The 106635-nt window shown below is 42.6% G+C and overlaps 1 protein-coding gene across 1 annotated transcript; it reads right to left on the reverse strand.

The window, feature by feature from the left end:
• Window positions 1–16804: 16804 nt before the first annotated feature.
• On the reverse strand, window positions 16805–50013 carry SBSPON (somatomedin B and thrombospondin type 1 domain containing). Its single transcript, XM_040354415.1, has 5 exons — window positions 49392–50013; window positions 26804–26998; window positions 22823–22913; window positions 19877–20053; window positions 16805–16954 (listed from the first exon to the last, which is right to left on the reverse strand). Exons 1-5 carry the CDS (start codon window positions 49624–49626, stop codon window positions 16837–16839), a joined length of 816 nt encoding a protein of 271 aa, XP_040210349.1. The 5' UTR covers window positions 49627–50013; the 3' UTR covers window positions 16805–16836.
• Window positions 50014–106635: the final 56622 nt, after the last annotated feature.

Consider the following 106635-nt stretch of genomic DNA (forward strand, 5'->3'; position numbering starts at 1 on the left):
CCACACATGAGACCAGCTTACTGCTAGAACAAGACACTTTATTGACACAAAACCTCAGCTTATATGTGGTTACAGCCTGTTAGGAACGCCCCCCCTCACACAGTGGGGTTTCCCATACAGATTATAGGAGACAAGTCGGAGCCGACCATGCAGACACATTTTCTTTAGACAATGACATCAATGACGCTGAGCACTAGCTGTACTGAATACATCAACCAGACCGCTCGACCCCGCATATAGAGAGATAATTACCACAATGAAGCAATCAGAATAATTAACACAAGCCACTTAAACCCAGCTCTCCTTCACACAACACAATAGATCAATTAACCTTTAGAAATAGTGAGGGGACATTAGCACATCAATAACCTGGCTAGCAGGGAGCAGTAAACTGAGACATATAGGCAAATGTATCACAGCATGTTCTAGTCTAAATGTTCTGTGTAAATAAACATAATTAATAACAATTGGATACCTGCATGGATTTGGATTACTAGTTGTTACAAAAATACATAAAAAAATTATGTACTTTTGTGTATATTTTTTGCTGACCCTTTCAAACATCTGGCCTTATTCAGGAGAATTAAAACAAAGGCTCTGGCCTTATTCAGGAGAATTAAAACAAAGGCTCTGCTTATGATTATGTATTGGGGTATACTGAGCCAGGCATGACATATTTCCTAATTGTACATCATTGGGCCCAGAGGAGTTCATATACTTAATTACATGTGTTATGCTGACACCTTCAGGTGAATGGCCCAAAAAAAAATTCAGAATTCCCCACATAAACCCCTTCCAGCTATGCCAAGCCTCACATTTGTGCTAGTATCTGAAGGTGATGGATGCCTCGCTGTGCCTCTCTGGAAATCTTTTAGGATATTGTTTTCACATCTCCTTGCCTGTTCCTTACAATCTTACCAGGGAAGATATGGGCTCCATCCAGCAGACCAAGAAGAACTGTACAGACCAAGCACAAGTGTGGGGATGGTATTTTATGTTTACCATTCGGTGATAGATCCTGCTGGCAGCAGCTTCTGGTATACAGAGTACCCTGCAGCCTCGCTGCCAAGGTGCCCTACAGGTCTAGCATGGAGTCGAGGTCCTGCAGGGCGTGCCTGACCTGATTGGTGAAGTTTAGGCCTAATATGGCCCTGCTGCATGGACTGGTGTGTGCTTCTGTGTACTGTGAAGTTGTGGCAGTACCCCTTTGACTTTCCAATACAAATATTCTGGCTCTGAACTGACTGCACAGAATCCTGCCTGGCCCTAGGTTCACACCTATGCGGTTTTTTTTGCGTGGTTTGCAGAAATGCACTACAATCCATTTAACATGGTTTCCTATGGTACACATTCACATCTATGTATTTTGCAGCCAATGCGTTTTTGGAAAGAGTGGGGGACTTTTTTTTCCTGCGTTTTGCGTGTAATAGACTTCAATGGCATCTCACCAGAAACAATGTTGTTTTTGTGATGCGTTTTTTTACGTTCAAACACTGTATATAGCTGGTTGCTAAGGTGCTGGCCGGGAAGCTGCCCGCCACATCCTCAACAACTAATGAGTCATCGGCTGTCAGTGGGGTTGGCCGCTGACAGCTGAATGTAAACAAAATTGGCAGCAACCCCCCCCCCCCATTGGCAGCAAGGGGGCCCCCAGATCCCAGCCCCCCTATGTGAATAAGTATGGGGCCAGTTTTTGAAATGTGCCCTGTTGTAGCTCTAATGTGTCTTCCTCCGGTAGTTTCATCTCTCTCCGGTGCAGTCTTCTCTCTGAATTGTCTTCTTCCTTGCTGCCAGGTACCCGCTAAAAACAAAAAACCATGGAGCGTGGCCATCCGGTTACATCACCTGGAGAACCTGCCCCTTGGGCTGAATGGATAGGGGTACAATATAGGCCGGGCCTACTTCTTAAAGGGGGGCTTCCAGATTCTGATAAGCACCCTTCCCGTAGACCCCCACAACCACATGACAGGGTTGTGGGGAATAGGCCCTTGTCCCCATCAACATGGGGGCACAGTGTTTTGGGGCGTGGGCAAAGCACCCATCCCCCATGTTAATGGCATGTGGCCTGGTATGGTTTGGGTGGGCTCTCGCTTGTCCCTTTCCTGACCTGCCGGGCTGCATGCTCAGATAAGGTTCTGGTGTGGCATTTGGGGAGGACCCCACGCTATTTTTTTTTTTTTTTTTTCATTTTGGCATGGGGGGTGGCCTGGTTTAATGATCAGTCTTACACTGTGCACACAAGCATATGAATTTAAGTATGCACATTTATGCACGTATGGCATTGAGCATAAATGCATTCTACTGCCCAGAATATTCATTTATTCTGGCTATTCGAGTACATTTACGCATGTAAATTTTAATCTCCTGTCAGAATAAACCTTAGGTGCATTTATTTTCCTGCTTGTATGCCTGTGAATGTCTATATGCATGGCCACATGGGCTAACATAAAGGTGTGTTTATGGGCACAAAAAAATAAATAACCTGAATGCTTGTATAAGCAGAATGTTTTAACCCTGTGTGCATAAGCCCTAATGCCGCGTACACACGACCGTTTTTTATGACGATAAAAATTCAATTTTTTTAATTGGTTGTTAAAAACGGTCGTGTGTAGGCTCCAGAGCATTTTTGATAAAAAGGTAATTTTCGCGCCAAAAATTAAATTACGTGTTAATAAAGACACGTGATAAATAAATACAAAAATAGGTGTATTTTTAATTCTAAGCTGCTCTCCTGTGAAATGGAGTGTATACCTCCTATTTATTGAATGTTTGGGTGATAGGGGGCGCTGTGGGAGATAAAAATCACTAAAGTGATTTAGTGGTTAATAAAGTGGTGGGTGTAACATATACTTTGTAATCCCAAGCAGGTGAATTCAAACCAATTAGTGAAATTAATTGTTAGCAGTGGGTTAAATAAAAGTAACATTGATAACCAAATATATTATAGTACTAAGTGTTACAAGTGCAAATAAGTCAAAGAAAATGATTATAGGGTTGAATGAGTTGCAAGTGATCGATCACTATGCAAACATAAAACAACTCGACATTAAAAGAAAGAAAAGTCCAAAATGAATGGTGGATTTCTTGCCAGTAGTGCAACAACATAAAATGGTTGATTGAATGTCACTATTATAATTATTTAAGCGCCACTGAGTAAATATAGGTATAATTGCAGGAAATTCTTCTCAATCAGTAAGTGCCTTTGAGTGCTCCTTCACCATAGTAAACGATCGACACCCAAAAGTGCTCAGATAGTGGTAATGCGCTTACCAGAACCTTTGGACCTCTTTAATAAAAAAGATGGTCAAAATCACTTATGCAGGATAATGCCTGCATGCATATGGTATGTCACAGATGATAGATATATATTTCTTTCAAGCTCATGTTAGCTATTTTAATATAGCATTTTTATAGTGAATACATTGGCGATTGCCCAATAGGTAATTAGCGCGTCGAGGGTATGCAAGGTTTTACTATCTGTTATGCATATACTTGTCGGATTGTATTTTTGCGTGATGTAATGTCCAATCCAACACTGGGACTGCGCTCCAATTGGCTAAACAGCTGACAATCAAATTACACTTCCGCCATCACACAGATATAAACTTGTGACCAGGCACGCCCCCCTGAAGATCTAATTCCTACAAAACGTACGCCGGCGGCGTAGCCTGGTCATGCTGTTGTATGCCCAACATCCGGCTTCCTGGAGAGAGCGAGCAGCTGACGGTGGAACGCACGCGATCACGCCGCCACAGTGCCGGGATGGGCACTTTTTAATGTAAGTGGCCACTTGGCCAATGTTTTTTATCTCCAGTAAGTTTTTTTCTGTTTCATGTCTCATCTCTGACTGCTGGAGGACCAGGTTTATTTTTGAAGAATTGGATAATTAGTATTAATAGAGATACCTATTTGAGTCACTAGATGGCATACTAACCCTGCATAGGGCCAAGGATTTGCATGTCCCTGTTAACCCTTACTGTAGCTATCCCTGCCAGGAGAAAACATTACACATGGTCATTATATAAATGATCATATAGAGGGTAGATAATACTGATTACTTTTCCCTTTACCCACCCAAGGGTGGAAATTTGCTAATTTGGAATGGATGATCATAAAAGAAGTATATATGCATGGCCACATGAGCCAACATAAAGGTGTGTTTATGGGCACAAAAAAAAATAACCTGAATGCTTGTATAAGCAGAATGTTTTAACCCTGTGTGCATGAGCCCTAATGCCGCGTACACACGACCATTTTTTAGGACGATTAAAAATTTAAAAAATTTAATTGGTCGTTAAAAGCGGTCATGTGTAGGCTCCAGAGCATTTTTCTCTACGTGAAAAATGGCTATTAAAAATTTAGAACACTCTATTTTTTTCTCTTTGTTTTTCACGTCGTCATTTTTCTTGTCGTGAAAAATGGTCGTGTGTGCTGTTGCCCTGGGTGAATTGTTAATGTCTAATCGCCATTATTGTACATAGGTATAAATATATATTACGATAACAGTATATGTGTGGTGGGGGAGAAGTTCTGATAGATAATTTAAATAGGCTGACAGTTACGGCTTGAATATATCTATTTAGCACTCTCCGTGTTTGATATGCATGATTGCTTTGTGAGAAGGTGGCAGGTGACAACCAGTCTACTACATCTTTTGACATACAAAGCAAGTCAGGAAGAAATCACAGTGGGAAAGGTTTGCACTTTATGGTGTTACCTGGAAATGACTGTACTCTTCCATGAATAGACAGGAGGTCTAACTAGCTAGAGGTAATTAGTTTAAACTTCAAGCCTATTCATCCCTAAAGATAGAAGGAAGTTGCCCATATTTGGAAAAGGCTATTTCAGCCAATCAGAAGTGACATCAGGATTATAAAGTCAGGGGGTCTCATCAATAGAATTAGAGAGAGATGATGAGAACTTCCCGGGCCCGGGATGTCAAGGTAACATCAGAATCTATCTTCTCCCCTGCACTTATATACTTTGTCATAATTTGTTTTCTTAATACTTTTAGTGTGATGTGCTTATCTTGTATTTGAAACTAACTTTTATTTCCCTTACTTTAAAACTGTAAATGTATGCAGTATGTTAGATAGCTAATGTCTTTTCTCTAAATAAATGTGTTATGTTAAAGCTTTTCACTCTAATCACAGAACCCTTATTTTAACCATATATCGTATATGCGAGATATTAAATCTTAAATATACAATATAATAATAATTATTAATATAATATAACAAATATTAATATCAGTAAAGCAACAGTGGCGACCACGACGTTGTGAACAAGACTGAAAGTATTTAATAATAACAAATATCTAAGGAAAAGATAAGTAAAATATTTTTGTTTTTTTTAGTGGGTATTAGGAGAGATAATACACCAAGTTTTTTTTTTTTTTTTTTAAGGGATTCAAGCTGAGTCAGCTTACCCACAAGTTATTTTTTTTTTTTTTTTTAAGGTTAGTAGGAGTTCAAACTGAGTCAGTTTATCCTATCCTAGCTAGGGAAAATATATGTTAATATTTTCTAAGGTTATTTGATTTTTTTTTTTTTTTTTTTTTTTTTTGTGTTTCATTAATATCCCAAAATTATAATTGATAAAAAATCTCGGATGTACCATTATAACCGGTCAATGTAATGGGGAGAGATAAGGATGGGATCACACATTTTTGTTTAAATATCATTTATATTGACACACTGAAAGGGTTGTCAATTGGTTTTTGTGGAAAAAAATAAATGTTTATTGTATTTTTTTTGCAAATTACACAATTTTTGCTGTTAAGATTTTTTTTTTTGTTCTTGTTTTTTTTTTGTATTAGTTTTAGCTTTTATTTTTATGGATTGTTTTTTTTTATATACAAAAAAACGTGCTTATTTTCTGTTGTCTGCAGAAAGACACTGAAAAAAAGAAAAAGCTGACTAGACTTTGATGTTCAAAAAGTTCAATGAGTTTTTGTTAGTTGAATTATAGGTCCACTAACATTGAAATCAAATCTACAAAAGAGTTGGTTCTAATTTTATGTAGTTTTATTTGACTTTTTTTTATTATGAGGAAATTTTACAAGTAGTAACATTCTCATTATTGTTAGTTCAGTACAAAACAGTGGATGTTTAATACTGAAAGTGATATCTTGCATTTTTGGTTTATTTTTTTTGGATTAGTTCAGTTTTTACTGAATTGAGTGTTACACAGTGTAAACACTCAGTTATTTACCTTTGCTATTGATAGCTTAGAGGTGTTCATCCTAATTGATCCTTGGGGGCTTCTATTGTTTCCTTTGTCTACTATTCAGACAAGATAGGCACAATGCTTTGTTAAGGATAATTAGGTTTCCACTCTAATCTAAAAAAATAAAAAAATAAAAAAGACTGTGTTAGGGACAGCTGAAAATATTTTTTTTTTAAACTGTATTTTTGGGTTATTTGGTTGTTTTTCTCTTGGCCTTTTTCTCCTTTACTGTAAATGACTTTACAGTAGAAGGGGACAATTACTTTAATTCAGCTCACAAATTGTGCATACTAGCTGTTCGTAATGGATTCCTGGCTAGAAAGTGTTGTAGCAACGTTTACGCATAAACATGAGAACAAGGATTTTGCCTGTGATACTAAAGTATTGGAAGAACAAGCAAAAGCAACCAAAAATAACAAAAAACTTAAAAATCTAGCCTTAGCAGGCATGTATGCGGCTTGCATGTCTATGCATACTAAAATAAAGAAATTGGAAGGTATAGTCTGTAATAAAAATATTACAATTTCTGAAAGAGAAAAGGAGAATACAGCTTTAAAAAGCCAAGTACAATCCTTATCTACCCTTAATCAAATACTTAATGCCTCACAGGAGGAAAATTTAAAAAAGTACCAATTGGCCCAAAAAGAACTGGTACAATACAAAAGCATGCTAATTAAAGTTGAAACACAACTGGACCATGTAACTATTGCATACAAAGTGTTGCAAGATCAGTTACATGAACCTAACAAAGAAAAATTTAAAGGACAGGCTGTGGCTAGCATACGAGAACACAGTAATACCTGTGCCTTTGAAATTGAGGAAGATATGGATCTTAGTTCGACTTTGCCTGTGGCGAGGGGAGAAATCGCAAAGCCACAGGAAAATCGAGAAGGTCCCATTGTCATGGACTCACCAGACCATGGGGACCAGCTATCCAGAAATGAGGAGAAGGACAAGCTCCCCAGCAGGGGTACTCCCCAGATCTTATCTTTCAATGAAGGAAATCAAAAATTTTTAGGGTTTGATAGTGAAGGGAATGAGATGATTTCCAATGTATACCCCATTCAACCGGTAAAAATCATTATGAGTATGGCTGATGTCATTAGCAAAATTAGATCTCGTGAACACAATACTTCACATGTAACCATGAGAGATATTTTAACTGATTTTTCTGCTACTAAGAATCTTTTTCAGTACAATGACAATTTGCTTATAGCCACATGCGACAAAGAAAAGCATTTGCGGCTATTGGAGGAACTCCGACGAATCCTAGGAAAAACGGGACAGACGTGTAACCCCATTAACGCACAATTGTCGCAGAAATCTGTGTCTCTTCTGGGGATTACAGTGGCAGCAAACGGTAGTAAGATAGCCACGGAGAAGGTAAAAATCATCCTACAATTCCCTCTAACAGTGAGTATGCCCACTCTCAGATCTTTCCGAGGAGTGGTAAATTATTTGTGGGATATCATCCCTGATGGGGCGCATAAGTCCGCACCACTGTATGTTTGGGGGAAAAAGGAGCAACACACCAATCCAGTGCAGAAGCTTAAAGAAGCTTTAGCACAAGCGCCAGTATTAGCCAACCCAGAGTACCAACTGCCCTTTCACATTGAGACTGCCATATCAGAGACAGCCCTGTCAGCTGTTCTGGCACAGGAAATCCATGGGCAACAAAGACCCATATTATATGTTTCTAAAACATTATTTCCTGTGGAAAGGAAGTACTCTCTATGTGAAAAACACCTTCTTGACACGTTGTGGGCAGTTAAATACTACACATACATCATAGGACTTAACACAGTCATTCTGCACATGCCCACTAAGTTTCTACTCACAGACAGAGTGGAAGATGGCAATGTATTCAATGCCAGACAGGCCCATTGGGCTCTGTTGCTCCAAAATCAAGACATTAAAGTCAAACAAACAAATATTCGTTCCACTTTTGCCCATGGCCTCCTTTTCCAAGGAACACCGCATGAATGTGCTATCACCCCACAATCAGCGGCACAACATTTCTCTAGACCTTTGTCAGCAAATGAAAAGGTCCCGGAAAAGGCAGTCCCAATTTTCACAGATGGATCATGTTTTTACGTGGAGGGTTCCCCACATGCAGGATTTGGAATATACATTATCGATCCGCATGCAAAGACCCAAACATCAATCTTTCGGTCATGTCAAGTCAAATCAGCAAAATTCACTGAGATGGCTGCGATTGCGCATGCCCTAGAAATGATGAAAGGGGATCAAGAAATTGTTTTATACACAGATTCTGCGGGGGTCTGTAATGCTCTTACAGAATTTCTGCCCTTCGGGCACACCCACCAGTACATGTCCTCAGATGGGTCTCCACGTAAACACGTATTCCTGGTGAAATATATTGCAACATTGGTGCAAAAGTTGCCAGTCAAAACATGGGGGTGCAAAGTAAAAGGTCATATAGGCACTGCCCCATACTGGGAACAAAATGACGTAGCAGATTGCTTGGCCAAACAAGGAGCACAAGGGGGGGAGATCTGGGAAATTCCTTTGAATTTACTGGGCTCAGTTTTGTGCCCCATTGTTTGTGCCTTCACAAAATTCTGCAACTAAAATGTTTTGCTTTCTTCCCTTTTAGAGCCATGAAGTCGATGTGGATTGTGATCCTGCTCTGATCAGACATACCAAGGGAGAGAAGACTGGACCGCTCATCAGCGTGATCGTTGACCAGAATACGGTCTACTGTCTAGAGGGGGAATCCGTCTTATTGCCTGTGGCCATTGTAGGGACTGTAGGGAAGCAAGTTTATTGGTGGAGTCCCATTGATAATCATCTAGTTTGGATGAATGGCGTTGCTGGGAAGATCACGGACTACCAGAACAGAGCCATGAGCTTTCACAACGGATCTTTATTGTTTATTGATTCAAGAGACACGGTTGAGGGATGCCGGAGAGTGGAAATATTCTTTCGTTATCTCCATCCTCTGGTCCAGCAACACTCATGCATCCACTCTTCAGTACGTCCCAGGGAAAATTACCTTGCAGGTGTCCCCAAAGACTAACACCCCTACTCCTACAACTTTGTCCAAAAATACAGCTGCAATCCCCTATTACAAACCAACCTCCTTGGAATGCCCAACACTGCAAGAGGAACCACCTAGTGGCCTAACGGAAAACTCAATCCCTGGAATAATGTTTAATAACGTTAAGTTTATTCATGTGCAGGTGGTACTTAATTTGTCCCAGTGGAACATGGCCGAATTCGGCTCATGTGCCCGGACAAATGTATCTTTGTTTTACTCTTCCTTGCTAGTAGATTTGTATTACCTCCCAGGCAAGCAAACTCAGGATCCATTGGCAGAACCACAGGGGCATTTTCAGATCCAGAAAGTTAAAGGGCACGGACAGCATACTAGCATCCATCCCAGAACTTTTTGAAACTGACATGTCAATTTGGAACCAAGCCGATTTGACAGCGATTCGCCGGCATATCGGAAATGGTGAATAGGAAAAAGGTTCGGCAAGTGCTGAAACCAGTTCTGCAGGGTGTTGAGGGGCTTGCAGGGGAGGAAAGGTTTTGTTATTTAATTTTTTTTACGGTTTATAACATAAAGCTAGAGAGGATGGTATGGGCCAAGAGGTGATATGCACCGCGTATGGAAATTTTATCTTAAAAGAAACAGATCTTACACAATGGTATTGTACTCACACTAATACTAGTGGTGGAATGAATGTACATTTTGGAGACACGTGCAAACCTTTGCCAGTTTCCACAATTTGAAGCATAGGGATAGTGACACCACACCCAAATAGAGGGCCATTTTCTTGCAAGAAAAGCCAGTCACTGTGCACCTACCGTGACCTAATGTACATATCCTTCACAATGTCGCTGCCGTGTTCCATCCACAAGAGGACTACTTTTAACACAATGGCGTCCATACACTCCCTCGGATACCTCGAGAATGACGTGTACAAGGAAAGGCTGCACCTCCCCGAAATGCTCATTCAAGTTCAAGGGCGATGGAAAGCACCGCACACTGCCTGCTGCACTGTCAAAGACAATAGATACGTATGCCGTTGTGATGTGTTTGAAACTGACACCCCAGTCTGTGGTCTAAACAATGACCCGGATCCCACAGCCAACGTAGCAAGGGACCCCCAACTGGAAAGTCCACGCCAACCACCTCAAGAAACCATTCCACGTGAAATGGAGGCTAACTGCCCAGTGAAGTGGTCAAAATGGAGAACACCAAGCACAAGGGTCACCTACCACATGGATGGACTGTACTGTGTCGTTACCAATCACCAGACATTCCTCTATGGGGGTCAGTCGTGTCCAAATACCCTATCCAAATTTTTGCTTCATTCCACATGAGTACAGTACTATTGGGCAAACTATAGAAACCCCATACCAGTGTTGACATCATTGAGAGTACACCCCTGAGGTCCCAGATCCTAGCACATACATACCCCATGTTGATGTAAAAATGTATACTTTGTCAGTAAACCTCCACAATCAAATTAGTAATGATATGGTGAAAACCGAGGAAAGGTTAAATTAACTTTTACATGATGGGGATTTTAGCTTAGTCACCACTAGAACCTGGAGGGAAATGGGATGAAAAGGTTTTCTCATATTGCAATGTGGGGTATTGATTTTTATGACGGGCATGGTGATATATATTGGCTGACTTCTAAAAAAAAAAAAAAAAAAAAAAATGGCAGAGGGAGAAACTTAACATTCTAATGGATATCAGACATAAACAATTACTCACTTAAAGTGTGGCCTAGTCTCATCTGTCTCAACTGGCCACAAGGGGTCATCTGTTGCCCTGGGTGAATTGTTAATGTCTAATCGCCATTATTGTACATAGGTATAAATATATATTACGATAACAGTATATGTGTGGTGGGGGAGAAGTTCTGATAGATAATTTAAATAGGCTGACAGTTACGGCTTGAATATATCTATTTAGCACTCTCCGTGTTTGATATGCATGATTGCTTTGTGAGAAGGTGGCAGGTGACAACCAGTCTACTACATCTTTTGACATACAAAGCAAGTCAGGAAGAAATCACAGTGGGAAAGGTTTGCACTTTATGGTGTTACCTGGAAATGACTGTACTCTTCCATGAATAGACAGGAGGTCTAACTAGCTAGAGGTAATTAGTTTAAACTTCAAGCCTATTCATCCCTAAAGATAGAAGGAAGTTGCCCATATTTGGAAAAGGCTATTTCAGCCAATCAGAAGTGACATCAGGATTATAAAGTCAGGGGGTCTCATCAATAGAATTAGAGAGAGATGATGAGAACTTCCCGGGCCCGGGATGTCAAGGTAACATCAGAATCTATCTTCTCCCCTGCACTTATATACTTTGTCATAATTTGTTTTCTTAATACTTTTAGTGTGATGTGCTTATCTTGTATTTGAAACTAACTTTTATTTCCCTTACTTTAAAACTGTAAATGTATGCAGTATGTTAGATAGCTAATGTCTTTTCTCTAAATAAATGTGTTATGTTAAAGCTTTTCACTCTAATCACAGAACCCTTATTTTAACCATATATCGTATATGCGAGATATTAAATCTTAAATATACAATATAATAATAATTATTAATATAATATAACAAATATTAATATCAGTAAAGCAACAGTGCGCTTTAACGACGGGGGGAAAAAACGCGAATGCTCAGAAGCAAGTTATGAGAAGGACAATTTGCATAATCAGCCCAAAGGGTGGCGCCATTTGAATGGAACTTCCCCTTTATAGTGCCGTCGTACGTGTTGTACGTCATCGCGATTTGCTCAAGCATTTTTTTTCACGATCGTGTGTATGCAAGGCAGGCTTGACAAGAATCATGTTGAGAAAAATGTTTTTTTCCATGACGTGAAAAATGGCTTTGTCTTTTATGTGATCTGCAACTTTGTCCATCAATTTTCCTCTCCTTTTGGCATTATGAATATATACATTGCAAAGTGTACACAAGAAGGGGCCCAGCTATATAGGCTGGCTTTCTTGCAGTACTGGAAAATCATATGAAATATGCAGATTGCTCACTTGAATTTATGAAATGTTAGAAAAGTGTCATTCTGTGAATTTTCATATGTTTATAAATCAAATGGTTCACAAACAAGATTTAGAGTGGAACATTTCATTCATCATGTAAATCTTTGTTTGCAGGTGAGAGAGAGAAATCGCTGTGAGCTCAGCATAAAATACTTATCAGTTTGCAATAGATGTGAGTGGGAGTCTTAAATGTAAATGTTTCAAATTTTTGGTGATCAGCTACATAAAAAAATTCTTCTGCTTTTCATCAAAATCATCCTTCACACTTTTTTTTTTATACATGTCATCTCCACATAATGGAAAATATGCATCGATCCATTTGCAGAATTCCAGCTTCAGCTCTGTAATGAATCTACAACAAGTGTAATATTTTACCAGTCAAAATGTTCTCCAGCTTTCAATGAATAAACAAGCAATAGAAATGATTTACTCAAGTGGTGGTTACACTTTTGTCTTGCATTCAGGTAAGAGGACAGACAAACTATAGTTTATGCTTGATGCAACACAAATGCAAAGTAATATATCGTATTATAAAAATCCATAGTCCAAGGCCCCTATTGCTTATTTAAAAGTAAATAATAATGGTCTTTTTTTATTTTTACCATATACATATCTATTTAACAAACCTGTATTAATGGTGTAGCACCATCTAGTGTGCGCTACTAGTAGCGAGAGTAGGAAAACCATAGCGGGCTCTTGGTTAGATCTGAGTCGTTAAATCTGGGTCAGGATTATTAGAGGCCAGATCTGAATGATTCATCCTGGTCCTTCTCTGGTGCCTCCCCCTGTTTCTAGAACATTGGAGAATGTTCTTGAACTAGTGGGCAGAGGCCAGGAGGGTCTGCCATGAATAGTCGGCCAACCCCCAGGAGTGGGCCTGGCAGGGGACTGAGAAACCCATAAATAAACATGGGCCATGCCAGCAGGGGAAGTCGGGTGGAAGATGGTGAGGGAAGCTGTCTGTGGCCCTTGAGGGATCTCTTACCGTGGGAGGGGGTGGTTTTACCTCAGGTTGGAGCTCAGGAGGCTGGCCTGGAGGGATCCAGCCACAAGAGGCAGTTGGAGGGATTCAAGCCAGAGAGTCAGTGAGTAGATCAGCCGATGCAGGGACAGACAAAAGGAGAGACTGCCAGCTAAAGCAGTGCTCTCTTGAAGACAGCGGTGTGCCAAGTCTTCATCCAACCTTGTCTTGGTGAGTGTCCATGTGTGTGTGTCAGTCGGGCAGGACTGGTGCAAAGAGTCAGTCAGGAGGACTGGGAAGAGAAACAGCCAAGTTTAGAATTTTTCTGCAGCAGTAGAACTGGCCTAAGACCTCGTACACACGATACGAAAATCGGAAAGGGAAAATTCGTAAGACGAGCTGTCAGCCGATTTTCAGATCGTTAGAACGGTGCTTTCGACAGCCGATTTGCCTTTTTCGTCAAACAAAAGCTGGATGTGCAGGCTATAAAATTTTTGGCGGATGTGAACTCAACGTCTGATTTTCGGATGGTCAGTACAGAAACCATCACACAAAAGTCGAAAGTACAAACACGCATGATCGGAATCAAGGAAAAACTGGGAAGAGTTCAGATAAAGATAAAAGGTCTGCGGTCACCGGTGATACACCTCCATCCCTACATGCATATGCAGAAAAAGTCGCCCTTGGGTCCCAAGGGCGACTCTTTTTCTGCAACTGGGAAGAGTTCAGTCTTGCAAACTACTGTTCGTAATCTAGAATTACCATTCGTGACATGGCAATTGATTAAATGCCGAAATGCAACACACATTCTCATCTTCTTTAATGGGATAATAATGAAGCTGCTTTGCTGGTGATACTGATGTATTTATGCCAAACTTATTTTAAAAGGCATTTGTTTTGTACGATCTGAAAATCCTGAATCAACGCTCACCAAACTTCTACTATCACAAAATTACCAGAAGGGCCGCAAAAGGTGGTGATTGAGAAATTAACTTCCTCTTCATACTGTCATCACTACGTTCGTGCTTGTCAAACGACAATTTGCGCATAGTTGGTATGCTAGAAAAAATCCTGCACACGCGCTTTTGACAAAAATCAAAGCCGTACAACAATCAAACTGTGTGTACGAGGCCTTAGTGTCTAGGTCAAGAGAGATGCTGTTCACTCCACAATGTTCTAAATTATCCACAAAGTGATAGAAAATTGCTAACCTGTAATTGGCTGTTGCTGAATTAACAAGGTGACTGTTAAGCTGGCCATACACTATACAATTTTCTTATTCCATTTCCTCCGGGGCTGTGTACAGAGCCTGAAAGTGTTCAGATTGGTACACCACCAAATGTGGGCAGTGTATGACTAAAAGCACAGCAGATAACTGCAGCGGAAAGGTTTTACCCTTTTACCATCTGCAAATTCTGCTTATCTGTTCCTGTACTGACCCTGGCTTGTTTTATCAGCAACAATTCTTTTTTAACCCTCTAGTACTTCACTATCTGCAGATTACTTACCTGGCCTGTTCGTGATTGAGTCTCTGCGTGCTGACCTTGCACTGCTGATTGGCAATGCACTGCTCGCCTGCTGATGACCTTGGCTGTTGTCTTCACCTTGTCTCACTAGTAAACTACACCTACTCATTGCTTTAGACCAGGGATCCTCAAACTACGGCCCTCCAGCTGTTGTGGAACTACACATCCCATGAGGCATTGTAAAACTCTGACATTCACAGACATGACTAGGCATGATAGGCATTGAAGTTCCTGAACAACTGGAGGGCCGTAGTTTGAAGACCCATGCTTTAGACTCTTTGACGACTTGTGAGGCCAACAAGAACTACCAGCACACATGCTTTGTTATCTCTACAATTTCTGTCTTTCTGTCAAAGGGTGTTTGGATTGGAGCAGTAAGAGGGTCTGCCCTCATCGTCTTCTGGGCCAAGTTCAAGTACTTGACCTAATAGCTAGGGCCTAGAAGACCCCCAGCTTTGAACTTTCCAGGAGGGGAAGCAGATAATAATGTACAGTTTAGTTGGCGAGACAATTACAGCCTTATGACCACCAGTATCGTATAAAAATATTTTATAATAAAAACAGTTTTAATGGTATTCTGAAAACTGAAGGCTTCCAATATGTAGAAAGTTTTAAACAAATACTCAATTATTACATAAAATATTTTATTACATAGTTTCTTTAACAATTCGACAGTAAAGTTTGTGATACAAAACCTTAAACAATATATAGTGGTGTATTCCTTAGTAAATGTTGAACAAAAAATAACTTTTTTTATTCCAAACAGGAATGTAGTAGGGTTATTTACTATGTAGAAAGAATGTGTCAGTATATTGAGAATATCACGGTTTCAAAAATCCTGTCCATTGCGTCTAAGGCCCCTTTCACACTGAGGCGGGAGTCGCGGTGGCCGTATAGCACCGCTAAACCGTCGGAATTGTCACGGGATTCGGCCGCTAGCGGTGCGGTATTAACCCCCGCTAGCGGCCGCTAAAGGGTTAATACCACCCGCAATGTGCCTCTACAGGTATTACTGCGGTTTCCCATTGTTTTAAATGGGAAGGAGCGGTATAGATAAAGAACCACCCTGAAAAAGGAAACCTGAGGCAGCGGTTATGACACCAGTATAAATAGAGGAACATAGGCAGGGATTAAAAGATAGAGAAGTTGTGCACTCATTAGGTGATTAAATCAGCTGCTTTAAAAAACTGACCGTTTAATATTACTTTAAATGTAGGGGGTTGCAGATGAGGCTCTGTTATTTATCTAACTCCCTGATTGTTCTGCTGCTATCCTCTTCTCCCCAAAGCTCAGATCTGTGGATAGAGCCTCTGCATCATCACGTACAGTGCAGGGCTATTAGCCCTATATTGTACATGGTGGAGGTGGGAGTGTGACCAGGAACAGCTTATAAAGATGGCCGCGGGGAGAGCGGTTGTACTCATCTCGATGGCCTGCTGGAGCAAGGACAAAGGTAAGTAATACAGCCAATTCCTCAACACCCAGAGATTTAACAAGCATTTAACCCCTGCAATATTTTTGCTTTTGTTCCTGGAGTTGGGCTTTAATTGCTTGCCAAGCATAATGTAGGTAAGTAGTTCAATGTTGTTAGTCTGGTCACAGTTCTATTCTACATTGGTTAGACGGCCAGATCTTTTGTCAGTTACAGTAAAGGAATTCTAGTAGAAGTTGCGGAAGCCGTGATCTAGTTCAGATTTTAATGATTACCGTACATTTTCCATCTTCCTGCAAGATTTCTGTGACTGATCCTGGCAATTTTCATTGCTTGCTGGATCTAACTATCCATCACACATAACTCACATGTCTTATATCTGTGCCACTGCTTGTGAAAATTCCATAGCTGAAATTATGACCAGTGGTAGTATCTTGCGCATTGTGACTTCTGAGCACTATATATATATATATATATATATATATATATATATATATATATATATATATATATAAAATGTTTTTTGACTGTTAGTGCTTTTACCAGTAGCAAACATTTATTTTTATTTTTGTATTACCATTAGCGAACATTATTTTTTATTTTTATTTTTTTAGAATGCAGGTAGGACTACAAGTCCTCTGTTACGTAAATATAAAGCTGTGCACCATGGGGCATGAGCACTTGTCAGCTTGTCTTACTTTTCTCCAGGACCCATAACACCTGGCATTGCCCACAGCTTGCCAGTGAAGAATCTGATTCCTGAAAATAAACATAGAAAGGTTGGTTAGTGGAGCAAACATTTTAAATGTACAATATACTGTATAATAAAACGATTAGCGAAAAGTGCCCTAAACCTCATTTTTTTTTATTCCTAACACTAAAATACCAAAGAAATTGGTTAAGTGGAATTGCTTATAGGTTCCACAATCATACTAACTTAGCAAGATATCATTATGTACGTTAAAGCGGAGTTCCAGCCTGGGTGAAAAAAAATACAAATACTGAAGTTAATGACTTTTAATATAAGAACACCTGTCCGGGGAGTCCGCAATGTTGGCACCCAAAGCGGACCCGTCCATCGGCTCTGGGTGCAGGCACTGGCATCCTTACTAAGGGAAACAGGAAGTGAAGCCCTGTGACTTCACAGTCTGTTTCCTACTCTCTGAATGGTCCAGTCATCTTCTGGGACACACACAGGTCCCAGAAGGCAACAGGGGAGAAGGAGGAGGGCACCAAAAAAAAATTCAAGTGATGTACCTCGCCGTGGCGCCATGGGACGGAAGTCCTGAATTTTTTTTTACGAAAAAGGTATGACATTTTTGCCTAGAACTTCGCTTTAAGTCATCTTGTATACCTATTTGTGGTTCTCAACCATCATAATCACCTCAGTAAGATAATCAGCATGAACCAAGATATGTGTGTGAGTAGCTTACGCTTATGCTGTGTGGAAACAAAGTCCTGCACCCACCTCTCTCTGTAAGTGCTGGCCGGGTAGAGAGCTCATCTATGCTTCAGGCAATGGTAGAGAGTGAAAGGTGTCCCTGAGCCGCACATTAATTTAAAGCCTGCTGTGTAATAGCGAATGGCAGTTTCAGCCTGGAACCCTGTCAGGCCACATCCCAACGCGTTTCACCTCATCCACTGCAGCTTACTCATGGGGAAGATAATCAGTATGTAGTACACCTTCAGGCTGGGTTCACACTACTACACTACTTTCATCCTACTTTGCTCTGCTACATTGGTCCTACATTTATCCTACATTGGTCCTACATCCATCCTACTTTCATGAACAGGATACTACTTTGGTCCGACTTCAATGATATTCAATGGGCCTGAAGTAGGATCAATGTAGGACCAAAAGTAGTACAGGGAGCATTTTCAAAGTCGGACCGACTTGTGTAGGACGCTACAAGACGCTCTCATAGGGAAACATTGAACACAGAGCAAAGTAGGATGAAAGTAGTGTAGTAGTGTGAACCCAGCCTAAGGCCCCTTTCATAATGACGGGCCAATCGGGTCCACCTGTCAATTTTTCAGACGGACTCAATCAGATCATCTATAGAGTGGAGCAGCGGATGTCGGCTAACACCCTTAAGCTGCAGCAAAATTAACCCCAGGTGCCTAGAGTGGCAAGGGCATGAATCATAACATTCCAAAATGCAGCAACTTCTCTTGTTTAATAAACATCACCAGGGGTCACTTCTGATATATTGTTGATAAGCCCTTTCTCAAAAAGTGTGGAAAATTCACCATGCTGATGTTTCAAGCAAGTTTAAGGGTCAATAAACGAAAAAAATAATTTTCTTTAAAATAACAAACATGTTATACTTACCTCCACTGTGCAGTTCGTTTTGCACAGAGTGGCCCCGATCCACGTCTTCTGGGGTCCCTCGGCGGCTGTCTCTAGTCCTCCCCGCAAGAACTCATCACATTCATTCGAGAGAGATCGCATGGTGATGAGTCCTTGCGGGCGCGCTCCCGTGATACAGCGAGCGGTCTGCCCCGCCCCTCAGCGCACAGCGTCACTGGATGTGATTGACAGCAGCGCCAGCCAATGGCTGCGCTGCTCTCAATCCATCCGCTCTAGCCAATCAGTGGCCAGGCTGAGCGGCGAAGGGGATCTCGGGACCAAGCGTGGGACTTTCGAGGGGTCAGGTAAGTAAAACGGGGGCTCGGGGGGGGGGGGCGGCATCATCAGATGTTTTTTCACCTTAATGCATAGATTGCATTAAGGTGAAAAATGTTTTTCCTTTACAACTCCTTTCAAAATGTATGATGGCTGTATGGTTTGTAATTTGTTATTGCCTGTGATCATCAGCTTCATCTAGTGGCCATAATATGGTATTTTTTTTTCTTTTTTTTATGAGGTGTTTCAGAACAATACGGCATTATGGTTACTAGATGGGGCTCATTCACACAGCGACTGGTATTTTTTCCACACTGGATAAACAGCAGTCACCAACGTTTTTCTATGTGCCTCATTAGCAATGCAATGCAGCCCAGTGTAGTGAGCTGTTGTAGACATTTGGCATTCTACTGCAGTGCACAGGTTTTCACAACATGTCACCACGCTGCTGTGCAGAGACATGAATGTTGTGTCACTTTTGTGGACTTTAAATAAAGTTTAAAAAAGTAAACCGTCCCCTCGCTGAAAACTGACAGCTGCCTGCTCAAAGGGTTTAGCATGTGGGCAATGCAAACAGGTCCTCATATATGTCTAGCTACAAATCTATCACAAACAGAAAATCGAAAAGCATTGTGTGATCACTATAAACATACAACAATAGCCAATTGTAAAAGTAGAGCCTAGTTTAATTAGCAATATGTGGCCCATACTAAATGGACCTATGTAAGCAAGGAGTGCCTAGTTACCTTAACAAATTCACCACTTCACACTTAGGCTGACTAATTTTATATATATTTTTATATATATATATATATATATATATATATATATATATATATATAAAATACTATGGATTGGCCAGTCAATATGCATTCACTAAGCAATAAACACATTTATTAATTTGAGTCCCTCAAAAAAGCAAAGTTTTTCCAATAATTTGAAGGTTTTATTATTTAATTTACATATTTGTCTTTAGTATTGATATGAAAGTTTTACATATTTTATGTTATACATAGATTATTGCTACTTCCAACATGAAGGGCAAATGTACTCACTCATTGGCATCGCTACCATCACCATAGCATCGATGATTTCTAATATGCATCGCAGGGTGCTGACAAGCAACACATACTGTGTACCCTTCCCGTAGGTAGAGCATCCAACGGGCATGTGGACGGTCCTCTATTAGACAAGCTGGAGATAAGGATTCAATCTGGAATTCCACACAATATCTGTTGGCAATTATTGGAAGATTACCATCATTTATCACATGTAAACCATGTAAGACACACACACAGCTTTAACATTGTCCAATCCTAGATATATAACTAAGTACACTTAGGAACCATAATATATGTTGAAGGGATGATCTTTAACTAGTGAAGCATTCCAATAAAAAGTAATATTCATGTACAAAGTGCAACAATCCAAAGCAGTCATTTAAAATTTCAGTCTGCTAAAGTCACTTCTTTGAGAAATGAGTAATAAAAGGTGCCCACGTTGCAAATATTTCTTTATCATGACTGCATACATCTGAATGTTCTAGTGATTTTAACAGACATTGAAGGGAATTCATAGATTGGTTAGGACACTCTTTAGAATTCCAATGTTCCTGCACACAACAAATGTCAGTGTAGGCGACAGATTCAATTACCAGACCAGAGTGTCAATACAGACAATTCAGTATAACGGAGCTTTCCCCTGACGACTGTGAAGCCAACAGCATCCTTAAAGTGGATGTAAACCCACTCTCATCCTTTCTAAACTATTGCCATAGTGCTGATCTATAAGGATATACATGCCTCCTGCATGTATCCTTACCTGTCAAATGTCTCCCCTCTGTCTGTTACAAGAACTGAAAAACTGCAGATTCTATGGGTGGGTCTGTTGTCTGGAGCTCTGTGGGTGGAGTCGTGATGTCAGTAGACTCCCCGCCCTCCTCTACACTCCCCTTGTCAACATGCATTTTTTCCTGTGTATTCCTTACATTAAATTCTGCTATGATCACTAACATCCAGTCAAAATCCAGAAAAGTAACCACATGACTTCAGAAAAGGAGTGGGGGTGGGAATTAAAAAATAATGCCCGTCTCCAGGCTAGTGCATGAGATATGTAAATAACCTGTCACTCACAGCAAGGGGGCGGAACGGACTAAGGTTTTTCTCTGTAAGTCCATTTTATTTCACTGAACAATAAAAGAGGATTGCTCAGAGCTGGATTAACTCTGTGTGGCAAGACTGGGCACAGATGATAGGAAATCTTATACTGTACATTGTGACATCAAAATTTGGGATATTATCCACTTTAAGGGGCCTTTCACACGGACGGATAGAATGGTGCTTTTAGCTGCAGATTTTCTAGTTTTCTACCGCAGCTAAAAGCACACAATGCTTTCCTATGGCCCCATTCACACACTGCGTTTAGCTGCGATTTCGTTGCATGCGGTTTGGTGCGAATAGAAAAAATAGAATTGAATGCATCCAGGTGCGATTTAGCGCAGCTATATGCACTTAAACGCAGGTAATCCCAGTTTTGTGTTACAACTTCGGATAGCAGTGTGAGAAAAAAAAAAGAACAGGAAGCACATCATAATAAAATAAAAATAAAAAGGGTTGCTATGGAAATGATTACCGCAGCTTAACGCGGCCGCATGTAACCGCACGTAATCGCAATGTACAAATGCAGCTAATCGCAGTGCCCAGGGCCTTGAATTTCACTGAAAATGTACATGCTTTTAATTGCGGCAAAACTGCCGTCCGTCTGAAAGGGGCCTAACAACCAGTAACAGGGAGGGAGCAGCACCTGTTCTAGCTGATTGCTACATTGTGCACAGGAACAGGAACTTTGCCTGTCTCTGTACGCCAAATTAGAGTCATACTAGGTCCTAATTACCTCCAGTTTTGTTATCTACAAACTTCAGGTAATTACTTTTTAATGTGGTGCATTATAGCATCCCTTTGTAAAAGGGTCGCTCTTAAAAACTACCTGAATCTACTGCATGTGTCAGTAAAGTTACCAAAACAAATAGTAGAGATTTTTGAATTTGGTGCATGCCATTTTAATGGTCCTTAGTTCTAAACCGTGTTGTGGGAATCATCACAGAGGGTTTTTGTTCTGTGCTCCGTGTCAACTAGAGATAAGTGCTAAAATCCATGGGCATTGCAATATTTCATTTTTATTTATTCATTCATGCACAGTGCTAGCGTCTGGAAGCTGAGTGTCAGCCTACAAATAAAGTCAAACTTGGCCTTTCTGTCCATTCATGATAACATCAGGGGGCAGATCCACAAAAGGATTACGCCGGCGTAATTTTAAATTTCCCGCGTCGTATGTTTGTTTTGTATCCACAAAACAAGATACGACGGCATCTGGGATCGATCCGACAGGCATACGTCTTAGTACGCCGTCGCATTTAAGCTGCAATTTATCCCGTTGAAATCCGCGTTGAGTATGCAAATTAGCTAGTTACGGCGATCCACGAACGTACGTCGGCCCGGCACATTTTTTTTCCTCGTTTTCGTTTGGCTTTTTCCGGTGTATAGTTAAAGGTGCTATATGGTGGCGTACTCAATGTTAAGTATGGCCGTCGTTCCCGCGTACAATTTTGATTTTTTTACGTCATTTGCGTAAGTCGTTCGCGAATAGGAATTTGCGTAGAATGACGTCACCGTCGTAAGCATTGGCTTGTTCCGGTTAAATTTCGAGCATGCGCACTGGGATACCCCCAGGCACGGCGCATGCGCAATAAAAAAAAACGTTGTTTACGTCGGGTCACGACGTATTTACATAAAACACGCCCCCATTACATCCATTTGAATTCCGCTCCCTTACGCCGCAAGAGATACACTACGCCGCCGTAACTTACGGCGCAAATTCTACGGCACTAATGCGCCGTTGTACGTGGATCTACCCCCAGATGTCTAAAGACTTCTGGGATTGGCCCCTGCACCTACATCAGCAACCCTACTGTAATATTTCCCAATATTTGATTAAATGAATACCCAGGATCTTCTGTATGCGAAGCCCAGTCTGGAGACGTTGCACGCTTCCTTCTGGCTTTGTTGTACTCAAAAGTCGTGATAAAAGCAGGCACTAGAAATAGAGAAACATATATATGTTATGAGCCAACATAAATCTGGAAGTGGATCACACATAAACATTCCGTACACTGACGGTGTCACACGAGAGCTTTTTATGACAATAATTTCTTTGTAAATTGAGAATCATGTTGTAAAAAGTCGACCACCTGACTATGGAAACCAATGTGTCCTCTGTTCCAGATTGCTTTGTATGGGTGAAAATTATCTTGAATGACAGAACTGCAGATATGAAATCACAGGATTTCATGAAAGATTTCTTCAAAAGTAGCAGTAAAAATGCACTTCAATTTAACCAATATGTGTATTTAATGCTTCATAGTCTTTTGCCTACATACTTTGTGTTAAAAGATTTCCCTCCTTCCTATCTTTTAGGCCGGCCATACACGGTTCAAATCTCTGCCTGTTTAGCAGGAAGTTGATCGATCAGCTTGGGTACAACCAGCCTGCTGGATTCTCTTGCAATTATTGCTAGTGTCTGCTATAGCTGCAAGCGATAATCACTGTCTTCTCCCGACAGGGACAGCTTCCCCCACTTCCCCGCCAGGAAAAGACAATCCCCCTGTCAGCACTGTCTGTGTTAATGGGGGAATGGTGCAAATTCCTTTCATGCCCCGTCTATGGCCTGCCTTAATGGCCATTAATCTCATAGTCAAAATTACCATATGTAACATGTCACCTAATACAGAGCATCTAAATGCTACTCTTTATTTCTTTGCATTTTGAAAAGTTTGGTGGTCCTTTTTTTGTATTTGGAAATCTAATTGGAAATGTACTACATTTTGTAGAATTCATATAGTCTCTGATAACTATGGGGGTAATCCACAAAAGGGATACACCGGCGTATCTACTGATACGCCGCCGTATCCCTGTCTCTATCTTTGGAACTGATCCCCAGAATCAGTTTACCATAGATAGGCAGAAGATCCGACATGTGTAATTGAATTACACTGTCGGATCTTAAGGATGCAATTCTAGGCCGGCTGCTAGGTGGCGAGGCCATTGCGGCCGGCCTAGAATATGCAAATGAACACTTACGGCGATCCACGAACGTTTCGACGGGCCCGTCGCGCTAAATTTACGTCGAGTTACGCCACGTAAAAATAGGGCTGAGTCCTATTTGACTAAGCCCTATTAAGTATGGCCGTCGTTCCCGCGTCGAAATTTTCAACTCTACGTCGTTTGCGTAAGACGTTCGTGAAAGCAAATGGCGTCGGAGCGACGTCAGTTAGCGCAATGCACGTCGGGTAAGTTACCCGACGGAGCATGCGCAGTACGTCCGGCGCGGGAGTGCGCCTAATTTAAATGGGAATCGCCCATTTGTATTAGGAACGCCTTGCGCCGGACGGAGTTAAGTTACACCGCCGCAAATTTCCAGGTAAGTGCTTTGTGGATCGGCACCTAACTTAGGAGATTTGCGGCAGTGTAACTTAACTCTGAAAAGTTAAGTTGCGCTCGGCGGCTGTGGATCTGGCCCTATATACCTATATCTGATTTACAGTTTCCCTATATTAGAGATGTGCGTGACAAAAAAAATAGTTTTGTTTAGTTTCGGATTCAGTTGTTAAGGTAAACATTTTATTTCATCATATTCATTATGTTAGAATGATTCATTTTCTGATTTTCGTTTTGTATATTCAGATGCATTTCGTATATTCCTTGTTCAAAGTTTGCATTTTGGAAGATTGGCTATATTTGTTTTAATGTGTTAGGCCCCATACACACGAGAGAATTTATCCGCGGATACGGTCCAGCGGACCGTTTCCACGGATAAATCCTCTCAAAGATTTCCGCAGATTTCTATGCGATGGAGTGTACACACCATCGCATTGAAATCCGCGCGGAAATCCTCTGGCGATGACGTGTCGCGCCGTCGCCGCGATTATGACGCGGCGACGTGCGCGACGCTGTCATATAAGGAATTCCACGCATGCGTCAAATCATTACGACGCGTGCGGGGAATCCCTTTGGACGGATGGATCCGGTGAGTCTGTACAGACGAGCGGATCCATCTGTTGGGATGGATTCCAGCAGATGGATTTGTTGTGCATGTCAGCAAATATCCGATCTGCTGGAATCCATCCCAGAGGCGATTTCTCTGCGGAAACAGATCCGCTGGCGTGTACACACCATAGGATCTATCCGCAGATACCCATTTGCTGGGATTTATCTGCGGATGGATTCTATCGTGTGTATGGGGCCTTAATGTATTATTTCAGGAGATTACTCATGTACTCTATTACGTTTGGATGGAAGAGGATTCATCAGATTCTCCAAATCAGAACAATGAATGGAACTAAATTAATTTTGGATTAATTTGTTATGTTATGATTCGGAGATGTTAGATCCACCTCCATCCAATCAAACAAATAAGTAGGAATCATAGGGCCAGATTCACGTAGAGCGAAGTATGTTTAAGCGGGCGTAGCGCAGCTCATATGCGCTACGCCGACGTAACATAGAGAGGCAAGTACAGTATTCACAAAGCACTTGCTCCCTAAGTTATGTCGGCGTAGCGTAAATGAGCCGGTGTAAGCCCGCCTAATTCAAATTAGGAAGGTAGTGGGCGTGTTGTATTAAAATTAGCCGTGACCCCATGTAAATGAATTCCCGAACGAACGGAGCATGTGCGCGCATGCTCAGAATCACGTCGCATATACTCCCTAAGATACGATGGCTCAATGCGTTCGACGTGTAAACGTAACCTACGCCCAGCCCCATTCACGTACGACTTACGTAAACGACGTAAAATCTGACGTCCATACCCTAACATGACTTAGACCAGCTTTTTGGTGGTTTATCTTTACGCCGGACGTACGCCTTACGTAAACGGCGTAGCTTACTGCGACGGGAGCAAGTACGTTCGTGAATCGGCGTATCTCGCTCATTTACATATTCAACGCGTAAATCAATGGAAGCGCCCCTAGCGGCCAGCGTAAATATGCACCCAAGATACGACGGCGTAGGAGACTTCCGTCGGTCGTAGGAAGCCAAAATTCAGGCGTATCTTAGTACAAGAATACGGCGCATAGATACGACGGCGAATCCATGGACTTACGCGGCGTATCAGTAGAATCAATTCGGATCATTTGTAATGTTGTTACGTTGTTTCGAAAGCTTCAAACATTAAAGGGGTTGTAAAGGTACAATTTTATTTCCCTAAATAGCTTCCTTTACCTTAGTGCAGTCCTCCTTCACTTACCTCATTCTTCCATTTTGCTTTTAAATGTTCTTATTTCTTCTGAGAAATCCTCACTTCCTGTTCTTCTGTCTGTAACTACACACAGTAATGAGAGGCTTTCTCCCTGGTGTGGAGTGTCGTGCTCGCCCCTTCCATTGGACTACGGGAGAGTCAGGACGCTCTCTACGTTGCAGATAGAGAAAGGAGCTGTGTGTTCGTGGGCGTCCTGACTCTCCCGTAGTCCAAGGGAGGGGGACGAGCACGACACTCCACACCAGGGAGAAAGCCTTGCATTACTGTGTGGAGTTACAGACAGAAGAACAGGAAGTGAGGATTTCTCAGAAGAAATAAAGACATTTAAAAGCAAAATGGAAGGATGAGGTAAGTGAAGGAGGACTGCACTAGGGTAAAGGAAGCTATTCAAGAAAAAAAAGTGTACCTTTACAACCCCTTTAACAAAAGGCCCTATCACATTATGTCATCTGAATGAAATTAATGAATACGAAATAATTTGTTTCTTTGTAATTTATTTCACATTCTTTGAAATTTGTTTCTATTGTGAGTGTGATGTATCCAAATTTCTGAATAGTGAATTTTTTATCCGAATTTTGATTAGTAACAAAACAAATCACACTCGTCTAAGCTATATCTTAATTCTGAGCCTTTAGAGTAAACTCTACAGCTTTTATTATTTTGTATCTTACCATGTAAATTTCCACACTCAATGCCTTGGTGTGTGAAATATTCAAGACACCCAGCCTTCTCCTCCAGATGTGGACAGGGCTCTCCGCCATTCTCCGCCTCCTGTAGAACGTCACGCCTGCGCGCTCTGTATGTTGGGGTACATTGATTTGCACAGCCACTCCATTGACTCCATTCACCAACAAGGCATGCAAGAGCTGGTAAAGTAAACACATATATTACACCAAAGCTGCATATTTAGTATATTCTCATTCATGAATATATTGGAATGTACTATACTGGGCATAGTTTTACTTTTTTTGTACTAGGTGTATACCTTACAATTCTACACTATACAGGTAAGTTTAAAAATTGTATGAGAATCAGTTTTTTATTTGTTGAGTAGATTGTTTAATGCAAAATCCTTCAACTGCATTTTTCTATGTCTGGGATTTTCATGTGCATGCACCAGGGGGTATAGTGGGGTGCCAACAAGATCAATTTACTTAACCACTTGCTTATTGGGCACTTACTGTAAACCCCCTTCCTGCTTTCAGCACTATCACTCTTTGAATAACAATTGTGCGGTCATGCAACACTCTGCCCAGATTAAGTTGTAATAATTTTTTTCCCCACAAATTGAGATTTCTTTTGGTGGTATTTAATGGCTGCTGGGCTTTTCCTTTTTTGCTAAGAAAATGAAAGAAGACCAAAAATTAAAAAAAAAGCAGTTTTATAGTTTGTTATAACATTTTGCAAACAGGTAATTTTTCTCATTTATTAATGTGTGCTGATGAGGCTGCACTGAGAGGTGGCACTGATGGGCATCACTGAAGGGCAATGATAGGTGGCACTGAAGGGCACCCATAGGTGGCACTGATGGGCACTGGTATGTGGCACTGATAGGTGGCACTGATGATGAGGCACTGATGGGAATTAATAGGTGACACTGGTGGGCATTAATAGGAGGCACTGGTGGGCATTGATTGGCGGCACTGATATGCATCGGCAGGTTGCACTGGTGGGCACAGATGAGGCGGTGGTGACTCTCCCTCTTTGGGACCGATGTCCCTTTGACAGAAACCAGTGATCAGTTTTTTTTTTTCCTCACGCTGTCAGCGAAAAAATGCCGATTACCAATCTTCTGTTTACATCACTTGATCAGCTGTCAGGATCAGCCCCTTTCCCCGATCTGTGATCAGCCATAGACCTCCATAACGTGAGTTCAGATCCGGCTGCCACTGAATATTGACCACTAGGGAGGGAGCCAGAAAATCGGCCCCCTCACTACTGGAGGATCTAACGACTTAACCCCTTGTAGTGGTCTTACTTCATAACCCGTAGTATTTACAGACCCTGGTTCTTCAGATACACCAGAACCAACATGCATTCCTTTAAATAACTTCAGACTATGATCAAAATTGTTCATGTAACTTTACAGGCGCTAACTAATTACAACCAACATATTTCAACCTGCCTACACTATAACGTTTTTTTCTATCTAAACGATTTTAGAAGTATGCAAATAGAAGAACTTATGAATACAAAGATTAATGCCAGGTTGCCTAAACAAGGTTATAAAAATGAAAGGAAAACATTTGTGTATACATATAAAAATCATTATAAATACCTTTTTTCCCCCTTTTTTATAAGTGATCACATTCCCTCTGTTCTCAGCTGCATAACAGCTGGGGGAGGAGAAGCAGCAGCACATTGATCTTCCCAGAGAATAGCTGTTGCAAGAAGGGGGGATATCAGTACAAGACTGATAATTGGATTAGGTCCTATCACCGCAAGAACACTGACCACAATGTGCTCCCATGCCTAGCACGGTCAGTTTTTATTAGGAAAGCAGAGGGACTGGCAGGAACACCAGGAGTTTCACACAAAGGAAGCAATACAAAAAGGATACTTTTTCTTACAAGTAACGGGTAAAGAAGGCCCTTTCAGGAATATGTTGGGTTTACCTATTTTTTAATGCCTAAGCAAAGTCTTTTATGTCTAAAGTATCATTACACCTATGTGTAAGCATTTTTGTTCATATCATTTTATACATCATTAGATTTATATACAGTATTTCACCACTAGATGGTAGCAGCTGGAGCCGTGGAACTGTTTTAGTTCATATTATGTTTGAACAAAACAGAGAATTTGTCTTTGCTGTTACAGTTTAAAGAACAAGATTTTACACATCAACTACAAAATAAGATCACGCCATGAGCAGTTTAACCAATTAGGCTCCTTGCACACAGGGGATGTCTCGCTGCTGTACAATCCTCCTGGTGTTTTAGTGTGCCCAGGAGGTACAGGTGCAGTGTACAGCTATGCAGCCCACAGCCTGTTAACCACTTAAGCCCCGGACCATATTGCTGGTCAAAGACCAGAGCACTTTTTGCGATTCGGCACTGTGTCGCTTTAACTGACAATTGTGCGGTCGTGCAACGTGGCTCCCAAACAAAATTGTCGTCCTTTTTTTCCCACAAATAGAGCTTTCTTTTGGTGGTATTTGGTCACCTCTGCGGTTTTTAGTTTTTGCGCTATAAACAAAAATAGAGCGACAATTTTGAAAAAAAAATAATATTTTTTACTTTTTACCATAATAAATATCCCCCAAAAATATATAAAAAAACATATTTTTTCCTCAGTTTAGGCCGATACGTATTCTACATATTTTTCGTAAAAAAAAATTGCAATAAGCGTTTATTGATTGGTTTATAGCGTTATAGTTATAGCGTTTACAAATCAGGAGGTAGTTTTATAGCATTTTTATTAATATTTTTTTTTACTAGTAATGGCGGCAAACAGCGATTTTTTTTTCGGTACTGCGATATTACGGCGCTCACTTCGGACACTTTTGACACATTTTTGGGACCATTGGCATTTTTATAGCGATCAGTGCTATAAAAATGCATTGATTACTATAAAAATGCCACTGGCGGTGAAGGGGTTAACACTAGGGGGCGGGGAAGGGGTTAAGTATGTTCCCTGGGTGTGTTCTAACTGTAGGGGGTGGCCTCACTAGGGAAAATGACTGATCGCTGTTCATGCATTTAGTTAGTTTCCAGGAGCTGGGGAAAGCTTAAAGAACTTTTGGCCTAGTTCCTGGGCTTTTTGAATTCGCTGGGCCCACCTGTGATATAGAAATAGGAAGACTGCTAAGATTGGTGGCTATTTTTTTTTTTTACCACTATTATTCATTGATACTGGCGTTTGACATTTATAAATGCAACAATTTAGAAATTGGATGAAAGGTTTAACACTTTTTGAAAGATGAAAAGTTAATTTTGTATACAACTATATAGATGAGACGAAAATTAAGGACAAATGAGGAGGAAAGAGGGACAGAGAGACTTTATTTCAAACCAGGGACAGTCCCTCAAAATCAGGGACAGTTGGGAGCTATGTTAATGGCTTCTCACTTTTTGGGGGTATGCCTGGGCCACTACTTCATGTTGGTTAGGATTAGGGAAAGGTCATTATTCTTGCTGTATTATCATGCTGCATTTACCGTAAACAGTAAAGTTATGTTAACCATTCTAAGCCTGGTCTGAAGTTATTGAAAAAGTTGTATGTTGGTTCTGACATATTCCAAAGAACCTGGGTCTGTAACTGAACTATGGGGTGTGAAGTAACACTACTACAGAGGTTTAACTCAGCAAAGATAAGAAGGGTGTAGTTGCTATAGGTAACCAAGTAAAGGAACAAGCTACAGCAACCAGTCAGGTGTGGTACCTGCAGGGCCGCCATCAGGGGGGTACAGGCAGTACACTTTTTTTTTCACGCCGCAAAGACCGCCGTTATCGTGTACACCACCGCCTACTGAAGAGATGGATATCTCGGTTGTGGCAGCAGCTGCTGCCGTTACCGAGATATCCATCTTTAAAAAGAGGACGTCTTTTTGACATGGGGCGGTGGTCAAGAGGGTAAAGGGCCCAGAGGTCCCAGGTCCCTGGATGGCAACCCCTCTTTTTTTTTTTTTTTTAAATGTTTATTTTATTTTTTTATATGTTTTTTTATTTATTTTTTATTTAAGGGCCAAGAGGTTTCTTTTTTTATATATATATATATATATATATATATATATATATATATATATATATATATATATATATATATATATATATATATATATATATATATATATATTTTATTAAAGGAACCAGAGGTCCCCAGATGGCAACCCCCCTTTTAAAAAAAAATATATATATATACCGTATTTATTGGGGGTATAGCGCGCTCCCACGTATAGCGCGCACCCCTAAAGTTGCCCGAAATTCCTGTGGAAAAAAGATTTTTTGTACTTACAGTTTTGGTGTGTTGCGCGGCGTCCATTGGCGGCCTCGTCGGGTCCGGCGTCCGTCTGCGGCTTCGGTTGTCCTCTTCGTCGGGTCCGGCGTCCTTCTGCGGCGTCCTCGCGTCCTCCCCGCGCCGAGTTTGAATACTGCTCCGACATATACAGAGCGCAGTACACTCGTGTATGGTCGGGCAGGCTCGGCTACTCTCACGCTGACGTCCTGTACGTCCAGGACGTCAGTGCGAGAGGAGCCGAGACTGGCCGACTATACACAAGTGTACTGCGCTCGGTATATGTTGGCGCAGTATTCAAACTCGGCGCGGGAAAGCGGGTATCGGCATATCGATTTTCAGGGCAAAAAAGTGCGCGGTATACGCCGATAAATACGGTATATATATATATATTTTTTTTATATATATTTATATTTTTTATTTCTTTTTTTCTTTTTATTATAGGGCCCAGAGGTCCCCAGGGCCCCGGATGGCTACCCCTCTTTTTTTTTACAATTGAGAAGCACCCCCCCTGCTTCTCAATGTCAGGCGGCAGCACCCCCCCCCCCCAGCATCTCTGCTCCAGGGGGCCCATGCCTGAAGCCGTGTAAGGGGCCCCATAATTCCTGATGGCGGCCCTGGGTACCTGGTAAGATAACGGGTCCTCTGGTAGGGAAGGGGTTGGTTTTTGGGCTCTCTTGCTAGCAATCCATTTCACACAGCAACCGGGAGCAGACTAGCATTACAGAGATCTATGGCCATGTCACAAAAAGGATAGAGCCAAGTGAGATAACGCTAGTGTCCCTTACCTTACTGTGATTGGCTCACAATAAAGTGAGCCAATCACAGAAGACGGGAATGCCATTTCTGGAGCAGTTTAGTATGCAAAATTTGGCATAATGACACATTTGGCATAATGAAAAGGGAGTGTAGACCTGGCCAGACTTTTTGCTCTGCTTACTGGTGTCAGGAAATGTCCTTAATACAGAGTCGGAGCAGCAGCCATGTTGCTGGATTTGGCTGATTTTCTGAATGTGGCAAACCCCCGTGGCAGGGCAGGCTGAATCCATGGCTAGTAATTGATAAACAATAGGCACCAGTCACTTGTGTCTTTATTGATCCAAACACACATGAAAAGGAGGGCTACCTTGAGCGTTCATTTGAATTACAAATAATTTCACATTGAGAGTGTGCCCTTCAACTAGAGTATAAGGGCCACATCATACCTGTTCTTTCACTGGCCAGTGGTGTAGTCAGGGACAAAAAACAATATTGTAGTGGTATTTACTTCTCCTATTGCTGCCATTAAAGTTGATGAAAATGTTCCTTTATTAAGCCTAGTGTGTTTTGGCCAGGCTCTTCACGAGCAGGATAAGGGAGGAAAATTATTTGTGTTAAGGTGCTGCTAATTACTTTGGTATTCTACAACATGTCAGCCTAAAGCCTCGTACACACAATGAGAATATCGGGCAAATGATCGTTTGTTTTGTTTTGCATGCTAATCCTTATATAAAAAATAAAGAGGTTGCTAAACTTACAAAAATTCTCGTACGAAAGACAACAACTTCGGAAGTGATTTAATGTATTGTATTTTTTTTTTTCAGATTTTTTTGGGACGAATACTGTACTGATTAAAAGCAAATCACGCGATCTGGTATCGTACGAGAACATATTTTGTGTTTGTCCCTTCAGATATATTTGGATAAACTGTAGTGATTGTTTGTACTAGGCTTTGTGTGATAGGATCTGTTTCCATTGTTCTTGTTGTAGGGCTAGTCCTGGCCCGAATAAAACCCTTTGCATTGTCACTGGTGTGTTGGTGAGTTTTCAGGTCTTAACAGGCAACTACAACATATAAATAAAAGGCATATCGCTATATTCTTTTAAATATGATAGGGTGAGAAATGTACATAGTGTAAATTTCATAAATAGTTCATTCCAAGGCTCAGCCATCAGCTAGTCTCTTGTTACATTGGGTATCATTGAGGACGTTAAAAACGTTTGGAGATACAATCTACAAACGCCTATGTTGCTGGCACTCTCTATTCTGCCGCCACCTTATTTTTACTGCTTTATAATTTGTGGATTTAGAACAGAGCAAATTCTTCTCATCTCGTCAGGCTGAAATTCCTGTAACAGCTTCCAATCAAACTTTATCTAATCCTTTGCCAAGATCTTCTGTTTGTCATTTTCTAGCTCTGTCAAAACCAAACAGTAGCTAGTTGTGCAATGCTGTACCGTATATGTGGGAGATATACAGTCCTTCCCTAGGTTCTTGTTGTGTACCATCACATAACTACGAAGCTTTGTGGTTTACACTCCCATCAAACTGAGAAATTCAAATTACATGAAAGAGACCGTCTTTACTGTGAACCAGGCTGCAAACACATCCCACGGTTTAGAAGCAAGTAACATATCCATCTCAATCTTAAACGGAAGAACAGGCTCATACACTTCACAGTCCTCCCACTGCCGGGTCATACAATGCAAGCTCTCTGGTTTCCTTCTGTTGGGTAGAGATCCACTTGAGGGGGAAATTGGCATGGTTCATTCCCTAAATGTCTGCACTGGTCCAAACCATTACCTGCTAGAATGATCTGCGGTAGCATTTGTATACTTTTGTGGGGCAATTTTCTCTTCAGAGCTTTATTCTACAACCTTCCCCCAGACCGTTAACACAGGGGGGTGCCCTGGCAGAGACACATCGCAATGAATTCACATGATATGTTACATACCAGCTCTAACATAATCCCAGTGTTGCCAACCGTCCGTATTTTTACGGACAGTTTGTAAAAACGGGCACTTTTCCCCCCCGTTCATAAATGTCCGTAGTTGCGGGAATGTGCCAGTAAAAATAGCCGAGATCGGTTCAGCTTGGAACTGTGCATGGAGATTTGAGGCAGGGGGTGAGGGTGGCTGCGGTGGCACCACAGAGGGGGATAGAGGCAGGGGGAGATTGGAGGCAGGGGGTGTTAGTGGCAGGGGGTGTTGGTGGCACAGCAGAGGGGGAATGGTGGCACCGCAGAGGGTGGGGGATGAAGACAGGGGTTGTTAGTGGCACCGCAGAGGGGGATGAAGGCAGGGGACGATGGAGGCAGGGGGTGATTGGAGGCAGGGGGCCTGCGGGAGATTGGAGGCAGGGGGAGATTGTGGCACCGCAGAGTCAATTAGAGGAAAGTGATTTAAATGCCTAAGTAAAGAGAACCCAGGGCTCTGTTGAGCAATGTATTAAGGCTCTATTCACACTTGTATGACTCCAAAGTTGCGCTGACTTTGTAGTGCAACTTTGGTGCACATTTGATGCAACTATCGATAGGTGCGACTTAAATACAACTTTGGCTTTGACCAGTGATAGTAGACAACTGTTGCATAATATAATATTAAGGTACTACTTTCATGCAACTTTTCAGAGTTAACATTGAAGTCTATGGTCGTCAAGTTACATGAAAGTCAGACCAAAGTAGTGCATGAACTATTATGAAGTTGCTGCAACTTTAAGTCACATATATATGAATGGTTATCATTGGAAACATGGGGAACTACTTGTCATGCAAATTTGATATCAAAGGTTGCATGACAAGTCGCACAAGTGTGAATGGAGCCTTATCATGAGTGTCATGGAGATAAGATGTCAGGTTTTCCATCCTCATCACAAGACAAAGTTTGACAATCCATTTTCTAATCTGGGGCACAATTGTGGATTACTAATGTCTAGGAATTATGGTAAGCATCGACAGAGTAAAAAAAAAAATTAAGCCACGTCTTGGATATCATGGCATAAGACCCTGTAGGGATAGTCACTAAATTAACTTTAAGTATTGGGGATTATAGTCTCAGTGACCTGTAGATTTTTATCGAAGATCTTTTCCCAGAAAGGTTGAATGTGGGGACAGTCCTACCATGTATGTAACATGGTGACCAGAGAGAAGCCATAGCGCCAGCAGGTAGAATGAGCTGGTCATTTATGTTTCATTCACACCTAATGCCGTATTCACACGATCGGAATTTCCGACAAGAAATGTTTGATGTGAGCTTTTGGTTGGCAATTCCAACTGTGTGTAGGCCCCATCTGAGTTTTTCTGTCGGAATTTCCGACAGCAAAAAATTGAGAGCTGGTTCTCAATTTTTCCGTCAAGAAAAGTTCTTGTCTGAAATTCTGATTGTCTGTATGCAATTCGACGCACAAAAAAACATGCATGCTCGGAATCAATTAGACGCATGCTCGGAATCATTGAACTAAATTTTTCTCGGCTCGTTGTATTGTTGTACGTCACTGCGTTCTTGACGGTCGGAATTTCGTGTGACCATGTGTATACAACACAAGTTTGAGCCAAAATTCATCTGAAAAAAATCCACGGTTTCTTGTCGGAATTTCCGATCGTGCTTGAAGAAGGTGGGCAAAAAAGATGTGTTTCTGCCCGTGCTTCCAGACACACATGAAAAATGCACCAAAACGTATATAACACTGGTGGAGCCATTATTTCTTAATGGCACTCCAAATTCAGGTAGCAGTTGCGCGTGTGTCATGTGAAAATTTGTGCCAAAACACTCATCAAAAAACATGCTTGGCTCACTGCCAAAAAAAGGTGCAATAGCTACTTTGGAGTGTTTGATGCGTGTAGAGCATCCCATTCAAGTGAATGGACTGCCTTATGATGTCACATGACAAACTCAAAAAAAAGTGGCACAGCGCAAAGGTGTAAATGCAGCTTTATTAATTCCTGAGTTGCTTGTTGTCTGGTATGTAATAACATCAAACTGGTAATCAGAAGGGCTAGAAGTGCCTTATGCAGCTCTTCAGCATTCACCTTTTGATACCGGAAAGTCTTTCTAAAGCCTTATATATATATATATATATATATATATATATATATATATATATATATATATACACAGTACAGACCAAAAGTTTGGACACACCTTCTCAATCAAAGAGCTTTCCTTATTTTCATGACTATGAAAATTGTAGATTCACACTGAAGGCATCAAAACTATGAATTAACACATGTGGAATTATACATAACAAAAAAGTGTGAAACAACTGAAAATATATTTCATATTCTAGTAGCCACCTTTTGCAGCAGACACATCTCTAGAACTGGTAAGAGGAGACTGTGTGAATCAGGCCTTCATGGTAGAATATCTGCTAGGAAACCACTGCTAAAGAAAGGCAACAAGCAGAAGAGACTTGTTTGGGATAAAGAACACAAGCGATGGACATTAGACCAGTGGGAATCTGTGCTTTGGTCTGATGAGTCCAAACTTGAGATCTTTGGTTCCAACCCCCGTGTCTTTGTGTGACGCAGAAAAGGTGATCGGATGGACTCTACATGCCTGGTTCCCACCGTGAAGCATGGAGGAGGTGGTGTGACGTTGTGGGGGTGCTTTGCTGGTGACACTGTTGGGGATTTATTCAAAATTGAAGGCATACTGAACCAGCATGGCTACCACAGCATCTTGCAGCGGCATGCTATTCCATCCGGTTTGCGTTTAGTTGGACCATCATTTATTTTTCAACAGGACAATGACCCCAAACACACCTCCAGGCTGTGTAAGGGCTATTTGACCAAGAAGGAGAGTGATGGGGTGCTGCGCCAGGTGACTACCTCTTGAAGCTCATCAAGAGAATGCCAAGAGTGTGCCAAGCAGTAATTAAAGCAAAAGGTGGCTACTTTGAAGAACCTAGAATATGAAATATATTTTATTTATTTTTATATTTAGTTTTGATGCCTTCAGTGTGAATCTACAATTTTCATAGTCATGAAAATAAAGAAAACTCTTTGAATGAGAAGGTGTGTCCAAACTTTTGGTCTGTACTGTATATATATATAGGCAGATGGCTTCCCCGTGCTTCACTATGGCGCTGCATCGATCGAGTGATCCCCTTTATAGGGGAGACTCGATCGATGACGTCATTCCTACAGTCACACCCCCCTACAGTTGTAAATACACACTAAGTGTACACTAAATCCTACAGCGCCACCTGTGGTTAACTTTCCAAACTGCAACTGTCATTTTCACAATAAAGAATGCAATTTAAATGCATTTTTTGCTGTGAAAATGACAATGGTCCCAAAAATGTGTCAAAATTGTCCGAAGTGTCCTCTATAATGTCGCAGTCACGGAAAAAAAATCGCTGATCGCCGCCATTAGTAGTAAAAAAATAAATAAATAATAAAAATGCAATAAAACTATCCCCTATTTTGTAAACACTATAAATTTTGCGCAAACCAATCGATAAACGCTTATTGCGATTTTTTTTACAAAAAATAGGTAGAAGAATACGTATCGGCCTAAACTGAGGAAAAAAAATGTTATATATGTTTTTGGGGGATATTTATTATAGCAAAAAGTAAAAAATATTGCATTTTTTTCAAAATTGTCGCTCTATTTTTGTTTATAGCGAAAAAAATAAAAACCGCCGAGGTGATCAAATACCACCAAAAGAAAGCTCTATTTGTGGGGAATAAAGGACGCCAATTTTGTTTGGGAGCCACGTCGCACGACTGCGCAATTGTCTGTTAAAGCGATGCAGTCCCGAACTGTAAAAACACCTTGGGTCTTTAGACAGCATATTGGTCCAGGGGCTTAAGTGGTTAAATGTAACACAGCACTGCGAACATCTAAAAAACGTAATGCCCAAGGCTTTATGAAGAAAAATACGCCCAAACATCTCATAAACCCACTCCCAAAAACTCTTCTCTAATATGTTTATCGGGACATTTAATTAGAAAACAAGTGAATAACACCCACCACCCTTTCCCTTTCCCCTAGAGCCTTAGATTAATGCCGCGTACACACCATCACTTTATGTGATGAAAAAAAATGACGTTTTTAAAAACGTCACTTTAATTGACTGTGTGTGGGGGAAAACGTCGTTTTATGTCTTGTAAAAAACGACCAAAAAAAATTGAAGCATGCTTCAATTTTATGTGTCGTTTTTCAAAAGTGCACTTTTTACTTCACAGAAATTGACCGTGTGTAGCAAAAAACTTCGTTTTCTAAGACGTTTTTTCATCCACGCATGCCCAGAAGCTACTTATGAAGCGAGCTTCAATGGTAAAACGTGGTGGAATGTAACCTCACTTTGCAAGAACATTGTGAGAAAAACGATGGTGTGTAGGCAACTTCGTCTTTGAAAATTGAAGTTTCAAAAACGTCATTTTTTACTTCACAGAAAGTGTCGTTTTTTTTCATCACATAAAGTGATGGTGTGTACGGGGCATTAGAATTTAAATGAATTCAGGCTCCAAATTGTTCTGTAGTTCATTAGAGCTTTGAAGTCAAGTACTCCAAGAAATTTGTTCCCTGAATTTCATTGTGGTTACACTTTTTAAAATTCAGGATTCATATAAATAAAAAATGAATTTACCTTTTTTGATGGGTGTGTTCATATCAAAAAAGATGTATGACATTTGTGCAGACATATCTGTTTTACTTTTTAATTAAAAGCTGAAATTTAAACATCTACATATACATTTGAACTACAGACATGGGAGCGATTTTACTTGCCAAGGGGTTTATAATTCTGTCCTGCCACATTTGCAGACTGAAGCTTTATTTTTATCAACAATACTCCAGCTTGCACATCATAGCTGATGTTTAGGAACCACTTTGATTGGTTCAGGGACATGTGGTGAGGTCAGTGGCACTGGCTAGTATCAGAGCCAGATACACACAAGTTACATACGCCACGCACGTTAGAGCGAGAGCAATAATTCTAGTACTAGACCTTCTCTGTAACTCTAAACATGTAACCCGTAAAAAAAATGACAGCGTCACCTGTGGAGATTTTTAAAAATCGTGGAATTGTGGGTAAATCTTATACCCGTAAACCCATGTTTTTTCCTTGTGGTTAAGAGGGAAGGGAGCATTTGTCTTTTAGACACTTGCCCCCTTCTATGACACTGCAGTGAGAGGTGTGCCTCCACTGCAGCATTTTTATTGGACAGCTTGGTCCAATGGTACTTTATTCTGACCTGAAATGGTGAACCGACCCTCTGCTGTGCCCCGCGGCTGCATATTGTGTAGGGTTGTCCCGATACCGATACTAGTATCGGTATCGGGACCGATACTGAGCATTTGCGCGAGTACATCGAGTGCTCCCGATGCCTGACCCGATACTTTTTTTTCTTCCCCGAGAGCTGGTGGAGAGGGAGTGGAGAGGGGGTGGAGTGTGGGTGGAGAGGGGGCGGAGAGCGGAGCAGAGCAGTCCTCGTATGGAGGAGAGGAGAGCTGCTGCCGCTGCTGCCTGGTCCCCTAAGACAAAGCAAAGTCCCCCCCCCCACCGCTGCCGACATCTAGATGATCAGCGCTGGGGGAACACAACAGCTTTCATTTGAATAGCTGTGTGTTCCCCGCCGCGCCTCATCATGTATAGCCCCTCCCCCTTGCCCAGAAACATTGATAGACAGATCACCCGTCCCAGGATTGGACGGGTGATCTGTCTATCAAAGTGCCTGGGCAAGGGGGAGGGGCTATACATGACGAGGCGCGGCGGGGAACACACAGCTATTCAAATGAAAGCTGTTGTGTTCCCCCAGCGCTGATCATCTAGATGTCGGCAGGGTGGGGGGGGGGGCGACGACTTGGCTTTCTCTTAGGGGACACAAGGCTGCATTAAGGACATGGCTGCATTAGGGACATGGCTGCAATTAGGGACATGGCTGCAATTAGGGACCTGGCTGCATCTAGGGACATGGCTGCATCTAGGGACATGGATTTAGGGACATGGCTGAATTTAGGGACATGGCTGAATTTAGGGACATGGCTGAATTTAGGGACAAGGCTGCATTTAGGGACAAGGCTGCATTTGGGGACACAAGGCTGCATTTAAAAAAAAGTATCGGTAATCGGTATCGGCGAGTACATGAAAAAAAGTATCGGTACTTGTACTCGGTCCTAAAAAAGTGGTATCGGGACAACCCTAATATAGTGTGAACCCAGCCTAATAGTCCCTGCCACCTTACTGTAAAGTTTAGCCATAGCCTGGCCAGCTGTTCTTTTTATACACTCCTTTCTCTATTGTATTGCTTCTGTGTTCCTGTTCATACGATTTCCCATAGTTTACTATCACTTGCACAGAAAGTAAGAGAAATCTTTTCCAATAGTGATACATACAGGAGTAAAAACCTGACAGAGCTTCTAGCAGTTTTTTTATACCAGGAATCTCCAAACTTTCTACACAAAGGGCCAGTTTACTGTCCTTCGGACTTTAGGGGGGCCAGACTAGGGCCAGTGCAAGTAGAAAATGTCCTGGCATCCAGTGGGAATAAACAATGCCCTTTCATTGGTGTCAATGGAAGGAATTCTGCCCCATCGTTGATATACCGTATTTGCCGGTGTATAAGGCGACCAGGCGTAAGATTTTTTGCCTGTACTCACTGTATAAGATGACCCCCCTTCCGCGGCTTGCGACACTTCATATTTCTTCCTTCTGGAGCCATATTCTTCTTCCTTCTGGCTGGAGCCAATCACGGTGAGCAATGTATTCTATTAATGAATACAAAGCCTGCTTGGATTGGCAGAGGCTGTAACATCATCGGCCCACGCCTCTCTGACTCTCAAAGCCAATCTGTATGTAGCCTGCTCGGATTGGCAGAGTTTGTTACTCCAATCCGAGCAGACTCTGAATTCATTTGAATACATCTATCACCGGGATTGGCTAAGCGGGAAATACTGTATGTAGCCGAAGCTACATACAGTATTACCGCACATCCAGCAGGCATCCAAGCAGCTGACCCGGCGTATAATACGACCCCTGCTTTTTGGCCAGTTTTTTTAAGTGTAAAAGGTAGTCTTATACGCCAGCAAATACAGTAAGTGGGAGGAATTCTGCCCCATTGTTGGTGTCAATGGAAGGAATTCTGCCCCATCGTTGATATAAGTGGGAGGAATACTGCCCCATTGTTGGTGTCAATGGAAGGAATTCTGCCCCATCGTTGATATAAGTGGGAGGAATTCTGCCCCATTGTTGGTGTCAATGGAAGGAATTCTGCCCCATCATCGGTGTCAGTGAAAGAATTTCTGCCACATCATTGGTGTCAGTGGAAGTAATAGTGCCCTATTGTTGGTGTCAGTAGATGGAATAGTGCCCCAAGGGCCGGATAAAGGCACGCAATGGGCCGCAGTTTTGAGACCGCTGCTCTATACCATGCAAAGCTAATAAGAAGTGTTAAAAGATGAAGATTAATATGTCTTCTCTGGTGCCCTTGTCCCTATATTTGCCTTCTCTCCCCACTCCCATCAACATGGTAATAAAAATGTAAAATAATTCCCTTCTGTCTTCATAACATACCTTATTTTAGACCCAGTGGTGGCGTCATGATCTTCTTTATGAAGTACAGGGAGATTATGGCTGGTGGGAGGGGCTTCCTGGAAACAGAGGGCCAGATTCACAGAAAAAGTACGCCGGAGTATCTGCTGATACTCCGGCGTACTTTCAAATTTGCCGCGTCAAATCTTTATTTGTAATTCACAAACAAAGATACCACGGCTTTTGGCAAAGATCCGACAGGCGTACGGCTTCGTACGCCTTTGGATCCTAGGTGTAATTTTCCGGCGGCCGCTGGGTGGAGTTTGCGTCGTTTTCCAGCATCGGGTATGCAAATTAGCTGTTTACGGCGATCCACGAAGGTACGCGCGTTCGTCGCATTCTCTTACGTCGTTGCTAGTCGGTTTTTCCCGTCGCAAACATAAGCCTGCTTTTTCATGGCTTACATTTAGAACAGCCATGTTAAAGTATTGCCGTCGTTCCCGCGTCGAATTTCAATTTTTTTTATTTTTTGCGTAAGACGTCCGGGAATACGAAACAACGTAACGCACGTCGCCGTTCAAAAAATACGTTGGGGCGCCTTAATTTCGCGCAAAGCACGTCGGGAAATTTTCACACGGAGCATGCGCAGAACGTTCGGCTCGGGTACACGCCCCATTTAAATTAGGCGGGCTTGCGCCGGACGGCTTTACGTTACACCGCCGTAAGTTTACACGCAAGTGCTTGGTGAATCAGGCACTTGCGCTGAAAACTTGCGGCGGTGTAACGTAAAGACGATACGTTACGCCGCCGCAGATATCTGTGAATCTGGCCCATAGTACCCATAGTCCATAGTACCCATAGTCCATAGTACCCTGCCTCAGTACTCTCTCAAGCACAGGCTGGGGCATTCCTAGGCAGACTGCATTTACAGACAGCACCAGGTAATACCTGCATGCGTTGCTAAGCCTCCACAACTGAAAGAAGTGAAATACAATGAATAAAAGGGGCAGGCTGGGGAATGAAGGGCTGGATGATGCTGAATATCCTTCAGCCGCAAAATGAGACAGGCTCAATCTGACTTTCTGCAGCTTCTAACGCACGCTGTCTAAAGCTCACAGTGTGCAGTAAAATCAGTAGGAAATGTCAGTAGAGGAGAGGAGTCTGTTCAACTGTGCAAGACTGAAGTTGAGGCTGGACTTCCACTTTAAGAGCGGTGAAACTACCAAACCAACTGGAGTAGTGGCCCCCAGGGAGGCTGGCTGTGAAAATGAACAGCCTCACACATCGCACCCAATTCCCAAGTGGGGAGACTTTTCAAGATCAGTGTGAGTCTGCTTTTATGAATGTTAGTTACAATTCTAATTAGTACTTGACAACATTTCTTCCAGCAATCCCTTTAATTATTACACCACCCTAATTGGCTAGCATCTCCTCTTGTGCATTATTTTCAGCAATTCTTTTTTCTTATCGCTTCTATGGAAGAAAGTAACAAAACCAGTGTGCAATCAAGAATAGGGGGCAATTAGTCATTTCCTAAAATACAAAGGTCAAGCCTGATCCGCCCAGATGAATCTATTAGAAGGAATTTCTGATTGTTTCCTATCTTCCTGTATTACTTCTCATGTCGTAATGCAGCCCACACAAGTTCAATACACATCCAGAGACACTCAGGCAGCCTGGGGTTCTTGAGGAATAGAACAGCCAAGGGCAGGCAATGCTGGGTCTTGGAGTCCTGTAGCAGCTATAAGCCCATAGGCTTTATGTGGTACACTTCTGCCCCTATTCTACAGTGAGGGAAAAAAGTATTTGATCCCCTGCTGATTTTGTAGGTTTGCTCACTGACAAAAAAAATGATCAATCTAATTTTAATGGTAGGTTTATTTTAACAGTGAAATTTTTAATGAGCATTTTAACCACTTAACCACTTAAGGACCGCCTCATGTACATATACGTCAGCAGAATGGCACAGGCAGGCACATCAATGTATATATACGTCCTCTGCTTGACGTGGGTCGGGGGTCCGATCCGGACCCCCCCCCCCGGTACATGCGGCGGTCCCCGTGGCTTCAGGAGCGATCCGGGACGACGGCGCGGCTATTCGTTTATAGCCGCTCCGTCGCGATCGCTCCCCGGAGCTGAAGAACGGGGAGAGCCGTGTGTAAACACGGCTTCCCCGTGCTTCACTGTGTCGGCGCATCGATCGCGTCATCCCCTTTATAGGGAAGACACGATCGATGACGTCATTCCTACAGCCACACCCCCCTACACTAGTAAACACATACACAGTGATCCCTAAATGTTACAGCGCCCCCTGTGTTTAACTCCCAAACTGCAACTGTCATTTTCACAATAAAGAATGCAATTTAAATGCATTTTTTGCTGTGAAAATGACAATTGTCCCAAAAATGTGTCAAAATTGTCCGAAGTGTCCACCATAATGTTGCAGTCACGAAAAAAATCGCTGATCGCCGCCATTAGTAGTAAAAAAAATAAAATAAATAAAAATGCAAAAAAACTATCCCCTATTTTGTAAACACTATAAATTTTGCGCAAACCAACCGATAAACGATTATTGCGATTTTTATTTTACCAAAAATAGGTAGAAGAATTTGTATCAGCCTAAACTGAGGAAAAAACAAATGTTATATATGTTTTTGGGGGATATTTATTATAGCAAAAAGTAAAAAATATTGCATTTTTTTCAAAATTGTCGCTCTATTTTTGTTTATAGCGCAAAAAATAAAAACTGCAGAGGTGATCAAATACCACCAAAAGAAAGCTCTATTTGTGGGGGGAAAAAAGACGCCAATTTTGTTTGGGAGCCACGTCGCACGACCGCGCAATTGTCTGTTAAAGCGACGCAGTCCCGAACTGTAAAAACCCCTTGGGTCTTTAGGCAGCATTTTGGTCCGGGGCTTAAGTGGTTAAGGACCGGACCAATATGCAGCTAAATGACCCAAGGGGTTTTTACAATTCGGCACTGCGTCGCTTTAACAGATAATTGCGTGGTCGTGCGACGTGGCTCCCAAACAAAATTGGCGTCCTTTTTTCCCCACAAATAGAGCTTTCTTTTGGTGGTATTTGATCACCTCTGCGGTTTTTATTTTTTGCGCTATAAACAAAAATAGAGCGACAATTTTGAAAAAAATTCTATATTTTTAACTTTTTGCTATAATAAATATCCCCCAAAAACATATCTAAAATTATTTTTTTCCTCAGTTTAGGCCGATACGTATTCGTCTAACTATTTTTGGTAAAAAAAATCGCAATAAGCGTTTATCGATTGGTTTGCGCAAAATGTATAGCGTTTGCAAAATAGGGGATAGTTTTATTGCATTTTTATAAAAAAACATTTTTTTACTACTAATGGCGGCGATCAGCAATTTTTTTCGTGACTGCGACATTATGGCGGACACTTCGGACAATTTTGACACATTTTTGGGACCAATGTCATTTTCACAGCAAAAAATGCGTTTAAATTGCATTCTTTATTGTGAAAATGACAGTTGCAGTTTGGGAGTTAACCACAGGGGGCGCTGAACGTGTTAGACTTCACCTAGTGTGTGTTTACAACAGTAGGGGGGTGTGGCTGTAGGACTGACATCATCGATTGTGTCTCCCCTATATAGGGGATGACACGATCGATGCGCCGCCACAGTGAAGCACGGGGAAGCCGTGTTTACATACGGCTCTCCCCGTTCTTCAGCTCCGGGGAGCGATCGCAACGGAGCGGCTATAAACGAATAGCCGCGCCGTCGTCCCGGATCGCTCCCCGAGGGGATCCGACCGCCGCATGTAGCGCTGGGGGGTCCCGATCGGACCCCCGACCCACATCTAGGCAGGCACGTACAGGTACGTTGATGTGCCTGTCCGTGCCATTCTGCCGACGTATATCTACATGCGGCGGTCGGGAAGTGGTTAATGAGTGAAATAAGTATTTGACCTTTTTGCAAAACATGACTTAAGCCCTGGACACACGATCGGATATCTGATGGAATCTAATCCGATGGATTTTATCGTCGGATATCCGATGAAGCTGACTTTCATCAGTCTTGCCTACACACCATTGGTCAAAAATCCGACCGTGTCCAAACGCGGTGAAGTAAAACACTACGACGTGCTGAGAAAAAAGTTCAATGCTTCCGAGCATGCGTCGACTTGATTCTGAGCATGCGTGGATTTTTGACCGATGGACTTCCACACAGACGATCGTTTTTTTCTATTGTTTTTTCATCCATAGGAAAAATTTAAACATGCTCTTTTTTTTTTCACCGATGGAAAACAAACCAATGGGGCCCATACACGATCGGTTTGTCCGATGAAAACGGTCCATCGGTTTGTTTTCATTGACAAACCGATCGTGTGTACAGGGCTTTAGTACTTGGTGGCAAAACCCTTGTTGGCATTTAGAGGTCAGACGTTTCTTGTAGTTGGCCACCAGGTTTGCACACATTTCAGGAGGGATATTTTCCCAATCCTCTTCAAGTCATTAGGGTTTTCGAGGCTGACGTTTGGTAACTTGAACCTTCAGCTCCCTTCACATGTTTTCTATCGGATTAAGGTCTGGATGTCTAGGCCACTCCAGGACCTTAATGTACTTCTTCTTGAGCCACTCCTTTGTTGCCTTGGCCATGTGTTTTGGGTCATTGTCATGCTTGAATACCCATCCATAACCCATTTTCAATGCCCTGGCTGAGGGAAGGAAGTTCTCACTCAAGATTTGATGGTACATGACCCCGTCCATTGTCCCTTTAATGTGGTGAAGTTGTCCTGTCCTCTTAGCATAAAAACACCCCAAAGAATAATGTTTCCACTTCCATGTTTTACGGTGGGGATGGTGTTCTTGGGGTCGTAGGCAGTATTCCTTCTCCTCCAAACATGGCGAGTTGATGCCAAAGAGCTAGATTTTGGTCTCGTCTGATCACAACACTTTCACCCAATTCTCCTCTGAATCATTCAGATGTTCATTAGCATATTTCAAATGGGCTGTACATGTGCTTTCTTCATCAGGGGGACCTTGCGGGTGCTGCAGGATTTCAGTCCTTCACAGTGTAGTGTGTTACCAATTGTTTTCCTGGTGACTCTGGTCCCAGCTGCCTTGAGATCATTGACAAGATTCTCCCGTGTAGTTCTGGGCGGATTCCTCACCGTTCTCATGATTATTGAAACGCCACGAGGTGAGATCTTCCATGGAGCCCCAGACTGAGGGAGAGTGACAGTTATTTTGTGTTTCTTCCATTTGCGAATAATCACACCAACTGTTATCACCCTCTCACCAAGCTGTTTGCCGATGGTCTTGTAGCCCATTCCAGCCTTGTGTAGGACTACAACCTTGTCCCTGACATCCTTGGACAGCTCTTTGGTCTTGTCCATGGTGGAGAGATTGGAATCTGATTTATTCTGTGGACAGGTGTCTTTTATACAGGAAACAAGCTGAGATTAGGAGCACTCCCTTTAAGAGAGTGCTCCTAATCTCAGCTTCTTACATGTATAGAAGACACCTGGGAGACAAAAATATTGCTGATAAGAATTTTATGCCCTATTTCACTCATTAACCACTTGACCACTGGGCACGTAAACCCACTTAATAACCAGACCAATTTTCAGCTTTCGGTGTTCTCACAATTTGAATGACAATTACTCAGTCATACAACATTGTACCCAAATTAAATTTTCGTCATTTTTTTCACACAAATAGAGCTTTTTTTTGGTGGTATTTAATCACCGTTGGGTTTTTTATTTTTTGCGCTATAAGAGAAAAAAGACTGAAAATTCTGTAAAAAATAATAATTTTTCTTTGTTTCTGTTATAAAATTTAGTAAATTTTGTATTTTTTCTTCATTCTTTTGCATAAATGTGGAAGATGAAGTTACGCCGAGTAAATAGATACCCAACATGTCACCCTTCAAAATTGCACACGCTCGTGGAATGGCGCCATACTTCGCTACCTAAGAATCCCCATAGGCAATGTTGCAGGGTATTGTGGGGTATTGCGGAGTATTGTGGGGTATTGCGGAGTATTGTGGGGTATTGCGGGGTATTGTGGGGTATTTTGGGGTATTGCAGCAGAGTATTTTGGGGTATTGTAGAGTATTGCTGGGGCATTGCAGAGTATTGACGGGGCATTGCAGAGTATTGACGGGGCATTGCAGAGTATTGACGGGGCATTGCAGAGTATTGACGGGGCATTGCAGAGTATTGCCGGGGCATTGCAGTGTATTGCCGAGTATTGCTGGGGCATTGCCGAGTATTGCTGGGGCATTGCAGAGTATTGCTGGGGCATTGCAGAGTATTGCACAGGGAGGGATGGATGGCTGGCTGGATCTGTGACTGCATGTGTCACAGATCCAGCCCGCAGCAGCTGCTTCTGCATGCGCTCTCTCCCCTCTCCTCTCTCACATTGGACGGAGCGATCACGTGGTTAACCGCCGCTAACAGCGGCGATTTACCGTGATCCGTGATCTGCCGGGTCCGGAGGACCCGGCGGTCACGGAGATTTCCGTGTGCGCGCCCCACAGGGCGCGCGGGAGCGCGATTCTGGGAGGACGTACATTGACGCCCTCCCAGAGTTAAGCAACCGCCTTGAAGACGTATTTCGTCTATAGGGCGGTTGCTAACTGGTTAAAATGCAAATCAATTTAACTTTTTTGAAATGCGTTTTTCTGGATATTTTTGTGGTAATTCTGTCTCTCACTGTTAAAATAAACCTACCAATAGAATTAGAAACTCATTATTTATTTGTCAGTGAGCGAACGTACAAAATCAGCAGGGTATCAAATACCTTTTTTTCCTCACTATACAGTAATGTCTAGTACACACAATGAAAAAATTACAAAAAAATAAAGATTTCGGAGCGATCGTCCGATAATCTGATCATTAATACGCAGCTTGAGTGGCCAAGACTGCGCATGTTTGGAAATGAAAGAATACATTTCAATACAATACATTACATCATTGGGGGAAGTTGTATTCTGTCTTACGAGAATTTTCAGAACTCTAGTAATCAATTGTTTTTGATATGAGGCTAGCGATAATTATTCTGAGTAATCGGTGTGACTTGGATAACTCCACTCAAAGGGTCACACCCAACCTTACACCCCCGTACACACGATCGGAAATTCGGACAAGAAAAACTGTTTTTTTTTCTGACGGAATGTTGGCTCAAACTTGTGTTGCATACACACGGTCACAAAAATCTTGTCTGAAATTCTGACTGTCAAGAACGCAGTAACGTACGACGAGCCAAGATCAATGAAATTCAATAGGCAGTTCGGCTCTTCTGCTTGATTCTGAGAATGCATGTTTTTTTGCGCATCGGAATTGCATACAGACGAGCGGATTTTCCTATAGGAACTTTTTCCGTTGGAAAAATAGAGAACCTTCTCTCAATCTTTTTCTGGCGCAAATTCTGACAGAAAATGTTGGATGGAGCAAACACATGGTCGGAATTTGCGACCAAAAGCTCACATCCAAGTTTTTTTTTACGGAAAATCTGATCGTGTGTGCAGGGTATAAGGCTCTGTTCACACCTAGACGTTTTTTGGGCATTTTCTGCTCTAAGCCCCGGCTCGAAAAACGCCCAACAAGACAAATCCCATTCATTTCAATGGCCCAAGTTCAGATCTTAACGTTCTGTAACATAAATCAAAACGCCCGTCGCTCAAAAAAAGTACAGGAGCTTCTTTTTTGGCAGATTACAGGCGTTTTTTACTCTATTACATTGGTGAACTTTTGACCTGTATAAAATCATGGCAAAAATTGCAGTAAAATCGCGGCAAACATCGCGGTAAAATTTGCGTGACTTTCTGCCTGAAAACCATATGTTCAGGTGTGAACGGAGCCTAAGACTAGGTGCTCTTTTCTGATTTCTTTAAAAAAAAAATTAACATACAGTACTGCCATAAAAAAGTGTTCCACGATTTTCACCTGCTGTTGGGGAATTACAATTTTCATGTCTTGCCAATCTTTGGCTACCATGCCTTCATTGAAATTGTAGATCCCAACATGGAATTTCTAATTTTAATAACTATTAGTAAATACATAATGATGGCTTTTCCATAAATTCTCCTTACCTGGGCATGCTTGCGCGTAATCATAACAGCAATCCATGGCAGACTGGCACAGTTGGTCACAGTAACACGTTCCATGGGTCCTGTCCATCCTCCAGCCCTGGCTGACACATTTCGAATCTCTACCTTTACAGCACTTCCCAGCCTCCAAACATCCAGCCTCAGCCAAGCCAAGGAGTCCCATCAGACCCACCACAATCATCCAGACACATCTGCTTCTGTTGGTGCCCAGATCCATTACTGCACCACCACTCACAGTCCAGGCTGATAGAAATCTTCTCCTACTGAGTTGCCTGCATTGACATTGCTGCTGCTGGACTCACTTCTTTCCAATAGGTTCCTGCTGACTTCATCCACTAATAACTGTCAAATTATAATTTAAACCTAAAAGTATGGCTGGAACTTCTCAGAGGAGAGCTTTGGCTTGTCCTTGGTCATCCAAACATCAGGAGTAAATAGCTGCAGACAGAAGGAGTCCCAGTAAATGAATAGAAAAGGATGTAGAGAGTGCTGAATGCAGGTGATGCGGCTTCCCCATACAGTGACAGTGAGCAGAGAGCGAGCAGAGTCCACAGCTGTCCCCTCCCAGACTTCACACAGCCTGCAGGAATGTCAGTGTTTGGCTGTTCCCCAATGCAGAGGGGATGTTGTGTGCGCAGCAATGGGATGAGCGCAAGCACACATACCATCTCCCCTCCATCCAAATCATTCACCAGCCAGCCCTAAGTATATTTACATTTCTTTATATGTTCTATCATGTCTGTTATATTTACTATATGATGGTTTTTTATTTCTCATAACAGCCCATGGCTTAGCAATACTCCCTGGAATCCATAAAGAGCGTCATAGATACCTCCTGGTAGAGAAGCAATTTCGGAGAAGTTGGGAAAATCATATCAGTTCCAGGGCAACTTAAAGACAGTGGCCCGGATTCTCAGAGGACTTACGACGGCGTAGCGCCATGTACGCCGTCGTAAGTCCTAATCCGAGCTGTCGTATCTATGCGCCTGATTCTTAGAATGAGTTACGCATAGATTTCTATTCTATCCGACCGGCGTAAGTGTCTTACGCCGTCGGAGCTTAAGTGCATTTTTACGCTGGACGCTAGGGGCGTATAAGCTGATTTACGCGTCGAAATATGTAAATCAGCTAGATATGCGAATTCCCGAATGTACGCCCGTCCGATGCAGTAAAGTTACGCCGTTTACGTTACGCTTTTCCCGGCGTATAGTTACCCCTGCTATATGGTGGCATAAGTGCGGCGTAACAATGTTAAGTATGGCCGTCGTTCCCGTTTGCGTAAGTCGTCCGTGAATGGGGCTGGACGTCATTTATGTTCACGTCGAAACCAATGACGTCCTTGCGGCGTACTTTGGAGCACTGGGAAATTCCACGGACGGCGCATGTGCCGTTCTGGAAAAACGTCAATCACGTCGGGTCACAGAAGATTTACATAAAACACGCCCCCCGATCCAAATTTGAATTAGGCAGGCTTACGCCGGCCGATTTACGCTACTCTGCCGCAACTTGCGGAGCAAGTGCTTTGAGAATACAGCAATTGCCCGTCTAAGTTGCGGAGGTGCACAAAGTTACGCAAGCGTACGAGAATCTGGCCCAAGTTCTGCATTGCGTTGTTTCTAATATGTGACACAATTGAACGTTTTTTTTCCAACATGGAAGAGATCTTTTTTTACTTCACTTTCCTTATCATGGATATATGGATATTTCTATGTGATTTTTTTTTGCCTATTTGGTTTATAAAAAGAGTGGGATTAAATAACCCTAACGCCAATGTGGAGTTTAAGTTAACAGCACTGGCACTGACCACCAATGAAAGGGGGGTGTGAGGGGTAGTGCGTGGATTTAAAGTGGTTGTAAACCCACTTTTTGGACTTCTACCTATAGGTAAGCCTAGAATAAGGCTTAACTATAGGTAGTGGAAATATCTCGTAAACGTGCGCCGTTTAGGAGATATTTCACTTGCTGAAAATTCCAACAGCGCATGCGAAGGGAAGAAACAAAACTAAGTGCTGTTTCTTCCCTAGCGTGTGCCGTTAATCGTGGCTCCATTGCGCATGTGCGGGAGTGACGTCATGCGGCTCCGGCGAATCACAGAGCCGGAGACCGCGGCCCGGAAACAAGGGGGGCCAGAAGATGGACGCTGCCTACACTGGGGACATCGCTGGATTCTTTTGCAGGCTTTGCAGCGAGCAAAAGATGGCTGTAGAACAGATCCCAGTTGCAGCTGTCATTGGCACTATCTGTGAGAAAATTATACTGTATGATAATATCACATATAGCTAAAAGGCATCTTCCAAACATGTGACTTAAAGCAGTGGTTTTCAACCCTGTCCTCAAGTATCCCCAACAGACCTTGTTTGCAGGTTTGCCTTTATCTTGCACAGGTGCTTTAAATCAGAGTCAATGGCTTGGTATTTGGACAGCTATTTTATTTAAGATAAAGTCCCAAAACATGACCTGTTGGTGGTACTTGAGGACAGGGTTGAGAACCACTGACTTAAAGAACTGGTGTTTTCCCCTTGTCGCCCTCAAAATCCAATTAAATAAAAAATTATATTTTTATTTGCATTTGGTACATGTCCCATATGCCAGTGTCTGCCTCCCCATGCCTTTTTTCCCGCCTTTAAGCCTTGAGACGGGCCAGGATTGATTTTCAAGATTCGCCCCATAAACTTAAGTAGGGTTCGGTTTTAGGTTTACAGTTTACAGACTTTACACAATGGGTTTGATGAACTCCTCACAAAACCAAACCCATCAATGAAGGAGCTTTGGATGCTAGCAGCACCACTGACCATCAATGCAGGGAGGGGTTAACACCATTTTTGTTGACCATCAATTAAGGAGGGATTAGAATAGCAATGATACTCACCACCAATAATGGGGTTATTATTGTGATTACTAACAATAATGCTGGTGGTTATTGTTGAGGTCACCAGTGCTGGGAGTTATTTTTTCAGCTACTGACACCAATGCTGAGGGTTATTACTGTGGTCACTGGCACCAATACTGGGGGTTATCACTGAGAAAACTGACACTGATGCCGGGGGTTATTATTGCAGAGACTTTCTGTACACCAATGCTAGGGGTTATTATTGTGTTCGCTGACACCACTGCTAAGAGTTACCATCGCTACCATTGACATTAACAGTGGGACTTATTTTACTCCCTCTATTACTTCTGTGTATGTAAAAAATGCAGCAAAATATGAGGTGCATTACACCCCATTGACGATGAACAGGTTGCCTAATCACTATACAGTGTATTTCAATGCAATAAAAATAACTGCTATTGTGTGGCCCTCTAGGTGTCGGGGGATTTCATTTTTGAGCTGACCATCACTGGTCACTGGAATGATATGAAAAACGTCGGAAGTCGGAAGTTCCGACAACAAATGTTCAATGGGAGCTTGTTGTCGGAAATTCCGACCATGTGTAGGCTCCATCGGACATTTGTTCTCCAATTTTCCGACAACAAAATCTGTTCTCGTAAATTCTGAGCTTGTGTAGTGTGACAGGAAGTCAGGTAAGTCTGTGGGTGTTGTCACAGATGGGACATACATTTCTGCCTTGTTTAGACAATACACCAATTGTTATTAGGCGTCGGCTGCAAAATGTAGCCAGGAAGGCTAAAGGACGTTGGAAGACTCCAGCTGTTTAGAATGAGGCAATTAAGGCCTCTATAAGTAGTCCCGAGGATTACCACTGATTTGCTGGATGCTAAGGCTTTCTGAGTGAAAGAGAGCAGTACTGAAAGTCTTCTGAGGAGGTGAGGAGAGGATTGATTTTTCTGTGTTATAAAAATCAAAAGACTATTGTTTTTCTGCTGTATGACCAGCACTGTCTACCCAGCAGTAGGCTGTGCTACACTCCATAGATAGGTTCCTGTGTGGAAGGTAGACGCCCAATGTGGCTAGGGTTTATTTTATGTTTGATTTTGTTTATGCTGTTTGGATGCTTGCACTTGTTTCCAGCAAGATCGAAGAATAAACCAAAATCTTTGTTTTAAACCGTATTCGACTGCCTGTCTGTATAAATTCAGTGTGTGGTGAACCCATCCAAGGGGTCACACACCCCGCTACCGAGCTAACCCCCTACAGTAGACAATTCCGACGCATGCTCTGAATCAAGTACGAGACAGAAGTGCTCGGTCTGGTAAAACTAGCATTAGTAATGGCGATAGCACATTCGTCATGCTGCAAGTTTTTTTATTTTTTAATGCAGCGCAAAAACAGATACGAACCCACAAGCATAAACTGAAGAGCAGTAACGGACTGAAAAGCATGAGGCTGAAAAGCGTGAATCGTTTTTCACCAAACTCCTACTAACACAAGATTAGCAGAAGGAGCCCAAAGGGTGGCGCACTTGGTATTGAACTTCCCTTTTATAGTGCCATCGTAGTGTTGTACGTGACCGCGTTCTTGGCGATCGGAATTTCCGACAACATTTGTGCGACCGTGTGTATGCAAGACAAATTTGAGCCAACATCCATGGCATGTGTACGTGGCATGGGACTGTAGGCCACACATATTCCCCATAAAACCTTACTCCAAGTATAATCAAAATAAATATACTGACCCAAGTTTGGCAAATAATGGCCGCGGCATTTTTTATTGGTTTAAACGCAATAAATTAAATCAACCATATAAACTTTTATTACTCAACATCAAACATCATACTTTAATGAAAACCAACCAACTGTGCAACTGCTTAGTTTTTGGAGCAGCATTTCCTCATTATATCATGAAATAACACGTCCCCCCAAGACATCCAGGGTGACGACGACCACATAAAATTGCCGCGACTGGGGAGGGAGTTCTTCCACCGGTGCTTGCTGACAGGAAAAGCGGGAGATTCCCAGCCCAGCCAATCCTTATAAAGCCTTCCTGGCTACCAGTACCTTCCGCTGCATCCCATTGGCTGGCTGTTGATCCCAGATTTAAAGCCACAGTACCTAGATTTAAAACATCCTATACATCTTACTGCATACCTACAAACATTAAATGTTAACCCTTAGACCTCGTACAGACGAGCGGACCTGTCCGATGAAAACGGTCCGTGGACCGTTTTCATCGGACATGTCCGCTGGGATAATTTGGTCTGATGGCTGTACACACCATCAGACCAAATTTCCCGCGGACAGACGATGCGGTGACGACACGGTTACGACGCGGTGACGTGGTGGTGACGATGACGCGGCGACGTGCGCAAACCCCGAAGGTCAATGCTTCCACGCATGCGTCGAATCACTTCGACGTCATGCGCGGGTTCTCGGGCCAGCGGACATGTCCGATGATTCATACTGACCATCGGACATGGTTCCAGCGGACATGTTTCTTAGCATGCTAAGAAACATTTGTCCGCTGGAAACCTGTCCGGTCGGCCGGAAAATTGTCCGGTCGGCCCTACACACGACCGAACATGTCCGCGGAAACTGGTCCACCGGACCAGTTTCAGCGGACATGTTCGGTCGTGTGTATGAGGCCTCAAACAACTTCACACATGTGGTGGCCACAATCCCACTTAAGTGGGCTCCTATTGTGCCCCCTTTCTTATTAGAGTTCAACATGCTAAATGCATGTGAGAATTGAAGGTACTCCTATACAATGTTTACCTATAAAAAACATAAAATAAATATTTTAGTTTTGTGTTCTGACATATAATAAAGGGGGTTAATAGGGTAGGGGTTTACTAAGGAAGGATTTATTTTTAGGATGACGCACTTTTTACCACTCTATTTTCTGACAGATTTTCAGTGCAATTTCACGTCACAATTTTTTATTCTGAACTTTTATCAATGGGAGGAAATGATGTTAGTGCTGAAATAGGATGAATTAGGGTAAAGTCCATTGAAATAATAAGCAATTATTTGAAAAAAAGGCCACTTAATGTTGTCATTAACATCTGAAATCCAAAGTCAGCTCGTAGAGTCCACAGAATGTTTTTTCCCCTGTTCAATTGTATAATGGAACAAAGGGTCTCAGAAAAATAACTGTACAGGGCTTGGAAAGAGGCCGTAAGCACTTGGCAAACTCCAGTATAAATAAAGATCTATTTATGGCAATTGGCACGTTGCAATTTCATTTCATTTTCATTGAAATTTGATTTCTGCTTTTATGTTGAATTGTTTTCTTTAGAAACCCAAAACATGTTTTGGATCTAAACAATGATCTGAAATCAAGGCCTCCAATAATCCAAATGCTAGTTGGCATTACTAAAAGGGATTACAGGGAAATCAGGAGATTTCAGCAAAAATTATGCCAAATTCTTTATAATATATTGCAGTCAATTGGGAAGGTATAGTTAAAGTGGAGGTTCACCCGGAAATGTAAATTTTTAACATTAGATTCCTGCTCATTTTGTCTAGGGGAATCGGCAAATTTTTTTAAAAACAAAGCAGTACTTACCGTTTTAGAGAGCGATCTTCTCCGCCGCTTCCGGGTGTGGGCTGCGGGACTGGGCGTTCCTATTTGATTGACAGTCTTCCGACGGTCGCATCTATCGCGTCATGATTTTCCGAAAGTAGCCGAACGTCGGTGCACAGGCGCCGTACAGAGCCGCACCGACGTTCGGCTTCTTTCGGCTACTCGTGACGCGATAGATGCGACCGTCGGAAGCCTTTCGGAAGACTGTCAATCAAATAGGAATGCCCAGTCCCGAAGACCCATACCCGGAAGCGGCGGAGAAGATCGCTCTCTAAAACGGTAAGTACTGCTTTGTTTTTAAAAAAACTAGCCGATTCCCCTAGACAAAATGAGCATGAATCTAATGTTAAAAAAAAAATTTCGGGTGAACTCCCGCTTTAAAGTTGTTTTCAGGAAAGCAGTGGGCTTTTAATGGATCTTGATCTATGGAAGCTCCTAAACTATCATGGACCTGTTCTGGTAACATAAAAACAGCCCCACTTTAGTCTTGTTATATTTGAATATGTGAATTTCTAATCTGCAATCTTGTACTGGGTACTGTACTTGTACTGGGTGAATGATTCAGAAAATACTGATAAGATAGTCAGGCAACTTATATTTTTAGAAGGAGCAATGGCAGCCTTTTATATTTCTCTCAATGCAGGTGTTCCTTGGAGGCCCATTCCAACCTGTGTGCTTTGGTGCATTGAATTAACACATACACGTTAGACATGTGTTGCAATAAGGCAGCTCATTTATTTTTAATGGGCTGCCAATGCACTGAAACCAACAGGATAAAGCTTTTTTATAGGGGGCTCACCGCGTGCAACCTATTGAGCAGGAAGCGCCTCTTTACGTAGAGTGACTTCTAATAGCTAGTTTACAAACCAAACTCTTTGCACCGATCAACATGTAGGAAACATATGCAAACTAGCAGGCAAGTGGTTAGGGCAGCTCCACCTAGTGGCTGGGATTTAAAAATTACCAACATGTTGCTGTCTTTTCCAGTAGGCTGTTAAGTCAGGTCTTGTTGGAGTTTTTTTTTTTACTCAACTGCCTTTTTAGGCAGTTAAATGAGGTTCAGAAACCAGGTAACTTAACCCAGTGTTCACTTTTTTGCATAGCTTCAGTGCTGTCAGGGAAACATTTAATTTAAGAGGCCTCTCTTCACACTGGTAGCTCTGGGTATCTGTCTTTAGGGTCCCACCACAACTCAGAGGCCATTGAGACAACAGGGCACAAGGTTTACAGAAGGGAAGCAAAGTACACTAATGCCACAATGGTGCCAACGCATTAGCAGGCCAAATGCGCCATTCTAAACTAGGAGCCCACAATGGTGCCATGCACCTTTACCTAGTTTCCACAAACAAATTCAGAATATTTGGGGACATCTAGTGGAACCCAGGAGCACTGCAGCAGAATTTCCCCATAGCATTACAAAGGAATCCTCACACCTTGCTTCAAATGTACTTGCAGTATGCAGTAGTGTAATACTGTGCATTGTGGTGCGCTGCAACACAGGTGTGCAGTTGAGGTGCATTATTATTTTGTTTAATGTTAATACATAACAGTGTTTGCAAAAAAAGTGGGATATTTGGATCATATCATGGCTTCCATGCATTGCTGCTTCCCTTTTAGTCAGTATATCACACCTAATAGAAACATACACAGATAGGCTGCATTGTTGGACACAGGTAGGCTGCATTGTTGGACACAGGTAGGCCGCATTGTTGGACACAGGTAGGCCGCATTGTTGGGCACAGATGAAGTGACATTGATAGACACAGGTAGGCTGCATTGTTGGGCACAGGTAGGCTGCATTGTTGGGCACAGATGGAGCGGCATTGATGGACACAGGTAGGCTGAATTGTTGGGCACAGGAGAGGCGGCATTGATGAGCACAGGTGAGGCTGCATTTTGGGCACGGGTGAGGCTGCACTGATGGGCACTGATAAAGTTGTTGTTAAAATGTATTTTTGTAACTTAATTCTGCATAAAACTTTTAAGTGTCATTTCATGAAATTATTTATGAGGGCGTGTTTAGGGGCGAAATTAGAGGCGAGGCAGGTGAGGCACCCTTAAAGAGGAGTTCCACCCAAATTTGGAACTTCCTCTTAACCCACTCCTCTCCCCCTTACATGCCACATTTGGCATGTAATTTTTTGGGGGGGGAGTGGGGGCTTCAGGAGGAGTGGGACTTCCTGTCCCACTTCCTCCTTCCGGGTAGACGATTAAGCCTAATCGCCTAGGCGATTAAGCTTAATCACCTACAGGAAGGGGCTGCTGTAGGCGATCGCCCAGGACACGTGACAGGTCCTCGGCGATCGCCTGTCCAATCAGACGGCGCCTCGCCGGGCCACGCCGCTCGCGCATGCGCAGTGCCGCTCGCGCATGCGCAGTGGGTGCCCGGCCGTGAAGCCGAAAGCTGTCACGGCCGGGTGCCCACACTGAGCATGAAGAACCCGGCCGGCGAGGGGGGGCAAGGAGCGGAGCCCCGTCCGGCGCGTCGCTGGAGCCGTGGAGCAGGTAAGTGTCGGTTTATTAAAAGCCAGCAGCTACACTTTTTGTAGCTGCTGACTTTTAATAAACTTACAAAATGGGTGGAAAACCCCTTTAAGGCGAGTAACCCTTAAGGCCTGGCTAGTAGCTCAAGGCTTGAAATTTTGAGCCCTGGTCTAGGCCACAACTTTTTTAACTGGTAACCTTTTCCTGTTACTGGCATTTAATGGAGGCTGCCAGTAAAACACTGTTTTGGACCAAGGTCAGCATGATATCTCAAATATTCATGGCCTTTACTATAACCAATTGCCGGGCATTTTTTGTTACCTCACCATTCCTCAATTCCTATTAAAACCTACAAGAAATTCATACTTGGCAACTATTTGAATACAGAAAAATTGTGTATCCCTTTTAAATGGAACCCTAATCCCGTTCCAATTTCAAAATGGCTACACAAGATGGAGGATATCAAACGCATGAACCTATAAGACCTAGAACAAACAGGAAATCTATTTTAAAAAATCTGCTCCAGTGCCTCACCACTCACTCAAAATCTTTAACTCATACTTCCATTAGTATACAAAAATATTAAAGCATTATGGAGTAATTTCTACATTTTAGCTATAATAATACCAAAATGCACTGTCTTTGGTTCACGGAGTTGAAGAAAATTTCACAATGTCAATGTTCATGTGCTCACTTACAGGCGTACATTTTTCACCATAATAAATATTACACTATCACGTTGTACACCAAAGGGATGCAATTGTCTGGCCTGGGGTTTATATAAGTAGGTAAACGCTGCTGTTCAATCCAGGACTGCAGCCCTAAGGGCGGCTATGATCAATATACATCCAGCAGTTCTACCATTGATTATTGAAAAAAGCAAAATGGAAGTTCTAGTAGAAACTAAAACGGAGAGTGCTTTAAAAGTAATGGAATATGAAGAATCTGTCAAACTAGCATGTTATGTCTGAGTAAAGCTATGTAAGTAAGCGGGTACAGAGACAGAGCATTCCAGGACTTGTTGTGTCACAGGGCGATGTATGAATGTGCCAAGCAGCAATTCTCAACTCCTACACTGCTTAATGTTTGGCTGAAACAGCTGCCATCTGCATGTGGTCGGGATAACTGAGCTGCTTAAGATCCATTAATAATAAGTGATGGGTTCCCTGGAATGTGTTTAAACAGTTAATGAATTGTAAGTGCTAAAGCTGGTTTATTTAAACTGAATCTGACAAGAGAGCCCAATTCTGCCTGCAGCGCCTCACTTTTCATGTACGCTGCTGTGATAGATTTATTGTCCATGGCATCATAATTCATCTTCTGCGTATAATAAAAATAAGACGTTCAATAAGAAAAACACAAATGTGTAGCTGAGTCGATTGTTAGAGAAATAGATGGTGATTTCGATTAACATGGTTTCCATTTATTGCACACATTCTAGGCGGTTTAGAATGGGTGAGCTTTCATCACCCACATGCCTAGATGTTGTAACAAAATAGGAGTCTTTTAAAGTAGAACTAAAGGCAAAACTTTTTTTTTTTTTTTCATTTTGAAAAGAAAAAGGGAGGGTTATAGCACCTGTCAGCGCAGAACTAGTGCCCCCAATGGAAGATTTCCACCTTTTTAGTGTTCTGATGTCAACCCAAAATGTATGATTTTCATTTACTTCCACTTTTGATGGTAATGGTAAATGGGGCAAATAGAGAGGGAGAATCTCCCTAACAGGGTGTAAAGTTTGGGGGCTATAGCTCCGCGGGATTAAGTGCATTAAGTGCATAAACAAACCAAAAATAAGGCTTTGCTCAGCACACAGGGGAAAAACTATAACACAAAATCCGCTTAGCTTCAGCATCAAATAAAATCTGCTTATCTTCAGCACAAAAATAAATCAAAGCAAAAGCACATACAGTTTGTTTGTAGATGGGTCTTCGGCCCAGAATTTCAAAAGTCCTTGCTGTATTGCTTCACAGGTGAAAACCCCATACTCCTCCACACACCACACCTCTAGTATCACTTCCAGTTTTATGGGCTGTTTTCTGGAAGTGTTAACCCCCTGAACACTCTCAGGCCCCGTACACACGTCCGAGAAACTCGACGGGCAAAACACATCGTTTTGCTCGTCGAGTTCCTTGTGAAGCTGCCGAGGATCTTGCCGAGCCAACGTTTCCCATTGACTAACGAGGAAATAGAGAACATGTTCTCTTTTTGGCCCGACGAGATCCTCGTCGGTTTCCTCGGCGAAAAGTGTACACACGACCGGTTTTCTCGGCAGAATTCGTCTGCCATCGAGTTTCTGGCTGAATTCTGCCGAGAAAGTTGGTCGTGTGTACGGGGCCTCACAGCTCAAAGGGACCATAGCCCAAATAGTGGTGCTGTATAGCACCCGTCCAGGACCCAACCCTGGCGCCCTGTACAGGGGGCACAGATAGCAATAAATACCTTACAGGTGTTCTGATCTCTCTCCACTTAGAATTTACTTCCAATGTATTATTTTTACCTAACGTATGCAGCCCTATCAGATTCCTTTTGGGCTATATTAACCACACTGATATGCTTAAATGCTCCAGACTTCTTCTACAATTGTTATTCTTCTATGTAAAAATATTGTTTTATGGTGGAAGTCCCCAGACCCTCACACAATTTCTAGTTGGCAGACACTTGTTAACCAAGCAATACTATTGTAAAAAAACAACTGCTGTGTGAGCCAATGAGGAAATAGAGACCCAGGGGAGCTTCTACTCTTGTGCACATTGCTGGATCAAGATGGTCCTCAGGTAACTATAAGGGGAAGCTGCACCCAGAATGTTTTTTTACCTTAATGCATTAAGGTAAAAAAAATTGAGCCTTTAGAACCACTTTAATGCTAACATTTTGCTACATAGGACTTTCTGAATGTGAGAGACAGCAAGGAGACTGCTGGTTGTTTGGATATACTTACTTTGGAAATACTTCTACTTACTCTACAATTGATTATATATTGGTGGAACACAGACTCTTAGAATTAGTGAAAAGATCGAATATAGAAATAACATCTGTGTCAGATCATGCCCCAGTATTAATGGAAATGAGGATACTAGCGAGTATCAAAAAGATGAGTAGTTGGAGAATGAATTAAATAATATTACAAGATAAAGGGGTAGGATAAAAAAAAATAATTGTTACAATACTTTTTAATAAATGATTCTAAGGAGGTATTGGACGCAATTGTTTGGGAGGCCCATAAGGCATATATAAGGGGAACATTGATTGCTATTGGCATGCAAAAAAAGAAGGAAAGAAGGAAAGGGAAACATTATTAAAATAAATATTCGAGCTGGAACAAAAACATAAGCGAAAAATGTATACAGGGTGCACAAACAATAAAAAGAGAGCACCTAAAAGAGTTATCGGAACAAGACATGAGAAGAACCTATAATAGAATAAGTAAAGAAAGATATCAATGGGCGAATAAAACCGGAAAACTATTTGTGAGAATGTTAAAAAAATAATAATTTTAAGTTATATAGAGAAAATAAAAAATAAAGAACGAGAGATATTATTTTCAACTACAAAAATAGTGGAAGTGTTCCAAAAGTATTATAGTGCATTATAATCCATAAATAAGACTAATTTACAGGAACATTCAATAAATAGATGCGAGAGAAAAAAAAATCCTGAGAAATTACAGCGAACTATCGAACTTTAAAATAAATTGGGCAAAATCAGGGATAATAAATATAAATGTAAGTAAAAGGGAAGAACAGGAACTAAAACAAGAGTTCCCATTTACATGGAAGACATCAGACCTGAACAATCTTGGAATAAAACTGACATTAACTCCCACTCCCGCAAACATACTTTAAGACATTAAAAGCAATTATTATAAAATATATTTGGCAGAATAGGAAATAGAGAATACAATTTGCCGCTATAAGAAAAAATAAGTCTCAAGGGGGACTAGCAGTCCCGGATATGAAACTATATTATAATGCATGTTTATGAACACAAGTGATTGAGTGGTCAAAACAAACAAGTGAAAAAAGATGGGTGAAAATAGAAGAAACACTAAGTGGTGCTGCACTGGGTAAAATAATATGGATACCGGCTCATTATAGAAAATTAAACACACAAATGCAGGTTTTGAATTACTAAAAATTTGGGAAAATTTGGGATTTAACAAATAAAAAAGCAGAGTGGAATTTTAATTCACCATTAATCCCACTAAGGGACACATGATATTTTTTTACCAAGGAAAAGGAGTTTATTTAGAAAATGGATTTAAAAAAATGCACAGTTGAAAGACTTAATAGAAAGTGGAGAATTTTAATACACTACAGGAAATAAAAGATGATAGAAAAAGGATGGAGATCGATGAATGACAGTAGCTCCAGTCGAGGCACTTTGTTTCATCACTACCGCAACCGATAAGATCAGGAGAAAACCTGCTACCATTAGAACAATTGTGTGTAGCGTGGAAGGATAAAAGGGGGATATCCCAAATATTTAAAATATTACTAGAGGTAGCCGGAGAGGGGAGGCCACCATTCATTGAAAAATAAGAAAGGGAATCAGGTACACGGGTGAGTGACGCTCAAACAAAAAGAATCATAAAATTAGTTTTCTGTTCAGCGGTAGATATAAATACCATACTATAAATGTATATCTAGATGGTACATAACCCCGGATACAGTCCATAAGCTTCAAATAAAAAAAATCTCCTAATTGTTGGCAGAGTGGTTTAAGTGGGGAACTATGGGAAAGCTAGATAGAGTTTAAAAAGAAGGGGAAATATACAGAGAGGCTGAGTGGGGAGGAGCCGGACTAGAGTGAACAACTAAGAACGAAGCAAAGGGGCAGTTCGGAGGGGTGAGGGGGGGGGGTAATAAATCAACAATGATTAATGACGGAAGATTTTATTTATATGGTGTTTTTTGGAATTGTTGAAAAATGAATAAAGAAGAAGATATATATATATATATATATATATATAAAAGGAAATACTTCTACTGAATTACTAAAGCCTAAACAAAAGGGATTACCTGATCCCCAGATGACTGACAAGAAGAACTAGGAGGACTGATGCACTTTATTTATGCCTTGATAAAAAGCTGACAGGCGTTCTGATCTCTCACCACTTAGAATTTACTTCCAATGTATTATATTTACTAGACATGTGCACACTGAAATATTTTGTTTCGGAATTTCGTTTTTGTCCGAAAAATGTATTTATTTAGTTACTCCCGAAATTAGTTTTTATTTATTTTGTTTTTCCTTAGAAATTGCATTCGTCCGAAAATCTGAATGAATTAAGGTTGAATCTGTCATTGAAGGCTTATGGTGTCTGTCAAATGTTCAAAGAAACTGTACAACGCCGCGATAGTACATTTCCGGACGAATGTTCCGCCTACAAGCTATAGTAGAATTCTAATGTTGTATGACTAGTAATAATTATATTTAATTATTATTACTAGTCAACCAACATTAGAATTTTTCTATAGCCTATGGGCGGAGCATTTGACCGGAAATGTACGATTTCAGCCTCGTACAGTTTAGCTGCTCCGTCGAATCTTCTTATGCCCTGTACACACGATCGGTTCATCCGATGAAAACAGTCTGATGGATTTTTTCATCATATATCCGATGAAGCTGACTTTCATCAGTCTTGCCTACACACCATCAGTTAAACAACCGATCGTGTCAGAACGCGGTGACGTAAAACACAACGACGTGCTGAGAAAAATGAAGTTCAATGCTTCCGAGCATCGACTTAATTCTGAGCATGCGTGGATTTTTAACCGATGGACGTGCCCACAGACGATCGTTTTTTTCTATCGTTTTTTTAACCATCAGATAATTTTAAAACAAGTTCCTATTTTTTTCACCGATGGATAACAAACCGATGGGTCCCACACATGATCGGTTCGTCTGATGAAAACGGTCCATCAGACCGTTTTCATCAGACGAACCAAACGTGTATACGCGGCTTTAGAACTTTCGACAGACACCATGAGCATTCAATGACAGATTTAACGTTTGTATGTTTTTCGATGCTTTGTCGAATCTTTGTCGTTCATGTTGAATTGTCAAGTTAGTTCTAGCTAGTTTACTGCTCCTCCTCTTTGGTTACAATCAGCCAATAACATTCATCCTCATCATTATTTTTATTTTACTTCCCCCACCCAGGTCCAGCAGTGATCTTTTCTCTCTATGTCAAATCTTTTCTCTCTATAATGTCAAATCTTTTCTCTCTAATGTCAAACCTTTCCTCTCTATGTAGAATAATCTTGGACTAATAGGCCTTGTACACACGGTCGGACCAAACCGATGTGACTGGTCCGACAGACCGTTTTCATCGGTTCACCTCTGAAGTGGCCGTACGGCCTGATATGTGTACACACCGTCAGTCCAAAATCTGATCGGGTCAGAACGCGGTGACGTCAAACACACGACGTGCTGAATAAAACGAAGTTCAATGCTTCCAAGCATGCGACGACTTGATTGTGAGCATGCGCGGGTTTTGAACCGATGCTTTTCTGTACTAACCATCGGTTTGGTCCGAAGGGGCAGCGGTCCATCGGTTCGGTTTTGAAGCATGTTTTAAAATTTTGGACCGAAGGAAAAGAAACCGATGGCCTATACACACGGTCGGTTTGGTCCGATGAAACTGAACTTCGGTACATTCTCGGTTCGGTCCGACCGTGTGTACGGGGCCATATAGTTAAGGTTAGGCACATTTGACCACAGGTTCCATAGACACAGATTGTTATTGTCAGCGTCATGTCAAATCTCCTATCTATATCGAACTGTTGCTGCAACGAAAATAAAGCATTTGTTTATGTCGGATCTTTCGGTTTTTCGTATTCTGCGCATTCGTTTTTGTTTGTTAAAACCAAAACGAAAATACCTGAAATTCAGGCAAAAATGCATTTGGACGAAAACAAATGCACATGTCTAATATTTAACGTATGCAGCCCTATCAGATGCCTTTTGTGCTATGTAAACACCACTGATATGCCTAAATGCTCCAAACGTATTTTCCGATTGTTATTCTTCTATGCAAAGAAAAATATTGTTTTATGGTGGCAGTTCCCGAGACCCTCCTACCATTTCCATGTAGCAGACACTTGTTAACCAAGCAATACTATTGTATAAAAACAAAGGAGCAGGAGCCAGTTGGCTGTGTGAGCCAATGTCACCTAAACAAAAGGGATTCCCCGAACCCCAGATGACTGACTCAAGAGGATCTAGGAGGACAGAGGCAGGTAGGTTTTGCTTTCCTTTTATGAATTTGGACTAAAGACTACTGGGGCATATTTATAAAGCAGTCAATGTGAAAGTCACTAAACATTCACTGCAGGTGAATCGATCACTGTAATATATAATACATGCACCTTAAAGGTTCACTTTCACATTGTCTGCTTTAGAAATATCCCCCTAGAACTTTTCCTTTTTTCGTTCGGCCCTTGTTAGCCTGATTTCTGCCTGGCAAAGAATTAACAGAATTGTCCAAGAGAAACAGCTTTGTTGTGGAGTCTGGAGCAATGTACATGTATCAAATTATACATTTATTAGAAGCCAAAATGTCACTAAAGCTTGTCACATTTGCACTCTGTTTGACCTTTACACTTTAAAATGATCCATTTCCTTGTTCAGCTCATACAATGGCCCAAATTCTCATCACGTCATTCATGAATAAAGGAAGGCTTATTGAGATTGTTCAGTACAGTATGCATTTTCAGTACATAGTATTTATCTTACCGTTACTTTTCACCATATTATGAGAATTTTAGCATGCCCACTTAAGACAACCAGTATATTCTTTGTTAAAATGTAGTTTGTAACTGGCAAATTTATAAAGATATAGCAAATGTATGAACATTTATAATGTTGGACTCACTGCACATTCATTGGAATGATTATTTGTATTTATAAAATCAATCAACGTTTATTTTAGTGATTATTGATGAATGTTATTATAATACCTGCTTTTCTGCAGTGAATTCAAGGCCCACACATGTAGTTCAAGGGCTTTAGGTAGGCCAGATTCTGTTTTTATGTTTTTTTTTTGTTTTTTTTTTGGGGGGGGGGGTTACACAGAAAAAACACTTTGGGGCAGATCCACAAAGCACTTACGCCGGCGTATCTCGAGATGCGCGGCGTAAGTGTAACTATGCGCCGGCGTATCTATGCGCCACATCCCCAAAACGAGATACGCCTGAAAACTAGATTTTTCCACCCGACGTAATTTTTCTACACCAGCGCATCGTGGGCGCAAAAATACGCTAGACGCACCATTGTTTTGCTATGCAGATATGCAAATGAGGGAGATACGGCGATCCACAAAAGTACGTTTGTCCGGCGCAGGCTACGCGCTGTGCGCGTAAGCTGTATGTCCGGTCTAAAGTTACCCCTCATAAAAGCAGCTTTAACTTTGCACCAGACGTGTGCAGGTCAGCTAAAGCAACACCGTTAGGGACGAGCTGAGCAGTCACACTTGCAGGACAACAATCTGTATGCCAACATGCCAGGGGCATCCATGGTCATAGCTATACTACTGGCTTTAGATGCGCGCAGAAGGAGGAGGGCACGGAGGAGGAGGAGGGCACGGGAGAGGATATACCGACCGCGCATATACGTCTTTGGCATGTGTGATTCTCAGGTGTTTCGCATCTTCAGATTCACCCCTACTGCCATCCTGGAATTAACCGCAACCCTGAAAGATGACATCACCAGCCAGACACGCCGCTCACATGCAGTGGAGCCACTGGTCAAGGTACTGGCAACACTCCATTTCCTTGCCAGTGGCTCTTTTCAGCGTACAAGTGGAGTTGTGGCTGGGATGGCACAATCCTCCATTAGCAGATGTGTGCACCAGGTTATCCCCGCAATCCTCAGACGCATGGCCAACCAAATCATCAGACCCACCCAGGAGGACCTGCGGGTGAAGGCAATGCGTGATTTCTACAGGATTGCAGAATTCCCACGCACCGTGGGGGCCATTGATTGCACACATGTGGCACTACAGCCCCCCCGTGACACAGAGCACCTATACCGCAATCGGAAGCATTGGCATTCCATCAACGTACAGGTGATAGTCGATACCCAATGCCTCATATGGCACATCCGTGCCAAACACCCAGGGTCCAGCCATAACAGCTACATATACCGTCAGAGCCCCATCCCAATGGAATTCAAACAGAACATGTATGGGGACAGCTGGCTGGTTGGTGAGTGACATGGGTGTAAGGCATGACTGTCCCTCCCCATGATGCAGACATCACAAGGGGCACATGCACGACTAACATCCTCCTGTCTTTTCCCTTCCAGGTGACTCTGCATATGCACTTGGGCCCCATTTCATGACTCCATTCCGGAATCCCCAAACCCCAGGAGAGAGAAAATACAATGAAGCACACGCACGTACCCGTGGAGTGGTGGAACGCACCTTTGGCCTCCTGAAGTCCCGTTTCCGATGCCTGGATAAGTCTGGGGGTACCCTGTTGTATTCCCCAAACTTTGTGTGCCAGATCATCGGTGCATGTTGTATGCTGCACAACTTCGCCGTGAGAAGGGGCCTGGTGATTGACATACATGATGACCTGACCCCCGAACCAGACATTCCCCCCCTGACCGAGGCTACCCCGTCTGCTGAGGGAAGAGAAATCTGGAGATGCCTCGCAGTAGGCATCTTTGTACGTTAAACACACATTAATCATGGCACAATGAGAATGCACGCATGCACACCACTGTGGTCCCTAGCACACACACCCCACATCCTCATCAAATTGGATTAGCACAAGTCCACCATGCAGGACTTGGGAGCAGCAACGCCACGCCAAGGCTCCAATTATGTCACTGTACATTCATACACCATTCACACGGACCTGGGGATCACTTCTTCCTGGTCCTGGGGATCCCTTCTCCACCAAAACTGAGGGTGACACCCCTTTTCCGGCAGGAATGTCACCCCCACATTCAAACATCATTCACAAAATTAAAACAAATCATAAACACAGTAAAAAATAACAAATAAACATAAAACACAAAAAAAAAAGACAATAAGCTAACGCCGCTGGCGTGACCCACGCCTGGGGCGGGCACGGCCCCGGCTCCTCGGGGGAGACTCATGGGGGGGTAATCAGGGGAAGGAGGAGCCTCCCCTGGTCTCTGCCCACCTGGCGGCCTGCCCTCCAAGGCCACGGCGATGCGCGTGAGGCCCACATTGAGGGCTGCCGTGTTGGCCTGGACAGCCTGGGTCAGGGCACGCACCTCCTGCCCAACGCCTGCTGTGGCAGTCTGCAGGCCGTTGAGGCAGGTAATCACAGCCAGGCAGTTGCAACTCATGTCCTGCACGGACTCCTTGATGGAGGCCATGCTCTCCTCCATCCAGCCCAAAGTCTGGGTGACCTGACCCAGATGGCGGGTCTGATGGGCCTGGTCCCTCATAAGATTTTCGGGCAGAACCTCTGCCACACCCCTGGTCTTCCGGGTCGCCTTCCTGCCTCCTGATGAGGCTTGTGGCCTGGGAGAATTGGAGCCCCTTGGGGGGGAAGCCCTGTTGGGGGAGGAGTGGGAGGGGCTACCCCTAATGGAGGCCTGACTTCTGCCAGCCCTAGGGGGAGCCTCCTCCAAATGGAGAAGCACCTCATTCCCCGACATCACCTCCTCCTCCTCCTCATGAGGTGAGCTGGGGCCACTCCCCTGCACAGAGGACTCCGGGCTTGCCTGGGGGTCTTTCTCAGACTCATGTCCGGGGGAGGCTGCGGACTGGCCAGATGGCCCAGCACCCTCCTGCACATCTGTGGATGACACAAAACATTCACATGTTGGAGGATCCACACACTTGTCACATATTCCCTTCCCCCACACACATGCAGATCACACCAGATAGAAAAAAAAAACTTACCTGTCCTCAAGACCTCCTCAATGGAGTCAAAGCCAGGCAGCCCCTCCACTTGCTGCCTGTGGAAGCACTGGGCAACCACCCGCTCCTCAGCATTGAGCGTGATAGTGCATGCAGGTCCCCCTCCAGTGCCCCTGGCATGAGCTGAAATCTTTGCCAGCTTCCCACGGACCACGCGCCTGAGATCATTGATCTTTTTTTGGATCAATGGTCCTGGTCTCACCCCCAAACGCATTGACATCATCTGCGATGTCTTGCAGGATCTGCCTCCTCCTGGCCGGGGTGGTGTTGGCACTCTAAGGCCGGGTACTCACGACCAAACATGTACGATGAAAGCGGTCCGTCGGACCGTTTTCACCGTACATGCCTGCCAGAGGGCTTCTGTACGATGGTTGTACACACCATCGTACAGAAGTCCGCGCGTAAACAATACGCGGGGCGTGTCCGCGTCGTCGCCGCGATGATGACGCGGCGATGACACGGAGACGTGGGCGGGCCTGCCATTTAAAGGCTTCCACGCATGCGTCCGTGGACCAGTTTCAGCATACATGTTTGGTCGTGTGTACGGGGCCTAAGGGCCATGCAGAAAACGACCATGCAGGGTCAATGCCCTGGCAATAATGGCCTTCTCCCGCGAGGAGTAGTTTAACTTCCTCTTCCTCTCTGTCATCTTTCAAAAACACTCTCCAAAAAACACACGATCCAAAAAACACACGATCCAAAAAACACACCGACACGAAACGACACAAACCTACAAACAGCAACAGACAACGGAACAAAAGCACCTTGCTTCAGGGGGGGAAACAAATGGATGTACTTTTGCAATGGAAGGGCGTATGTCTGGGCCTATTTATGCCCTGGGCATATCTCACTAAGTACGCCGGGCCTAGTTCCTATCTCACTGATTACGCCGGGCCGAGTTCTGAGCATGCGCAGAGAGGCGCTGACCATAGTCAGCATCATGCGCATGCGCAGTCCGACCGGCCCTTCATTTGCATGGGGTCACGGCTCATTTCAATGGAACACACCCACGTCCTTCCCACTTTCAATTACGCCGGCTTACGCCTCCTAATTTACGTTACGCCGGCGGGCGCAAATACTCTGTGGATACGGTACTTGCCTCTCTAAGTTGAGCCGGCGTAACGTAAATGAGATGCGCTACGCCGGTCTATATATGCGCCGATGTACGTGGATCTGCCCCTTTGAGACTTAATTTTATTTAATTACATAAAAAAAACAGCATGGCTATTCCATGATACTGCCAGTTTAAACCCCAGGTATAAGGGCTGATATTCAAACGGTAAGAAGGCAGCAGGTACACAGACCCTAATGCCCTGTACACACGATCGGTTCGTCTGATGAAAACGAACCGATGGATTTTTTCAGCAGATATCCAATGAAGCTGACTTTCATCAGTCTTGCCAACACACGATCGGTTAAAAATCTGATCGTGTCCAACGCAGTGACGTAAAACACTACAACGTGCTGAGAAAAATTAAGTTCAATGCTTCCGAGCATGCGTCGACTTGATTCTGAGCATGCATGGATTTTTGACCGATGGATTTCCCCACAGACGATTGTTTTTTTCTATCGTTTTTTTAACCATAAGAAAAATGTAAAACAGGTTCTATTTTTTTTCACCGATGGGAAAAAAACTGATGGGGCCCACACATGATCGGTTCCTCCGATGAAAATTATCCATCGGTCCGTTTTCATTAGACGAACCGATCGTGTGTACAGGGCATTACTGTGCTGAGGTTAGCCCAAATCTTTCAACATTGGAGAAGTGCTTTGAAAAAAATCTTTCAAAGCAATGGTGCTGGATTGCCAGTCTGTTTGTAAGCAGGAATTAGTACTCTTTTAGGGAAACACAACCCCTGGATGGGTACTATGGGTAGGACCTATTCCTATATAATCTGGGGTCAGCAGAACTATAGGGCAGAGGTTGATGGGAAAAGACAGATCATAACTATGTAGGTAGTAGTCCAAGTGGAATACACCCTTTGGGGTAGGTCCGGCATAGGCACCATCAGTGAACCCATCTAAGGGAACCTACAGCTGAGGGAAATGGAAGTTCCTAATGGCATCGCCATGCTAAAAAAATTATTTGACATATGTCAATTGGTGAATAAGGGCTCTGTTTGTGGTTTAAGTTCAACCTGCTTGCCTTTCACTTTGCTTCATACCCCTTCATCAGTGCATGCAATTAAGGAAAGTGTTTTAAAAAAAACAACACAAAGACATACAAAATTAACTTAAATGCCCTGGGTTTCACCCGAAATATCTAGTGATGTCCAAATTAGTCACAAGTCAGGTCTCCTCTATAGCTGCTCTAAATAAAATTCTCAATGTAGGAACAAAGATCCCACTCACGTCTTGTTACTGCTCTATCGGGAGCTGAGAAGTTTAAAATGGGGAGGCTTCCCTCTTCATAGTCTCTCTATTGGTGTTTTAATGGGAAGAGCAGCCATACTAACCAAAAGAAAAGAGATTAGAGGGAATGGGACCAGAACAAAGCTAGCTATCACAGAAAAAATCTAGATTTGCATATAACTAAACCACTTGCTGACTGTATAACTTGGATATACAGTGGCAAAGTGGTACTGCTGTGCCGGATTACGTACCTAGTATGTGATCCGACACTTCCAGGTAGAGGGTCATGCATTAGGGGTTAGGCATGCGAACCGCTGCCTGCCTGCTTCCACTGCAATTATACACAGTGAGAGCTGATCTGCGGGTACCGCGGACTCAATGTTCGTGGGGACCTGCCAATCCTTCGGTACAGAGGGAGACCGGTGGGCTGCCTATGTAAACAAGGCAAGTCGCCGTTCTGTCAGTAGAGAAGGCATGAATCAAGTTTTCCTGTCTTCCCCTAGTGAAAGCACCTTCCACATTACACAAAATCACTGATGTTAACCCTTTGATTGCCCCTGATGGTAACCCTTTCCCTGCAAGTGTAATTAGTACAGTAAACATGCATATTTTTAGCACTGATCACTGTATTAGTATCACTGGTCCCCAAAAAAGTGTCAAAAGTGTCAGTCTCCAACTGTTCACCGCAATATTGCAGTCCTGCTATAAGTCACTGATCACCGCCATCACTAGTATAAAAAAATCCCATTGTTTTTAGATGTTATATCTAGATGTTATATCTTTTGCACAAACCAATCAATATATGCTTTTTGGGATTTACATATTGGCCTAAATTGATGAAAAAAAATAGATTTTTTGTTTAAATATTTATTGGATATGTTTTAAAGCAGAAACCAGAAAATATAGTTATTTTTTTCAATTGTTGGTCTTTTTTTGTTTATAGCGCAAAAAAAAAAAGCAGAGGTGATCAAATACCACAAAAAGAAAACACTATTTGTGGTAAAAAAAGGACATCAATTTAATTTGGGTACAGCATCGCACAACCACACAAATTGTCAGTTAACCACTTGACCACTGGGCACTTAAACCCCCTTAACCACTTAAGCCCCGGACCAATATGCTGGCTAAAGACCCAAGGGGTTTTTACAGTTCGGGACTGCGTCGCTTTAACAGACAATTGTGCGGTCGTGCGAAGTGGCTCCCAAACAAAATTGGCGTCCTTTTTTCCCCACAAATAGAGCTTTCTTTTGGTGGTATTTGATCACCTCTGCGGTTTTTATTTTTTGCGCTATAAACAAAAATAGAGCGACAATTTTAAAAAAAATGCAATATTTTTTACTTTTTGCTGTAATAAATATCCCCCAAAAACATATATAAAAAAATTATTTTTCCTCAGTTTAGGCCGATACGTATTCTTCTACCTATTTTTGGTAAAAAAAATCGCAATAATCGTTTATCGGTTGGTTTGCGCAAAATTTATAGCGTTTACAAAATAGGGGATAGTTTTTTTAGATTTTATTTTTTTTACTAGTAATGGCGGCGATCAGCGATTTTTTTCGTGACTGCGACATTATGGCGGACACTTCGGACAATTTTGACACATTTTTGGGACCATTGTCATTTTCACAGCAAAAAATGCATTTAAATTGCATTCTTTATTGTGAAATAACAGACAGTTGCAGTTTGGGAGTTAAACACAGGGGGCGCTGTAACATTTAGGGATCACCTAGTGTGTGTTTACTAGTGTAGGGGGGTGTGGCTGTAGGACTGACACCATCGATCGAGTCTTCCCTATATAAGGGATCACTCGATCGATGCGCCACCACAGTGAAGCACGGGGAAGCCGTGTTTACATACTGCTCTCCCCGTTCTTCACCCCCGGGGAGCGATCGCGCCGTCGTCCCGGATCGCTCCCCGAGCGGACCCGACCTCCGCATGTACCGGGGGGGGGGTCCCGATCGGACCCCCCACCCACATCTAGCAGAGGACGTACAGGTACGTGGATGTGCCTGTCCGTGCCATTCTGCTGACGTAAATGCATATGAGGAGGTCGGGAACTGGTTAATAACCAGACCAATTTTTTAGCTTTCGGTGCTCTCACATTTTGAATGACAATTACTCAGTCATACAACATTGTACCCATATGAAATTTTCGTCCTTTTTTTTCTCCACACAAATAGAGCTTTCTTTTGGTGGTATTTAATCACCGTTGGGTTTTTTATATTTTGCACTATAAGAGAAAAAAGACTGAAAATTCTGTAAAAAAATAAAAATTTAATTGTTTCTGTTCTAAACTTTTGCAAATTAGTATTTTTTCTTCATAAATTTTGGCCAAAATGTATACTGCTACATATCTTTGGTAAAAATAAGTACAAATTGGTGTATATTATTTGGTCTTTGTGAAAGCTATGGTGCCAATATCTGAAAATTGATCAAGTACTGACGGCCTATCTCATTTCTTGAGATCCTAACATGCCAGAAAAGTACAAATACCCCCCAAATGACCCATTTTTGGAAAGAAGACATTCCAAGGTATTTAGAAAGAGGCAAGAAATTTGTTTTTTGAAGTTGTCATTTTTTCCCACAATTCTTTGCAAAATCAAGATTTTTTTTTTTTCTCTCAAAATTGTCATATTAGCAGGTTATTTCTCACACAGCATATGCATAGCACAAATTACACCCCAAAACACATTCTGCTATTACTCCCGAGTATGGCGATACCACATGTGTGAGACTTTTACACAGCGTGGCCACATACAGAGGCCCAAAATGCAGGGAGCACCTTCAGGCGTTCTGGAGCACCCAGGCCAATTCTGACATTTCTCTCCTACAATCATAATTTATTTGCTAGAAAATTACATAGAACCCCAAAACATTAGATATGTTTTTTTAGCAAAGACCTTAGAGAATACAATGGTGGTCGTTTCAACTTTTTATCTCGCACGGTATTTGCGCAGCACTGTGAAATATGAAGTTACGCTGAGTAAATAGATACCCAGCATTTCACCCTTCAAAATTGGAAAAAAGCTTGTGAAATGGCGCCAAATTTCGCTACTTAAAAAAATCCCCATAGGCAACGCTTTAAATATTTTTACTGGTTACATGTTTTTAGTTACAGAGGAGGTCTAGGGCCAAAATTATTGCTCTCGCTCTAACGTTCACAGAGATACCTCACATGTGTGGTTTGAACACCGTTTTCATATGTGGGTGGGACTTGCGTATGCGTTCGCTTTTGCATGCGAGCACACAGGGACAGGGGCGCTTAAAAAATATATATATTATTTTATTGTTCATTTTACTTTATTTTAGTTTGATATGTTTTTCTGCAAAAAGAATTGTTTTGATCACTTTTATTCCTATTACAAGGAATGTAAACATCCCTTGTAAAAGGTATATGGCATGACAGGTCCTCTTTACAGTGAGATATGGGGTCAATAAGACCCCACATCTCACCTCTAGGCTGGGAAGCCTGAAATAAAACAAAAAAAAACAAAAAAAATCCTGGCTTCGATCGTAGCGGTGAGTCGGTAGATTGCAGGGTATTGCGGGCGGGGGGCTTATCGGAATCTGGAAGCCCCTTTAACAAAGGGGACCCCCAGATCCTGCCCCCCCATGTGAATTGGTAATGGGTACATTGTACCCCTACCATTTCACAAAAAAAGTGTAAAAAAAAACACACAGACACAGCTTGGGACAGGTCCTTTGTTATGCAATTTTCTTTAAATTTTGGTTCAGGGTTTCCCTTAATATTCATACCAGACCCAAAGGGCCTGGTAATGGACTGGGGGGGAACCCATGTCGTTTTTTCCCAATGACTTTCATCTGTATTGCCGGGACCCGACAATTCATTATAGCCGCAAGTTTTTTTCCTTTAGAAATGTCATTTTATGCAGGGACTGTTCTAAACATGGGGAAAATGTGCCACTTTACAGGCATACTATAGACACCCAGCAGGTACGAAATTTAAAGGAATATTTCACTTTTATTGTCTCATTTTAAGCATTATTAAAATCACTGCTCTCGAAAAAATGGCAGTTCTTAAACTTTGTTTTGCATTGATACAAGGTCCCAGGTCCCCAAACACTTTTTATGACAATAACTTACATATTAACCTTTAAAATTAGCACTTTTGATTTCTCCCGTAGACTTTCAAATGGTGTTTCGCAGCTTTCGAATTTGCCACGAACACCTACAATTGTTCGCTATTCGGCGAACACCCGCTGTTCGAGTTGAACTTATGTATTCAGCATCAAAAACTGAAAGATCAATTGCAGATCGAATAACTATATATACTATAGACACAATAAAGTGATGGTCCCAAAATTCAAATATCTATTGTAAATAAACAACAACAAAAAAAACTTGTAGAGCAATACGCTATGATTTTTTTCATGTATTTTTTTATAGTATACACAAGACTACTTACTGATAGGAAGACAATGCCATTTACAAAAACATAAATTCATTAGGAACACATAAAACTTTTATTCTATTGAAAACAAATGTTGATTGCAATTCTTTTGGCGAGTGAATAAAAAAAAGGACACAATAGACGGTATCCGGGCTGCAGATGAAATACAAACTGTTTTGAGAATTTCTTTGTACAGGTTCATTTATTGCAGACAGCTGTGTTGTACTTGGAAACACCCCCACACAATGGTATTCATATTAGACATTACACAAATTACACAATCAAGAATACAGAGAACAATGACTAATTGTGGGTCACTAAAAAAAACTAAAAACGTTGTAAACTTTGTAAGCCACGTGTACTACTCTTACAACCACGACCGTTCACTGTAGCTGCTTATCCTTTAAAGCGGAGGTCCGCCGAAAAAAAAAGTATTAAAGCTACAAATACTGCAGCTGCTGACTTTTAATATATTTAGGACACTTACCTGTCCAGGGCGCCCGCAATGTTGGCAGCCAAAGCTGATCTGTCCGTCGGCATCCTCAGTAGGCGAATCAAGAAGTGTTCCAGATTCCCTACTGCGCATGCGCGAGCCACGATGCGCGTCCTCACTGGTCCCTGCTGTCTTCTGGGACTTGTGTGTCTCCCAGAAGACAGAGGGGGAGGACAGAATAGGCACCTGTGATCTATGCCAGGAAGTGGGAGCAAATACCTGTATTACACAGCTATCTGCTCCCTCCTCCCTCCTGAAAGGTGCCAAATGTGACACCGGAGGGGGGGGGGGAGGGATTCCAAAAAGTGGAAGTTCCATTTTTGGGTGGAATGCCACTTTAAGGTAAGTTAAAATATCAGGAGTCACCAAGACATGTGCATAGCACTCTCCCCTGATGGGACCGAGAATAGACAGGTTCTCCTGGATAGTACAGAGGCTGTCAGTCACACAAGCACAGTCCCTCTCAGCCAAATATTCAGGCTCGGTATATAGGATGTCTTTTTAGTATTTATTGTTGAAGAACATTAACAGGAGAAGGATTTAGGGTCACAGGATACGCTAAAAAGATCAGTAACAACAATAGGAGGACAACCCTCTCTCTAATCTTCCAAAAGAAGCTTTATGAAGGTAGCAGGGAACAGTGTTGCTCATCTTCCTTTAAAAAAGTAATTTGTTACCGTTACAAATTACTTCTCCGAAAAAGTAATTGCATTAGTGACTCAGTTACTACATTGAAAAAGTAATTAGTTACTCAGCAAAGTAACGGACTTTTTTTTTAATATTCTACAATGCAATTAAGTTCTATAACATCTTTAATATCAAAGATGTTTATATTAACTGATTGAAGAATAAAAACACATTATACAGTATAGTATACAGGGGTGCGGAGTGTATGGAGGTGGGTGGTATGTAGATGAGAGGGGTGCGGAGTGTATGGAGGTGGGTGGTATGTACATGAGAGGGGTGCGGAGTGTATATAGGTGGGTAGTATGTAAATAAGAGGGGTGCGGAGTGTATGAGGTAGGTGGTATGTACATGAGAGGGGTGCGGAGTGTATGGGAGTTGGGCAGTATGAAATACACCATTGGTCACTGATGCATTGGTGACCAGTGACAGTTAACCCCTTTGTGCTGCATTAGTGACACCAGCATCAGTGTTTATGAACTCTTTCATGCTGCACCATATAGGGGTTAATAAACACTGACACTGGTGTCACTAATGCAGCACAAAGGGGTTAATTACCTGCCACTGGTCACCAATGCATCAGTGACCAGTGGCAGTACATTAACCCCCTCCATGCTGCATAATAAAAATACCATTGTAAATTAACCCCCCCCCCCCAAAGAGTTAATTACATCAGGGCAGGCAGTTAACACAGCAAAGCCACTGCAAACTTACGTGCACTGTTGGCTACCTACATTTGGCTGAACCCTATATGACTCCCAGAAGTAATGTACACTATGGGGGTACCCAGTAATACAATCTCCCATGTGACCACCAATGCAATTTCTTTACATAGTATTCGGATTCTATTCAGCTGCTCCATATTCATCATGGTCTCCAAACCCCATCAATTGCATTACTTAAAGCGGGAGTTCACCCATTTCTAAAACATTTTTTTTTCTTCCCCTAGATTCCTGCTCGTTCGGTCTAGGGGAATCGGCTATTTGTATTAAAATATGAGCCGTACTTACCCGTTTTCGAGCTGCATCTTCTTCCGTCGCTTCCGGGTATGGGTCTTCGGGAGCGGGCGTTCCTTCTTGATTGACATTCTTCCGAGAGGCTTCCGACGGTCGCATCCATCGCGTCACTCGTAGCCGAAAGAAGCCGAACGTCGGTGCGGCTCTATACTGCGCCTGCGCACCGACGTTCGGCTTCTTTCGGAAAATCGTGACGCGATGGATGCGACCGTCGGAAGCCTCTCGGAAGACTGTCAATCAAGAAGGAACGCCCATTCCCGAAGCCCATACCCGGAAGCGACGGAAGAAGATGCAGCTCGAAAACGGGTAAGTACTGCACATATTTTAATACAAATAGCCGATTCCCCTAGAGAAAACGAGCAGGAAGCTAAGGGGAAAAAGTGGCCTCTAAGGGTGAACCCCCGCTTTAAGAAGGAAGAAAGGAAAAATGCTGCATATTAATTGACAATTCAAAGACTTCCATCAAAGAATATTCAGACATTTTCAAACACGTCATTATTGTTTAACCTAACAGCCTAATGTTGTCCATACACAGTCATTTCCACCATCTCCCACATGGAAACCAGCCTTCAATCACAAACACCACTGAGGGGATCAAGGCAACCTACCACAAAACGTTTCAATTGCTTCAAACTTTCAAAAGAAACACAGGCAGCCAAAGAATGTCGGGCCTTTGAAAAAAGTGATACATGGCCACGGTCGCTTTACAGAGGTGTTTGGCGAGCAGGCAATATGTCACTATCTCACCTCCTGTTTAATACATGTGGTCCATATAACAGTGGCAGCTGGTGTTTTTTTCTTTGGGGGGGTGGCAAATAGTCACCCCCGCTGGTCAGTCAGCGGCGACAGTTACCCCTCCGGGAGGACAGCCGGGACAGAAAAGCGGCGGCTTGCTTCTTCCTTCTGTGGTGTGGATCACGGTGCCCTTCTGCCATGCATCATCCTCCTCCTAGGCACCCAATAGGATCGGCTGGGATCGGCGCGCTTTGTCTCCGCGTCATCACGTCCCGGCCGCGAATCGCATTCATTGGTCCACTGTGATGTCCATCATGACAGCACTCTGGCCAATGCTGGGATCGCGGGTGGGAGTGTCTGTGACGTCGATGGACGCTCTGCTGCCATCTAGTGGCGGTAAATGCAATTGCGGTAACGCCGCCCAAGTAATGGGAACGGCGTTACCGTGAGGGGACGAGTAATCAGGTAGATTACTCGTTAACCTCAAAAGGGGCATCGTTAGGAAACGGAGTTTATTTAAACGCCGTTACTTACAACACTGGCAGGGAATGGCCAGTATATCTAGGATCCTCAGCCAGCAGTCTAAAAAGCCACTTCTGGCACTCTGTTCCCTTATGGCACTTGCACAACTATTAGTCCACAGAAAGGTATTTACTCACAGTGTCCTAGGAGCTGTCTGCCACCCAGCATCTGCAGGTAGATCCTCAGTGAAGGAGATTAAGTAGATCGTTCTCAAGACTAGAACTTCACTGCATTGCCCTCCATGAAATGCAATCCTTTGGCAAACTTCTCCAGGCTCTCGGCCCAGTAGCTACTGAAGCCCAGACTGCAGTTTCTTGTCAAAGTGGAGATGCCTCCAGGGGCAGCAGCCCCAAGAAAACTGGAACTCTCCCTTGAGGGAAAAGAACATTTGGTTCAGGCCTACTGTACATGTATTATCTCCCCAGCTACCTTCTGGATGCCCCCTTCCATTGATTTGTTCGGACAAGATAAATATGAATCATTTGAATTTCCTTGCCCTATGCTCTGGAAACAGGTTGGAGCAATCAAACTCTCAGCCCAGAAAACCCCTAAGCAGACCTACATAATCAATCACTACTATATTCATTACAATGAAGCAAAAAAAAAAACGAAATGTACATAGCATCCTAAATAGTAGAGGCAGTTACAGGCACAACAATTGTGGGGGTTCTTTCTCAGATTTTCCAATGACCCTTTCCACTGCCCCCAGAACTGCTATATTACCTTATCACCTCTATATCTGTTCCCATTCCAGGGAAAACAGGATTCAGCCAGTTGTAATTTGGAGAGGTGTAGAATGTCTAAAGCAGAAGTTGATATTGTCAAGGGAGTAATAGTAGAGATAGCTGAATTGTGAAACATCAGAAGGGGAGGCAGAGTGGAAGGAGTTCATGGACCAGGGTCAGAGACAGTGTTAATTTTGGCAGCAATTTTCAATCTAGCTTTAGTCTAATGCCGCGTACACACGACCGTTTTTCATGACGTGAAAAATGCAATTTTTTAAAATGGTCATTAAAAACTATCATGTGTAGGCTCCAGAGCATTTTTCTCGATGTGAAAATGGCCATTAAAAATTTAGAACATGCTCTAAATTCTCGTGTCGTTTTTCAAGTTGTTGCTTTTCACATTGTGAAAAACGGTCGTGTGTAGGCTTTAACGACGTGAAAAAAAGAGGCAAGTTATGAGACAGAAGCACTCGTTCTGGTAAAACTAGCATTTGTAATGGAGATAACACATTCGTCACGCTGTAACAGACTGAAAAGCACAAAGACTGAAAAGTGCGAATCGTCTCTCACCAAACCTTTACTAACACAAAATCAGCAAAAGCAGCCCAAAGGGTGGCGCCATCTGAATGGAACTTCCCCTTTATAGTGCCGTCGTACGTGTTGTACGTCACCGCGCTTTGCTCAAGTATTTTTTTTTTTCACAATCGTGTGTATGCAAGGCAGGCTTGACAAGAATCACGTAGAAAAAAACGTCATTTTTTTTCTAGGACATTAAAAATGGTCGTGTGTACGCAGCTTCAGTCTTAGGACTAAAATGGCATTTTAGTTTTAGTCTCATTTAAGTCTTCTGCAATTGTTTGTTTTAGTCATATTTAGTCGACTAAATCTCCAGTACATTTTAGTCGACTAAAACTAATTTTAGTCATCTAAAATCGAATGGGTGTAGTTAAATTGTAATGCATTAGTTAACATTTCTCTACAATTTCCAAACTCATTATATATAAGAATCGAATATGTTATTATTTATGGTATTGAGGTATGAACATTTTGAAGTCAAATTTCAATTTAGCTTTAGTCTTATGCGGCGTACACATGATCGGAAATTTCGACAAGAAAACCATGTTTTTTTTTTCGATGCAATGTTGGCTCAAACTTGTGTTGCATACACACAGGCACAAACAAATTCAGACCATCAAGAACGCGGTGACGTACAACACTACGACGAGCCTATAAAAATGAAGTTCAATGCTTCAAGCATGCGTCGACTTGATTCTGAGCATGCATGTTTTTTGTGAGTCTGAATTACATACAGACGATCGGAATTTCCGAACTTTTTCCGTCAAAAAAATTGAGAACCAGCTCTCTCTCTTTTGTGGGCAGAGTTTCTGACAGAAAGTCAGATGGAGCCTACACACGGTCAGAATTTTCGTCCAAAAGTTCACATCGAACTTTTCTTGTCGGAAATTCCGACCGTGTCTATGCAGCATTAGTCTTTTGACTAAAATGGCATTTTAGTTTTAGTCATCTCATTTGTTTTCGTTTTATTCGTATTTTAGTTGACTAAAATAATATTAAAGTGGAGGTTCACCCGAAAACTTAATTTTTAACATTAGATTGATGCTCATTTTGTCAAGGGGAATCGGGTGTTTTTTTTTAAATCGAAGCAGTACTTACCGTTTTAGAGAGCGATCTTCTCCGCCGCTTCCGGGTATGGGCTGCGGGACTGGGCGTTCCTATTTGATTTTCGCTTTACTTTAGTCTACTAAAATGTTTTAGTCGACTAAATTAACACTGGTCAGAGAGAGAGAGGCGATTTGGGCTTTTGGGGAATAGCGAAATACAATCTGGTCTTCCCTGGGGAATAAGAAGGTACCCCACTATCAATTTGGAAATCAGACAGATGGTCTTAAAACAAATCATTTCAATTTAAATTTTACTAGAGTATGGCCAACTTAATATTTTATGGCTGAAGTAAAGGAGACAGGGAGAAAAATGCTCATGGATAGAGGAGGAAGGAGGCAGCACAAGAGCTGGATGTTGCACAGTGCTGGAAGCAAAAGAGGAGTATCCACTGATCAGGTACCATCAGGAGAGATTGCAAAACAGCTAGACGTGGAAGAAAGTAAGGAGAGTGCTAACAAGGGACCAGCCAGGAAAATTATCATGGTTAAAGTGGGAGAAAGTCAGAGCAGAAGATGACCATAGACAGAAAATTAGGGAGACAGATAGGGAGCTCATAGTGACCAGTGGACAGAAAAGTGGCAGTTAATTGTGTACCATTGAGAGAGGCAGATTGGAGAGGTGGTAGGCACAACATAAGGTAATTATGACTGGAAGTAGAAGCAGTTTGTAGTGAAGAGGGAGCAGAGAGCAGCAACTGATAGCTTCCAGATACACAATAAAATGCAATTGTTAAATTTAACAGGCACATCAGAGTTCATTTTTGTTCCCTGTGTGCTCCCAAGCTTCTTGAGACCTATAAAAAGATATATTTTAAGGCACTGCCTAGTAGTGCCCCATACAACAATTTCCAGGCACTGAAAAGGAGACAATATACCACCATATACCATAACTTCCTTCCTGGGCTGCAATTATTAATGACCTGATGCATACAGAGAGCCTGATAGCAGGCGATACAGACAGAATGGACCTATTCCTGCCACATACAGTATAGTTGAGCTGCTCCATGTTAAGATCCTCCAAGGTATTCCAAAACCTGTTGACATTTTAATCAGAAATACCACTCTGAGTTAAAGAAGATATATGGAATCATACAAAAGACAAAACCTACATACTCACCTCCATGCTGCAGCTTCGCTGTGATGCTGCAACTGTTACCCACTGACTCTAAGTCCTAGAACTAAGTGATCACATGAAGGCTGATCGTTAAGTTCTCAGTTCACCTATCAGTCACCTTTCTCTGCTCTGCCTCTCCAGCACTCACTGGAGTGAAAGAAGAGGGATGGCACACGGAGAGGCTGAGCCAGATGCCAATCAGGTATCTGGGTGGATCTCGACATTATTTTCAGGATCCTTTCAGAGCCTGGAGCAGATCTGGGATGTCAGCCAACAGCGGGCTTTACCCCGCTGTTGGCTGATTCTCTGTCACTGGAGTGCACAAATAAGTGTACTTCTGTGACCCACAAGAGAAGCATTGCCAAAAAAGCTTTGGTAATTCTTCTCTTTTAACATGGTACCTTTACTCTTATTATAACTAGAAATACCTGCCACATTTTGCACTACTTAGGCCTCATGCACACTAGACGTTTTTGGACGTTTTTACAGCAACTGTTTTTGGCAGTAGACGTTTTTTTCTAGAATCAATAAACTATTCATCATGTTATCCTATGTGTCCATACACACATAGGCTGTTATCAGCAGTTTTGGGCAGTGGCGTTTTTGAGCAGTAAAAAAAACCCCAAAACTAGTGGGTTCTGAGAGATGTTTTTCAGCTGTAAAAACGCTCTAACGCTGATAAATGTCGATGAACGCAGATAAACGCTCAAAAACGTCACTCACCAGCGTTTAACGTTTTTGATCCATTGAAAAGAAAAAATAATATTTTTTTTCTTCAACAAAAAAACGTTAACGTGGAAAAACGATAATAAACGCTAAAAACGCTATTGAATAGACATTGAAAAAAGTTGAAAAACTCACTGCAAAGCTACTGCCGTTTTTTTAACGTTATTTTAACGTCCAGTGTGCATGAGGCCTTATACTTACCGTACACATACATTTCTAGTATGTTTTCCTAGGTAATGATGACATTACAGGGCCTATATCCTGAATCCTGGGAAATCTGAGAATCCCAAATACCAAAAGAATGATCTTTTGCTCAGTACAGAAGCACAGAATTTGGAATCATCAGCTTTCCCATAAAAAAGGTAAATGGCATCAGCCTAACCTACGGTAGTAGTACGATAAATATTTTTTTTGTTTTTCTTACATTTTTATTCAGAAGATGGGTGTTAGCTTATAAGCAGACCTTACGTTTTTATCTTCATGAAAGAGCTACCTTACAGTGACACTAAACTCTGTAAAAAATCTCTATTCAAGTATATATTGTAGACTCAAATCATACCTCCAGATTCATTTTTTTTCTGCTGGGATCTGACTTCCTGTTAGACAGTGGGTACGTTTGTTCTCCATAGTACCACTGTAGGAACGTAGCTAACCAATCTTGCTCATTCCCGAAATGGACTATAGTCAATGGTGTTTGTAGTGTGTAGTGGTGACTGCTACTAACATGAACTGTTCATTCCAAACAAATAGAAATGAGGGGGGAAAAGCAGAGGTTTAGACCCCTTTCACACTGAGGAGTTTTTCAGGCGGTACAGCGCTAAAAATAGTGCCTAAAAAACTCCTGCCCAGCCTTCTCAATGTGAAAGCCAGAGGGCTTTCACACTGAGGCGATGCGCTGGCAGAAGAGAAAAAAATCTCCTGCAAGCAACATCTTTGGAGCGGTGAGAGGAGCGGTATGTATACCGCTCTTTCACCGCTCCTTCCCATTTAAAACAATGGGAAGCTGCGGTAATACCGCCTGCAATGCGCCTCTGCATTGCGGGCGGTATTAACCCTTTATCGGCCGCTAGCGGCTGAATCTCGCGGCAATTCCGACGGTATAGCGCCAATATTTTTAGCGGCGCTATACCGCCACCACGCCTCCCGCCCCAGTGTGAAAGGGCCCTTAGTCGCTCATGGATGTTACAAGGAGACAGAAAAACACAGTAGGAAAAAATTTCATGAAAAATAGATCACTGATACATCAATATTTTTGGATAGTAAGGATACTGTTTAGTGTCACTTTAAGAGGAAAATTTGTGAATATTCTATATAAAAACTTTTTTATATGTAGTTTCTATAGTCCTCTGTCTTCACATGTTATTAATCATCGGATCTAAAGTGAAGTCAGTTCAGAATACAGATTATATCACAAAGACTAGTATGTGTTTTCTCTGCAGATTGTAACTTGACAACACTTTTATAGAGCAGTTAAACATGAGCTTGACATCTCAGTGCTATTATTTGGAAATACCTGAATTTTCATTTGTAAAACCAAAGAAAAGTAAACTTAGCATGTAGCTGACAGGTTAAATATTAGTAAACCTTCAGGCCAATCCTCAGCTGTTCAAATTCTGTTTCAACTGAACTATTGACACAGAGAGCAACGTAGCTCTGCTAACCTCCTGTAGCAGGGCATTTTACATACCCTAGACCAGCATTTATCAACCTTTTTAACTTGAAGGAAATTTGAAATAAGTTTTCAGGCTCAGGAAACCCCTACTGACAATTACTATCTCAAAAAGGATCACAGTACATTAGTCTGATGATCACTAGTAAAAATGATCCTTACATCTGTGGTTATAGGGAATCTTCCTCCCCTACAGATAGCTAAAAAGTTCATTGTCCATAGTAGTTATTCATCTGAGAGGCCAAAGTTGCCTAAGGTACTCCTAGCAAGTTCTAGAGTTGAGCGGACACCTGGATGTTCGGGTTCGGACCCGAACCCGGACTTTGAAAAAAAAGTTTGGGTTCGGGACCGAACCCGACCCGAACTTTGACCCGAACCCCATTGAAGTCAAAGAGTGCTTGTGTAGATTTCTGAAGCAGGATACACCTCTCTGACACTGTCCCTCAATAAACAGCAGCCTGTCCCTATAGCAAATAGCTGAACAAAATTCCTAAACTATATGATGCAGATGTCACAGAAATAAAGAGTGCTTGTGTAGATTTCTGAAGCAGGATACACCACTCTGACACTGTCCTTCAATAAACAGCAGCCTGTCCCTATAGCAAATAGCTGAACAAAATTCCTAAACTATATGATGCAGATGTCACAGAAATAAAGAGTGCTTGTGTAGATTTCTGAAGCAGGATACACCTCTCTGACACTGTCCCTCAATAAACAGCAGCCTGTCCCTACCATAGCTACAGCAGAGTGACAAGCCATAAACCATAAGATGATGCAGATCTCACAGAAATAAAGAGTGCTTGTGTAGATTTCTGAAGCAGGATACACCTCTCTGACACTGTCCCTCAACCAGCAGCAGCCTCTCCCTACACTAGCTAATGCAGAGTGACGACCTGTGCTGTGTGCCTCTATCTAATATAGAGGCTGGTCGCATGCTGGGTCACATGCTGCACTGGCCAATCACAGCCATACCATTAGTAGGCATGGCTGTGATGGCTTCCTAGTAACTCTAGTATAACAAATGGCGATTGGCTGCCATGCAGCGCGCCATAAAATAGCCGAACTCTGAACCCAAACCCAAACTTTTTCCAATTATTCGGGTTCGGGAGCAAAAAAAACCAAAGTCCGTACCGAACCCGAACTTTAGAGTTTGGGTTCGCTCAACCCTACTAGCAACCTGTGGAGGAACCCTTGTTGAGAAAGGCTGACAATGACATTTAAGCACATATCTGCATCGACAAACTCTGATATTTGGATACAGCCATGTACAGGACTATTGGAAGAAATATGCAATGCCCAGACAGATTCCCCACAGAGGTGGACTGATGGTGCTCCTGCTTAGAGTGTCTTCCCAACACTAATGGAACATGGATGTGTAAGGTGAAGAGCCGGCAACTAGTCCTTCCGAAAAAGTCACTTTATTACATTGAGTGGAGTGTACAAAGTACAGTGGCCTACACGTTTCGGCAATAAGCCTTAATCATATTGTCAAAGCTGACAATGAGGCCTCGTACACACGACCATTTTCTTCGACAAAATCCATCAAGAAAAATGCTGGCAGAGCTTTTTTGCCGAGGAAAACGGTCGTGTGTATGTTTTTCATCGAGAAAACTGTCATGGATCTCGACGAGAAAAAAAGAGAACAAGTTCTCTTTTTTCTCGTCGGGAGTCTCAATTTCCTCATCGTGTTTCTCGTCGGGCTGGTTTACGACGAGAAACACGTTTGTGTGTATGCTTAGAAACGCGCACATGCTCAGAATAAAGTATGAGTCGGGAGCGCACCTTCGGTAAAAGTAGCGTTCCTAATGGAGATAGCACATTAGTCACGCTGTAACAGACTGAAAAGCGTGAATCGTCTCTCACCAAACTTTTACTTAACACCCAGTAACATGAGATTAGCAAAAGCAGCCCCAAGGGTGGCGTCAGTGGAATCAAACTTCCCCTTTATAGTGCCGTTGTACGTGTTGTACGACGGCATTTTGTCTTGACAGTGTGTATGCAAAGAGAGCATGACAAGATTCTCAACAAGCCTGACAAGAAACTCGTCAAGGAAAACTACGTTTCTTTTACGACGAGATTCTCAGTCGTGTGTACGAGGCCTGACATTTAAGCACATGTCCGTCTCAACAAACTCTGATATTTGGGTACAGCCATGAACAGAACTTTTGCTGTGAATAATAATTTCGAGCATGGTTAGTGCGGTTTGTAACTCTCTAGTAGAAAGATAAATTTCCTTTCATCCATAAAATATAACCCTATATTTCTGTGCCTCTTCTGTTCATTTAACCAAGTACAAATCACGTTCATATAGAAGAGGGTTCAAAAAAATAAGTTGAATGCCGCCACTTCTGCTTATTTATTAACATCACTGTTTGGGCATTGAAACAATGTTTTATTATCATCCTACAGGCATTTCCTCACAAATCTCACAGTTCCAAGAATAGCATCTCTGTCCCTGTTAGATGTAACTGAGCCTTTGGTATGTACTTTATAGATCCCTTTTGTCATACTGATCTACATTATGTATGAAGAGTTAATTACCCACATATATTTTAGATGGAGGGGCCTATTTCTAATTATCTGAACCCAAAAAATGTTATATATTACAGCTCAGAAGTCCATAGATATGATGACATTAGTTTTCTTTCTATCCAGGCTTTTTTTTTTTTTTTTTCATCTCAACCTGGTGATTCCTACCAGTAACACACTTTCTGTTTTAGGATGACAATGTTCAATAACTGTCTATGGAAGAGTAGCGTTTCACCCTAAGTTGCTCCCCTAGTCCTGATTTGGACAACAGAACACCTCCCTTTCTCCACATCTTTATTACATTGAGGGCGTTTTGTAGTCCCCAGAATAAACCTAAGCAGGGCTGAGGCCCCGTACACACGACCGAGTTTCTCGGCAGAATTCAGCCAGAAACTCGATCGGAGCTGGAATCTGCCGAGAAACTCGGTCGTGTGTACACTTTTCAGCGAGGAAGCCGACGAGGAACTCGTCGGGCCAAATAGAGAACATGTTCTCTATTTCCTCGTTGTTCAATGAGGAAAGTTGGCCCGCCGAGATCCTCGGCGGCTTCAACACAGAACTCGACGAGGAACTCGATGTGTTTGGCACGTCGAGTTCCTCGGACGTGTGTACGGGGCCTCAGAGAGAGATCCACCTAAAATTATGGATCCTGAAATGTTGAATCTGGAACCCTTAGCTAAACCAGAATGTTGCCAACTGAGCCTTTACAGCACCAAAAAGTAAACTGTATTGTCTGTATTTTATATTTTTGCACGTTTCTATAAAGGATGACATCTCCAGAAATGTTTTCTTTAGTTTTAGATGTGTAGGGAAGAGTTAAATTCTTTGTCAGGTTTTAATTTCTATCTGTAACCCCACTAAGGAGATATTCCCTGACTTCCGGTCTCTATAACACCCATATAAGAGAAGGATGGTGTGGATGTCATTGTGACAGAAAGGCGGAAATAGCAAAAAAGACAAAGTCAGAAGTAAGGGCCAGATTCACAAATGAGATACGACGGCGTATCTCCTGATACGCCGTCGTATCTCTGTTTCTATCTATGCGACTGATTCATAGAATCAGTTACGCATAGATAGCCATAAGATCCGACAGGTGTAATTGTTTTACACTGTCGGATCTTAAGATGCAATACCGCGGCCGCCGCTGGGGGGAGTTCGCGTCGTAAACCAGCGTCGGGTATGCAAATTAGGAGTTACGGCGATCCCCGACGGTTTTACGCGTTCGCTACGTCGCCGCTAGTCTAGTTTCCCGTCGCAAAGTTAGTCGTTTTTTTTTGGTGCCTTAACTTTACACAGCAATCGTATTGCTGTGTAAAGTCTGGCCGTCGTTCCCGCGTCGAAATTTAAAAAACTACTTCGTTTGCGTAAGCCGTCCGGGAATACAGAATTACGCTACGCGCGTCGCCGTTCAAAAAAATGACGTCACGGCTCGCAAAGCACGGCGGGAGTTAAGAAACGGAGCATGCGCAGTAGGTCCGGCGCGGGAGCGCGCCTAATTTAAATGGCACACGCCCATTTAAATTGGCCCGCCTTGCGCCGGAGGCCGCCGGCGTAGGTTTTCATCGCAAGTGCTTGGTGAATCAGGCACTTGCGATGAAAAATTGCGGCGGTGTAACGTATCTAGGATACGTTACGCCACCGCGATTCTACGTGAATCTGGCCCTAAGTTCTTACCATTCCCCACTCTACTAAAATAAGATTTTTTCCCCCTTTTTCAGAGTCCATTGAGGGACACATCTTGATTTATTAAGTAACTTAGGTCAGTGTTTCTCAACTCCAGTCCTCAAGGCGCACCAACAGGTCATGTTTTCAGGATTTCCCTCAGATGAAATGGCTGTGGTAATTACTAAGGCAGTGAAACTGATTAAATCCCCTGTGCAAAATAATGGAAAGCCTGAAAACATGACCTGTTGGGGCGCCTTGAGGACTGGAGTTGAGAAACACTGACTTAGGTTATATAGTCTTCTTCAAGATAAATGAACACTAGGCATGTAGAAAGATAAAGACAGACCCCCTTTGGGCTGCAAAGAGTGAGCAATTTCATATGTAAGGAGTGAGCTGTGTCCCTCAATGGACTCAATGACAAAAGGAAGTTTGAGTACAAAAAAATCCTATCTCTATCATCTATTGAGGGACACAGCTTTATGATCTTTAAGCAACCAATGTAATTCCAAAAACAGTCCAAATAGCAGGTTGTACACACCAAAACAAACACTGGTAAACCGACCCAACAAGAGAAAACCAAGGCTCATGAAAGTCCAAAGGCAATAAAGCATCTGCTTAGGCAGACATATTGACGTGATAGAACTTAACCGCTTCCATACCAGGCACTTACGCACCTTCCTGCCCAAGCCAATTTTCAGCTTTCAGCGCTGTCGCACTTTGAATGACAATTGCGCGGTCATGCTACACTGTACCCAAACAATTTTTTTATAATTTTGTTCCCACAAATAGAGATTTATTTTGGTGGTATTTGATCAGCTCTGCGATTTTTATTTTTTGCGCAACAACTAAAAAAATTAGCAAAAATTTTAAAAATATATATTTTTATTTTTTTCTGTAATTTTTTTGTAAATAAGTAAGTTTTCTTCTTCAATTACGGGCACTGATATGGCGGCACTGATGGGCACCAATGAGGTGGCACTGATGGGCACCGATGAGGTGGCACTGATGAGCACCGATGAGGCGGCACTGATAGGCGGAACTGATGGGCACTGATAGGCGGCACTGATGGGCACTCATAGGCGGCACTGGGCACTCATAGGTGGCACTGATGGGCACTCATGTCCGGCACTTATGGGTGGCACTGATGGGTACTTATGGGTGGCACAGATGGGCACTGATAGGTGGGCACTGGGCATGGATGGGCTCTGAGAGGTGGCACTGATGGACACTGAGGGGTGGCACCGATGGACACTGAGGGGAGTCACTGATGGCATTGCTGGTCATCACTTGTTTATTCCATATTGTGCCAGTCAGTGCCCATGTTGCCAGTCAGTGCCCATTTGTACTACTGAATTGCCCGCTGGATCCTTGGAAGCTGGCAAGGGATGTATCAAATGATCTTGTCCCCATGCCTCTCACGGGCCTCCTCCACATTGCATTTGCTAGAGCTGCAGCAGATTCATGTAGTGCTTGTGATGTGGAGGAGATCGGGTGCTGGGGGAGCAGCAGGAGGACAGAATCAGATGAAACATCCCTTCCTCTTCAGATGACAGCTGTCAAGTAACCAGCACAGCATTTTGGGAGCGCCCGCTAGTTACATAGTATAGATGTGGCCTGCAGCTGTGGGATTTGGCTACCAATGGGCTCCACCACCAGCAAGTGGTGGGTTAACTGTGATGTGCGGCCTGCTTGGCTCTTTCCCCAGTCAAAAAAGATAAAGAACCGATGTCTCTCCATGTTGTGCAATGTGTGAGAGCACAGTGAGTCCCCCTCCCTTGCTCTACACATATTGCACCCATCAATGATATGCCATTAGTTTGCCTCAAACCAATGGTAGTGCTAAACCTAAACCTTATCTCTCATACTATAAGCTCAAAGACAAGACAATTAGCGCTTTAACGTTTCGATAATGTCTTATTTAATCATATTTCTAATAGAACAGCTGTAGTTCCTATGTATTGTAGAAGAGATTTGGCTTCTGTCATGGGAAATCTTAGTGAAGGCGTGTTTCCTTGCGCTGGCTGACCTAGATTAAGCGAGTTCGCTGGAATCTATCCCTATAATAATTATGATGATTATACTCTTTATCCAGAAAAAACTTGGTATGTTTGTTGGAGCTTAGTGAAACACAAGTAGAGGATGTCCTTTATATCAGTGTGAAAAATAAAAGGATTTTACATATAGTGATAGCACACATTTTTAATGAATAAATTGAGTTTTGTAGATTGAAATAAAAAGATATTTATCATTATGTATATAAAACAGAGGAGTTGAGACTCTTCACTCAGCATTCACTTAAAACATCCAATCCTGTGAAAAGCAAATTCCTGGTGGTTTATTTATTTCATCTGCACATCACTGGGTACGCAAAATGAACATACCTATAATTTATTGAGTGAAGATTCTCAACTCTTTTAGCAAATCAACCTGTTATGTCTAATTTTGCTATTTAGCCAATTGTTCTTTCTTATTAGTAAGCCATCATCATTGATTGGCGGGATTTGTGTACGCTCACACACTCACACGCACACACTCATTCTTCATTTCCGTAAGTATTTAATTCTGATGCTAAAACGTATTTTATGTATGTAGCACCCACTAGACATGTGCACTGCCAAAAAAATAGTTCTTTTTTTTTTCGTTTTTGTAAATTCTGGAAATTTAAAAAAAAAAATCGTTTTTGTTTCATTAGTTTTTTTTTTTTTTTCGTAAATTCGTAAATTTGAAAAAAAAAAATCAGTTTTATTAGTTTTTTGCTTTTTTCGTAAATTCGGAATTCGTAAATTCGAAAATTCGGAATTCCGAATTTTCGGATTTCCGAAAAAGCAAAAAACGAAATTTCCGAAAAAAACGAATGAAACGAAAATTAAAAAAACAAATTTTCTGAAATTCTAAAAATTCGAAAATTTCCCATTTTCGAATTTTAGATTTTCGAACTTTTTTTTTTCAATGTTACAATTGTTTAATTTTCGAATTTTCGAAAATGTAAAATTCGAAAATTCTAAAAATTCGAATATTCTATATTCGAAAATTCGAAAATGAAAAATTCGAAAAATGAAAAATTCGAAAAATAAAAAAATGAAAATTCAAAAATGAAAAAATTCGAAGATTCGAATATTCGAAATGTGAAAATTCGAAATGTGAAAATTCGAAATTTGAAAATTCGAAAAATAAAAAATTTGAAATTTCTAAAATTTGAAATTTCTAAAATTGAAAAATTCTAAATTCTAAATTTCGAAAATTTGGAATTTATAAAATTCTAAAATTTGAAAATTTAAAAAAAAGAAACATTTTGGTATTTCCGAATTTCGGAAATACGAAAATTTGGAAATTAAAAAATTCAGAAATATACGAAAATTTGGAAATTAAAAATTCGGAACTTCGGAAATTAAAAAATTCGAAATTTTGGAAGTCCGAAAATTCGGAAATTGAAAAATTCTGAAATACGAAAATTTCGAAAATGCGAAAATTGGAATTTTCAGAAATGCGAAAATTCGGATATTCGGAAATTCAAATTTTTCAGAAGTCCGAAAATTCGTAAATAAAAAATGTGTTAATACGAAAATTCGGAATTAACGAATTTTCGTTAAAAAACGAATTAGAGACGAAACGAATTGCACATGTCTAGCACCCGCTGGATATTGTTGTCACTGGCCCCTAGCCGTCAGGAAGTTCTGCCATGAGTGGACTTTGGGGGAGATTTACTAAAAACTGGAGCACTCACAATCTTCTTGGGAAGCTGTTCCTGGCAGCCAATCTGCTTCTAACTACCGATTGTTCAATAAAGCTTTGACAATAAAACCTGGAAGCTGATTGGTTTCTATGCAGGGCTGCACCAGATGTTGCACTCTCCAGGTTTAGTAAATAACCCCCTGTGTGTCACTATCCCTAGAATTACAAATTCCCCAAAAAGGGAAAGAGCGCTACTCAGATCCTTGGCCAGTAGGTGCTTGTAAAGCCTCGTACACACGACTGGTTTCCTCGGCAGAATCCATCAAGAAACTTGGTGGAAGATCTTTTTTGCCGAGGAAACCGGTCGTGTGTACATTTTTCAGCTAGGAAACTGTCGAGGAACTCATCGAGCCAAAAAGAGAGCATGGTCTCTTTTTCCTCGACGGGAATGGAGAAAATTGGCTCGGCGAGTTCCTGGACAAGCCTAACAAGAACTCGACGAGGAAAACTATGTGTTTCACCCGCCGAGTTCCTCGGTCGTGTGTACGAGGCCTCACTGTCACTGACTGCTGAGAGGAGTGGGTATATATCATATAAATCATGCAGCAATAGTCCAATCAATATTGCTAACTGCAGCTTTGTCATCAAACCTTATGAGTTCTTCTCAATCTCCTGCCACTGATCAAAGTGTCCATGCAGCTTATTGGGAAAAAAAACACGGTTAGGGAAAAACTTTTTTTTTTCCGATACTGATAGTGTTAATTCCATAGTACTGGATTAAAGGGGTTGTAAAGGTTTTTTTTTTTTTTTTAAATAGGTTCCTTTAAGCTAGTGCACAGGTGTCAAACACAAGGCCAGCGGGCCGAATCCGGCCCTCCAGGCCATTTCATATGGCCCTCACACCTCTCCTGCAGCTGCAGGAGAGTTTCAGCCCTCCTTTGGTCCTACTCCAGACCCTTACTTTCTGCTTTCGAACAATGCATCCAGCAGCAGCATAAGGAAAGGGGGTGCACTGTGACATAAGGGAGGGACTCAGCTTCTGATGGTGGGGTGGCTCTTGACATCTAATGTAAGGGGAGGGGATGCTCTGGACATCTAATCTTACAGATACAACCAGCCCTTTTGAGGGCAATCATAATGCTGATGCGGCCCACGATGAAATTGAGTTTGGCACCCCTGAGCTAGTGCATTGTTGGTTCACTTACATTTTGCTTCGATTTCCCTTCTAAATGTTTTTCTTTGTCTGAATTTCTCACTTCCTATTTCTCCTCAGTAAGCTTGCCCCCACGTTCTGGCTGGGGGTTAGTCAGCCAGAACAGCTTACTGAGGAGGAACAGGAAGTAAGAAATTCAGACAAAGAAAACAAAAGAAAAAAAAATAATTTAGACGGGAAATCGAAGGAAAAGGTAAGTGAACCAACAATGCACTAGCTTAAAGGAACCTACTTAGAAAATAAAAAACAAACCTTTACAACCCCTTTATTTTGTAGAGGGGACCTTAGGCTGTTTTTAATGGGTGCAGCCTTTGCAGATTTAATGGGATCATGCATCAGGGTCGGTGTACATAAACATTTATGTTTCGCTTCTTACACGGGTTTATGAAGCATTATGCAGTGTTTCCATCTTTAATTGGATCTTAGGCAGTGATATACTATTTTCTAGACATGTGCACAACAAAAAATTTCATTTTGTTTCGTTTTGTCTCATTTCCGTAGATTCGTAATTTCGTAAGACACGAGTTTTCATATTCGGACTCGTTCGTATTTTCTAAACAGTTTTATTTTCGTTGATACTGAATGATTCGTAATTCTGTCTAATTTATTTTCTTTGATTCGAAATTCGTAATTTTGTTAGATAATAATTTTAGTTTATTCGGTACACTACTCGTAATTAAGTAATTGTTACTTTTGTGAGATTGCCTTTTCCGTTGATTCATAACATTGTTTTGTTTTCGTTGATTCGTGTCTACTACCGTGCTTCAAATGGATTCGTACTTTTGTAAATACATTGCGGTCATTGGTAATGATTCGCAATCTTGTATTTTAATTTCGTTTTCAACACGCGGCTATAGCCTCTGCCCCTGTACGCCATTTTGAGAGGGTGTATCTTGCTTAATTTCTAATAAGTCCTGTACTTACTCCCAGTCCACTCCCTCAGTCACAAGTCTCCTCCTCAACTGAATCTAAAAAGATTCAGGAATGCATTGTGACTCAGACACAAAAGAGATAAGCTGATTGGCTAAGATATTAAGTAGGATACATCACTCACTACACTGCCCATTCGAAAAGAACGATTCGAGATCACGAAATTATGAACAGACAAAGAAACTAATTTACGAACATACGAATGAAAACACGAACATACGAAATTACGAACATACATATTAAGATACACTTTCTTACACTGTCCGTTCAAAAGAACGATTTGAGAACACAAACAAACAAAATTACGAACATACAAAGAAACAAAATTACAAACACACAAATTAAATGCGAACATAAGAAGTTACGAACAGACAAAGGATTGTAAATCATAATTATAGATGTAATTTTTGTTCTTTTACTGTTTCGGTGTTTCGTATCTTCCTAAGTTTGTCCATTCGTAAGTTTGTATTTTCGAATTTTCGTTGTTTTGCTTATTCGTAATTTCGTAATTTTCGTATTTTGGTTCTTTCAGCTATTTGGATGTTCGAATTGATCCGAATGTACGAATACTATTAAATTTGTACGAAAATACATTCGTTACGAACTGAATCACACATACACATTTTTTGCTTTTCCAACTATATATACTCTGATTAAACCAAGAGTCCTTTAGTAAAATCAATTGGCCAGAAGTGAAGATCTAGTGATCCTCTCGCCCATTTGCTGGCACACTGTTGACCAAGAGATTCCAAGCCTGCCCACCACGGCAAGGTAGACTCTTCTAGGGCAGGACCTACACTAACTACACTACTGGATGCTAGTCATCATTTTTCTAATGTTGGATGTATGTTTGTAGTAGGCCTCATCATATAATCTGTGTGTGTGTGATCTAATCTCTCCTAATTTGGTTGTCTGTCTGTGTGCATCTATCTAAAGCATGGAGCGGTCAGTTTATGTACATCTGGACGTCGTCTGTTATTGTAGGTCAGTGCATGCCAGTCATTGTATGTTGACCAGTGTCAACATCCTGTTTTTACCTGGGCATGTAGCCCAACTTATCTGCAAGGCACCCCATTTTCTCTGGGCCCTCTTGGTGGTAGATGAGTGCATATAGGTGGGGCCAGGGGGTAGTACCATTACACTGGGCGTGGGGGAGTGTGGACAGATGAAACTTGGGGGGAAGTTCCACTGGCCACACTCACCCTATACTCAGGGTGGTAGCATCCTCTCTTGGTGGTAGATGAGTGCATATAGGTGAGGCCAGGGGATAGTACCATTACGCTGGGCGTGGGGGAGTGTAGACAGATGAAACTTGGGGGGAAGTTCCACTGGCCACACTCACCCTATACTCAGGGTGGTAGCGTCCCCTCTTGGTGGTAGATGAGTGCATATAGGTGGGGCCAGGGGGTAGTACCATTACGCTGGGTGTGGGGGAGTGTGGACAGAAGAAACTTGGGGGGAAGTTCCACTGGCCACTCTCACTCTATACTCAGGGTGGTAGCGTCCCCTCTTGGTGGTAGATGAGTGCATATAGGTGGGGCCAGGGGGTAGTACCATTACGCTGGGCATGGGGGAGTGTGGACAGATGAAACTTGGGGGGAAGTTCCATTGGCCACACTCACCCTATACTCAGGGTGGTAGCGTCCCCTCTTGGTGGTACATGAGTGCATATAGGTGGGGCTAGGGGGTAGTACCATTATGCTGGGCGTGGGGGAATGTGGACAGATGAAACTTGGGGGGAAGTTCCACTGGCCACACTCACCCTATACTCAGGGTGGTAGCGTCCCCTCTTGGTGGTAGATGAGTGCATATAGGTGGGGCCAGGGGGTAGTACCATTACGCTGGGCGAGGGGGAATGTGGACAGATGAAACTTGGGGGGAAGTTCCACTGGCCACACTCACCCTATACTCAGGGTGGTAGCATCCTCTCTTGGTGGTAGATGAGTGCATATAGGTGAGGCCAGGGGATAGTACCATTACGCTGGGCGTGGGGGAGTGTAGACAGATGAAACTTGGGGGGAAGTTCCACTGGCCACACTCACCCTATACTCAGGGTGGTAGCGTCCCCTCTTGGTGGTAGATGAGTGCATATAGGTGGGGCCAGGGGGTAGTACCATTACGCTGGGTGTGGGGGAGTGTGGACAGAAGAAACTTGGGGGGAAGTTCCACTGGCCACTCTCACCCTATACTCAGGGTGGTAGCGTTCCCTCTTGGTGGTAGATGAGTGCATATAGGTGGGGCCAGGGGGTAGTACCATTACGCTGGGCGTGGGGGAGTGTGGACAGATGAAACTTGGGGGGAAGTTCCATTGGCCACACTCACCCTATACTCAGGGTGGTAGCGTCCCCTCTTGGTGGTACATGAGTGCATATAGGTGGGGCTAGGGGGTAGTACCATTACGCTGGGCGTGGGGGAATGGGGACAGATGAAACTTGGGGGGAAGTTCCACTGGCCACACTCACCCTATACTCAGGGTGGTAGCGTCCCCTCTTGGTGGTAGATGAGTGCATATAGGTGGGGCCAGGGGGTAGTACCATTACGCTGGGTGTGGGGGAGTGTGGACAGATGAAACTTGGGGGGAAGTTCCACTGGCCACACTCACCCTATACTCAGGGTGGTAGCGTCCTCTCTTGGTGGTAGATGAGTGCATATAGGTGAGGCCAGGGGATAGTACCATTACGCTGGGCGTGGGGGAGTGTAGACAGATGAAACTTGGGGGGAAGTTCCACTGGCCACACTCACCCTATACTCAGGGTGGTAGTGTCCCCTCTTGGTGGTAGATGAGTGCATATAGGTGGGGCCAGGGGGTAGTATCATTACCCTGGGCGTGTGGGAGTGTGGACAGATGAAACTTGGGGGGAAGTTCCACCACCCTATACTCAGGGTGGTAGCGTCCCCTCTTGGTGGTAGATGAGTGCATATAGGTGGGGCCAGGGGGTAGTACCATTATGCTGGGCGTGGGGGAGTGTGGACAGATGAAACTTGGGGGAAAGTTCCACTGGACACTCTCACCCTATACTCAGGGTGGTAGCGTCCCCTCTTGGTGGTAGATGAGTGCATATAGGTGGGTCCAGGGGGTAGTACCATTACGCTGGGCGTGGGGGAGTGTGGACAGATGAAACTTGGGGGGAAGTTCCATTGGCCACACTCACCCTATACTCAGGGTGGTAGCGTCCCCTCTTGGTGGTACATGAGTGCATATAGGTGGGGCTAGGGGGTAGTACCATTACGCTGGGCGTGGGGGAATGTGGACAGATGAAACTTGGGGGGAAGTTCCACTGGCCACACTCACCCTATACTCAGGGTGGTAGCGTCCCCTCTTGGTGGTAGATGAGTGCATATAGGTGGGGCCAGGGGGTAGTACCATTACGCTGGGCGAGGGGGAATGTGGACAGATGAAACTTGGGGGGAAGTTCCACTGGCCACACTCACCCTATACTCAGGGTGGTAGCGTCCCCTCTTGGTGGTAGATGAGTGCATATAGGTGGGGCCAGGGGGTAGTACCATTACGCTGGGTGTGGGGGAGTGTGGACAGATGAAACTTGGGGGGAAGTTCCACTGGCCACACTCACCCTATACTCAGGGTGGTAGCGTCCTCTCTTGGTGGTAGATGAGTGCATATAGGTGAGGCCAGGGGATAGTACCATTACGCTGGGCGTGGGAGAGTGTAGACAGATGAAACTTGGGGGGAAGTTCCACTGGCCACACTCACCCTATACTCAGGGTGGTAGTGTCCCCTCTTGGTGGTAGATGAGTGCATATAGGTGGGGCCAGGGGGTTGTACCATTATGCTGGGCGTGGGGGAGTGTTGACAGATGAAACTTGGGGGGAAGTTCCACTGGCCACACTCACCCTATACTCAGGGTGGTAGCGTCCCCTCTTGGTGGTAGATGAGTGCATATAGGTGGAGTCTGAATGTGGGAGACACCCTCTTCTGAAGTCTGAACGCGGGCGACACCCTCTTCTGGAGTCTGAACGTGGGAGACACCCTCTTCTGGAGTCTGAACGTGGGCGACACCCTCTTCTGGAGTCTGAACATGGGAGACACCCTCTTCTGGAGTCTGAACGTGGGCAACACACTCTTCTGGAGTCTGAATGTGGGAGACACCCTCTTCTGGAGTCTGAACGTGGGAGACACCCTCTTCTGGAGTCTGAACGTGGGAGACACCCTCTTCTGGAGTCTGAACGTGGGAGACACCCTCTTCTGGATTCTGAACGTGGGCGACACCCTCTTCTGGAGTCTGAACATGGGAGACACACTCTTCTGGAGTCTGAACAAGAATTTCTTCCAACTTGTTGGCAATCTTCACTCCCAAAAAAGCTGCACCCCTCCCATTTAAGTGCAGTCCATCCCTGCTATAGAGCCGGTAATTGACCGCAAAGTCAGCCCAGTTCTCCATGAAGCCAAACTCCTCTTCTCTGCACCAGTTCTTCAGCCACTTGTTAAGATCTCTAAGCTCCTGCTGCCTTTCTGGTGTGGCTTGAGGTACAGGCAGAATTTCTGAAAATACTGCCTTGGAGGTCCTTTTTTTCAACATAGTCCCTATGTCCCTGAAATCATTTTGTAGGATGCTCCATCTTCCTCTAACTTTGTCATGGGTACCAATATGTACCAAAACAGCTGGGTCCTCCCCAGCCCCACGCAACAATCTTTCCAACCGATCTGCAATGTCCCGAACCCGAGCACCTGGTAAACAACATACTGTTCGGAGGTGACGGTCTTTGTGACAGATTGTCCTCTCTGTCCCTCTAATCATTGAATCCCCTACCACCAGTATCTGCTTATCCCTTCTTGTAACCTTGCCCCCATCTTTACCGGAGGAGATGTTCCCATGGTTCACCTGGCATTTTGGTGGAGTCTCAATGTCTGGTACAGTCCCAATGTGCACATTACACTCTACTGGAGCTTGCACATTAGCATCACACTCTGCTGGAGTCTCAACGTTAGCATCACACTCTTCTGGAGTCTCAAAGTTAGCATTACACTCTTCTGGAGACTGGACGTGGGAGACACACTCTTCTGGAGACTGAACGTGGGCGACACACTCTTCTGGAGTCTGAATGTGGGCGACACACTGTTCTGGAGTCTGAAGGTGGACGACACCCTCTTCTGAAGTCTGAACGTGGATGACACCCTCTTCTGAAGTCTGAACGTGGACGACACACTCTTCTGGAGTCTGAACGTGGGCGACACACTCTTCTGGAGTCTGAACGTGGACGACACACTCTTCTGGAGTCTGAACGTGGACGACACACTCGTGGACGACACACTCTTCTGGAGTTTGAACGTGGACGACACACTCTTCTGGAGTCTGAACGTGGACGACACACTCTTTTGGAGTCTGAACGTGGACGACACACTCTTCTGGAGTCTGAACGTGGACGACACACTCTTCTGGAGTCTGAACGTGGACGACACACTCTTCTGGAGTCTGAATGTTGGCGACACACTCTTCTGGAACCTGAGTGTTGGCGACACACTCTTCTGGAACCTGAGTGTGGGCGACACACTCTTCTGGAACCTGAGTGTGGGCGACACACTCTTCTGGAACCTGAGTGTGGGCGACACACTCTTCTGGAGTCTGAATGTGGGCGACACACTCTTCTGGAGTCTGAATGTGGGCGACACACTCTTCTGGAGTCTGAACATGGGCGACACACTCTTCTGGAGTCTGAGCGTGGGCGACACACTCTTCTGGAACCTGAGTGTGGGTGACACACTCTTCTGGAACCTGAGTGTAGGCAACACACTCTTCTGGAGTCTGAGCGTGGGCGACACACTCTTCTGGAACCTGAGTGTGGGTGACACACTCTTCTGGAACCTGAGTGTAGGCAACACACTCTTCTGGAGTCTGAGCGTGGGCGACACACTCTTCTGGAACCTGAGTGTGGGTGACACACTCTTCTGGAACCTGAGTGTAGGCAACACACTCTTCTGGAGTCTGAATGTGGGCGACACACTCTTCTGGAGTCTGAATGTGGGCGACACACTCTTCTGGAGTCTGAGCGTGGGCGACACACTCTTCTGGAGTCTGAGCGTGGGCGACACACTCTTCTGGAGTCTGAGCGTGGGCGACACACTCTTCTGGAGTCTGAGCGTGGGCAACACACTCTTCTGGAGTCTGAACATGGGTGACACGCTCTTCTGGAGTCTGAACGTGGGCGACACACTCTTCTGCAGTCTGAACGTCCCTTTCAATACTGCTCACTGTGGCAGGACTGCCATGTGAGCTGGGTCTGCAGTAAATCTCGCCTTCATCTGCAATAAAGAAAGAGAAATTGGATTTAGCATCTATACCTACTATTTATATATTTTTCTTTATACAACATCAAATTATGAAGAAAAAAGTTCAAAGCTCCACTGCCAGGGACAAATAATAAACCCGACATGACAGTGACACAGGAAACACTGTTGTTGGCCTTTGTATAAAAATGCTGGTTGCCTGGCAGTCATGCTGACCCACTAAAATTCCATGATTGGAAGCCAACAACAAGTTTCTTTAGCAGTATAAAAAAACAGCATCTACCAAACATAGGTAATTGCTGTGGGCACATTGTGTAATATATATGTGTATTGTTTATGTTATTGCATTACAGTACCTAGCACCACTATTTACTTTTAACCTATGTTTGGTAGATGCTGTTTCCAGGTAAGTGTCTTTATATTAAAAGTTAGCAGCTATAGCATTTGTAGCTGCTGACTTAAAAAAATTTGGGGGGGGGGGGGGGGGAGACTGGAGCGCCTCTTCAAAGTGCACCTTGCAAAACCTTGGGATCAGTGGACATGCTTCCTACAAGTGTGTTTTTTTGTTTTTCTTTAGCCATGACAAGTTCAAGTCCCTTATACGGGTTCAATTAAAGTGCTTGTAAAGGCAGAGGGATTTTATCTTGCTGCATTTCTAAAAAAAATACTTCTATATGCAGCTCCCCCTCAGCCCCCCCTAAAAACATACCTAAACCTGATCCCGATCTAGCAATGTGCACAAGAGCCAAGGCTCTCTTGCTCCTCACTGGCTCAGTAAAAAAAAGAAAAAAAAATACGCTTAAAAACACCAACGCTGTAAAAAAAACGCTATTGCAAAAACGTTGAAAAACTCAACTGCAAAGCTACTGGCGTTTTTATAACGTTATTATAACTTCCAGTGTGCATGAGGCAGCTTGGTTTTTTTTCTTTCTCAGCATTGCACAGAGCAGGTAAAAAATAAAAGAACAAGCATTACCATCACTGTAATGTATGGCATTGGTTTAATGATCTGCGCAGGGCCGCTATCAGGAATTATGGGGCCCCTTACACAGCTTCAGGCATGGGCCCCCTGGAGCTGCCACTTCACATTGAGAAGCGGGGGGCTGCCGCGAATTGAGAAAATTGAGAAGCGGGGGGCGTGAATTGAAAAGCAGGGGGGATGCCACGAATTGGGGAGGTTTGCCGGGACCTCTGGGCCCCTTACAAAAAAATAAATAAAAAATAAAAAAAATAAAAAAAATATATATATATATAAAAGGGGGGGGGGTAGCCATCCGGGGCCCTGGGGACCTCTGGGCCCTTTAATAAAAAGAAAAAAAATTATATAAAAAAAAAATTATAAAAAAAAAGGGGGACCTTTGGGTCCTTTAATAAAAAACAAAAAAATAAATAAATATATATATATATATATATATATATATATATATATATATATATAAGGGGGGTTGCCATCCGGGCCCCTGGGGACCTCTGGGCCCCTTACAGGCCCCCCCCCCCCTGGTGGCTCTGGATCTACCTACAATGGCTTGCTACATGTGCAGGTTAAAAACTGTTTCTGTAGAAATGTTTTTTACATTTTGGCAACTATGTATATGTCTTAATTGTAAAAAAGCTTATGCGCTACTAAGTGAGTAACGTCTTCCTAAATAAACAGTGTAAATAATGCAGCAACAACTATGCAGTGTATACACAACAACAATAATAGATCAATGGTGAATAGGGTAATTGCGCAAAAAAGACCATATATGTAGATATAAATATATATATAAATATATGAAGACACATAAAATAATAATCAAAAGTGTAAATAAAGTGGTGAAGGTGATCAAAATTTTAGCTATAAAAATAGACTATAGAAGATAGTGACAAAAGTCCATATGTGAAATTTGCAGATAGGGCTGCTAGGAGTAGATATCCCCTAATCCCAAAGATGAATGGAAACTCCACCAAAGACACCGGTCTGGTCTCCCAGAACTCTCACCTCAATGAGGGGTAAAAACAGCAATCAATAAACTTATGTCCACCACACGCCAGCCTTCTCGATATCTCCTAGTGGAAGGTAGATGTAAAGCCCGGGCCCTTACCAGAGTACCTATATGTTCTCAAAGCCAGGGAACAAGAGGGACAAAAGAGGGTCTCCAATGGTGTAGTATAAAAATATCAAGGACATTTATTGAATCAAATTGCGCTTACATGTAAAAATAAAATGAGTGCATAAAATGAACAGTGGTGTCCTCTGCGCCATCTCACGTCACTCCTGGTGTATGTCTGTCCACGGCCAATCCCTACGCGTTACGACACGGTCACGTGTCTTCATCTGGGGAACCTGATTGTATGTATATGTCTTATGTGGGCAACAAGGGGTTAAACATGTATGTGGGGTTCTTTTCTTTCCATATTGTAAATCCTCTGCCATCTTGCTGGGTGGCACTGAGGTCATCAGTCCAGCCTGTAAAAAGTGGCATGCAAGATTTGTAAAAAAAAGTCAGTTAGAAGGCGACAGTTGGAAAACGAAGGGGGGGGGTTGTGGGGACTTGGCTCAGGGTTAACAGATCTAAAAATAGCTGCTTGCTTCTCTTGAATTAAAAATCCTCATAATGGTGTTTACCAGCAATGTCTATGGCCATTCCTATACAAGTGTACATATGGGGGGGGGGGAACAAATCCAATGAAAGTGTTTTGTATTTATCAATATCTATAAAACTTACCAGCGCCGCGTTCTTTGTGATGGCGCGTTCCATCGGCTTTACTGCCGGCATCAAAACATCTGATAACGGATCTGAAGCAGCGACGTAGAAATCGCCGTGCCCTCCGCATTTTGGTGGGCTTCTTGCTTGTAGGATCTACAAGCTGCTGTTGGTTGATAGCTCCTTCCATAGCGGGGCTTCCTGTGGTTGGTTTCTCAATGTTATTATTTTGAGAAACAATCTGTTTACTTTTAAATAGTTTCATTATGAAGATATAATAAAACACGCTTTAAGTCTGAGAAATCGCAATAAAACTGAATCGAATAAATCCGAATCCAATCAAACAGCAAGAGAACACTGGACAGAGAGAAGAACACGTCTTCACTGTACAGCAAACAACTCAGCTACTGATTCCTCACCTCCGCTCAGCCTTATATTGGGTCAGGCCTGCTATGACATCACAAAGGGCTCATGATGGCAAAAAAAATAACTGACGATTTTTCTTAAAGGAGCCTCGTCCTTTTTTTTGTGAGCTTTGTGAATTCAAGCTGTAGGCTCAATATACAGATGTAATAGGGATATGCCTCCTGTAATAACATGTTTTTCTTGAGGTGACGGTTATTGTGAACGAGATTTAACCCTTTCACTACCAAACTATATTGTTCATTGGTTTTAACCCTTTAACCACTTCCCTCCCGCCGGCCGTCATATGACATTCTTTGATTTGAGTGGGGGATATCTGAATGATGGGTGCGTCTACAGGCACCATTCAGATGTCATATTTTTCATAAAAATTATCATATCGTCTTTTTAGCCGCTTCTCAGCCTAGAGGTGAGATGTGGGGTCTTTTTGACCTCATATGTCACTGTAAAGAGGACCTGTCATGCCAAATTCCTATTACAAGGGATGTTTAATTTCCTTGTAATAGGAAAAAAAGTGATAAATGATTTTTTTTTAAAGTGTCAAACTAAAATAATAAGGCTTCATTTCCATTGACGTTTTTACAGCCACTTTTTTTAGCCTTTTTTACAGCTTAAAAACGCCTGTCCATGTTTATTTTTTTTTTTTTTTTGAGCTGGAGCTCAAAAACGCAGCGGTGGCGTTTTTTAGCGTTTTTGCACGTTTTGATCGTTTTTGAGCATTTTTCTAACGTCTGGCGTTTTTATAGCTCTAAGGCTGGAGCTTCAGAACGCACTGGTCCTGTTTTTTTTTGCAGCTTAAAAACGGCATCGGCAATCTACAGCTCAAAAACGTCATGGTGGGCATGAGGCCATAGACTAACATGGAAAGCCGTTTTTAAGCTGCAAAAAAAGCTCAGAAAAGTGGCTGTAAAAACGTCCAAAAACGTCCATGGAAATGAAGCCTGAGGCCTAGTACACACGAGAGGATTTATCCGCGGATACGGTCCAACGGACCGTTTCCGCGGATAAATCCTCTCGAGGATTTCCGCGGATTTGGATCCGATGGAGTGTACTCACCATAGGATCGAAATCCGCGCCGAAATCCCATCGCGATGACGTGTCGCGCCGTCGCCGCGATGATGACGCGGCGACGTGCGCGACGCGGTCATATAAGGAATTCCACGCATGCGTCGAATCATTACGACGCATGCGGGGGATCCATTCGGACGGATTGATCCGGTGAGTCTGTACAGACCAGCGGATCAATCCGTTGGGATGGATTCAAGCGGATAGATTTGAAAGCATGTCTTCAAATTTTTATCCGCTTGAAATCCATCCCAGGGGAAAAAAATCCGCGAAAACAGATCCGCTGGGTTGTACACACCAGCGGATCTATCCGCTGGAACTGATCCGCAGATCAATTCCAGCGGATAGATCCTCTCGTGTGTACGGGGCCTAAGGCTCCATGCACACTGGAGCTGATAAAAGCTATAAAAAAACGGCAGTAGCTTTGCAGGGAGCCTTTCAACGTTTTTTTTGCGTTTTTGCAATAGCTTTAATCAGCGTTTTTCAGTGTAGCTTTTTTTTTTTTTTTTTTTTTTTTTTTTTTCAATGGATTAAAAAACGCAAAAAAAAACGCTGGCACTGGCGTTTTTGAGAGTTTTTCAGCGTTTTTCAGCGTTTTGCATTTTTCAGCGTTTTTTCTCGCCAAAAAACGGCACTTTGAACGCAAATTTCGGGCGTTAGCCAATAAACTCCAAAGCTCATTAACACTAAAAAACGCCCAGGTGTGCATGAGCACATAGGCTAACATAGAGTTCAGTTTATGGGCTTTGAAAAAAAAAGCCAAAACGCCAATAAACTGCAGTTTATCAGCTTCAGTGTGCATAGAGCCTAAAAGTAAAATTAAAAATATATATTTTTTTTTTAGGGGCCACTGTCCCTGTG

This window comes from Rana temporaria, chromosome 5 (assembly GCF_905171775.1).
Source record: "Rana temporaria chromosome 5, aRanTem1.1, whole genome shotgun sequence".
Classification (NCBI taxonomy): domain Eukaryota; kingdom Metazoa; phylum Chordata; class Amphibia; order Anura; family Ranidae; genus Rana; species Rana temporaria.

Bases quoted from the DNA above. Each gene is read 5' to 3' on its own strand.
- SBSPON (XM_040354415.1), bottom strand. From the start codon at position 49,626: ATGGATCTGGGCACCAACAGAAGCAGATGTGTCTGGATGATTGTGGTG. The intron at 26,999-49,391 runs GTAAGGAGAATT...TTACTTTACCAG, and splicing joins TTACGCGCAAGCATGCCCAG to CTCTTGCATGCCTTGTTGGT. The intron at 22,914-26,803 runs GTAAGATACAAA...CTCTATTTCTAG, and splicing joins TGAGTGTGGAAATTTACATG to TGCCTGCTTTTATCACGACT.